Genomic DNA, 119,208 nt, shown 5'->3' with positions numbered 1-119,208 from the left:
GGTGAAAGGGCGGCAAAGAGGAAGCAATGGTTCACCACTATAAGGCGGCTGGAGACACCGTGAGCTACTGCTCACTCCCTGTTTGGGTATTTCTCTGACTTTTCTGCTGGGAGAGTATTGGTTTTTGGTGAGGGTCTACACTTGGAGTTTCTTGAAATCCCCCCTGCTCCCTGGCTCTGCAACTGGTGGTCTCAGAGTGGCTTAGGTGGGGGAAGGAGGTGACCATTCCAGCTGTATTTTCTCCAGATCTCAGGACCCCTTTTTAGCATAGACTCTTTTTTCTTTCTGCTCTGTGGATTGGAATAGGTAGTAACTAAAAAGTACTATGTGCCCATTTGAGCCCTAAAACCTCAATCCTGCAATTGACTCCATTCATGTTGTGCATCAATGGGGCTCCACATGGGTGCAGGGATCTGCCTGTGCAGTTACTGATGCAGATCCATGCCCTAAATTTGTATGTAATATGGAAGAAGTAAATGTAAATAGTGAATTAAAATACAGGTGTCCCCTTGCTTAAAAATCTGACATTTTGGTTGAAAAAACTGATGATCAGAGATAGGCCCTGATCCTGCAAACATTTACAAACATGATAAACTTTAAGTATGTGAATAGTCGAATTGACTTTAGTGGCCCCAATCCTACAACTGACTGTGAACAAACTCAGAGGTCCACTCAAGCAGTCAGTTGCAGGATCTGAGCCAATGGGACTGCTCATGTGCATAAAGTGAGCATATATTTAAATTTTTGCAGATTGAGGGGTCCTGAAGCTCATGCCTCACATTTTAAAAAGTGGCTGAAAGAATATTTAAAAATGTTTGTAAATAAGAACAATTGCTTCAACTGTAATATTCTGTATGACAAGTTTCAGCCTTGTTAATTTTTATAATAGAAAATATAAAGCTCTCGAAAAACAGGGAGAACAACAGAAGTGCTGACACAGTATGAACAGCACCACTAGCTAACCCATTGTCTGTTCTGCCTCCAGTCCATCCATATGCTGGAAATGTACAATGGCCCCATCTTAATCATTAGGAAACACTGGTATTTATTATTGTGACTTTTTATACTCTGGGTTTTGTTGGTGAATATTTTAAATCATAACCTGTCCTCACTGAAGGAAGCTTGCAAGGTAACAAACACAATGCTTTTGGGGGTGGAGTCTGGGTTTTATTTCAAGGGTGTCAGTGATACTTTCCCACACCAAAGCAGAATAATAGAAATGTAGGACTGGAAGGGGCCTCCAGAGGTAATCAAGTCCAGCCCCTTGTGCTGTGGCAGGACCAGGTAGAAATGTTCTTGGGGCCCAGTATCCTATGTTTTATGTGTATCTTTACTGTTGTCTAGGCAAGGAGTACAGGATAGGGCCTCTTGTTGGCCTAGTATTGTGTTTGGGATTTTCATTTTTTTTCATTTTTGTTTTTTCTCTCTGAGGAAGTTTTAAAGTGTCCATCTTCATAGATGTCACACTGAATTGTTTGTTATTATACATGTAACCGTGCAGATTGCCAGGGGTGGGCACTTAATACATAAAATACTAGGACTGTTTTATCCTTAACAGCAGGGTCAGGCATTGTTCTTCTTTCTCCGGTGATTAAGAGGTTAAAGACAGGAAGAAGGCAGTAAGAGCACCCAGGGGAGGCCACTCTCTTTTCAGAATTAGATGAATACTGTATCTGATGCTGATCCTACACCGTGAGGGCAGAAGGGAGGGTTCAATGTGGATGAGTGCCTGATGGTACCAAGTGGGGGAAATCTGGTGAGTGCTACCCGGTGGAGGTAGGCTGGGGGAGGGAAGAGAAGAAAATCTGGGTAAGTGCCTGATGCTACCTAGTAGGGGCGGCTAATGTGGCCATTTGGGTGAGTGCCTGATGCTACCAGCTGGGGGCAATAGGGTGATATGGGTGGGGGGGTGCCTGCTGCTCCTACCCGGTAAGGTTGAGTGGAGGAGGGGGGGCCTTGGCTAGGGCATTGTTTCCCTTCTGGGTGGGGCTTGTTGTTGCCGGCTCTCTGCTGACCCTGCCCCAAACCAGCTGCAGCACCGGCTAAGGGGAGGGGGGAATAATGTAGCTCCTGCTCCCCTTCCCTGCACGCCGGGTCCTCGGGCTGCCGCAGCAGAGCCGGGCTGGGGCTGGGCTCGCCGGCTGCTCTCCTGCCGCGATCGCTCGGCGCTGCCTGCTCGTGGGGCTCTGCCGCCAGGCCCGGGGGAGCGAGTCGCTGGGAAGTGGGTCAGTGGGGCCGCCGCCCTCCGCCCGCCCAGGTGAGTCGCCGGGGTGGGGACTCGTCCCCTGGCTGCGCGGGCTGCGGCCACGGGCTCGCCGCCGGCGGGCGGGGGTGGAGCGGCGTGGAGAGCAGGCCCCGCGGCCTGACTGGGCTTTGTTCCCCGGGCTGAGGCGGCGGGGCTGGGCTCCCTACTCCCGCCGCGGGGGAGGGATCGTGCTCCACCAGCAGAGCAGCCCCGCTCCCTAGGGGCGGGAGCAGCGAGTCCGGGGTCCCCGCCCCAGGCTCCCCGCCGGGACGGGACGAGCCCCCTCACCCCCCCCCCCCCCCCCGCCCCCAGCGCAGCCTCAGGGTCCGTTCAACGCCCGCCACAGGTTCGAGGACTGTGGGGGGTGCGCCGGGCCGTGGGGCTCGGGGAAGCGCCCGGTGCTGCGCGGGCTCCCCCGGCACTGCTGCAGCGGCGGCGGCGGCTGCCCTTTGTGTTGTCACGCCCCAAGGCGGCGGCGGTGGAGGGACCCCGGGGCCCTTCCCGCTGCTTTGCCCGAGCACCCGGCGCCGTTCTCCTCCCCGGCCCGCCTTGCTGTGTGCGCTGCACGGCTTTGTACCCTGCCGCTGCCGGGTAGACTTTGCATGCGGGAAAAGATGGTGGTTTTGGCAGAGGAAAGGCTCTTTGGGAAGAGACAAGGCTCCGGAGGGAAGGAGCCAGCATCCCTGGGTGCAGAGATGTTTGGTTTATTATGGGGTTTTTTTTTTTTCACTGTGCCTGTTGTGTACAGCTGTTGGTATAAGTGTAATGAGGAGGCTCTGCTGGTCTTGGAACAATCACTGTGGGGTCAGTGCCTTGGCATCCCACCCTGCTGGCTTCTGGAAGCTAAACCAGGAGCCATGGTTGCCATTTCTTTGATTTTGACAGGTCCATTGTCTTGCAATTCTGCCTTTCCCCCCTTCTGATTGTACTGCATTGTGCTGCCCATTGAGAGGTTTATAGAGAGGTTGTGAGCCAGAAATGTGTGGGAAGGACATATTCTAAAGCACTCTCTTCCGAGTATTGTGTGTGCCCGGAGGAAGCTCTCTGGTGGCAATCTTATGAATGGAGACAATCACTGAAGCACAACCCTCTGTTTTTTAAATGAGCAAAAATTTGGTGTTGCTCATGTGGACCCACGAAATGGCACAAGACTGAGTCAGTGGGCAATTTTGTCAGCTCTTTTGTGATCTCTCCTCCCCAACTCTTAAGAAAATACAGTTGGTCATTGCACTCCCAAAAATGCAAGTGTCCTAATGATATCTGAAAAGGTGAAATGTTGACTTGGTTCACATTAAAATGTGTTATGATTTAATGAACATTTATTTCCCTTTCCCCCCCCCTTGTTGTATTACATTTAAGATATACACTGTTTGCCATACATCATTATTGTGTAGGAGAGGAGCAACTCCACAGGCAAAGCCATATTGCTCTTCTTACACTCTAGTGAGGACTCTCCTTTTAAACTGAATAATTTATTTTCTAGCTCCCAGTTGGCATTGTCAACCCTGAGCAGTCATTATTGTGAGAAGAAAAAGGGAGGGGGGAAGGGTGACCTCAGAGTGAAACAGACAAAAGTTTGGTTGGAGAGGCCTAATTCAGGAATGGAGGTGCCAACCATGAGAGAGAAAAAAAGAACTGTAGACAGCTGGAATATAAAATTTCTCTGCAGTGATGGATGTGCAGAGTCTGCAGAATCCTGCAGAGAATGAGGGGAATCTGCATCGCAATGTACTGCCTCCTGCAGAATCACATAAAAACAGCCCTTGCCAGCTGGCTTGCAAAAACATTATTGATCACAGTCTTGGAAATATAAACATCCTGGCTGTTTGTGTTACATTATGAGTAGGAAACTTTCCCTGAAGACTGGGGTGGCCTAAGTCGTCATTTCTTGCTGAATCAAAAGTTTCATTTAAGAAAATGAAGCTTTTGATTCCAAATAATTGTGAAGATAACCTTCATTGTATGAACTAAGGTAGTGCTGCCTTCCTGAGTTTGTAGACAGGGTGTTCCAGCACCTGCCTTTGTTGCGGTGCAAAATTTTCGTAAACAGGGGAAATAGAGTGAAAGGCTAATTTCATTGTTGTTCAGTTCTTGGCAGCTTCTGTGAAATAGACAAGAAGCAGGTCAATTTCAGCTGTCTACTGCTTGGGAAAGCTATGAGCAGCAGCAGGGAGGGCACTGGAGATATTCTTTGGAAAGGGGAGCCAAAAAACAGTGGTAGAGAACCCCAACACAATCCTCACACAACAGTCAGGAGTCTTCAGGGTAGGGAGGAAAACTTTCCCCTTCCAGCTGCAAAAAGTAGGCTGGGGAAACCTATACTTCAGATAGAACAGGTAGAGCCTCTGAGCGGGGACAAAAACCAGCATTGTCCTAGGAATCCCACCATCCACCCTTTTTTGAGCAGCTTAGGTGGGGGGGCATTACTGCATTAGATCTGTAGAAGTGTGTACTTGCATTCCCTGCATCTGCCTTAGTCATCTGACTAGAATGTGTCAAGTAAATTTTTTTTTTTCAAGCCTTGCTATGAGAGAAGTTGATGTTGCATTTGGATGTATGAGAAATCTAAGGAGCTTATTTATATTAATCACTGGCCTTGTGTCTAGGTATGGCAAATAAAAATCCATGCTTTTTCTTTCTTTCTGTGCATGTGGCGGTACTCCACCACCACCATAAGACACTGCCTATAATATTGAAGTATTTGTCAAAGCTTTATTTTTTTATTTGAAAGCAGTATCTTCTGATGCCTTGTGTCCAACATAAATGTTGAGTGGAATTTGTAATAATCAAGTTTATTTTAAGGCAATGACTGGTCCAGTTTATAGTCACATCTCTTCTCTTTTCTTCCCCATGCTGTTCCCTCTTTGCTTTGCTATGTTGTTTCTTTGGGGCGATCAAATTTCATGCTCTCTGTGGATCACCTCTAGCTGAAAATATACTACAAGAACAGTGGTTCTCATTGCTTTCCCACTGCTTCCGGTGCTGCCTCAGGAGCATAGCCTGCTAACTGTAAGCAATGCTGATCTCTACCATATGTTTTGGTACAAACCATGTGATTCCTGCAATTCCATAGTCAACTTAAATCCCTGACTTAAACATGTATGAATATATAATAGAAACTTTGCCCCCTCCCATTGTGTAAAGTGTGACATTATATAAATCCTCGTAACAAGGTTTCTAAATGATACTGTATATCAAAAGCTACTGAAAAGTATGTTCAAATTAAACTTTCATTTAAATCTACAGAACCCAGGAAGCTCTGAGTAAAAGCTCAAACCTACGTCATTAACACATCCCATTGTATCTGGATACTGCAGCACATATGGTAAGTAGTAATGTAATATCCATTTGTTTGATTCAGAAATTTGATAATTAAAATCTTCCTTCAAAAGTTGTGTAGTTCCCACCCATGTTAGAATACAGGGCATCAGAACATATCCAGGCAATGGATGTAGCTGGAGAGTTAAGAAAGGTATCTCAGCTGCAATTCAGAACTTCCTTATAGAGGTTTTATTGAGTCTACATGTTCTTGAGTTTTGTGGAACATATTTTCAGATAGTGGCATTTTTAAAAACCAAATTTCAGATATGTAGCATACGTTGTGTAGTTCAGTTTAACATCTTAGTTCATTTGATTTGTATAGTGACCTTCATAGAAAAGTTTCCCATAGAAAAGTGCTGTTAGTGATTAGTCTCCACAGTACCTGTGAATACAATGATGGTTACAGTATCTAATCCTGGTACTGAAGTGTCTTAAAATGTTTTAGGACCGAGGGTGAATGAATACAGAGAAAATAGGATGGGAGGTTTGTGAATTTTACTAGAGAGAGGAAGTTCATATGGGAAGTGTAGGGGAAAGGATTTGAAAAGCATCAGGGAGATGCATGGAGAGAAGCAGGAAGACTGTTTCAGAAGGGAAAGGTGTGGGTTAACCTGTGCGTAGACATGGAGATGGGGAGCCACAAATAGAAGAATCTGGTGTTGAAACTGTCCTCTCTGTAGACTAAATTAGAAGCAAGTCTATGGAAGACTTTGAAGTGAGGAGAAACTTATACTGGACTCTAAAATGGACAAGAAAGCGAGAGCAGATGAATATGGGGTGCTGTTTTCCTGTTTCTAGGTGAGAAGATGAGCTTCTGCATTGTGGACAAGTTGACGTTTGGAACATTGCGACATAAGGAATCCATAAAGAAGGAAATAACAGTAGTTAAGACAAGAGGAGATGAAGGTATGAATTGGAAGATGAGTGGCTGAAATAGTGCTTGATGTAAGAGTGCTGTAGAAGCGATAGATGGACTTATAGACCTAGGAGAGGTAGGAGGCAAATGAGAATTCAGAGTCAAATTAAACCAGTGGTGGGCAACTTGCGGCCTGTGGGCGGCATACGGCCCATCAAGGTAACCTGCTGGCGGGCCACCGGACAGCTTGTTTACATTTGCATGGCCACCCGCAGCTTCCGGTGGCTGCGGTTCGCTGTTCCTGTCCAATGGGAGCTGTGGGAAGTTGCGGCCAGCACGTCTCTATGGCCCGTGCCGCTTCCCACAGCTCCTATTGGCTGGGAATGGTGAACTGCGGCCATTGGGACCTGCGGGTGGCTGTGCAAATGTAAACAAACTGTCTGGCGGCTCGCTAGCAGATTACTCTGATGGGCCATAGGTTGCCCACCACTGAGTTAAACTCTTCGGTTCATGACAGTAGGGTGAATGTGGAGTTGGTGTTGAGACAGAGGTGGCGGAGATCTGTTTTGAATGTATTGAGTTGAAGGCCCGGTGGAGCTCAGGATTGAACAGAGAAAATAAGGCAAAAAATGAGAAAATGTTTGGGGAATGAGGTGAGTGGTTGGATTTTCTCTCAGTAGATTAGGGTATTCTTGGCATAGTAGTGATATGCAGGGTTGAATTTGGGAAAGAAGTGGTCCTCCTTAGTGGAATGAATTGGCATGAACACATCACGCATGTTAGATGATATGCACTGCTTTCTCTCTGTGTTCTGGTTTTCTTGAAAATGTTGATTTTTAATCAGCGGAGCCCTATGCTGTGAGGAATGGCTATATTAGAGACAACCTCTTTTCATATGCATCATCTTGATGGCTAAGGTCACCTGACATGATTTTGCTGACAGTTCTCAGATGTACCCGGGCTTGAGGCAGGATGTTATCAGTGGAAAGTATATGTGTTATCTCTGTAGAACTTGCTCAATATAGCAGTCCTCTTAGCCTGAATTTACTAACTTCCAAAGCATGCAGCAAGGCACATAATTTTTGGTCAAATTTTTTTTTGATACTGGATCGTTACTGCGGTGACTGTTCAGGTTGTACAGGGTGGGTGTGGTTTGTGTTGTCTATTCTGGCCGGTTTGTTGCTGATTATTGATTGGTTGTGTGATCAGAGGCATAGGAAGGGTACAGAAAATTAAAGAAAACAAGTACATCATGCAGTTTGTAGAAGTGACATATCTTTTAAGTTTTTTTTTTTTTTAAAGTAACTGCTCAAATACTTATCGTGTATGGCAACATAAGATCTAGTGAACTTCATTCTGTTTTCAAAAAATTTTCAGTTACAAATATATCTGATGTGTAAGCCATTGGTGCATAAACACTGTAAGATTCATGTCATTTGCATGTTTAGTGTGGACAAACTGCACATCAACCAGGTCAATAGATCGATCTAAGGTACTTCTATGGTCCCCATCACCACAGTATCTGAGCTCCTCACAAGCATCAATATATTTATGCTTTCAACACCTCTGTGAGGAAGGGCAGTACTACTTATTCCCAGTTTACAGGTGGGGAACTAAGGCACAGAGGCTAACTGACTTGCCCAAGATCACACAGGAAGCCTTTGGCAGAGCAGGGACTTGAATCCTTGTCTTCTAGTTCCTAGGCTAATGGCCTAATCACTAGTCCATCCTTCCTCTGTGTTTATAATTAACAGAGTTTTGTTCTCTTGTGTGTGGAGGATTATTGTGCATAACTTCCATCTCATGAATCAAAAGCAGACTACTCCCAGAAAAAGATTTTAAAAGTACAGAAGGTCCTTGAGGGTATTACAAGGCTCAGATGAAAGCTTACTCTTGAATTATGCAGTTGTCTAGATAAGAGATTTTTTTTGTTAGTCAAAGGAAGCAGAATTTCATTCTTTGTCTCATCTCCAGCTTCTGCTCAGCTTCTGCTCAGCTTCATTATCTTAAATGTTAAGCATTTCTGATGTGGACATCCTGGTTACAATAGGAACCAAAATATATAAGTTTTGGTTTAGAAAATATATATACATATACACACACCCTTCTCTAGTATCACTGCAGAATATATGGAAACAAAATCATATAATTTTCAATAGTGTCACTATGGTATTCTGGGCCATACGGATCATATTGAAATGTTCCAGGGCCTTGGTTGAGACCAACATACTAATTTTCACTATAACCTAAGTCAGTCTTGTATATCATCATGCGGTCTTAAAGCTAGCTTGTTTTCTTCTGTCACTGTCACAAAACGAACGCCAAGTTCTAATCTCAAACCCTAGAGAGTGTTAATACTTAAGTTTCTCCACAGTGCCAGCAGTTGTACTCCATCAGTACAGCTGTTTCTCTTGATGTATTTTTTTCCCCAGCTGCTTATGGTTTGGAGTAATCTACTCCCTCTCTCCTCTCACACTGCCTATTGTTGTTCAGCAGCTTCACAAAATGCTTCCTGATCACCCTCAGCCATAAAAGAAGGGAAATTAAAGGTTTATGTGCTATCTCTTCTTCATAGTCTGTTCTCTTTCATCATAGCCTTTGTTTTAGATCTGCTCTTGAAGGATTTAGAGACCCAGTGCCATAACTTAGCACACTTTTGTGATTGGTAGATTGGTGGGGAGAACATAAGAATGGCCCTACTGGCTCAGAGCAAAGGTCCATCTAGCCCAGAATCCTGTCTACTGACAGTGGCCAGTGCCAGGTGCCCCAAAGGGAATGAACATAACAGGTAGTCATCAAGTGATCCATCCCCTGTCGCTCATTCCCAGCTCCTGGCAAACAGAGGCTAGGAACACCATTCCTGCCCATCCTGGCTAATAGCCATTGATGGACGTATCCTCCATGAATTTATCTAGTTCTTTTTTGAACCCTGTTATGGTGTTGGCCTTCACAACATTCCCTGGCAAGGAGTTCCACAGGTTGACTGTGCTTTGTGTGAAGAAATACTTAGAAGGAGAACATAGCCTCTTATTCTACCATTGATGGATATTCCTCCCGTGACTCTGGAACTCCATGTGGGTCTGGAAAGCTCTGTACATGTGGCCTGTGCTGTGGTCCTCTAGTTGATTCTCCAACAAGGCAAGGGGAATACCAATCATAATAGCAGTATTCATACTGCTTTGGGGCTTGTATATTGGACAGTAGGAGGGATGTTGGAAAAACAGACCAATGGAACAGTAGCCATAGAGTTCCTCCCCTGGTGAAGAGGATAGAGAGGAAAAGAAGCTACTGGACTTTAAATTAGGAGGAATAGTTGAATAGGGGTCCCATCCAGCAGAGGGAGATATACAGATAGGGGAACCCCAACTTCTGCCTTTATCAGGTATAGCAGTGGCTCTCAACCTTTCTGGACTACTGTACCCTTTTCAGGAGTCTGATTTGTCTTGTACCCCCAAGTTTCACCTCACTTAAAAAAATTACAAAATCAGACATTAAAAATACGAAAAGTCACATCACATATTAGTGAAAAATTGCTTATTTTTTCATTTTTACCATATAATTATAAAATAAATAGATTGGAATATAAATATTATACTTACACTGAAAGGTATCGTTTATAGAGCAGTAATAAAGCTGTCATTATCTGTATGAAATTTTCTTTTGTACTGTCTTTGCTACTGCTTTTTATGTAGCCTGTTGTAAAATTAGGGAAATATCTAGATGAGTTGATGTACCCCCTGGAAGTCCTCTGTGTACCCCCAGGGGCACATATACCCCTAGTTGAGAACCACTGAGGTAGAGGAAGGGGAGAGAGGACAATGAGCTTTCACTGTAATGTTGCATCTTTCTAGTTTAATATCAGATATTTATGATATGCTAATTCCTTTGTTAGAGAGATCTCCCTAGATATTAAAGGTCGACATATATTTGAGAGATGGAGGCATGTCTTGATTCAAGAGTATTCATGTAAGAAATTACAATGCAGTTTGTCAATAAAGAATATAGAAAAACTAGACAAACATCCAATCTGTCTCTTTATCAAAATACCTAAAGATCCTATTTCAAGGCAGACAAGTGTTGAAGAAAGTGAAATTAAGAATACTGAAAACAATATAGATATACTTGTTATCAGTTCTTGTTTTTTAAGGTTTTTTTCCCCTACAAAATCTTTTTTTGGGAGGGAGATTTGGGGGGAGTGTTTGAACACTGAGGTATTCTTGGCATGTACCACCATCCACCTTTTATTTACTTGTCTGTTTTTTGCATAGTCCCTTTTTTTTCTTCAAGGCTATTTGCTCAGAACAATGGCTTTCCACCCATCCTGCTTTCTGGATATTGATCATCTTAAATAAAGTGAGAGCAAGAGTGAATTGTCCTGTACCACTTGGGTCTCTTATAGTGGCAGTTGGGTCTTGGGTCACTTTATAATTTGATTATTATATTAGTCAAGGGGTGTCCAAGCTGCAGTCCGCAAGGGTGATGGTGTTGGGAAGAAAATTATGCATTTGATTATCAACTGAAAATGTGCTCCCTAGGTCATCCCCGATAAGCTTTAAACAGAAAAATTTTCATTAGCCCAATCGCCACAGGGATGGGGGCACCACCTCTCCAACTGGCGCCCATTGCTGACTATGCTGGCCTACGAGCAGCTCTAATGTGAGCTGAGAGTGCTCTGGGCAGCTGCTGTCTCTTCCCTAAAGAGGCTACTCCCCTTCTGGCTGCCTGTTGCATTACAAGGGACGAAAGAGAGAAGCTCTGGCTGTTCTGGTGTCTGTTGGTTTGTGGGAACCCCCGAGAAAACAGCACAGGAGCTAAATTAGCTCTGCTTGAGCCTGTGGGATCTACTTATCTATGCAGACACCCATGATAGCAGGTTGGGGAGTGGAGGAAAGAAGGAGATGCTGAGAACCAAAAACAAATTAGGATTCTGATTTCCCTGCTAGATTCTCAACCCTGACTAGAACAGCCTGAAGGCTGCTGTCATTTACACCAGCTGGAAACTCTGTGGCCAAGGGACCGTATGTCACCTATGACCTGGGTTGTTGGAGAGAAGTGTAGAAATGAGCTATTCCTGCTGGGTTGGGGGAATCTCCGTTAGGGGAATTGCAAATGGTTTCTCCTCCCTTAGCATTGCCTGAACAGGACGGTATCAGAAGGGTAGCCGTGTTAGTCTGGATCTGTAAAATCGGCAGAGAGTCCTGTGGCACCTTATAGACTAACAGACGTATTGGAGCATAAGCTTTTGTGGGTGAATACCCACTTCGTCGGATGCATGTACATGTATTCACCCACGAAAGCTTAATCTCCAATACGTCTGTTAGTCTATAAGGTGCCACAGGACTCTTTGCCGCTTGAACAGGACAGTAAGTCCATCCTGAATTATTGAACAGCTCTTGGCTGTTCTGGACTGGTGTGTGCTCTCTTAGTTTTGACCAGAAGTTCCATCCTGGACATGAGAAACCTTTCTGGATGAAAGTTTAATTGCAACTGGTATGTTTCCCCCAAATTCATTTAAAATTGCCCAGCTGGCTCTAGTGAGGAGTTGTTGTATTAGTGTGTACACAACAGAATGGATATATGTTATGTTGCATTTGGTTTATACTCAAATAATCTTGCACACTGCTGAAATTTACAAGGTCTATGATTTTTCCTTTTTGAATTCTTTGGTAAGAATTAAAACTGCGTGAAAGACTAAAAACATTTTCTTTATGGACTGCTTGAAAATCAGGTATGATGTAAAACTTGAATATGCTCTCTTTTAATTAGTCTTTTTCCTCAAGAATATATAATCAGTTTAGAACTGAACAAAGCAGTTTAAACAAGATAAACCATGATTAAATATGTGGAATTAAAACCTTTGAACAATTGTTTTTAAATGATGAAGACTCTGTTCTCCCCTGCCCCCCAAAAATGTCGATAGTAAAAAATATTCATTTTGAGCGTCTTCATTTGCACACTAACATTTATGTTCATCTTACTTTGAATTTTTGTTCCTTCTTTAAAAAAAAGTCTATTAAATCAAACAGTTTTTCTTTGCTCTTAGGTTAGAAATGATGAGAAAAGGGGCTGATTTAGCTGCTCTTATACTTGCATTTTCTTCATTTTTGTTCCTATACATGTTATAACTCGAGAAGCATGTCCCCAATCATATACATCAGACCTTCTTATGTTAGCCTGCTTATCCCCACTCCAAAGCTGTATATTCTTGAATACTTTGAATCAAGTTAAGTGACTGAAGCAGTGGGGGTTCTACTACTGCTCTTAGTCTACACACTGATAAAAATCACTATTGGGGTGTCATCTGCCTCCCTCCCAATTGTTTTGGAGGGTGTGGGCTAAGGTACCTCCAGTATGCTGCTGATACTTGGCTCACTGCTTCTGTGTGTGTGTGTGTGTGTGTGCGCGCGCACAGTCTCCAGCTGTTTGATTTTATGGCAGATGTTTCCATTTGGATCAGGGATTGCTGATTTAAGCTGATCCAGGGTAAGACTGAAGTAATGCCTTCTGGGTTGAGGATAGCATCTTGAGGAACTTTAATGGTGGTTTATATACTTCTGGCATTCAGAGAAATAGTTTTACTTTGTGTAATGACCCATCCACTCCCAGTCTCTATTCAAGCCTAAGTTAATTGTATCCAGTTTGCAAATTAATTCCAATTAACTGATGATTGATAATAATTAATAATAATAATATAATTCCAACTGCTGAATTGGAATTAATTTGCAAACTGGATACAATTAACTTAGGCTTGAATAGAGACTGGGAGTGGATGGGTCATTACACAAAGTAAAACTATTTCCCCATGTTTATTTCCCCCCCCCCCCCCCCCCCCCACTGTTCCTCAGACATTCCTGTTAACTGCTGGAAATGGCCCACCTTGATTATCACTACAAAAGATTTTCTTCCCCCCCCTCCCCCCGCTCTCCTGCTGGTAATAGCTCATCTTAAGTGATCACTCTCCTTACAGTGTGTATGATAACACCCATTTTTTCATGTTCTGTGTGTATATAAATCTCCTCACTGTATTTTCCACTGAATGCATCCGATGAAGTGAGCTGTAGCTCACGAAAGCTTATGCTCAAATAAATTGGTTAGTCTCTAAGGTGCCACTAGTACTCCTTTTCTTTTTACGAATACAGACTAACACGGCTGCTACTCTGAAACCTGTGTTATGTGTAGCTGTATTATGTGTAGGTTTCAGAGTAGCAGCCGTGTTAGTCTGTATCCGCAAATAGAAAAGGAGGACTTGTGGCACCTTAAAGACTTATGCTCAAATAAATGTGTTAGTCTCTAAGGTGCCACAAGTCCTCCTTTTCTTGTTCTGTGTGGGTGGAGGAATAAGTTGGGAGTAATTTGGAAAAGCTGTGATTGTGATAGGAGGAGATCCCTATCACGTGTGTTATCAAAGGAACCAGGTATATGTGTATCTTTTTGAGATTTCAGTCTGCATCACTTCAATACAGAATTGTATAGGTTGTATCAGTATCAGGGCACTGGGGTGGTCTTGCCATGGATATTGTCAGTGGTAAGCTGGACTACGCAGGCAGTCTGTGGATATAACAATGGGTAGGGAACAGGATAGGGTTAGGTGCTATCCTGAGTGAAAGGGTTGTACAAGGCTATGAAGTGGTTAAATTTTACAACTGTGGTGTTCTGTCAGGGGAGTAGGCTCAGGGTTTTGAGTGTAGGTCAAGTGCATGTAGCGCCTGTCCATAACTGTGGGAACAGAGTGCATGTGCGTGTGTGTTGGCATTGCGGGGCATTGCCCAAAGAGGGCAGAGTTAAAGTTGCATGGGCAGGGAGAGGGGCTCAGACCCCTGAAAAGGTGTTGCCCAGATCCCACCACACACACGTGAAAGGGGAGAATTCAGGGCTGACAGCCCCCCTCCCTAAACCCTAGCTTGCTTTCCAACCCCTCCTGTATTCTCCCCTCCCCTGAGTCTCCCAGCCCCTCTTCCCTCTCCTATCACCCATTCATCCCCCTCCCCATAATACCCCTATCGCTGGCAGCAGACCCAAATCCCTCCTCCCCTATTACCACCTACTTTTGCACCTGTAATCACCTGTCCCCTTCCAGTGAGCATTTGCATGTGTAACTTATTTTCTTGTTTAAAAAAAAAACAAAAAAAAAAACAGTTTCAGCATGTTCTGAATATTCTGCTGTACTCAGATTGAATTTCTCCAGCCTTAAGATCTTGAGAGTGGTGGATTGTTCCCAGATGTTTACAGTTCAGCCTCAGATTTCTACCCAGAGTAGATTTCAGACTTCAAAGTTGCAGGCTAAGAGATGTTAAGTGGCCCATTCACCCCAATGTGATATTCTCTGATGAAAAAGAATACCCGAATGGTGATGAATACAGACTGAAACAATGCCTCTGAGGCATGTGAATGTCTCCCTTCATGTCAGTGGGTCTCCTCTCCCTCCTCCTTCCCCCCTCTCCCCCCCAGTGATGGAAACTCACAACTGATATGTGCCAAGCATACGTGCTCTCAGCTACTCACTCAATGTCAGCAGTGTGTTCTTAGTGTATACGCTGAGCATATGTGTTTTAAGATTCCCACCTGGAGAGTCAGGTATTCCCCAGATCCTGGCTCAGATGGGAGAGGTAAGGAAAGGGGCTCAGACAATCCCCAAACAGAAACCCTCTCCCCCCCTCCCCCACGCAAACATGGCTCATATGAGGGAGACAGGGATGGAGGGGTCAGATCCTCATAGATGGTCAGGGCCTCCCAGATTCTGGCACGCACTGGGGGTGGGGGAGGGGACAGCAGGGAGCAGGGCTCAGACACCCCCTGAAAAGCAAGCTCCTCAGAAACTGGCTTACATGGGAAGGGAGAGAAGGGAGAATCAGATCACCATGGTAGGGCAGGGGCTCCCCAGACCCTGGTGCACACATGACGGTAGAGAGCGGGACTCTCACATCCTGGGGGCGGGCAAAGCCTCCCAGCTCACATGGGAGGGGTAAGGAGAGGGACCTCAGACACCCCATATGTTGGTGCATGTGTGCGCGCGCGCACACACACACAGAGGAAGAATGTGGGGCCAACAGGTGACCCTGCTCCTATTCTTCCCCCTGTCCTGCCAGTCACCCCCATGTCCCTTTCCCAGCACCCATCACCTGAGCCCACCAGCCCCACTCATCTCCCCTACCATCCATCCCCATTCCCTCTACTCCTCCATCACATAAAATGCCCCTATCCTGCCAACAAGCATTCACATATCAGTTTAAAAAAAACCAACAAAAACCCTGTGATTACTTTCCCCCAATAGAGAGAGGTTTTAGCAAAAATGTCCCAGCCATTTCCAGATTTCTGCCCCAGGTGGGACTCAGACTGACACTGGCTGAGTGGGTCAGGGTCATAGGACTCCTGCTTATTCCCTTGGCTCTCCAGCTGGTGTGAACATTGGAAGGCTATCAGTCCTGTTAACTCTTCTGTCCATGCATGTTCAATATAATAAATTTGGCATGAGAATTAGTGCATGAGTCTTGCAACAAGCCAAACTGGAAAAGCAAAATATTTTTGAAATAATCTTTTAATTTGATTTCCCCCAAAGAACTGGTGAGTGGCATGCACTCTGTTGGAGTAACCCTTGAGTACTGGGCACCTTGGTGCAATGTTCTGAGCCCTTGTTTGAGCTCTGTGACCAAAAATAGGTTGCCAGAATCTCTCAACTTTAAGAAAAGCTATTTTTTTCCAGAGACTGTATCTCAGGAACCTCCTGGTCAAATGGCCCCTAATTTGGATCATTAAGAGAACTCTGCATACCCATGAGGCACACAAGATTTCAAGGCAATCCGAGTAACTATATAGATTTTATCAAAAACAACGAGGAGTCCTTCTGGCACCTTAGAGACTAACAAATTTATTTGGGCATAGGCTTTCATGGGCTAAAACCCACTTCATCAGATGCATGGAGTGAAAAATACAGTAAGCAGTATAAATATTACAGCACATGAAAAGATGGGAGTTACCTTGCCAAGTGGGGGGTCAGTGCTAATGAGGCCAATTCAATTAAGGTGGATGTGGCCTATTCTCAACAGTTGACAAGAAGGGGTGAATATCAAGGGAAGGAAAATTACTTTTTGTAGTGACCAATCCACTCCCAGTCTTTATTCAGGCCTAATTTGATGGTGTCCAGTTTTCAAATTAATTCCTGTTCTAGTTTCTCGTTGAAGTCTGTTTTTGAAGTTTTTGTTGAAGAATTGCCACTCTTCAATATGTTATTGAGTGTCCAGGGAGATTGAAGTGTTCTCCTACTGGTTTTTGAATGTTACAATTCTTGATGTCTGATTTGTGTCCATTTATTCTCTTGTGTAGAGGCTGTCTGGTTTGGCCAATGTACATGGCAGGGGGGCATTGCTGGCACATATCACATTGGTAGATGTGCAGGTGAATGAGCCCCTGATGGTGTGGCTGATGTGATTAGGTCCTATGATGGTGTCCCTTGAATAGATATGCGGACAGAGTTGGCAACGGGGTTTGTTGCAGGGATTGGTTCCTGGGTTAGTGTTTTTGTTGTGTGGTGTGTAGTTGCTGGTGAATATTTGCTTTAGGTTACGGGGCTGTTTGTAAGCGAGGACTGGCCTATCTCCCAAGATCTGTGAGAGTGACGGATCGTCCTTCAGGATAGGTTGCAGATGATGCGCTGGAGTGGTTTTATTTGGGGGCTGTAGGTGATGGCTAGTGGCGTTCTGTAACTTTCTTTTTTGGGCCTGTCCTGTAGTAGGTGACTTCTGGATACCCTTCTGGCTCTGTCAATCTGTTTCTTCACTTCAGCAGGTGGGTATTGTAGTTTTAAGAACACTTGATAGAGATCTTGTAGGTGTTTGTCTCTGTCTGAGGGATTGGAGGAAATGCGGTGGTATCTTAGAGCTTGGCTGTAGACAATGGATCGTCAGATGTGGTCTGAATGAAAGCTGGAGGCATGTAGGTAAGTATAGTGGTCAGTAAGATTCCGGTATAGGGTGGTGTTTAGAGTGCAAATAAGCGATGGTCACATAGTGTCCAGGAAGTGGACCTCTTGTATGGACTGGTCCAGGCTGAGGTTAATGGTGGGATGGAAATTGTTGAAATCCTGGTGGAATTCCTCAAGGGCCTCCTTCCCCTGGGTCCAGATGATGAAGATGTCATCAGTGTAGTGCAAGTAGAGTAGAGGCGCGAGGGGATGAGAGCTGAGGAAGCGTTGTTCTAAGTCAGCCATAAAAACGTTGGCATACTGTGGGCCATGTGGGTACCCATAGCAGTCCCGCTGACTTGAAGGTATAAATTGTTCCCAGATTTTGATGCACTTGGAAGAGTCAAGCTTTAAACAGAAACCTGGTCTGAACCTTAGCTATACCTGGGCTGTTGCCCTGCTGTAATATTTCCTCTCTTGGAATGGGATGCGGGAATATTTAATTTTCTGAAAGATCAAGACATTACTGTTTAATTTATAATGCACTTAATGATTTAGACCTGAAGCATTTGTGTGATCATACCTTAATTCTCTTCTAAGCTGAGTTTGCCCAGTTTGTTGTTCCTTCTGTGCAGAAATTTCTATTGGGTGGGTTAGGAACAAGAGTATAATAGTTTTAAAGAGAACCTGACTACAGCTGTCTTCCAGACATTTCACTTCTGGTCAGCTAATTGATGCCAGTTTTGGAGGGAGGGTGTTTCTTCTGGGTTCTCCCTCTTCTTTTCAGGACTGTTTTTTAAACTCTCTCTTTTGTTTTGAAGAGTTGCTGGCTTTTTGGATGTTTGTTTTATTTTATTATTGTAATATTGCACAGTGCTCAAGATAGTTGTAGTGGACATTTTAGATAATGGAATAGGATTTCTTCATAAGCCAAATTCTGCAGCTTCTTATCTTTTCTACAACTTTTAAATGTCTTTTTAGGACTGAATTGTCCTGGACAGTATGTAGCATTCTAAATGCAATCTCACCAGAGCCTAGAAATAGCATGGAAATAGACTGTTTCCTCTGGGTCTGTTATTGAAGTCTCTTTCATCTGCAGCCCAAAATCATTTTTTGCACTTTATCACACTGTCAGCTTGTATCTAATTTGTTCGCTGTCTCCTCTAGTCTTCTTTCAGCACTGCTGCCCAAATATCTCCCTCTCACGAATTGTCTCTGTTTAATAGACATTTTCACCAGAGGTATAAGCTTGTGGTTTTTTCCAGGTTGAATTTTACTTAGTAGTTGTTTTCTAATCTTTCTGTCCTGTTATTTTTTTTTAAGGTATTTGCAATATTTCCCAGTTAACATTTTTGTGTTTTAAATGAAAACGCGAAATCTGGGCCTAATGCAGACCTGTGTCACATCTCTCTGGGAACCTCCAAACAATTTAGTATGTTGCTCTTTGATAGTACTTTTATTTATGGTCAGTCAGCCTGTTTTTTGGCAATATGACAATGCTCATATGATTCATATCCAAGTAATTTTGAATTAGTTTTGTGATGCTCTTTAGCTATACCGTATGTCCTTCGTCCCCCAATTTTGCCATCTGATATGTGGGAATGTGGTCTGGTGAGGAGATCAGAGGTTGGCAGTACAGAGATCTAGGTTCTGCTCCTGGTCATGTCACTTGACATTGTGTATGACCTTGGGCAAGTCCATTTAACTAATCTGCGCCTCAGTTTCACCATCTGTAAAATGGGGTATGATATTTGCGTCTATTTCAGAAGTGTTGTAACAAATTTGTAGAGCACTTTGGGATCCTTGGATGAAAAGTGTTACATTATATTTATTTCATAAACCAGTTCTTGTCAATTGTCAGTATTGTTCTACTGTCATTTAGGTCTTTAATCCCGTCCCTTCTCTCCAATCCAAATTTCTTTATTTTATTAGGAACTAAAATTTAGTTTTACTGATCAGTCATTGCCAGAATTGTTCTTCCCCCACCTCCAATGTTAGTGATATAGATGAATTTCCTCAGACCTATGGTTTCTTTATAATTTTCCATAACACTTATGAAATATTTGTCAGCATGTCAGAGCTAATTCCTTTAAGATTCTGGGATAAATGTTATCCAGAACTACTGACGCGCGTGTGCATCTGTAAAGTATTCTGTGCTTAAAGTATTCTCTTTTCTGATTTTAATTTAAAAGCTATATTGACGCACTTTTAAATTATCCATCTTATTTTTTTGTTTTGTTTATTGAATGTTATATTAATTTAGATGGAGTATGAGGCTAATGGTGTTAACATAACCCAGTTATTGTCCAGTATTAAATAGTGTTAAGTAACTGTTTAATACTGGAGTCTGGTGTACAGAGACCTCAGCTTGCTTATTACCATGGCAAACACACCATTACAAATTGTTTTTAACCTTTTATTAAAGATAAAGAAAAGAGGGAAAAACAATTGAAGCATTTGCAATGTAAAGTATTAAATAAGGCTTTCATTTTAACACCATCCTGTGTTCCCTTTCCCTTTAACTGGAGAGATGTTTTAGAAGGAAACCCTTTCTGCCCCCTACCTTGTTTGACAGTCTCTTAGATGGCATCAAAGATAGTAATTGTCCATTTAGGGAAAAGAGAAGTTAGCTGAGATGAGCTGGAGCTGCTGTTTAAGTCCGATCCTGTTTCATCCCAGGTGGTATTTGGGATTCAGCAGGAGCTGGTGGAGGTGGTTGTGTCATCTAGGTCCCAGTCTGGTCAGAACATTTCTCAGGATCAGTGTGACAAAAGGCCCAGGATCGAAGGAGATTGTGGGGGTGGTACCTATGATTTTGAAGTTTGCTCCAGTAGCTAATTTCACCCCCCAAAAAAGTCTTTCTTTAAGGACCCCCAAAGATGGGGTGGAATAGCCCATCCCCTCACTATTTTGTCCACCAGTGCATCCAAACTGGTGCGTCAGAAAGTAGGCCTAACTGATTTATGATTCCACACTTCTCTTGTTTACCATGCAGGATCTGAATATGGTCCTTGGCTTCTATTAGGAGGCTTTTTTGTTTGGACTAATTCAGTATTTCTGTCTCCCTTTCATATCTTTTCACAGCAACTTGTGTTATAGGTTATTGTGGTAGCTCATGAATCTTTACATACTTCTTACAGTTGAACTCACCACTAGAGTAAATTTGTAGGCCCAATTTATTACAACATAGGGAACAAGTTTTTTTAATTTTTTTCAGTAGGTCAGCCATTTTAGAAGAATTACTGAACTTAATCTCCCTCCTTAACAAGTGATTGGACTTGTATTTGCTCTAGTATAGATGGAAAAATGACAATCAACCAAAGTGGGAAGAAAACAAATCTGAAATAGGAAAGTTCAGAAAAAAACAAGATTGATATCTTAAACCACTTGTTGGGTATTACAGTAGCTAAATCTTCATTCTAATGTAACTTTTATTTATAGTAATATATTTGCTCCTTTGCATTTAATATAGCTTTTTTAAAAACCCATCACGTGGCAAAATATTTTAGCATTTCCCTAGTGTACAACTGCCCTCAAATGGGAGCTGCCAAGGCAATGGTACATGTAGTGCTCCATAGCTGTCGTCATGGCAGCTGCTAGGCCTTCTGGAAGTGGAGTGTGTGGTGCCATCTGTCACTGTAGCTCCCAGTGGGGAGCAGAGTGACTCTCTCCTGCTCTCCCCCAAAATATTTTTCTGGTTGGGGTTAAGGAAGGACCTTTAGCTTCATTCCTCCCCAAGAATCTCCTAATGCTGTGAAGGTTTGGTGGAAGATGCTATAACCATTCCTGCTGGGGTGGGAGCAAGGAAGAAATAGCCTGATAAGCTGTCCTTAAGACTATTCCTGTTAGATAGAGAGCACCCTAAAGCCTTTATTAAACGGGTAACTGAACGTTTCAATAGCATTTCAAACAAATAATGGCTGGTTTGCATTGTCAATAATAGTGATGAAAAGGTTTTTCTCATAAACTGAAATACTTCCTTTGGCTTCAGGAAGTATTGAACAAAGGAGCTATTTTAACTTATGGACAGTAATATACCACTATATCTCTGAAAGCCAGTAAGTATTTTAATAATAGAGGTTTTGCAGCCTCAAAAGAATAAATATTGCCTATTTGCAGAGAGAGTGTTTGAATCAGTGTTTGTTAGTTATGTATACATATAAACAAACAAACTGATTCAAACTCTCTCTCTCTCCCCCCCCCTCCCCAATATTGAAGTGTATGGCAAAATGATAAAAGGCTCTCCTCTTTGTTTACAGAATAAATGGCTGTTTAGTATATATCACAGTAACCTTTCTTGAGAAACTTTCTTGATCAGGAGAGAGGTAAAACGTTTTTGAAACTTTGCACATGTGCTGTAAACACGATTTTTACTAAGGTCCGCTAGTTAGCATTGGAATGGATGAGATGAATTATAATGGAGAGACGAGTGAAGATCTGAGCTCTGTTTAAAAGAAACTTTTGTCTGAAGCATACAGTAGTGTGATGTTGCTGAATTGACTAATCAGCATTTAAGGTGTATACTGTTTTGGTAATCCTAATTTGTCTAATACATTTAAATTTAATATGCAGTAATGCAAAATAATGTGCATGTTCACTTTTGCTAAAAAGTGCTGTTGGCATGTAGGTTGGTTTGTTCGTCAAAAGAAAGGCATCGATAAACACATTGTCCTTTGGGGAACGGAGAGGAGAAAGTTTGGTTTTAAAAAAAAAAAAATAGCCACTACAATATTTCTTCACAACAAAGCTCAAATAGCCTCTGCAAACTCTGGCAAGGCATGAAATGCAATTTCTTCTCTCAAACGCTTAATTGTTCACTTAGTTAAATGTACTGTTTCTTTGAAACCTAAAAATGAGGGGAATCAAAATGTGTTTGGTCAGAAAAAGCCGTGTGTGTATCTACATAAAGGTGTCTACGGAGATGCCTTCCAAAAAGGCAGTCAAAAAACCGATGCCTTTAGTTCAGTGCTTAATTTGTAATGAAAGAGATGCGGGGGCTCAACCAGTGTTTTTTTTTTTTTTTTTTTTAACTTTTGTAACTGACGCGGCAAGCCCAGAAGTGCCGGGGCTATAAACTTCCAAGCCTAGAGGTGCCGGGGCTCAGCCTTGGCAAGCCATGGTACAAATTAAGCACTGCTTTAGCTGCTGTAAAATGACTGACTTTGATTAATTTGCACACAGGGGGCACCAGTAAGTAGCTTTCTGGTATTTGCCATCCATTTGTGCAGTCTAAGTTATCTCAATCATATGTGGGTCCTTGTGTCTGTTCAACGTGCTCATCTTTCTTGTAGAGCTGAGAAAGATCGTACTTGATTTTTCTGTGTGTAGTTGTCATCTCACCAAAATAGACAGGTGACCAATTGGTCCAGGCCTGATTCACAGTAGCAGAGTTGAAATACCTGCTTTGCAAACATCTCTAACCAAACCTCTTTTGGTGCCCAGCCACTAGTGGATAATCCAGCCCATGTTCCTGATAAATTCTGACACTCAAATTCACCTCAGTACAAACCCCAAGATTGTTCTCTATTAAATAAATAATCAAGACATTAGATGAATGTGATTCTCCCATCAGGGAGTGCAGGAAAGGCATTAGCTTGTGCCACAACATGCCCCTCCCCTGAAACCATCCAAAGCTGACTGTTGCAGCCTGAAGCTCACCTGGGATCCACCTGCTGTTCTCTTGCCCTCTTGTGGGCTCAGAGCACTATCATCAAGTGCAGCAAATCCATCTTGTTTCCAATGTCTCCTGAAAATTGCAAGCAGACAGAGGGTTTGCTTGTATTATCCCTCTGCCTTGCTAGTCCCCACTGAAGAGTGGGTATTGGTTATATAACATTATATTATCCAGAGCCCAGTCACCTGGACCCCTCCGTGAATCAAATGTTTTCAAAGCTGCAGATGTTGCCACGTCATTCCTGAAGGAATTCTTACCAAATCTTGCTGTATTGCACCCCAAGCAGGCTAACACCTTTCTTAATACTGTAGCAAATGGATCTCTGGTCAAGAAGCTGACATCCCAGTATAATGCAATAAAAGGCTGGCTCTTACATACACCAAGTCAGAAAATGTTCCTCTGGGTTTAGTCAGGCATAACTGTTCATCTAGCCATTCTCTTAGCTCTGTTCTGGCCCCCAGCTTCTGCTTATTGACCATTATTTAACCTGCACCTCTTCCAGTTCCAATGTGTGCTTGGAGTGGCCTGTTGATGCTCCAGAAGGGACTTCACTAACCCCAGAAGAGCTGAAAAGCCACAGCAAATTCTGCCTTAAACAGCATTGCCTCTGCCCTGCAAAAACTTGCTCTGGGGGCAAAGCCTCTACTGATCCAACACCCACTGTGGCATCCAATTGTACCTGTAAATCTCAACCTGGCATCCACTCAGATCACTCCCTTAAACTATTTAAAAAATGCCTCCCACACTCAAGTATTCCCTCTTTTTCTTTGTCAAAATAATGAGGCTCCTTAATTGCCAAGGTGGTTGCTACTAAGTGTACACAAAAGCCCTTACCAGGACCACCATGGTTAGAGGTAAAATTTAAAGAGCCCATAATTACATGCAACTGCGTTGGAGTAACTTTGCCAAAACCCTTTAATCACTTGTATTAACATACCTAATTTGTCCAGTTTTTCCTTAGGCGTGATACACCTACCAATTTGATTTCCAGGTATGTCATCCTCTGGGTTGTGTCTCTTTTTTTCAGGGGTAAGCAGGACTCCCCAGGCATTCTGCCATCTATGGATATCTTCCTAATAGGTGAGTGAGTTCACCCAAATCACATCTTCCTGCCAAAAGAGAGTTATCCAGATAGTGAACCAATTGGTGTAAGTTAATTTACTTAGTAACTGTCCACTCCTGCACTGTAGGAAACTGGGGCCCTCAGCTTCATACCTTAACCATGGTCGTGTTGTTTGCAAATGAGTGTAAAGGCTCGAATATAAAGAGGTGTTGTCAATATGGCTTCTTTCAGGCAGCTGCTGTTTCTGCAGCAGCAACCAGAGCAAAATGGCTGCTGCATGGCCCCAGGGGCTTCATACACAGGAAGGGGAAGGGTGTGAGACAATCAACTCTCCCCTCTTTCCCCCAGCCTCCCAACAGCAGAAGGGAGAGATGGAGAATTCAGTAGTTTTCCATCCCCCCCCGCCCCCCCCCCCCCCCCCCATGATCTCTGCTTGTGAGTTGCATTCTGGATAGTGGGAGAGGGGAAGATCACAGAGCAGTCAAGCGTGCCCCTCCCTTCTCCTCTCAGGACTCCAGGAGTTGGTTTTCCTTGCTAGTGTGATCAAACCACCCCACCCTCTGTTGGGTGTGTGATCATTTGTTCCTGATGACTGAATTAATTTGGCAGTAAGAAGCATTTGTGCTGTAATGAGAGGGAGAGTTTGTAATTTTGCACAAGGAAATTTAGCTCTTCTCCGCTTCCCCTGCTCACTGTATGTCACATATACTGTAGCATCATGTTTTGCATCTACATGTGAATTTAAAAATGGTGTCCAGTGTCCAGTGGCCATTTGATAAAGCATAAGATCTATAAGCCAAAGTATTTTGGACTGAGGATTAAAAAGTTTTTGAAAACATTTCTAAAATATTTTCTGTAAAATGTGGCATGTACAGAATATATGGTAGTGTGGTAGTAAAAATTGATTGTCACTTGTTTAGGATAATCTGCTTTACTTGTGTGGGTTTATCACTTGTAACACACCCGTACCAAATTCATGCTGGCAAAACCTTTATAATCCCCCACCATACCATCATGTTTTCTCTCTCTTCCCCTTTTCCTTCATGTAGGCACACATAAACAATGCACTGACCTAGTGATGTGGGTGTGATCATGGCTCCCTCTGCTGGCAGGCACTGCTTACTATACAACTTTGTATTGTCACAACTAAATAGGTTCTCTAGCGCGGGTGGTGGTAGCTCAGGTACAGTTGGTGCTGTTTGATGCTATGGATTCGATCCCCACTGACGATGGGATGTGGCTACGATTGGTTTTGTATGTGCGCACGCACCCACACAGAGATTTGTATAGAGGTGGGTGTGTGTGACAGATCTATGTATAAAATGTGTTCAAGTGGTGCATGCTATCACTGGTGCTGATTTTCTTATTTCTGTTAAGTCTTTCATGCATTCATAGCTTTTTCTAACAAGATCTTTTTATGCTGAAATTTCTCTTAGCCCAAAGATAACTTTTGAAAAAAAGTCTGAGCCAAATCATTTCCGTCATTTTTTGAGTTACACATGTATGGAAAAATTTTCCTCTTATGTTCCAATCAGATATTTCACTCTTGGATAACTTAAAAATGAATGACGCTAGAAAATTCAAACTTGATGGGTTGCTTTCCTTGAAGATTAAAACTCAAATCAGAAGAAAATTAACATATTAATTTTTAAAAGTTGAGATTTTAAGTAACCAGTTTTTAGCACATGCTTGAGCTGTGCTCTTTCTGGTTCCTTGAAAATGCATAAACCAAAAAACCCCACCCTTGGTGGAAATAAGGTCTTGAGTTACAGAGTGGAAGTTGGCATAAAATAATGTTGTCTTAGCAGGAGAATCCGTATGCATACGGAAGTTGATGGTGGTTTGGAGCTTTACCCTTGCCCTGCCTTCTATTTCTCCTTCCTGAGCCATGTCCCCAATATTGTGAAGCCCAATCATGTTGAAATAGTATGTAGGCGTTTCCTTTGAACTTTAGGACATGGGACAATGTTATATTGGCTCAATCCCTCTTCTTCTATTGAAATTTGGGCCATTTCAGAGAGTTCTCTGCAGTTTTTCTCTCTTCTGTGTGAAAAATAATGGAAGCTATGATCTGGTCTCAAATGCCTACTTTCTTTTGCTGTTCTTCATGACTTGGGCTTTGTTTGCACTGCCAATTGAACGACAAAACTTTTGTCATTCACAGGTGCTTAAAAAAGCCCCCTGCTGAAAAACAAACTTGCCACAGCAAGTGGCAGTGTAAACGGCTTGTTGTTGGCAGGAGAAAAAAAAAAAGAAAAGGAGAACTTGTGGCACCTTACAGACTAACCACACTCCTGTCAGCAACGTGAACCCCACTCCTAGGGGGTAGAAGTATTTTGTCCGCAAAAGTGCCGACAAACACGTTTACACTGCCCGACTTTTAGCGACACGGCTGTGTTGCTAACCGCTGTGTAGTGTAGACAAAGACTTAGTGCGTGTTCAGTATTTGAGGGCGTGGAAAGGGTTGTTATCTGCATAATTCCTTTATCCCGATGCCAGAAAAGATTCAAGTTGTTTTGCCCTGGCAGATACTTGTAGTAAAGCTTTTCTGTGCACTGAATGCTCTTTGTAGTCTCACACTGATCATTGTCACTGAGTGAGAAGCAAAGTTTGACACCCCTTTGTCACTCAGTTTTTCTTAAAGCTTCCCAGCACGCAGAGTTCTGGTCTTGTTGACTAATTTTCCTATGCCTCTTCACCTTTTTAGGAACCTGCAGAAATCTACATTTTTATCACTTTCTCACATGCCATCTTGGTGTTTAACAGTCATCTTTCCCATGAGTGTTGCCTTTTTTGAAGATACTTGCTTAGATTTAGATGCTCACCCAATACTCTCTTGTACAACTTTTAATATAATAGTTATGCTACACATTTTTTACTCTTTAGTTGTCAACTTGAGTTCCTTTTGGCAGAGCTTGGACTGTTCATCTTAAATCCAAATTCATTCTTTCTTTTTATTTGATCTGTGTGTGTGTTTGTGGCGTTTGGTGTGATTAGTATAGTTCCAGAGTGAGTTACTCTTGTTTGTTGTCTTCCAGTGTTTAGCTGACTCAACATTACAGTGATTGAAGTCCATTGTCTTTCTTTTACACACTTTGAACTTTTATTTGTGTCATTTGTCTTCACTTGCTTATCTTTGTATATATTACTACATTTTACCTGGTTTTTGGAATGTAATTTGTTCTAAATTCTTCTCAGGATGTCACTTTTCTTCTTGTTAGCTGTAGATTGAAAGTTTTGGTGATTTCTTACAGCAACAGAGAAAAGCTGTCATTTTGTTAAAACAGACTTTTAGTTATTAGGCAATTTCCCAATACATACTGCCTCAATGAAGAGATATTTCAGTTAGCTTGGGCTTCTTATTTTCAATTGAGAAGAAGAGAACACTGACTTCACATATCCATAATCTATCCCAATGGTGGATATTTATTTCTCATAATGTAATGGATTTTAGCTACTAATGAACTTGGTACATTAAGGCAGTTCCATTTGGTTTTTATGTCAGTTTGCATGGTAGGGAGGGGAAAATGGTCTGTGTGTATAACAGACTCCTTAGTAAACAACATGTATTGTCAAAATGTTCTTGCAGATGTGAAAGGTCTCTACAGAAGTATCTATTAATGTTTGCTGTTGCCAGATACATTTCAGTTTATTTATTATTATTATGTCCTAATTTCAGTTTATTATGAAATGTCCATTCAAATTATTAAGACGAAAATCCATCGGGTGTACTGGATGGTTAAACCATCACATTGCATCTCCCATGGCCCAGCAGAAACAGCATATGTAAATTATTAGGATTGTGAGAGGTTTGCTATGCTGCAGAGCTGGGTGAATTCTCCCCTGCAATATGTGTTTTTGTGTCACTGATACGCTTTGTGAATTTGGGCTGAATTCATGAAAGTAGGGGAGAAAAGCAGAAACATCTCCACTTATACATTAAACAATAGATTAAAAGATTGTTTGCAAAATGTGTCTCTTCAGTCTGAGTTTGGTGATAACTGCATTGAGATCTTAATTTGGTAATGCATTAACTTGCATGCAATATAAAGATAATTACTCTTTTAATCGTAATCCTGGTTCTTTGAGAGAAGCCCTATAAAATGTGAACAGGAGCACTAGGTTTAGTCACACCAATTCTGTTATACAAGAATGACAAATTATAAGAGGAGTTCTACTTATAAACTGCTTCTATTTTAATGTTTTTTTCCCCATCTTGAATAAGGGCATTTAAGCTATGTATGTCTTACGGGTTTGTGTTTTGTCTTTAGTGTGTTGAAAATAAAATGAATTTAACTTTGTAGGGTCTATGAAATTTAAGGCTAAAATAATAAAAAAATCTAAATCGCTTTCAGATAATAAAAAGAAATAATAGTGACTTAAAAGATTTACAATGGAAAAATGATTGACATTGATCTGGGGTTTTTCTTCAGTTTTGCAACATAATGCAATTCAAATGTTACATCACAGTTTTGGTTATAAAGTGTTCTGTGCTGTTCTCTGAAAAGTAAGTACAAAACCATGCTGGCACAAGCCAACTCTTGTTCTAGTGTAGCACAGTAATTGATTTCTCAAAGTTGACACTCTTAATTTCTTGTGTTTCAGAGCTGTGAAAGTTAACTGAAGTAGAATGGAAGCTACCGTAATATTACCTATTCTGAAGAAAAAATTAGCCTTCCTTTCAGGTACAGTTTCTGATTTTTTTTCTTCAATCAGTTGCCTGGTGTATAATTTGGATCTGACTTGTATGGTTGTTTGATCTTTGCCAGATGTATTTGACAGAAGTGTATCTCAGATTTTCACTAAGGCTTATTTCAAACACAGCTCTAAAATATCTTTTAATCTGGATAGAAAAACTAAATTCAAACGTAGTTTGTCACTAGTGATTCTTGGTAAGCCAATTTTTATTCTGGTCTGTAACTTGATTGAAATGACCTACGCAAGGTTGGTGTCATGTTTCACTTCTTATAAAATAAAATGTGATCGTTTTGCACCCTTATTAAATTAACTACTAATTGGCACGAAAGCAATTGATTCTGAATTTTAGGACAATTTGTTTACAGGATTTCTTATAGAAAGTTCTTTCTCCTCCTTTCTTTCCAGTCTTTACTCCACAAAGGATAGGGACCATCTTTTTGTTCTGTGTGTACAGCCCCTAGCACAATGGGGTTCTGGTCCAGACTGGGTCTCTTGGGCATTCAAATAATTAATAATAAGATGAAATCTTATCAAGTAGTAAAAATAATGATTTAGTCTGGCAGGTGTGGAGCTGGAATATTAATTTTTATTATTTTGCTCAAAAACATTTGCAGTTTAGGTTGAAGTCTATCATTTACAAAAGAATGAAGACTTTCCCTTAAGAGATGTATGTTTTAAGTGACTTGAGATTTTGCTGACTAAGGTGCTGTTTTAGATGTTCACGTAGCTTTTAGTTCTTGCTGGTTTAACTCCTATGCACATCAGAATTTAAGAAAGACGAGTTGGAGATAGGTACATTTTTGCAATCATACAAATCGGGACGCATTACTTTAGCTAAAAAAAAAAAAAATTACTGTATTTCAGCTAATGGCTAGTTCTTAGCCAAATCAAGCAAGTGTACGTCTTGCTTGAATGTCTAAAAAATTAAACTCCCATGTTTAACTCAGAGCTAATGTATTTAGAGCTGTGGTTCTCAACCTTTCCAGTCTACTGTATCCCTTTCAGAAATCTGATTTGTATTGTGTACCCCAAGTTTCACCTCACTTAAAAACTACTTGCTTACAAAATCAGACATAAAAATATGAAAGTGTCACAGCACACTAATATTGAAAAACGGATTACTTTCTAATTTTTACCATACAGTTATAAATTAATTGAAATTATTGTATAGTGTATAGAGCAATATAAACGGGTCATTGCATGAAATTTTAGTTTGTACTGACTTCACTAATGCTTTTTATGTAGCCAATTGTAAAACTAGGCAAATATCTAGATGAGTTGATGTAACCTCCCTCCTCGCCCCCCATTGAGAGTCTCTTCCCTTGCCTTAACACCCCTCCCCAGCAGCTTCTTCTGACAGCCTGCAATAGTGAGCAATTTCCTTAGCTGCCTCCTTCTCCGGGAGCAGTTTCAGCAGTTATAGTACAATTGTTTGATTAGCATGTACCTCAAGGAGATTCTGATCAGCTAAAGTGCATTTGCAATTTGGCAAGTAAAGCTACCTGATTCACTGTGAAATACAGGTTTCAGAGTGGTAGCCGTGTTAGTCTGTATCAGCAAAAACAACGAGGAGTACTTGTGGCACCTTAGAGACTAACAAATTTATTTGGGCATAAGCTTTCGTGGGCTAAAGCCCACTTCATTGATACATTCGGTGGAAAATACAATAGGAAGATATATACACACATACATATATATACAGAGAACATGAAAAAATGGGTATTGCCATACCAACTCTAACGAGACTAATCAATTAAGGTGGGCTATTAGCAGCAGGAGGAAAAAAAACCTTTTGTAATGATAATCCAGATGGCCCATTTCAGACTGTTGACAAGAAGGTGTGAGTAACAGTAGGGGAAGAAATTAGCATGGGGGAATAGTTTTTAGTTTGTGTAATGACTCATCCACTCCCAGTCTTTATTCAAGCCTAATTTAATGGTGTCCAGTTTGCAAATTAATTTCAGTTCCGTAGTTTCTCTTTGGAGTCTGTTTTTTTGAAGTTTTTTTGTTGAATAATTGTGACTTTTAGGTCTGTAATTGAGTGACCAGGGAGGTTGAAGTGTTCTTCGACTGGTTTTTGAATGTTATAATTCTTGACGTCTGATTTGTGTCCATTTATTCTTTTGCGTAGAGACTGTCCAGTTTGGCCAATGTACGTGGCAGAGGGGCATTGCTGGCACATGATGGCATATATCACATTGGTAGATGTGCAGGTGAACGAGCCCTTGATGGTGTGGCTGATGTGATTAGGTCCTATGATGGTGTCCCTTGAATAGATATGCGGACAGAGTTGGCAACGGGCTTTGTTGCAAGGATAGGTTCCTGGATTAGTGTTTTTGTTCTGTGGTGAGTAGTTGCTGGTGAGTATTTGCTTCAGGTTGGGGGGCTGTCTGTAAGCAAGGACTGGCCTGTCTCCCAAGATCTGTGAGAGTGATGGGTCGTCCTTCAGGATAGGTTGTAGATCCTTGATGATGCGTTGGAGAGGTTTTAGTTGGGGGCTGAAGGTGATGGCTAGTGGTGTTCTGTTACTTTCCTTGTTGGGCCTGTCCGGTAGTAGGTGACTTCTGGGGAATACAGATATTCTTAGTGAAAAGCAATTTAATGACCGGCATTTTAAATGCTGAAAATTTGTTGGAACTTACTATATTGCTGAGTAGGCTTGATTCTTTGGAATTACACAGTATTGACAGACATTTTAATTTAATTAATGGTATAGATTTATACAACAGATGTTTTAGCTTTCTCAGATGTGAATAAAGAAAACTGGTGGGCAACCAATTTGTCAAATCTGTTTATATCATTTAGTTTCAAGGAATATAAAATATAATCATCATAAAACATCAGAAGAAAGTTATGCTGTGAAAATATGCGGTAGATTTTTGGATGGTGAGCTCCCCAGACATGAGAATTATAATCTGCTAGAAAACACCTGAAAACTAGTATGTTTTGACCTGCTTTATTATTCCTTGTCTAACTTTACATCATTTTCCCTCCCTCAACTACACAGTGCTTTTCAGGACTTGTTCTCTTGAGATAGGAGGCTAAGCTTCTTGAGATAGGAGGCTAAGTGGTTCCTTCTAGAAGCTCTTGGCAATAATGCTTGATTAATTACCTCAGTTGGTACATCCATTATTTGCTCTCACCACTTCACTCATCAGAGGGAAATCACAGCAGTTTCTACTGGAACAGTGTTTCACGGGGAAAACACAGCAGTTTCTATTGGAACAGTGTTTCCACAGACTTGGAAACCTTGGGCCAAATTCAGAGGCTATATAAATGACTCTGCAAATTACGCATTGTAAATTAGTGCAAATGACTGAGGAGGGAGAAATGTGAGGTTCTGTAGAAGCAGAAAATGCAACCAACAGGACGGTGTAAGAGAGCAGTTCCTTTGGTTTTATTTCTTATACCTGTCCTTGGTTGCTTTTTGTGGTAAAGTCCTGCTCTTCCACTCTTTCAGCATGTAAATTAGATCAGTTTATGCTGATCTGTAACGTACTTCACATGAATTTGTCCTATTTTAAGATTGGTTCTAAACCTTAGAATCCCCACATAATAGCTCAAATTATGGCTTCTTTGTCAGATGACCTTTTTATTTATTTATGGCTTCCAGGTTAGTATATCTAGAGTCACAATCAGATTTGGGATTGCCACTCCTACATATAGTACTGTGAAGGTAGTGAGGAATGTGTCTGAGGTAGAAATAATGATGCAGTGATGAACAATCACACGAGAATTTTTTAAAAAGGAAGGAGAAATGAATGACTTCTGCTAAATCTAATTATCGCAATATAACTAAGGATATGTCTATACTGCCCCCCGGATTGGCAGGCAGCAATCGATCCAGTGGTGGTCAATTTATTGTGTCTAGTCTAGACGCGATAAATCGACCCCTGAGCACTCTCCCTTTGACTCCTGTACTCCATTGGCGCGAGAGGTGCAGGCGGAGTCGCCGGGGGAGCGGCAGCAGTCAACTCACCACAGTGAAGACACTGCAGTGAGTAGAGCTAAGTATGTCGACTTCAGCTACATTATTCACGTAGCTGAAGTTACATAACTTAGATCGATTCCCTCCCCCCCGCCCTCCTCCCTCCCAGTGCAGACCAGGCCTAAGAAGCTGAGACAAAAATGAAAAAAATAATCTGGGTCACCCTATCATTGGTGTAACTTCCATTGTGTAATATGTTTTGGTTTTCTTGTATTGATGATATTGAATGCTATGAGTATGTTCAGGGAAGGTTGCTGAAATTTCCTAACTGATAATCTGGATGTGATTGTTAAGCAATTTATGCCAAACACTTTTATAAATATCTTTAAAATTGATTGGTTGTGAATTAAAATAATTCTAGTTTAGAAGGGTACATTGAATTGCTCAGTACCTTTATTGACATTGTAGAGTAGTGTCACTCATTGGAGGGCGTATGTGGGAAGTAGATAATCCTTGTTTTGCCATCATTTTGAGTGATTTAACTGAAGAAACTGTTCGAAGACTTTCAATGACAGAATATTTGTCTGACCTGAACAAGTCTTAGTTGTTTGATAAACCTGTACTAAAATTATTATGCAGGTAGAATAAAGGTTTTTTTAATCTTATCTCCTTAGTAAAAATAACTCAGTTTGAGCATGCTGTGACGTCATGAAACTCAATAACATATGTAATTTATTGCAATCTTTGGTGAAAATGTCAACAAATAAATAGCGGTTTAAATCCATACCATGAGTGCTGTTTAAATCCAGGTAATTATTCAATAAAAAGTCATCTTAGAGATCAAATGCTTACTGCAGATGTGAGTAGATTTCAAGTGTCAAATCTAAACTTGCATATGAAATGTTGAGTGCATCTTAAATTTTAGATTCTCTTGTGTAATCAATATAAGCGAATTTTTACAACTAATTTATGGTGTGGTTGCTTTATGATGGAGAAGGGTATAGGGAAACTCCATGAGAGAGACTTAGGCCATGTCTACACTACAGAGTTAATTTGACTTAAGTTACGTTGATGATCATAAACCACTGTAATTACGTTGCTTGTGCATGTTCACACAATACTTCTTGTGTTGGCGGAGCTTATTCACAGTTGGTGCTCTAGTACCAACAGAGAGAGCAGTATACCATGGGTAGCTATCCCACTGTGCAAATCACCACCTTCTTCTGCTAAGAGTTGTGGGAATGGATCAAAATGCATCATGGGAGTGGGATTACTGCCCCATGATGCAATTTTCTCTGTCCCATAATTCCAAGGGCTTCTGACTACGTTTTGTGCTGTTTTTCAACTGTCCCTGTAAACTTGCATCCACCATCTCTGCCTGAAAGTATAGATCCTGCACTGCTCACCAGTCTTGTGATGAGCGTTAAGAACACAATCTGGCTGACTCTGTACAATTTCATGAGCTGCAAATCTGAACAGGAATCCGTAGTGCCTGCCCTGCTGTGTGCCATGGAAAGAAAAAAATTCAAGATTGATGCTGACATTCATGGAGCAGCTGCACATGGTGGACTGTCGCTATTGGGCTCAGGAAACAAGCACTGGGTGGTGGGATCAGATTGTGATGCAGGCATGGGATGTCGAGCAGCGGCTGCACAACTTCTGTATGCACAAAACCACCTTCCTTGAACAGTGTGCAGAGCTTGTCCCCGCCCTGCAGCGCCAGGACACCAAAACGAGAGCTGCCTTAGTAGTGGAAAAGCATGTGGTGATTGCTGGCAACTTCATTCTGCTATTGGTTAGTCGTGAATCAGTTTGAAGATCGGAAGCCCACTGTAAGGGTTGCGATGATGCAAGTGTGCAGGGTCATTAATCGTCTCCTGCTACAAAGGACTGTGACTCTGGGCAATTTTTGGGAAATAGTGGATGGTGTTGCGGCAATGGGATTCCCTAACTGTGGCGGGGTGATAGATGGCATGCATATCCCAATTTTGGCCCCAGACCATCTTGTGAAAGGGCTACTTCTCTATGGTATTGCAGGTGCTGGTGGATTACTAGGGTCATTTCACTGACTACAACGCGGGGTGGTCAGGGAAGGTGCGTGATGCATCCATCTTCAATAACGCTGGCCTGTATGGAAAGCTGCATGCAGGGACTTTCTTTCTGGAGCAGAAGATTCCAATAGGGGATGTGGAAATGCCCATAGTGATCCTGGGAGACCCAGCATACCCGTTACTTCTGTGGTTCATGAAGCCTTACATCGGAAACCTTGACGGCAGCAAGGAGCGCTTCAGCAGCAGCAGAATGACCATAGAATATGTGTTTGGCGATTTAAGTGGTCTCTGGCGCTGCCTTTTTGGCAGATTGAACCTCAATGAGGAAAATATTCCCATGGTCATAGCAGCCTGCTGTGCTCTGCATAACATTTGTGAAGCCAAGGAGGAAAAGTTTCCAGAGGAGTGGAGCACTGAGGTGGATTGCCTGGCAGCTGATTTTGAGCAGCCAGATACCAGGGCTATTAGAGGGTCTCAACAGGGGGCTATTCAAATCAGGGAGTCTCTGAAGCAGCATTTTGGCAATGAGCCCCAGTCATGTGTTTTTCTGTAATGCATTCAGACAGGCATTATTTACTTGCCACCTAGAATTCCTGCTTGAAAATTAATTGTAGTCTGCAAATGTGCTGATTGCCACTGTGTATGAATTTCGGCCCACCCCCCCCCATGTAGGTCCCAAATAAAGCAGCATTGTCTTTGTAAGACTAAATTTTTATTAAACAGTAATACACATATTAACATTTCTTACAGGGTTCATGACCGTGAGCAACACTCTCTGAAATAAGGATCTCACAGCTGTGTGTAAGTCCAGCTGTTGTTACCAAAAATGTTCCTAGGCTTGGAGTACAAGGGGTACTGTGATGGGCCGGGAATGTGCAAGGAATGTGTGTGGGAAGTTTGGGGAGGGCATGGAATGCCGTTCTGTATGGGCTGCAGGCGAGTCAAGCATGCATGTGTTCCAACTGCAGTGCTATCAGGGACCTGAGCATCTATGATTGGTCCTCCGTGAGCTTTATCATCCGCTCCTGACCCTCTATTATCTGCTTCTTCCCCTTTCTCCTCTCCTGGCTATCCATTTCTAGTTTTTCATTTGTCTCTCTCCATGGTCTATGCTCGCTATTGGCCTGATCAGATGATTGCAGCCCTTCTCAAAACATGTCCTTGTAGAAGCAGCATGGTTTCGGTGCCACACCAGAGTGACCGTTGGCCTCCCTTGTCTTCTGGTATGCCTGTCTCAGCTCCTTGATCTTAGCACGGCACTTCTGTGTGTCCCTTTCATGCCCCTTCTCATCAATACCAGGAGCAATCTGCTCGTATGTATCAAAGTTTCTATGACTGGATTGGAGCTGTGACTACACAGCCTCCTCTCCCTACAGATCCAACCAATCCAGCAACTCTGGTGTACTCCAGGCGGGAGCACATTTGGTGCAGAAAGCTGGCATGGTTAGCTGGGAAGATATGATGTGAGCTGTCCACGCTAAGCATACAGGAAGTGGAATTTCCAAAATTCCTGGGGCTTTAAAGGGGGAGGGGTGCATGCCTGTGTACCTGGCTGCAGGGAAAAGGAGTAGAAACAGCTTACCAGAGCGGTCATGATGAGCACTGTGGGACATGTCCTGAAGGCCACTTAAGGCTACATAAGTAAGCGCACTGTCTACACTGAAACTGCCTCGCTCTAACTTTGTCACATAAAGCTCTATGCCGCTCGTCAAGATAGTTTTATTGTGTCGACATAGCCACAAGTGTTTTATTGCAGTGTAGATATACCCTGAGAGAGTCAAAAGGAAGCATGGCAACTGCAAACTTTGTACTGCAGCCCTCCTTGTAACATGATTCTCTGGTTGGAAAATAAGTATATTTCCTGGAAAATGTGAAAATTTTCCACTTAAAAACAAAACAAAAAATCAAGACCCTGAAAAACAAATTGTTTTCCAATGTTTGAGTCCCCCTGTCTTTTTTCCATTAAAAAGGAGGAAAGGCAGAATGACTAAACAATCAATAACCCAAAACATTTAGACTTTTTTTGTAGAGTAACTGCCAATTTTGAAAAAAATGAAATTTTTCTGCAGACGGTGTTTGGGAAAGTTTGAACAAAATTTTTAAGCAGTTCTAGTATTTACAAAATAGTTCTTATGACTGTAAAATACACATTCAAAGCAAAATGAGCACTGGATTTGCAATCTCTTTGACAAGATTCCTAATCTACCTGCTGACTGACTGCTTGCGGAAGTGACTGACCCCCCATAAGCAGGCTTTAAAAAAAAATGACCATTTCAATTAAAAGATGTATTTTCATTCACACTTTTTCACACATTTGCAACATATTAAGTGATTCCAACTATATGCTAAATAAATTGAGGTAAGATTTTCTGTAAGGCCTTGTCTACACTACGCAGTTTTGTCAACAAAAGTCAGGTTTGTTATGCAAAATAACGATACTATACTATAATCCCTTAATCTGGCGGAAGGGTGAAATTTATAGCCATTTCCCCTCATTTTCTTTGGTGGTATCCAACTAACCAGTTTTGTTAGTTTTAAAACTAAGCTGTATCGGGTGACTTGTTTTATTTGAAAAGTGGGAACCATTTTTTGTTTTACAAGTCAGTTCAGCTTTCATGTGAATTAGCTGAGAATGATGGTCAAGTGGTAGTTTTCCGAGCTGAAGGAGTGATGTTATTTCTACAGAAAATGTCGCATCACTCCTAGTTTTGTACTATGAGCGTAGTCAATTTATTTTATTGCTATCCTCCCTCCATGTCACACGAGCTCTGGTGTTACTCAACACATAAGCAAGCAGCTGAGCTCATAAAGGACTCATTATCTGTGGCAAAAGGAAAAGAAGGCACTGGAAATAGTCTGTATTCAACTCTTTGATACTAGCTCTGTGTTAGTAGTAGTGGAGGGAATCATTACCTGTATTAAAACAGTCAACTGTTATTGAAGAAGTATTTGCCCTGAGGGAAAGAGAAGCAATATTTTTGCTCAAATAGATGTGGTTTATGTGAGAAGCACAATTTCAAGGAAAATCTCACTGGTGTGTGACACAATGCAGCAGAGAACTTGCCTTTTTTTAAAGGTTAAATTTGATGGACCAGTTTCTTGCAATTCTGTACCCTTGGACCATTAAAGGATCCTTTATTCCTTGGTTTTTCTTATGGTTTGATTCTTGTTGGCATAGTAATGGAGACAGATGTTTGATTCTCTGTGGGGCAGACTCCTGATGTGGTCTGGTGGAAGAAAGCACAATAGGCTTGAATATAGATTTTTTTTCTTCTCTGACTAGAATTTATTTAAATAGAACCTCTACAAGTACAGTAGGGTCCCTTCAGGGACGTCTTTATTTTTCATTTGCTGTTTGTGTTGTTTTTTTATGTAGGTCTTTGAGTTTCAGCTCCAAGCCCCTTCATCTTCTGTTTGTTTTGTTTTAATCCTGGTTTCAGAGTAACAGCCGTGTTAGTCTGTATTCGCAAAAAGAAAAGGAGTACTTGTGGCACCTTAGAGACTAACCAATTTATTTGAGCATAAGCTTTCGTGAGCTACAGCTCACTTCATCGGATGCATACTGTGGAAAATACAGAAGATGTTCTTACACATACAAACCATGAAAAAATGGGTGTTTACCACTACAAAAGGTTTTCTCTCTCCCCACCCCACTCTCCTGCTGATAATAGCTTATCTAAAGTGTTTTGGTACCATGTCCATCTGTTTGCATTTGGAAAGGAAGATGATGTCAACTACCTATGTGACAGTGGTACTTTGCTCATTCATTTGGTCTGCTACTTCTTCCATCGTGCATCCATTTTTAAGATCTGTAACTACTGCTTGAATTTAGCCTTCATGGAGCTTAGCTCCAAAACAGTTTCTTTGATGTCAACATTTGTGGATGGGCCATGCTTGTCTTTGTTTTTTTTTCTGCTGTCTGCTTGCTCAGAGCTAAACTCAGTATTGGAGAGGGATATATCCTCCTGCCTCTTGGGAGAAATGTGGTTTGGTTTTTGATGGTGGAAGACCATATTTTGTTTGATGTTTTAAGTAGCACTCCTATCCTTATTTAGTGTTTTGTTCTTGTTTTTGAGAACTTTGTGAAGACAAACTATCAGTGGAGAAACATGGCTTTTGACTTACACTTGACTTACAATGGTTTCAGATCCTAAGACAAATACTATTTTATTCTTATTTGTTTAATTTAATATATTTGTAAGCAATATAACTGGAGGAGAGAAACTGCTTTTTTTAAAGTGCACTCAGACTCAAGCTAAAAGGTAAAGGCAACCCTTCAACTTCTGAACAATATTGATCCAATTCCCCTCCTTCCTTCCTTCCTTTTTTTTTTTTTTTTTTTTTTTTCTCATTTAAGATCCCTCCTTTGCTACTGGTTGGGCTTTCAGTAGCCTCTGCTGTTCAGGAAGAGAAGAGGCAAAGGCAGCTATCTGCAGCTTCTGCTGCTCAAAACAGTGAGCTATAGAATGGAGACAACTCTAGCAGGAACTGTCCTACAGCAGCTTACTGGTTTCTGGGGGAGGGGCCAACCCATACTCAAGAGCCCCTCAGTTCCCTCCTCTGTCTGTTCCTGGGAAAGGAGGTGGCAACAAGGGTGATAAAATTGAAAAAGGGCCCATTTACACTGCTCAGACTGCTGAACCCCCCTATAGCTGGTTATCAACAATCTATGTTGGCATTCTCTTGAGCCATCATGGTTAGAAAGATAGATAGAAAACTGCTATAAACTTCATGGATGACTTCCAGGGGGCCAAAAAAAAAAAAAATCCTTTCTTGCTTCAAGTAGTCTGATTGAACCTAAGGGGGCTAATTGGATAAATAAGGTGTACAGAATCTGGCCCTTTGTGAGGGATGGAAATATGCCTAGTTGTTTTATATTCCTGGTATCATCACTGGATTTTTAATTCCAGGTTTGGGCTTTGAATGGCTTTGAAAAAGAACAGACTTTTAACTATTATTGTAGTTATAATTCCAACACTAATTGTATAAATGGCCAAGTTATGTCACCTGCATCTAGGCTTATCTTGGGAAAGAGCCCCTCTCCGTGTATACCAGTTTGTAGCTTCGACACTTGATACTCGTGTTCAGATTTTGTGTGTGTGTGGCTTCTCATATATAATTCTGCACAGATAGGACTCTCTTTAAGTGGCTTTGTGGACTGAGTGGTCATAATTCAAATTCCATTTAGATCAGCTGCTGTCATGAAGCAAGAACATGATGATTTAATGCCTTTCTTAACTTCATAATCAAGGTATTTAAAATCACTTAGGAAAAACTTGCCTTTTTAGCATCTCTGAAAACAATTCTCCTCCCCCCACCTCCATTTCCGTCAATAATAAAACTGAAATTATTATCTATCATACAAAATCCAGCTTTCCAGGTCTGGTTGAAGTGGTTAGGATACTGTCCCCTTACTGTCTATAAGTAACTCCTTGTTATATTAGACGATCCTGCCGGATTTTACAAAAAGGTTAATACATTTAAGAAATCTTTTATCCCAATAAGCAATGGCAAAGAAAATCAGAGCACCTTCAAAGCTACTGAGATTTACAGTTTACTTTGAAACTGGTTTATTAATGCAGATGTGGAAGATTTGGGGAAAAAAAAGCTGAAGGATAGAAAAAGATTATATTATAAGGCCAAAGTGGTGGCTTAAAAAGCTATTGGACTAACTTGTAAATCAAGCTGCAGTTTATATCTGTTCATTTCCATGTACTTTATTTCATTCTAAAAAATTAGATAAGCAGCATGTTTTTCGCCTGAAATACAATTTCTCAGGAAGGTGGTTGCTGAAAAGATCCAAGTGCAAAGATATAACATTCTGTTCAATCCTTGCAGCTTTGCTTATGCTACATCGGTGAATCAGTAACTAGCACTGGAAACAGGGCATCCATTAGACTTTCCATGTCAAACTGATACCTTACAGTGTTATACTGTGGGAATGTGAGTGGTAGAACTGATATGTGATGGCAGGGACATGAGAGGGATATGTCCAGGGACAACGGTCAGGTGGGAGCTATTATCCCACCCAGCAACTGAGGAGGAGGAGGATGCAGCGATTCCTACCTAAATGCTGCACCTGTTTTGGTGGCTCCATATTCCCTATCAGCCTATGGCTAGTAGGTCTAATAATGAGCATACCTTTTGATTTTCCCCAAACTTGCTCTGAGCCTCCTGGCACCTATGATTGTAGTGTATGGTAGGGACACTTCTGTTTCTTTACCTGTCCATTCTATTTTGCTGTAATGGATGTATGTCTGCTACTCTGCCCTTCTTCTGCCTTTGTGTTTTGCCCTTCTCACTAGTGAATAATTCCAGCATGCCTCTCTTCTGTTGCTCATAACTCTCCCCAAGCAGCCATAGGGCAGAGTGGATGTGATTTTTCTTAGTCTCACAACACAGGTTTCTGAAGAGAATCGGAGAGGCAAAACGGGGACATGGCATAGGCCAGGCCCTGGCCATATATTGTTAGTATCTAGTATTGTGGGCATCTACCACATGGTTTAAACAGCCATTTCAAATGAGATTAAAAGCATTTGTTTGGTCAATGGTTTACATATAATTTGTGCTGTGATATCAAATGTAAAGTATACTTTAATTTCAGTACCTCATCTTTATTGCGAGCAAACTTGGAAGTGCCTTTTTCTTAAATTGTTGGTGATGGTGTTATTACAATAGAACCCCTTTGATCTGATCTGTCATTATCTGGTTTTCTGTGTTAACTGAACAACCAGCGCACACCCGTCCAGAAGGGGGAGATCTCTCCTGTGACCACCAGATGGCGGTACAGCATTGCACTTTCCCATTTTCCACTTTTTATTTAGTTTTTTGATTATCTGATCTGTCCCCTGTCCCAGTTAGATCAGATAAACAGGGTTCTGCTGTATTCCTTTGAATTATTATAATACCTAGGAGTCCTAGTTCTGGACAAGGACCCTATTGTGCTAGGCACTGTACAAACACAGGATTTGAAAGAGAACAAAGAAATGACTTTGGGAATGTTTACAGGGAACTCGTCGCAAGTCGGCGGGGAAAGCATGGGAGAAAGAATGATGGTGTTTGTTTGAGAATGTAAAAAGTGGGCGATGGAGTCAAGAGTCGACCCCTTCAGTACTGAAAGTTCATCACTTCATGAGATCTAGTGAAATGACTATGAATTCCTTTCCCTACATACTAAAAAGTGTTATGAATAAAACATCAAGGACCTGATTTTCAAAGCACTCACAGCTCTCAACGCTTCAGTGAGAGTTCTGGGTGATCTATGCCTATGAAAATAGGCCTTAAATCTTGTATGTTTTGATCCTGACATATTCATTGTTTCTTTATATTTGGATGAAAATCTGCTGTGTGCTAACAGAAGCTGTACAATGTACTTACTGTTGTTCCGATCTAGATACACAGGCCATTGTGGGTTCTTGGGTATTTAGTAACTGAAAATATGGCCATTCATATGGCTTTAGGAGCCTAACTTCAGGCACCCTTTAAAAAATAATCTTGATCAAATGCTCTACGTTTCCACCTTTTGGGCCTTGATTCAGCAAGGTATGTAAGCATGTGCCTAACTTAAAGCGCATTAATAGTTCTATTGAAGGCAAGTATATGCTAAACTACCTTCCTAGACTGGAGACCTTAATGTAAATGTATAGTCTTACTGAAAAGACATTGAGATTTTTTTAAGTGTTCAAAGTTGTTAATATATATTATAAACCGTGTTTTGCATTAAGGTCACCTCATGACCAAACCCTGTGTTTTGGGCATGTCATTTACTGGTAGGTTACAAATTCATTGTTTAGTCTATTATGTAACTTTGCTTTAACGTCCAAGATATGCTTCACAAAATGTTCTTTAATTACAGCACTGTCCACAACTCGCAGCACTTTTGTTCACTTGTAATCTTTATAGCAGTTTTAGTCACAAGTAACATGTAGTTTGAGACTATGTAGCTGAAAATGTGTATTTTTATCTTAAAACTACATTAAATCTTTGTAATGCCCCCTTTTTTTTTTTAATAGGAGGGAAGGACAGACGAAGTGGCCTCATTCTGACAATTCCATTATGCCTTGAACAGACAAACATGGATGAGCTGAGTGTTACCCTAGACTATCTGCTAAGCATTCCAAGGTGACTAAGTGACTCTAAAGATGTTTCTTAAAAGCACTACATGTTTTTATCTTCCGGTACAAAACATATTTTACTTAGTAATCAGGAATAGTCAATTATTTTTTGTCAATGTCCACTTTTCTTGGTCAACATATAGTCAAGGTCCAGACTCCAGTGAAACATTTTTCACACTTCAATAACATTAATGATGATGGTAAAAAGAGTTCAAGTGTGTGCTGATCTGGATTTGGCCCATGGTCTGCCTGTTGGCTAGCCCTGGATTATACCATAATGTGATCTCATTTGATTTTATTAGAACAACTTAAAACACAAATAACATAGTAAATTAAAAGATATGTGATAGTTTCTTTTAATTATCCTGCTTGTTTTTTTCTGTCCGGTGTATTTCACCATTGCATTGTTGGAATACGTGCAGTAACTTCTTTCTTTCTGATAATTCTGGTGTAAACTAACTAGCGACTATAATTTACATTAAAAAGCAACATTAAAAAAGACTAATCATTGGAATTGGTGGGACTTTTCAGGCAGAAAATCGTTTGTTCCTTTTGTTTGTTTTTGTTTTTGCAGCCCTTCTATTCATACAGGCCCAGATTCACTGAAGCACTTAAATTGTGCTTAAGTTTAAGCATGTATGAAGTCTCATTGAAGTTAGTGGGATTACTTACATGCTTAAAGTTAAAAAAAAAAAAAAAAAAAAAAAAAAAAAATGCTATAATTGTTTTGCTGAATTTGGGCCAGAGTTCAGTGGATTCTATCATTAATTATGGGTTTGATTGTAAAATTAACAACTTCTGTGGGAGATTTGCTTATGGAAAAACTGCAGGTTCAGATCTATATTTGGCCAGATATTATTAATTTATTTGATTGGATCTGATGATGGGGGCAGAAATTATCCAACAGAACTGGTAAGTCATCCTCAAATCTTAGTTTTATCATTTTGTGTTTGATTTTTTTTTCCTCTCCCCAAGTGAATGCTCATGTTTCCAACATGGTTAAAAGACCAACTATAAGAGACCGGGAGAAAGAGATGTTAGCATAATTAAATAAAAAATGCTTTATGCATTTTATTTTGCTAATGGGAGTATCAGATCTTTTCAAATATGTAGACTAATGATCTGGCCCCAAAGAGAAGAAAAATGAATATTACTAAAAGAAACCTGAGACACTCCGGTCACTTCTGTAAAGCTGATTGAATAATTTACTTGTACTCTTAATTAGTTACATGCTTGTTGTTTATACATTTGTGTTTCGTTTTAAAAAAAAGAAGTTGGAACTTTTACAAAATTATGGGTGAAAATTGTGCTCATCTTATTCATGCAAGTAGTCTAATTGACTTCAGGGTTTGGTCCTGTTTGTTGAATAAATGTAAGTATTCTACCAAAATTTGTTGTTTTACTATCTAGCTGTGATATATATTGCGTTTATTTTGCTTAAAGCTATCTGAAAATTCACACTAAGCATTGCTCATACCACGTGTAAACTGTGAAACACCTATGAAAATAAAGGTTGACATGCCCACCGTTGGTGTTGACAGTCATGCAGAATAATAATATGGGAGACCATCCTGCTTTAATGTTGGTTTAATAGTAGAAAGAACTTGCTTTTTAAAAAAGCGTTTTCCTTAAATATTAAAGATTCTCTGTGCTCTTCTGGAAGGCTTTAAAACGCTTGTGAGTTAGCATTTTGTCCCCAAACCAGGCTTTTGCGTTTTCAACAAATATCAAGCCTAATTCTTTAAAGCTTTACACGAGTGGTCTGTCTTGTGAGAGTAGTCCTGTTGACTTGTATGGGAGTTCCATCAGTGGATGGTTTGCAGAACTGGACCTGAAGTTATACATTGTTTAACATACAGTGTCTCAAAATTATGTATCACTAACTTCAGTAGCTAGTGTTGTAACTCCAAATTTTTCTTTTATGAATGTGAAATGTTTTGTGGCAGGCCAGACTTTTATAGTGTTGAGGTGAAATGTCTTTGATTTGTACAATATCCATGAAATACTGGTGTTTTTTTTTTTAAACAAATTCATAGCTATTGAGTAGATGTGTCTTTGTTATGATAGGATATGGTTTAAAATATAAAAACTTTTTTAAAGTGGAAGAAAAGATAAATGCAGCAATATTTCATGCTCTTCAATGCCCTGTCAATGGAGTTGGCAGGCTTCACAGTTCTTATGCACAAATCAGTTTTACCAATTTTTTTTTTTAAAGCTTAAATGCATTGTGTTAAACATTTTATTTAACCTTTCAGAATTGGATAATTTGTTGTTTTTTGAGGGTTGTGTTTTGTGGGAATATACAAGTGCTGTTGTTTGTTTCCATTGACCTTAAGAAAACAATATTTCAAAGGAATATGATAGACACACCATTTGTGTTTGCTGTATTCAAGGTTAGATTGTGTCAGTTCCTATATAAATCATCTAGTTATAACTTGGCTTTCAGAACTTGCTCTGGCTGTGACACTGCAAACAATGAGCCTAATTTTCTGTAGGGTCCCTGGAAAATCTTATGCATGTCTTCAAGAAGTGCCATTGAAAAATAAATAAAGTAAAATCCAGGTACACAATGGCAACCATGTTGGAAATTAGTTTAGTCCTAAACTAAAAATTGACTAATTGTTTTTGTTCTAAAAAGAAAGTGAAATATGCTTATGAATATTTTTCTACCACTCCAATTGATTTTTTCCCCTCCTATTGTTTAGTTGGTTCTTATCCATACTGTAGGCTAAAGTTCTGATCCTGCAAATGCTTACTACCAAGCATAATGCTTGCTGCTATGAGTAACTGTACTGGAAATCAATGGGATTATTGTAGTAATAGGCATTGTGCTCTGTCTGTACATTTTCAGGAGCTAAACTTTTTTTCATTAAAAAATAAATTAAAATGGGCAAGGGTATATTGATTTAAAAAAACAACATAGTATATGCACACCGTTTTTTCTTTAAGTACACTTGACAGCTCATAAGTGATAGTAAATCCATCTTAGTCCCATAATGGTACAATTATAGTGAATGAAAAATATATACATGTGTAGTAATATTGTATGTATTTGAACAATGACTAGAATGTCTGTCTTACTTAACAATTTATAATCAGAGCTGGCACTAGTGTGCATGGTTAGTTAATGCTTTCCAATGTTCTCAGTTGCTTATCACTTGCTGAACTTTTAACTGTTGAGACTGAAACTTCCCATGCTGAGTCATTTCACTGAGAAGCTCTAGAGCAGTGGTTCCCAAACTTTAACAACCCGCAAACCCCTTTCACGAAAATACCAAATCTTGCGAACCTCCTCCTAAAAATGAGTATTTCCAGAGATTTTCTGCCTTACCTGAGCATAAATTAGAGAAGCAGGGATCTTGGAAATAATTTAGTTTTTTAATGACATGTTAATGTAATAATAAATCGTGTGTAATAATTATTTATCATTACATTATTTATTTTATTACATTACGAAAATGGCAATATTCTTCCAAGATTCCACTTTTGTAGCTCATATCACTTCAATTAAGCCTGCTATAGGACAAGGCTCCTAATGTTTCATCAAGGAGTACCAGACATGAACCAGCATGAAGGTATTTAAGAAGCCAACTCAAATAAAGAGTTCCTTCCTCCCACAAGCATTTGGATCTTGAGCAGTCCAGGCAAACAATGCACGACTATAACAAAGCTTAAACTTGTTCTTGGTAATAATTTTTAAAAACAACACTAGCAGCCTATTTAATTTTAGAAACAGCAAAAAATATCCTCCTCCCTTTCCATTTCTCATAAGGAGTCTTGAAGTTTAAATCTCCTCAGTGTGATGAATGCGCTTGCTTTGATCTGCATAGCTCTTGGAAGTCCAGAACCACTGGAGAAAGGTCTGGTTTGGCATTGAGTCTGCTTCTGTATTTGGTTTTCAGAAGTGCATACGAGGAAAATGCTTTCTCGCATAAGTATGTTGTTGAAAACAGTAACAAAATGATGATAGCTTTTTGTGCCAGCAGGGGGTACCTGTTTCTTAAACTCAACCAAAAGTTGATCAGTGACCAACTTCTGAAACTCCTTTTCAGTACGTAATCACAGGAGATCTCAATCTATTTCTCTTTTTCCTCAGTGCTCAATATCTCCGTTGAGGGAGTGGTATCATCAAAAGGGTTGCGAATCCAGTCATTATCGCTTGACTTGGCTGGAAAGTATTCCCTGAACATTGTGCAAAGTCCTTTTAGGTGTGCAGTTATATTGGTTTTAGTGCACTGATCCAACCAAAGTTTGTTATGCCAGGAAGTCATGAAGAGTACTGAAACACTCAGTTTGATTGTTTTCCAAACACCTTTCCCAGAACTGCGACTTCTTTATCATGGATTCAACTCAGTCTTGCGCATTGAAAACTGTTATATTGAGGCCTTGAAGAGATAAATTTAGGTCATTAATCCTCGAGAAAATGTCTGCTAAATAAGCTAGGCTCTGGAGCCAGACATGATTTTCCATACAGCTGGCGAGGTGGAAAAAACAAGGAATTCTGTTCTAAGCTCAAACAAACGCACAGGGATTTTGCCACGTGAGAGCCATCTAACTTTGGTATGGAACAACAGGCAATTGTGTACACTACCCATTTCTTCACAAAGTATGTGAAATATTCTGGAATTTGTTGGTCATAATTTTATGAAATTCACCATTTTCACTGCATTGTCCAGCACTTTCTTCAGTCCCTCAGGCATGCGTTTTGCTGCGAGGGCTTGTCTATGGATATTGCAACAAGTCCAAGAGACATTTGATGCAGCCTTTTTTGTTCGAGCTACAAATCCTGTATGCTTCCCCATCATTGATGTGGCCCCATCAGTGTAAATGCCTAGGCAATCTATTTCCTTTTCTTGAAAATATGCATTAGTCAGATTGAAGATATCTTCTTCCATCGTATGGTCTTTCCATGGTCGGCAAAACAACAAGTCGTCTTCAACCATACCTTCATTCACATAATGTACAAACACTAGCAATATAGATAGATTAGCAACATCAGTTGATTCATCCAAACGTATAGCATGATATGGACTATTTTTCACTCCATGTACAATTGTGGTCTCTACGTTACTTGACGTCATTAATTTTTCTCGACAACGTATTATTGGACAAAGGTACTACGTCAATCCTTTTTGCAGCTTTTTCTCTGAGCATGCAATGAACTATGTCTTTTATACTTGGACCAATCAAGCTCTCTGCTATGGTATGGGCTTCTGATGCTTTTGTTACTCAGTAGCTCACTCGGTATGACGCTTCAAGTGCATTTTCTTTATCAGTACTTGCTTTGGATAAAAAACTGGTAATGTCACTTTTCTACTTGGCTAATTTTCTCTTGAAAAAATCAACAGGCTTGTTGACTTGTGTGGGGTGCCTAGTTTCTAAGTGGCACTGAAGTAGAGAAGGTTTGAGGCTGCTGTTTGCTAGAATATCACCACAAATTACGCACTCTGGTTTTGGACATTCTTGATCACCAATGCATGTAAAGCCATATTTTATATAACAGTTGTCATATTTTCTTTTCTTCAGAAGCGACTTTCCAGGACCATCACAATCATTTGACTGAGATTTTCCACACTTTGGACTTGACGAAACACCTGCTGATGTTGAACATTTGTTTTCTTGTCTTTACACTTTCTGTTTTCAGCCACGTGTCCATATTGGGTGTACAACAGTTCAAATAAAAATAACACACTGAGAATGCTAACAAACGAACAAACTAGTAAATGAGAAGATTCACTCAAGTCTCATTGGAGTAAAATGCCATGCTACAGAGAATGACTGAGTACGGACTGACTGGGGATTGTTACCACCACATTGGCTACAATGACCTTGGTTCCGGCTGATTTGGCACATGAATACTTTTTCTTCCACCATCAGGGGGTTGCGGGGCCAGGGACAAATGAGCTTGGATGGCCCCCCAGGTGCAGCGCAGCTCCCCCTCCCACTCTGTCCCTCATGCTGCCCAAGTTCCTGTCTGCCAGGGACAGGGTCCCCGGCTGCCGCCTGCGTGCCCAGGGTCCCCGGCTGCTGGCCCCATGCACCTGGGTCCTGGCTGCTGCCCCCGCCATGCCTGGAGTCCCCAGGGACGGCTGTGTCTGCCATTACAAAATTGTTTCTGCAAACCCCCAGGGGTTCGCAAACCATAGTTTGGGAACCACTGCTCTAGAGCCTTCATATTTAAAGCAGAGACTTAAAATTTGGCAAGTATGTTACCCTGAGTCCACCAAAATTTGACCAAATTATAAGCCTCTGAAAATTGCTATATTCATGGGCTCAGTGAAGGTTCATTAGACACCAACAGCTAAATTCTCTGAATGTTCCATCTGGACAAACATGCCCTAGCCTAGAACTGCAGGCACTGAGCAGGACTCTTCATGTTGCTAGATGCTGGGTGCCTGGCACTAGAATTGAGAATATGGAGAGAGATTTTCTGTGTTCTGTATGTTCCCCTTGCTGACACCTAGGCAAGAATGAGGAGGATGCAGATGCTGGGCACAGACAACCTTAGTGCTGGCATTTTCTAACCTTTGAGCTCTTGACTTTGTAACCTTAATGTTCTTTCAACATTTTTTTGGTATGAATATATACTTCTTTAAAAATTATATATTTTGTACTTAAAGTTGTTAATTTAAAAAGGGAGTAAATAAGTACTGTCAATTTGAACTACATTTTCCCCTTTTATATCTGCTTGCAAAGTCTGTATTCTTCTGGCTGGCTGTTTGTATGTTGTAGTAAGGGCCCTGATTCAGAAGAACACTTAAATGCATGTTTGAAGTTAAGCATGAGCCTAAATGTTTTCCTGGATTGTGACCTAGATCAAGTGATTTAGGAACAGGATATGGAAGTTATATTGTTCACTCTGCAACAGACTTCCTAGGTGACCTTAGGAAAATTAACCCCTCTATGCATCTGTTACCCATCTATAAAATACTGTACTACCTCACAGGGATTTTGTGATATTTATTTGTGTAATGTTTATAGGCTACTGTATGATCATTGATAAGAGGAACTGCAATATAAACACAAAATATAATAAATATTTGATATTCCAGAAAATGTATTAATGCTGTTTAAAAAATTGCTAGTATGGTACAATAACAAACAAGAATGCCTGAGCAATACAAAGGAAACATATTTTGTAAGTGAACATACTTCAATTTTTAAGGGAAGATTTTTAGTAAGTAAAATGGCAAAATTTCATAGCAGTGTCCTACTTTTAAAATGGTTGTGATGAAAGTCAAGCCAAGCTAATCACGGTGATATCTGACATTTTGTTCTTGAGTTTTACTGTTTTCTAAAAGTATCTCTTTTTTGTTTTAGTGAAAAGTGTAAAGCTAGAGGATTTACTGTGATAGTGGATGGCAGAAAATCTCAATGGAATGTGGTAAAGACGGTTGTTTTAATGCTCCAGGTAAGTCAATTTTTATGTATTCACAGTCAGCAGATTAGTTTTATAGATGGAAGTCAAAATGCTGCGTTACTGTAACAGCTGAAATTTCTTTATTGGGAAACAATCCATTTGTAATTTAATTACAGAATATATGCTATGTTGCACAGAATTTTGTAAGTAGAAGCAATTAATGTGAAAAGGGGTTTATATACTTCTATAGAGAGTTATTCAAATTTTTTCCAACTGAGGGTCACCTAAGCTATTTGCTGAGATCCTAGGATTGTTTTATTTTGTGTAAAATGGAGCAGATTGGAGGCTGCCTTCTTTTTAATATGGTGATGGGCTTCCTTGTCATTTCTAGGAGCAAAACTTGAGTACAGCTATTCAGTGCTGTGAGCACCTGAGGGGGCCCACTGAATTTTGTGGTAACTGGAGCTTCTGAGTAGACTTCAAGGGAAGTCCTAAATATAGCACATTGCAGTATCTAGCCTAGAAGAGGTGCTTGTGTCTGACTTTCAAGCCCATATTAAAGAGGAATTGTTGTATCTGCTAGCCAGCCTTTCATGATTGAGAATCCTGGGGCACTGAAACTCCCTGAATCAAGGAAAAGAGGTGGATAGAACCTGAGACTGCAAACTGTTTTGGTGGAAGCCAGGCATATGTCCACTTCAGATAGCGCAGGCAGAGATTTCCATCCTCACTCCCTCCTTTCTTCCCACTTAACCCAAATAGCCTATCTAAAAGAGGAGTAATGTCTCTCTGCTGGGTTTGCTTTTATCAATATCCCCACCTCTGATCAGGCTTAGCAAAAGTAAGGTATAATAGAATCTGGGTTTGATGAAAAGAAAATGTAGAGCAGACTATTATCAGGTTATTGATGGTGAAGCAGATCATATTGTGACTACATCTCTGCTAGGAGCCTCACTTACATGTTGGGAGTGGTGAAAAAGAGGAATATTGAAAATAACAATGAATACAAAATCTGTAAATAAAAAAAAGTGAGAAAAAACTAGCTGATACTACTACTATTAATGTGTATTCGAGTAGTTCTTAGGAGCTCCTGGATCAGGACCCCATTGAGCTATGTGTTGTACAAATTCAGAAGAAAAGTTTACCATTATTTAGAGCTGCACAGCATGAGAACTCTGGCAAAAGGGACTCCAACATGCAGCACACATGTAGCCTATGGAACTCTAAAATGCATTACACAGTCATTCTTCTTTTTACTGCAGAGATGCAACTACGGGAAATGACAGAACCTAGTTTTGATCTGAGCAGCCTTCAGTTCAGATATAGATAAAACTTCTACAAGTGTATTATCATGTTAAATCTGAATAGTGTACAATGTCCAGGGCATATGGATCATTGATGCTCCTAGATTCTTTGGTGTTTCTGTGACCTTTCGTAATCTATGGCTAATCGGGAGGCTGTGACCTTCCCTCTTCAATATAGGCATGGCAGTGGTTTTCCAACCTTTGTCATTTCCAATCTAGACTGCTGGTTGGGCACTCTGCTTTTGGTTATTTATGAAGCCATTCCAGGAGCTCCAGCTAGTACAGAATACAGGTATGTCGCTGTGTTGTTAGTGCCAGCTACAGAAATCTAATTGTAGCATGTGGGGAAAGATTAAATGCATTTGCCTCTAATTTTGATCTCTAAGAAATAAGAGAGAAGATGTGTAATGCAGGATCATTCTTATGAGTAAGTACTCAGAAAGTAAGGAAGCACAAAACTATTCATTTTTAAATAAGGGGTAGAGGGAAAGAGCTTATTTGAATAAGCACAATAACTATAATCTTGCAGTTTCAATTTGTAATGAATCTGGTAAAGACAAATAATTTGAATTAATACATTAAATTGAAACTGAAAGAGTAGACTTTAGGGCCACATTTTCAAAAGCATCCTCTATATTTGCATGCCCTGCATTGCACATGTAACTTTATAGGTGTTCACATTTGGGCATTTCAAAATTTGTACTTTACTTGTGCACTCAGAAAGGGAAACTAGGAGTTTATTCAATTTTAACATGAACATTTGAATTTTTAGGGTTCCCAGAATGCCTTGTCTTGCACAAATTTAGACGCTGGGCTGAAAATCTGGACCTTGGAATGTTGTTTGTTCAATTATTAGGGTAACACTTTATCAAGCTTTCAAAATATTGAGCTACACCCATATGAGCAATAAATAACATGATCTTGAAAATTTTCAACAGGATATGACTCTTCACCAACTTTCATATCACAAATAATGCATCTAAATTGTTTATTCTTCTAATGTACATTTGCTTTGCATTTCTATGCAATGCTGTTTTTTAGGTCAGAAATTAAAGTTTATTTGCAGTTTAAATATTTTTTTGATGTCAATTATGGATATGTAGGTCTAGCATTACTGGCCCTCTGTGTGCAGTCTTGTGGTAGAAAATGCCAAGGACCAAATCCTGCTCATTTTAGCTATGCCAATAGTCTCTTCAAAGCCAAATCCCATTGCAGAGGACGTCAATGGGACTGTTCATCTAAGTAAGGTAACCAGGATTTGTATATGTTGAATACAATAGGCACTTCTCTGCTCAAAAGAAAACCCTCCTGGCCCCTGGGTTTCAAAGCAGTTTTTGCTTCCTGACTACAAACAATTTGTGGGCTTCTTTCCAGCTTCCATAGTGAGCATTAGTGCTACTTCATACTGTATCAAGGGACCAAGCTTTTCATGTCCAGTGAAGTTACAGGTCTCTCTGTGACAGTGATGTTTTTTTATAAATATTTTTACAAATTTGAGAGGTTCAAATTCTATCTGCAAAAATAAAACTTCTCTCGGGTGGATTTAAAAATATACCTAATAGAAGTGGGAGGTGCTGCTTCATAGATCCATCACTTACACCAATAGGCTGCTAATTCTTCTCTGCTTGGCTGACTGATTACTTATCCTTTGTCAGCTTTTAGTGAGTGTTAGTTTCCTGCATTTTGATTTTTCAGGAAGAGCAACTCTTTCCTTTTCGCCTTAAGAGTAACTTTAAGAGCTACTGACTGGTGACTTAATGAGATTTGACATTTGGACCCCCAACCTTTTCTCTTTTGTCAAGTGCCTGTTGCCTCTTTCCTTAAGTCTGTATGCGTGCTCTTCAACAGGATGTATGTCACATGTTCTAGAATAATAATGATGTTTAGAAGCACTTGATTCCAGGCTTCTGTCTGTACATGTAATGTGTCTCATTGTTTCTGTTATGAAGAATGATATTTCAAATACATTTTCTTGCTCCTGCAAGTAATCATCTCTCTCAAATTATCATTTAGAAAATCTAAATCACTTATTTATGCTGATCACTTCTCATATTTCTCTGGTTAGACAAAGAAAATCAATTAAGTCACTTTACTTTTTTAGTGAGGCAGTATTTGGGTTGGAAACGCTGTAGGGGAATGTGTGTTTAAAAACAACCGTTTCTGTGAGAGTGGAGAGAAACCCATGAAGACAAGTTGTTTTTTTGTTTGTTTTTTGTTTTTTTCCCCTATTAGATTTAGGTTTTGCAAAACCTTGTTTTTTAAATCTAAATTTTGGGTCAATTTTAATTAATTGTCCTATATTAATTGTTTTTCATCTTAAAACAAGATCATTTAAAATCAGTTCTACTCACAGTGCTTTTCAGTCCTCAGTACTGTATTCATATATCTTTGTCCTATATTACAACTGATGACCTCACAGAAGAGTAATGTGTGTAGCTGCCTGTCCTGTGATGTGAGGACAATATATAAATAGGCAAAATATATTTGAACTCAGGTTTTGTAAGGAAAATATTGGTTTGTCAACTTAATGCATCATTAAAAATATTTAATCAATTTAACGATACAGAGCGTTTCCATTCTGGGAACAGTAAACATGATATTTACATTATAATAGCAGATCCATTGATCTTAAATCCTGATTTAATAGTAAAGTATATATTTCTCATCTAACTTGACTTGCTTCTTTATTGTGGTGACCTAGCTTTGGAGTTCTGACTTCAAATATAGTATCAGTTAGCTTGTATAAAGCTTGCAATTTAATTTCTTTTCCATAGTACATTCTCTAGATAATAATCAAACAGGCTATAGACTGAAAGTCTCATATCAGCCTTAACTATGGTTTTGTTACCACAATATTGCAAGTAATATTCATTCAGGTAAATAGGGTTGTTTTTTCTGTTTTCCATTACTGATGGAGGGTGGCTAGTGGTTAGAGTACACTTTTGGGAATCAGGAGACCTGATTCTTTCCCCAGCTCTCTTCTGACTCACTGTGTGATTTAGTGCAAATTACTTAATTGCTGTATAATTTCTCTATGTAGAATTAGTGTACAGCCACCTATGTCACCTGGATGGTGTAAGCCTTGTTTAATTCATATTTGTAGAGAGTATTAAGATCCTGGATAAACGGTGTTGTCTAAATGCAAGTTGATTTTGTCATAAATGAGAATTTAATCTTGAATGTTTTATCTGTTTTCATTTGTTTTGCAGAATGTTGTTCCAGCTGAGGTATCGCTTGTTTGTGTAGTAAAACCTGATGAATTTTGGGACAAGAAGGTTACACACTTTTGTTTTTGGAAAGAGAAAGATAGACTTGGCTTTGAGGTATGTATAATCATTTTTTTTCCTATCAGGAATGTCGACTCTAAGCATGCTAGAATGATGCATACCTGATTGAAATGGATATTTCTTAAAGAATGCTTATCAGTGTTCCAGATTGCTTTGTAGATATCTCTGAAAAACTACGGTGACCTATTGCTTTTAAAATATTCTTTAGCTGCAAAAAGACTTAGGCAGACTGTTAAATGAAGTTTTGGAAATGGAGCTTTGCTGCTTTTATGGTGGTTTGATTATGATGATAAAGCTGTTTCAAACCACTTTCTGTGCTTTTGGCTACAAAAATTGTTGTATAATGCTGTAGTATATATTCTGTACGTGGCACCACCACTGTGGACTGTTCGGATGCTCCTCTTCTGCTGTCACTCAGGCAAGAGCAAACATTTTGAAGGTACAGTCCTTGGCCTTGCTAAATTCATCTCCTCCTTATACCTCTTAATTTTTGGTATTAGTTGCCAAGGTTATAGGCACCCTATGTTTTTCTAAGATTGATTATGTTCCGACTTGCATGAAACGGGGTGTGTGTGTGTGTGTGTGTATATATATATAAGGGATTGCAAACAAGGATAGTTGCATCCTTTTATCTTTTACAAGGCTAGTGAAAAATAAAACTGCATTGTGACAAGTAGTGTTCTAAGTGTGGATTGACCCTTCATACTATCATTGTGAATGAGTCTTGCCCAAACTGAAATTTGGTCTCCTGTGCACATCAGTAGATCTAATGTCTGGTCATCCATTGTTCTGCACAGGTAAATCAAAGTGACTTGAGGGGGAACCTCCTTCCCTTTAAAAAGGATCAGAAAGAAAACACTCTCTTTCTCCCTGATGATAGACAAATATTTCTTCCTGTTGCCAGGATTATAATATGTTCTCAGTTTCCAAATATTCCTATAGAAATGCAATTTAAGGGAGGAAGGGGATGGGAACGTAGCAGCCCAAAGATAGACACAATGTTGTCTTCTGTGACTGGGGATAAATAACTGTCTACTTAATATGTAAAGTGTAAGATGTCCCTAAAGATTTCACCAATAAGAAGAAAGAGAGCACTCTAAATAATTCATATGGAATTTAGGGAAGTTCAGGAAGCATTTGAAGTTGTAGTGTGAAGAAAGTTTCTTCCCATGTCATCCTGTAAGCCATTCCTCTTTTTGTTTTTTCATCCTTATTAGTTGTAAATGTTACAGGCTCAGTGGTTTGAAATTAATCTCATATATACTTCTTTTCGACATCCCTTTCCTTAAGGCTTTTCTTGTGACTTAGCTAGAATATCTTTCTAGACAAATAAGCAGAATACCTTAAGTAAAAATCTGATATGATAATAAGGCAAAGTTAACGTTAAACAGTAATATGGTGGGGTGGGAGGTTGGGAGGGAAGATTTTATTTGACCTCAAGGGTTTGTTCAACATCAGTCATTAAGTTATAGTTACGTGTAATTAAATACAATAAGGATAACCATTTAATGAAGAATGTTCTACATTTGTGGTGCTAGTGTAGGTCATTTGTACTGCTGAAATTAAACCTCTGTGTTTTAAAATACAATAAATATATGTGACAAGTGAGTAGTCCATAGTGAGTTATTTCGAGGGGGAAAGCACAGAAGAAGTCCAAGTGCTGAAATGCCAACGTTCTGTTCTTTTCTGGTCAAGTGGAAAGCTTTTTCAACAAATCTTTCTTCATGACTCGTGTACTGTGGCTTGGTGGGTATGCACTCCAGGGTATACAGTTCAGATATCAGTGAACAGAAACATGATGTACTGTTGTTTTAAAAAATCCAATTTGAATGAAATGTCTAAATTCAACATACAGTTATCCGCTATTAAGGCCTGTTTTGTAAAATATTTTCAGATTTGGTTGTTTCTTTTTTTAATTTGAATAAGAATCAAGGAAAAGGGAGCACAGTGGGCACCTTCTCTCCCCTCCCGCCCCTACAATTCAAGGGTGTGGGAGAACTTATGCAGCCTTCACTTTCTTGGCAGGAGATAGCCTTTGGCCTGATGCTCCAGTTTTGCCATTTTGTGGCATTGTCTCACTTGATCTCTGTTACTTTCCCCTGCTTCATTTTCTCTGTTTCACTGTGCAGTAAAATGCAGAGTAGGCAATGGGGAGAGTGAAACATGGGAGAACAGGAGCAATTGGTGAGAGTAGCCCATAGCTGTAAGTGAGCAACTTATTCCACCATCTCCACTCATTAATTCTTTAGAGAATTTGCAACTTGGTTAGCGTTAGAAAAGCTGACTCAACAGATCTTCTCTTTTTGTGTAGCCCAATTCTTATCTGTTTTAGAGATGATGGTGTGTCTTAATCTCTTTGTTTTTACTCCTTTTAGCACTGCAGAGCAGTGATATGGCTATGGAAGAGTGTGTTCTAATCTGATTCATGCATAGAATTGTTAACTAATTTGTAATAGCATAATTTTATATTATTTGTGGTGAAAAACACAGTTTGAGTTTAAGATCCTGGATTGAATTTCGCAGCACTAGCAGTTAACAAAGAGAGAGTGGTTTTTCCTAACTGAGCATATTTGATCTGGAAGTCACTGAGACAATAAACATGAAACCTCATGCTGCCATTTTTCCAGTCACTTTTCATAGTATAATCTCACTTTAACTACAGTGATTGCTATAATAAATCACTGACTCAAGAAAAAATGGCACTGGAAGCACGACAGCCCAGACATCCTTCTAGTATCCTGCGTATTTGAGACTTGAAATGTTTTAAAAGTTGCCGACACAGTTACTTGTGGTGTTTGGCATAGAGAGAGTTTCCCATAGGTATATTCTGGGTAGTAGCATTCATAAGATAGAATTGTGTTTGCATATTATTAACCACTCTGCATTTACCTTTTAAGTTTTGTGAAAGACGCACAGTTGTATGATATGCATGTATTGTGTATAGTTGTGCAACACATGTTCTGCGAAGAGATATTTGAGAGTCCCAGATCACTTATTAGTCCATTTGGTTCTTACTGAAACATGAACATATTATGTTCAAGAACTCCTGGAGGATGTGTGAGGTCCCAGGAACTGGAGAAGGGCCAACATAATGCTTATCTTTAAAATGGGGGAAAAGGAGGACCCACAAAATTACAGACCTAGAGGATAATAGGGTGATATTAATAGCCGGTATGGATTTGTGAAGAACAAATCATGCCATGCCAAATCAACCTAACATCCTTCTTTGACAGGGTTCCTGGCCTAGTGGGGGGGGGAAGCAGTAGACATGATCTATCTTGATTTTAGTCAAGCTTTTGACACAGTCCCACATGATATTCTCATAAGCATACTAAGGAAATATGGTCTAGGTGAAATTACTACAAAATGGATTCACAGCTAGTTGAAAAACCACATTCAGAGACATTATCAATGGTTTGCTGTCAAAGTAGGAGGGAGGTATCTACTAGGGTGCTGGAGGAGTCTGTCCTTAGTCCAGTACTATTCAATTATTTTCATTAATGACTTGGATAATGGAGTGGAGAGTTTGCAGATGACACCAAGCTGGGAGGAGTTGAAAGCACTTAGGAGCACAAGATGAGAATTCAAAATTACCTTGACAAATTGGAGAGTTGGTCTGAAATCAAAAAGATGAAATTCAGTAAAGATAAGTGCAAAATACTACACTTAGGATGGAAAAATAAAAGCTACAACTATAAAATGGTGAATAAATGGCTTGGTGGTTGTAATGCTGAAAAGAATCTGGGGGTTAAGTGGCTCAAGTGAAATATAAGAGAACAATGTGATACAGTTGTGAGAGAGGCTAGACATGTCATAGGTTCATAGATTACTCCTGGGGGAATTCAGCACCAAACATTTAAAAATTTTGCACACAATATTTTAAAATTCTGCAAAATTTTATTTGTCAAAACAACACAATGTAATCACGCCAGTTTCAATTATTTTGGTAATTTATTGCAAAATACCTGTCAGCAACTATGTCTGTAACAATACGGACGAAAAAAAAGATACAGGAAATGTTTTTTGACAAATATATTCCTTACTAGGCATATTAATACAGAACTCTGAGTAATAATTTATTTAAAATACAATACAGAAACATATTTCCCGCATCTCTCAGAAACAGTGCAAAGGCTTGGGAGAGTCAGGGGTAACGGAGGAGTTGAGGGAGAGGGATGTAATTGCTGGGAAGGAGCCTGGGTATGAACTTTGAGGGTTGATGGTGTGGGTGGAGAAGTATGGAACAGGTTTTTTTGGAGTGGGGAGGGATTGTTAGGGAGCCTCCACCGTGCATACCATGGCTGACCCCTAGCCCCTTTATTCAGTCAGGCACATCTGCCCCTGTCCCCATGTGTCCCTGCACCCCTCCCCATCCCCATGTGTCCTTGCACCCCCACTCCCATTCAGCTGCTGCCCCAATCTGTTCTCTCCACTAGCCCTTCTGAACCTCAGACTGTGACCCCTCCCAGCAGCCCCATGTGTCCCATGCTGTCCACCCCCCTTATATTCTGTGCCTCCTGACCTGGCCGCACTGGCAGGGCGCTGTGAGGAAAGCAATCTCTTTCTCTTCCCTATCTGCTACTGGGTCTGCTCCCGCATGGGTGTGGCTGCTCTCTGTTCTTTCTCCACAGCAGCCCCTAGTTGGCAAACAGAGTAACTGCAGCACCTTTCCAGCAGAATGTATTTTCTGCTATGAAAACAAAATTCAGCGTGGCACATGAATTTTGAGCATGTGCAGTGGCGCAGAATTCCACTAGGAGTATAGGTTATAAGGCGAGGAGGTTTAAAAAAAACTGGTCATATTTAGTCTTGAAAAAAGAAGACTGGCGGGAACCTGATAGTCTTCAGTGTGTTAAGGGCTAAGGACAAGGATTAATTGTTCTTCATGTCTACTGAAGTTAGAAGTAGTAGTGGGCTTAACCTGCAGCCAGGGAGATTTAGGTTAGATATTAAGAGAAGATTAACTATAAGGATAGCTGGAATAGCTTACCAAGGGAGGTTGTGCAGTCTCTGTCATTGGAAATTTTTAAGAACCGGTTAGACAAACACCTGTAAGGGGTGGTCTAGATGTACTTGGTCCTGCCCCAAAGCAGGGGGTTGGACTAGATGACCTCTCCACAACCCTTCCAGCCCTACATTTCTATGCTTCTGTGTAGGTATTTGTTTTCTTGGTCATTGTAACATACAGAATCTATCAAACATTGTACCTCTCCATTTGAGGTTTGTTAGAGCATTACTTTAAAATGGGAGGCATTCCCTTCTGGTGCTTGGGCCTGAATTTATACCAAGTGACTAAAAAGCAGTAGATTGTAAGAGGAAGTTGGTAGGTATGAGAGAGTGAACAATACTTCTAGTGTTGTAACAACTTTTACTTAAACCGCGGAGAATTTTTCATAAAATATGGAATTAAATAATATCCATTGCCTAAGGAATATAAGAGAACTTAGTCTGTTTTCCAGGTTTTTTTTAAAAAAACAATAACTTAGCCCATGTGACGTTCTCAGAGGCTGCTCCTGTTCTGTACTAGTCGGCTGGGCCCCCTGCAGGACAGCACTAATGCAAAAGCCTCTCCCTAAGAGATGGGGAGAAACAACTAAACCCCTAAAATAGAAGAGGAAGCTTGGGAATTTTGTTGAGAATAGTGCAGTGAAGCTGTATTTGGGAGGGCATAGGAGGAATCCTGATGCTCAGGCAGCCAGGTCAGGCCAGCTGGTTGGCACTGGCATCCATGAATTCTCTCACATTCTGCCCCCCACCCGCATCCTTCTGCATAGTTAAGCCAGTCACTCTCTTTCTAATGCCCTCCCAATCCTGCCATTTGGAGTGCCAGTGTGCTCTGTTCCTTCCATGGCTCTACAACAGAAAATCTCTACTCTTAAGTAGGAGGAAAATGGGAATGAATGGGGGGTAGCATGAGGATTGGCACTGAGAGTGAGTGAAGAATCCTTGTTGGCATCTTTTCTAAAGGCTACTGTGAGACCATTAGAGACAGGTGACTTGACTCAACTGTGGTGCTGCAGGACACACTTGCCTTCATGCCATTTGACCTCCTGGCATCAGTACTCTGTGCCCTCCCCAATACAGCTCCCACTTGGTTCCCAGCAAAGCTTTCCTAGTCCTATGACCGAAGCCTCCCTTGGAGAGGCGCCTTTTCTCACTCCCACCCTCTTCTAAAGCCAAAAGTAGAGAGAACCCATGTAAACAAGCAGCCAGTATTGCCCCAGGAGTTTGCTGCTGGCCGTGCCCTCATTGACTAGTAGTTTGCCACTCCAAATCAGGGCGTTCCCAAATGGGCTGTAGATTGTCGTGTTACTCCCCAGGAACCTCATTTGTCTGAAACATGGAGTTGCTTATTCCAGGCATCCTTTAAATCTGTTCAGGTTTTTTGCATTAACAAATGCAAAGACTAGGATCCTTATAGAATTTCCAAATCCCTTTTTTATTATTATTACACTCAGTTATTAGAAATTCATATGTAATAACTAGGATCACTGGAAAACCTGAACATACCTTAAACCCAGAATCAATGAATTTCATGATGGTTTGCAATTTGCATGCAGCTGAAAACTGCCCTCAGACTATTTTCTCTGCGTATGGCATTCATTTAAAAAAAAATCTTCTTTGATATTGATTCAGATACAAGGCTGTCAGATTAGCTTTTTGAAAATCAACAATCAGTGTGAAGAGAGGAGAAATGACCCATTTGCTCTTTTATCCTTGTGGAAGTTTTGGAGCAAGTTTTAAAAGACTTTCTAAATTTAGGATTAGGGCGATAGGTAATCAAAAGCTAGGAGGTAAAAGCAGCAAAAATGTAACTATCTGGAAATCGTTGCAAGATCAGTACTTAGCGTAGTCAATAAAAGAATATTCTTTTGTGTCCAAGGACTGAATGGTAAGTATTGTAAGGCTTTCACTGCAGCAGTTAAACCATTGTAAATTCTTAACTGCTCCTTTAAAGATTTCTTGTGACCGAAATAAACAGAACCACACTGCAAAATCTGAAAATACATTTTTAACACATTAAATATTGGTGGCTATTTGTGTGTTAGTTTCCATAAACTCCAACTCACAATTCTGACTGAAAATAGTGTGCTTTCTTATCTACCTGCCTTACATATTTATATAATCGGCATTACTGGAATATCTTCCTCAGAATATGCAAATAGCAGTATTCTATCTCTTGCCATTTTTCTTCTGCCCCTTTTTCCTTCTGCCCCTTGAATAGCTTATAGAATTTTGTTTTGTGTTTGAGGGGCCATGTGTGTGTTTAAAAAAAATGTTGAAGGAAAACTAATTTGTTGTGCATTTAGACCCCAATTCTGCCAAGCACTTAACGCAAGTATTTATGTCCCACTGATTTTATTGAGACATAAGCACATGCTGAAGTATTTTGTTGAATCATGGTGTTCATTCTGAAAATGGCTAAACATGTGTTAGTTGAAATACCTATGATTGCTATAACTGAAAACTGACAGAAAAATATCTTTGCTCACTTTTTGTGCATTTGAAAATGCTTTGGCCTCAGTCTTGCCAATACTTAATCATGTGCTTAACTTTTGATAGGCTGTCTTTATATTCTGAAATTAAATTCTGTCATTGAACAGGTATCCATATACCACAGCTATTAATATTTTTTCATAGCACATTTATCCCCAATAGTTTGAAGAATAATGAAATTGCAAAAAGATAATTATCTTACCATAATCTTTTTTGCTAAAAATTACAATTAGGAAATCCTTGTGTGAAGTTTGTAGATATTTTTAATGCATATCAGTGGTATCTAGCCACTGAAAATTTCAGTTTGCACAAAAATGTTGTTTAAAAAAAATCTAGTGAATTTTAATTAGAGCATACTCTTTGCCCGCCTTTTATCCCTCCTATATTTTATCTGAGGACTGTGAAAAGCCCAATTCCTACCCCCCATGAATATTTTTTAATCACGAGCTTGTACATCAAGTATTTATATGAATATAGTATGTTTGTGGGTTGTTGGGTTTTTGTTTTTTAACTCTGGAAACATTAGGCCCCTTCTTCCAAATGGAAACTATTCTAAAAATTCAGGCTGAATCAGGGAAGCATCCCTGTTCAGTAAGAGTTTCTGAAGAATTCTTACTTTTTTTTTCTGAGCCTTCAGAGGGAACCAGTATGAACATCAAGGTTCTTATAATGCTTTAGACTTGTTAGGAAACAATGAGGAAGTTATACCACTGTGTGAAAGCCTATAGAGGAAAGTGAATGGATGGGTGAAATCATTGGTGAATTAAAGAGGAGAGTCTAAGTAGGGAGTAAAATCAACTGAGTGAACTTGTGAACTATTGAGGTCATAACTGGCTAGATTCTAGAAATTTCTTATAGTAGGTAAGATGCCTAATAACTATTCTGTATAATGCTGGACTAATCTAAATTTTCTGTTTTTAATGCTAAATTCACTAGGTAGCAGTTTCTTATTCCAAGTATTGTAAATATGAAAGTATCTGATCAGTGCTTGATGGGTGATTAGTGTTCAGTGATTTAATATTAAAGGAAAATTAAAGGAAATGTTTATAAACAAATGACTGACGTGATGAAAATAGGTGATTGTTTTAAAGAAATGGTCAAAAGCTAGAATCTGTGATCAACTCATAAAGTGCAAGAAATCTGGTTCTTCCGAATCTTCACCCCACTTGCCATTGAATCAAACTTGGTCCATTGAATTGGAAAATTGAGTTTTAACCCTGCAAGTGAGCAGGGGTGGCGAATTGTATGAGCCCGTGGTACCTGTGCTCCACCAAATTTCAGGGCCAGGTCTCTTCCCCCAGTCCTTTCTGCTGCCCCCAGGCAATTTAAAAGGGCATGGGGCCACCACCACCGGCAGTGCAACGGGGCTAGGCGGCTTCCTGCCTGCCTGCTCCACTTCCGGAAGTGGCCGGCACATCCCAGCAGCCCCTGGGGAGGAGGGTGTCTCTGCGTGCTACTCCCTCCCCAAGCACCAACTCTGCCAACTGCAGCCAATGGGAGCTGCAGGGGCAGTGCCTGTGGGCAGCAATACACAGAGACCCCTCCAGCATGCCACCTAGGAGCTACTAGCAGAGGAGGGTGCAGGTTGCTTTTGGGAGCTGCCGGAGGTAAGTGCCACACCCCACACCCAAACTCCCTCCCAGAGCCTGTCCCCTGTACCCCCTCCCTCATCCCAACTCCCTGCCTCAGCCCAGAGCCTGCACCCCACACCCAAACTCCCTCCCAGAGCCCGCACCCGCTCCTACATCCCAACCCCCTCCCCCAGCCAAACTCCCTCCTAGAGCCCAAGCCCTCCCGCACCCAGACTCCCTTCCAGAGCCATAGGCAGGTGTGGGGGCGGGGGTGGGACTTGGACCCATTCTGGGCACCACCAAAAATTATATAATCCTGCCCATGCAAGTGAGATGTTTTTAATGCCAATTATCACTGAAACATAGCCATGAGGATAATTGAAGTCCCTGATTCAGTCTTTCCAGGCACTCTTCAGTATCGGCTTCACTGAAGGAGTAGTTTCTTAGTCTTCAGCACACAAATGCCAAAGATCAATTGGTGATTATGCTTTTAAAAACAACTGAAAGAGAGACTTGAACTTCAGAGGAAAAATTGCTTCCTCTTTCGTGCTACCGTTGCTTTCAGTGTAGTCTGAAATGAGCAACTGAAATAAATGAATGAAACACTTTGGCCTGGATGTACTCCTCCACAGATTTAAACTTGAAGGTCTACCAGAAGATGCCTTAAATGAAGAAATTGAGGAAAAAATTTTAAAGAACACCCCTTTTCACCACATCAATGGGAGGAGATGTTGACTGGACAATAGGAATGTGGCAAAATGCCCAGAAATGGGTGGAGGCTGCAAGAAAGCATGCTTGGCAGAATGGGAGCTGGCCTGTCCTCCTTATTTGGTCCTTCATCTCCTGTTGGCTGGAGGAGTGGGTAGGGGCTGGGCTGGACTGGACTGGATGATTGGCTCTCACATACTTCCTCCCCACCCCCATCCCGGTCCATTTAAACTCACACAGGCTTTTTGAAACCTTCATGCCACTGTTGGCAGAATTCTTTCCTGTTTGTTCAGTTAATGAAAATAAAATGGGAAAAGATCAGAATCATCCTAAACTTCGGATGCTATTTTTAACCTTGCTGAGAAAGTATTAGTAACATCTAGCCCAGTTGTAAAGCACCTTGTGGAAGTTCAGACCATCTTTTGGGGGGGGGAAACCTTGTGGTTGGTTGGCTGAAAAATGACACTTCCCAATGGCACTTGTTGGAATGCTGAGAAAAAATTCTTTGTTTACATACTCTGTGTATTTAAAATTACCGCTGAGTAATGAAACTAATCAAAACTTGGCATGCACTTTACAAAACAAGGAACTCTCTGGAAGAAAGCAATATATTTTTAAAAAGGAATTGAAAGAGGTCTTGGTAGAATCCGACCAACTGGACATCTGGGCTGCTCTTGCAGTCCCAGAAACCTGGTTCTGTCTCATTAACAACAAAGTACTTCAAGCACCTAAGGACAAATTTAAAAAATCTATTCAGAGAAACTGTTGAATCTTTTCATTATTTAGCAAATATGATTGATCCCAAATACAAAGGTCATACAGAGGTTGATCCCAAAACAATTAGAATAGGCTGAAATATGGCAAATGGAATGTAATCCTGAGTTCATTTCTTCTCTTCTAGTGTTTAAAGTTCCAAATTTCTACTCTTAACCTTTGCAGTTAAGTTCATTAAAATGGTGGGGAAATTGTGGAAGTGCTGTCATGGGAGACAATGGCTAGATTGAGAAGTTTGCCCATCTTATTAGCTCACAATCTGTTGAACATGTTTTAACAAATTCGGACTAGGAAAGGGATATTGATTCCCTTAATAATTAAAGGAACAATTTAAATAGTTGGGTAGATCAAGTGCCTTATAGCAAAAGTTTAAATAAATTGCTTCTGAATATTTTAAATACTTATGTATTTACTGTGGTGGTCAGATTTCTATCTCATTTTTTCATGATTTCTTGTCCTATTTTCTTTCTTGGTTGCTCATTAAAAGCCACCTGCTTCAGCTGATATCAGGATAAGTGGTGTTTCTTCTGTTAATGATGAGAGCATTGTGATTACTTATAAAAAATATTTAGCTTTAGATGTCAACCTGGAGCATTGGATGTATACAGGACAAATCAGTTGATATCAAGGGGATAAAATGGTCCATCTCATATGATAAGTATGGAAAATTAACACTTTCTTGTTAATCTAATTGGTTATTTACTTCTAATGCAATAATATAATTGTACTGATAGTTTTGTTTGATAGACTTCTATAATATTGCCACTCTGTTTTACCCAAGTATGTATTAATTTTAAGAATGATAGGCTCATGTATTTAAATTTTAAGCAATAGTACATATTTCAGCGTAATAAATACACTGACAAAACAATGAAGTGTACAGCAAAGTTGTGCGCTACTTAAGTTGACCCAATACATTTGATTATATTTTGTTTGACAGATGTTGTATTGTTCTATAGCCAAGATTAAGTTGAATTAAAGAATGGAACTAGCTGGCTAAACAAAAATATACATTCTAATCCTCCAGTATTACCTTTTTGAGATTTTTAAAGATTGTTACAATAATGTGTGCAACAACATTCTGATGTCCATAACACTGGGGGAAGCCCCTTATAACCACTGAGAATCAGTAGGGCATTTAAAATTAACTTGAGTGTACTTCTAGTCCGGATGAATCTCTCAGTAGTTGCTGTGCTGTTTCAGAAGTCTTTATGTATAAAACTACAAACACGCATTTTTTTCGACCTATGGCCTTCATCAGGTTTTGAACACTGGATATTTGTTTGTGTGCTTCCTAGTAAAGATGATATCTTAATACAATAGATAAGTTTTTCAGTATTTGTTTAGATATTTAAAAATAGACTAATAACTAGTATCCAGTATGGATGCAGATACTGTTTTACTTTGTATATTTATAAATTCCATTTTATACATTCTGTAAAGTTCCCTGTGTGTTTACAGTGCTACATAAATATCCATTAATAATAAAGTCGAATATCAGTCTCCTTTTTTGGAAATGAAGGCCAGCTGTCCTTGGTATGTTTATAAAATAACTCCTTTTTAAATGTACCTTTTCTATTGCTAGAAGAGATGAAAATCCAGTTTCCTAGGATAATCCCTTAATATAGATAACATGCAGAACTGGAGGATTTAGGTCTATTAGTAAACCATAGATGATCACACTCCAATTTGCATTAGCTGAATTAAAGATCTTAAATTACTCCAAAGTTAGGATACAGGGCTTGTGGATATGGATTCTTCAGCAATAAAGTTAATACAGTTTTTCTTCCCTAAAGAGACCATTGGTCCCAGTTTTACTGGGGCCATTCCTGTTTTTTTAATATGATGTGTGACAAAGCTCTGTCCTTGCCTCCGTGGGTCCCGCGTTTCCTGGCGGATTTCGCTAGCCTCAGAGGCTCACTGTGACCCTCCATGTAACCCTTCTCTCTCTAGAGACAAGGGGCACAGTCTACTGAGCCATTTTCATCATAAGCCAGCGAGGGAGGTGAGGAGAAGTTATCCTTCCTTGCACAGTCTCTGTTGTCTCCCAGTCTCAGTGATTAATCAGGGGGCAAAGGTGTGGGCGGGGGGGGCGGGGAGAGCCCGGGCCCACTCTCTACTCCGGGCTCCAGCCCAAGGACCCTAATAGTATCAGCTATGGTAGCTGACATTTTAGAAACATAACATGTACAATTCCCTGGGCTACTTCCCCCACAGCAGCCCTCAATTCCTCAAGCTCCACTTCACCCTTACCTCAGGGCCTCCTTCTTTGTGCCTGATATGGTGTGTACTACTCAGCCTCTCCAACAGCACAACTTCCTCCCACAGCTCCTGACATGCACACCCACCTGACTAACTGGGAGGCTTTTAACTAGTTTCAGCCAGTCCCTGATTGGCTTCAGGTGTCCCAATCAACCTAGCCTTCTCCCTGCCTTCTGGAAAGTTCTTCATTGGCCCCAGGTATCTTAATTGACCTGGAGCAGCTGCCATTTCCCTTATCCTGGTACCAGGGATTTGTTTAGCCTGGAGCTAATATATCTATCTCCCACTACTTTTCCATAGCCATCTGGCCTTGCCCCATCACGGATGTCAGTGACCTGTGAATTTTTTAGGATGCTTAAATATCCTGGCTTTTTTATTTTATCAACAAAATGTTTTTAATAACAAAATGTTTGTTCATAACATATTGCTGTATTGTTCGCTCTGGCCATTGTTTTCAGAGCTGTTTTTACTCAGTGAACATTAAAATGACACAATATACTCATTCAGAATAATACATTACTAAAAGAAATCTTGCACTCCTAGGGCACACACATGTATCGTTGCCTCAGAAATAGGCCATAGCATCACAAACACTTTTTTTAAGTGTATTTCTTTTCTCTTTTGAGAGAGTATTTTGCAGTCCTAAAAAAAAAATCCCTGATTTTTTTCCTTTTACTATTCCCTTGAAGTCACATTGCTGTCAAGGATAAATGGTTACTGCAAGAGCAGCATTTTGTTAATGCGAGCAATATTACAATTGTCAAATATTCCATGAGGCTAGTCTTCTGATAAGAAAAACTGGATATTAACCAGGGCCAGCTCCAAACCCATTACCATTTCTCTGAGTTATATGATTGCCTTCTTGATACTCATTGCTATAGCCAGAAGAGTTGTGCGGAGGAAGGCCAAGATGGAAGGAAAGTGGGGACTCCAGCCATTAACGCAGTCGTTCTCAAACTTTTGTACTGGTGACTCCTTTCACATAGTAAGCCTCTGCGTGAGACCCCCCCACCCATAAATTAAAAACACTTTTTTATATATTTAACACCATTATAAATGCTGGCTGCAAGGCAGGGTTTGGGGTGGAGGCTGACAGCTCGCAACCCCCTATGTAATAACCTCATGACCCCCAGTTTGAGAACGCTTGCATTAACACTTTCTTCTGCCCTTGGAAGACCCCAGCTACCATCTGTTCTGATCTGTCCTTTTTTCTCTCAGGAAATTTAATCTTTTAACATTAATTTTTATATCAGACAATCCACTATCCGAAAACATTTAATCTGGTTTCAGAGAAGACTTTTTTTTCCATAAAGTCAACATAGTGAGCATTAAAAAGACTTAGATAAATTGCAAGCAAACAATGGGTTTTTGTTTCCTTTTTATTATAACAAAGGCTTATTTGCACACACATCTCATCCATGTGGACTGAATACTGGTTAATCAATAGAAAACTATCATACCTAATGGCTTCCCCCAAAAGGGGAGAGAAGATTAATAATGATATACTCTAAGGTTGGTGTTGAGACTAGTGTAATTTAGTATTAATGATTTTGGAGGGGAAAGCAGATAGCTAGTTAAAGTGTGCCAGTGAAGGAATGTTGTTTGTTACTATAAGCTACAGTGGATTGTGAGAAACTCGTACACCTCTACCCTGATATAAAGCGATCTGATATAACACTGTCATAAATATAAAGGGAAGGGTAACAACCTTCCTGTATACAGTACTATAAAATCCGTCCTGGCCAATGGCACAAAATCCTTTTACCTGTAAAGGGTTAAGAAGCTCAGGTAACCTGGCTGGCACCTGACCAAAAGGACCAGTAAGGGGACAAGATACTTTCAAATCCGGGGGGGGGCGGGGAAGGTTTTGGTCTGTCTGTTCTGTGTGCTTGCCGGATACAGATCAAGGAAGCAAGCAATCCAACTCCATTAGAATCAATAAGTACTAGCAAGGGAATGCGTTAGCTTATTTTTGTTTTGGCTTGTGATTTTCTCTGTGCTGAAAGGAAGCTGCATTCCTGGTTTTCTTTTTGTAACTTTAAAGTTTGGCCCAGAGGGAAATCCTCTGTCTTTTTGAATCTGATTGCCCTGTAAGATTATCTTCCTTTCTAATTTTACAGAGGTGCTTCTTTTACCATTTTTCTTTTTACTAAAGTTCTGTTTCTTTTAGAATCCGATTGCGGTTTTTTGTGTGTGTCCTAAAAAAACCCAAGGTTGGTCTGTGGTCATCGTGTTTATTCTCAAGCCTCCCCAGGAAAGGAGGTGCGAGGGTTTGGGGGGATATTAGGAGGGAATAGGAACTCCAAGTGGTCCTTTCCCTGAGTTTGTCTAAATCACTTGGTGGTGGCAGCATTACCTAATCCAAGGTACAAGGGAGAATTTGTGCCTTGGGGAGTTTTTAACCTAAGCTGGTAGAAATAAGCTTTGGGGTCTTTCATGTGGGTCCCCACGTCTGTACCCTAGAGTTCAGAGTGGGGAGGGAACCCTGACAAACGCGAATTTGGATATAACGCGGTAAAGCATTTCCCCTCCTCCCCCCTCCCTCCCAGGCTTGCGCAAGCCTGGGAGGGAGGGGGGAAGTGGAGCGGCGGCATGCTCAGGGGAGGAGGCGGAGTGGAGGTGAGCTGGGGCGGGGTGTGTGTGTGTGTGTGTGTGGGGTCCAGGGAGGGCCGCAGCAAGTAACAGGGGGCGCAGAGGAACAGCTCCCCGCTCCAGCTCACCTCCACTCCGCTTCTCCCCCCCCAAGCGCACCACCGCTCCACTTCTCCCCCTTCCTCCCAGGCTAGCTACGCCAAACAGATGATTCCCGGCAAGCCTGGGAGGGAGGGGGAGAAGGGGAGTGGCAGCACACTTGGGGGAGGAGACAGAGCGGAGGTGAGCTGGGGCGGGGCGGGGAGCTGCTGGTGGGCGCTCCACACCCACCAATTTTTCTCCATGGGTGCTCCAGCCCCAGAGCACCCACGGAGTCGGCGCCTAGGATGGCAGCATGTCTGGCTCCGACATGCTGCTCTGAGTGGTGTGTTAAGGGGGCCGGGGCCAGGGGGTTGGATAAGGGGCAGAGGGTCTTGGGGGGCAGTCAGGGGAATGGGAGCAGGGAGGGTTGGATGGGTTGGTGGTTCTGAGGGGTCAGCCGGGGGTGGGAAGTAGGTGGGGGTCAGATGGGGGTGAGGCCAGGCTGGTTGGGGAGGCACAGCCTTCCCTACCCGGCCCTCCATAGCAAGTTCGATAAAACGCAGTTTCACATATAACACGGTAAGATTTTTTGGCTCCCAAGGATTGCGTTAGATCGGGGTAGAGGTGTATGTCTTTAAATGCTTTGGGAAGCATGAAGGACAATGAAAAGGGCCAACCAGCATAATGGAAGATGAAATTTAACTTGAATAAATGTCAGGAAATTGAAACATAGGAATTTAAAGGAACTCTTAAAAAAAAAACAAAAAAAACAAAAAAAAACACCTTTTTTTTTTATAGAACATATAGTCTGCCTATGACGTTCACTGCCACAGGAGGTAAGACAGTTACTATTACTGGATTTTCAAAAGCTATAGGAAACTTGGACAGCAATAACATTTGTAGGTATGCAAGTTTAAAATAATTACATCTCATACTTCAGGACACAATGTGATCTCAAGCAGAATTCCTCTCTCCACTCGTTCAGTATTGCACACCTGGCCATTAGTTGCTTAGGCTATTTGTCCACAGAAATTGAGTCAAATTCTGAGCCATTATTTTAAAGAGAGGCATGCTGGTGGGGGTGGGGGTGTCTCCCTCAACGCTGATCCATAATCCTTAGCCTTTTCCCAAGCTCAAGGGTGACTTCATCCAGATTATCAGCATCATCTTAGAGTACTGCATTACTGGTCTATGTCTTTGATTAAGATCCTGAGCTGCACTTAGCCTCAGTCCATGTGCCTTCAACACACATTCAGCTTCTCTTTAGAGTTCAAAGAATTGTTTATATTTCCTCAGGAACACTCACAGCAGTAATCCTAGAGAACTGTCGATAACTCCAATGTAATTCAAATAAAACAGTTTATTCAACAGAGAAAATAGAGAATCAGTGAAAATAAAGCAATTTTCGAAGCTTCGTATTTGAGGCTCACATTACATCAAAACTTGCTGTTCAGGCAGAAATGTGGCAGTTTGTTTTTGTTCTTATGTTGCTAGTGAAGGTGTGAGTGAAACATTTGTATATTCTGTGATCGGACCTGTCCTTGCTTTGTTTTCTGGCTTAGTTGTCCTACCTAGCTCATGTTCTCTTCCTGAAATACGTTTTATATGCCATTCACACAGTACACTTTGTACGCAAGAGAGGCTGTGTCTACATTACTCAAATGCCAGGACAGCTGCAGTGGGACCATTAGGATAGGCAGGGTCTAGGCAAAGTACTAGTTTAGGCAGTTTGGCCACCAACATTTTAACTGTTTTGATGCATAAACTTGGTCAGAGCAGGTCTGCATGACATCATGGTAAACCATATTTTTTGTCAGTGGCACTCTGACTGTTTCTACTACTCTTGGAGCTCAACTAGTATTAGCAGTGAGACTATTTGGGGAGAAGGGGCTAATTTTAATAAATTAACCTTCCAGGAGGGTTGCGCTCTCCCCATAGCATGCTTGGTGAGTAATTCACTCATATTTTAATCCTGACCCCCCACAAAATATTTGAACTGTGAGTGGGGTCCTTGTGATATACACTTTCTTGAAGTTGTCATCTTACGACAGTATCATGATGGCCTGGAAGCAGCCCCATTATGCTGTCTTCTGATTCACTCTGATTACAGCAGTACACAATGCTAATGGCACCTCTATTGAGTAGATTGTATGCCACCTCTGCTCCCAGTACAGTTATATAGAAATGTAACTCATAGAAATGCTTCTGTATTATGTTGGCTGGTGCTAGAGAAAATTCTTAGATATATCAAATTTCAGAAGGTGTCACACACCATGAATTTGTTTATCAGATAAGATTCTCTGCTGATGAAAACTGAGAGAATGCCAATTCATCATCATCTCTCTCTCTCTCTTTCAGATAAATTATCTTTAAAAATAATACATAGAGATTTAGTATGAGTGTCGCAGTTGCTGAGCTAACTGCACCTCTGATTCTCTGGGAGTTCACCCACCCGCTCTCATGCCTTTACCTTTCCTGGGGTGGAATCCTGCAGTTCTCCCACTCTTAGGATGGGTCTTGGGCCACAGTATCCTGTGCGTCAACCATGCCTACCCAACAGGTATAACAGAGTTTGGCACCAGCGCTTCTTCCCTGTGGGGGAAGTCTGTGATCAGTGATGTATAATGACCAGAGAGTCTTCTTAAAACCAAATATCTTAACTGCCAGAACAAAGCATAACATAAGAGTAAAAGGATTTTAAAACAACAGAAAGTCTATACACACATGTATCTTACCTAGAGTCCTTGGCGGTCCTCTCTTGCCCCAGATGCCTTACCTCTGGGAGTCTGGCCCTTGATCTCTTCCTCCCAAACAATTCTGCCAGACCAGGCCTTCAAAGTGAAAGGCTCTTACACTGTCTCTTAAATGTTTGCTGAGAAGTGTTAATCAGGATCCACGTCCCTCTTCCTGAGTGCATTTCCTGACAGTCCAGCTATTGAATTACCTCAGTATGTGCATACAGTAAATATCACAATAACCCGGTCAACACATAATCATGCATTATTACGGGCAAATTGTCTCAGTGAGTATGGTGTTTTTTAACTAACATACCAAATTATGCGAAACTTTTCAGCTTAGATGAACTCCTTGTCCGTATTTTTGAGACAGTTCCTCAGCATTTCTGTTCCTTCACATACAAATATAGGCAGGAAAGTGGTTTCCAAAAATTAAGATTATATTATTAAAGTAAAAAGAAAAGGAGTACTTGTGGCACCTTAGAGACTAACCAATTTATTTGAGCATAAGCTTTTGTGAGCTACAGCTCACTTCATCGGATGAAGTGAGCTGTATGAAGTGAGCTGTAGCTCACGAAAGCTTATGCTCAAATAAATTGGTTAGTCTCTAAGGTGCCACAAGTACTCCTTTTCTTTTTGCGAATACAGACTAACACGGCTGTTACTCTGAAACCTATTATTAAAGTAGTATCCTAAGGTTTAATGACGAATGGAAGAGAACTGGCAAATCGCAACTAGTAACAAGTAATAACAGCATGACAAAACACATCTTTTATTTTGGATCCTGGACTAGTAAAGCCATTGTGCGAATGGAATTTGTCTTGGGTAGAGGCAGATTGAGAACCACAGATCTAGGCAAACTTTTGTACTGGTGACCCCTTTCACATAGCAAGCCTCTGAGTGCGACCCCCCCCCCCAAATTAAAAATCCTTTTTTTATATATTTAACGCCATTATAAATTCTGGAAGCTAAGTGGGGCTTGGGGTGGAGGCTGGCAGCTCACAACCCCCCATGTAATAACCTTGTGGCCCCCTGTCTGAGAACCCCCTAACATAGATTCAGGGAATTCTTGGGTAAGACAGTAGTTTGGGAGGAGGTTGGTGTCCAAAGTGTGGAATAAAGGAATGGATTACAGGCTTCAAGGCTGGAAAATCTAGTTGTTTGTTTCAAAAACATATTGAGTAAACTGCTGTGCACCAGTTCAGACCAAGTCTTACAGCTACTTATGGAAAGACTTGTCACTTTTTTTGTAAAGTACTTGAAAAATATATTCTGTTTATTCCGTCTGTCCTCCTGTTGTTCAAAGTAACAAGCTTAATAAAATATATTAAATTTTGTAGCATAGGTTTCACAAAACCATGTTACCAAAACTTTCTTTCTTAATTTGTTACAGGTTATTTTAGTATCTGCCAACAAGTTGACTCGATACATAGAACCATGCCAACTGACAGAAGATTTTGGAGGGAGCCTTTCCTATGATCACATGGACTGGTTGAATAAGAGGCTGGTTGGTTTTTGTTTGTTTTTTTTTCTTTCAAACTTTAAGGTCTGTGGGGCATGGACTGTATTTCTGTGTGTGTGTGTCTCTTACCACATTTTGGTTGCTACCTCAATGTTTAGAATACATTATAATGCAGTAGAATGAGAAAAATGCACTTTAAATATATAAAGAGTCTTATTATTCTAGTAGAAATTGAATTTATTCCAGAGGGGGCAAAGCAGATGTAATTATGTTGTTTAAGGAGCAGATTTACTCTTTAGATTCTGCTGCATATTCTCAGTGTTGAAAAATCCCCCAGGAGTGCGGGGTAGAGGAGCAAGGAATGCTGGGGGGGGCCTGGAGTCAGCTGGGTTTGGCCATAGAGAGGGAAGGCCCAGGCCAAGCAAAAAATGCTCTGTTTCTTCATGTTTCCTAGACAGTCTTTTAAGATAGGGCACTTATGGAGCCATAACCAGAGTTAAAAGCTGTCCTCCATCATGGTGAATCTCCCTGCAGTGCAGTTGCCTGGGTAGATGCAGGCGTGCAATTTATACCTAGGGGTAGATCTGCCCCTAAATTGTTAATAGATTCAAATTATTTAGGGGGTCATTTGGTATATACACATTTCAGTATATTTTAATTCTGTTATTAATTGAAATTGGTTTGAAGATCAGAATTTACTTTAAAAATGCATTTTTAAAACAATACCTAATCTTGAAAGTGGAATAATTTCCTCCCTCTTTTTTTTTTTTTTTTTTTGTATAATATAATTTTAAAAGCAGACCGACTGCTTTGGTCTGAATATGTTTTCAATCCTGGAAATTGAAGTCTTTCCAGCTAGCTGCAACTCTGGTATAACATAAACAGCAGTTTTGCAACTTTCCTTATTATAGTAGCACGTTAGTATGTCTTTACTCAGTGGCAGTGGTTTTCAACCTGTAGTCCACGGACCTCTCGGGGTCATCAGACTGTGTCTGTTACCCAGGGTTTTCAGAACCCAAAGCAGTGGTAACTTAACTGTTTCTCTTCAGGCAGTGTCAGGAATAAATCAATGGGGACTCAGCTCCTCCATCTGATAAATGATTGGTACAAACAAGAGTGCTTTTACCTAAAATTACTCTTTTATTAGGTCTGAAGCGTGCGCTCACGCACACATATACACATATGCTATAGCAGTAGGCTCTGAGCACCTCAAGCATTTATAGTTACCCAAAGTCTGAGATGCATTCGAGTAATTAACAGCCGGGTTTCTGGGGGCCCTTCTTTCACCCAGCAGCTCCTAGGGACTGAAGGTGTCAGCTCCTTGCCTGAAGAAAAGCTTCTTCAGGCTGCTCCCAAGTGTATTTTTTTGCTTAGTTTTTTAATAGCTAACTTAAACAAAGCACATAACTCATAGTGGGTCACCATAGTAACCCCTAGGTCACCAATTCTTTAAATTTTAGCAAACTACTTATTATTTCTTCTTCTTAAAGCTTTCCTAGTATTTTTAATTATAACAACAATAAAACTTATATGTCGGGGGCACTTAAAACCAAGGTCGGCTGTCCAAACATTCCTTCCATTTTCATGGTACGTTAACTCTCTGTTCCGTCCTCCCATTCTGATTAGCAAAACTGCCATCGTGCTGCTGTTTGGCCTTGCCTTTCAGAGCCGTAAGATTATAGCTAGTTGTGGCTGGACACAAAATGGTTGACTGTGGTAATGACATGTTGCCCCAGAACTTGACTACGAGGACTGCGAAAGTTTGTTATCATAAAACAGTGGTTTTCAACTTGTGGTCTGTGGGCCCCGGGAGTCTGCAGACTATGTCTAAGATTTCCAAAGGGGTCCGCACGTCCATTTAAAATTTTTTATGGGAGCACAAATGAAAAAAGGTTGAAAACCACTGCTCTGTGGTAAATGGATGATCTCTAAGAGGTGAGAGAAACCTATCATTTTCTGTTTTCTTCAGCTAAATGTCTCAAAAGTGCTTTTCTTAGACAAGAAGAGCATCCTTAAACACAGCTTTATGCTCTCTATTTCCATCCTTGACTCAGACTTCCAATTTGCTTCCACTGTCTGTATGATCTTGGACCCTGAACTTACCTTCTCACACATCTGTAAAAGTCTTTTTACCTCTGAAATACCACCTGTTTTGTGTCACTACCTTAATTCTTCTTCTGTTGAAATCCCCATCCATGGCTTCACCTTCTTTTACCTTGAAAATTGCCACTCCCTCCTCTGATATCTCCCCAAGTCCAGCACATATTAGTGTGAAATCTTGCTGCAGACTTCTTCTACACATTTGCAATAAGCTTACAAACATGTCACCCCCATCCTCACTGACTGGCCTCCGTCTTCCTATTCAACTCACACCGTCTTGTCAACTGTTGGAAATGGGCCATCCTGATTATCACTACAAAAGTTTTTTTTCTCCTGCTGATAATACCCCACCTTAATTAATTAGTCTCGTTATAGTTGGTATGGCAACACCCATTTTTTCATGTTCTCTGTGTGTTGTAACAAAGTTCCTCCTCTACTTTGGTGAGTCTTGCGCTTATTGGCGGATTTGCTTGCCGCGGAGATTCATGGCAGCCCTCAGTTTGGCCATTTTCGTGAACTTCTCCTGTGTCTGACCAGGAGCTGGGAGGTTTGGGGGGAACCTGGGTCCGCCCCCTACTCCGAGTTCCAGCCCAGGGCCCTGTGGAATGCAGCTGTCTAGAGTGCCTCCTGGAACAGCTGTGCGACAGCTACAACTCCCTGGGCTACTTCCCCATGGCCTCCTCTCAACACCTTCTTTATCCTCACCGTAGGACCTTCCCCCTGGTGTCTGATAATGCTTGTACACCTCAGTCCTCCAGCAGTCCGCGTTCTCACTCTCAACTCCTAGCGCCTCTTGCTCCCAGCACCTCACACGCGCGCCACAAACTCAAGTGAGCTCCTTTTTAAACCCAGGTGCCCTGATTAGCCTGCCTTAATTGATTCTAGCAGCTTCTTGATTGGCTGCAGGTGTTCTAATCAGCCTGTCTGTCTTAATTGTGTTCAGAAGGTTCTTGATTGTTCTGGAACCTTCCCTGTTACCTTACCCAGGGTAAAGGGACCTACTTAACCTGGGGCTAATATAATCTGCCCTCTATCACTGTCCTGTAGCCATCTGGCCTGACCCTGTCACAGTGTATATATATATATATCTTCCTACTGTGTTTTCCACTGCATGCATCCGATGAAGTGGGGTTTTAGCCCACGAAAGCTTATGCCCAAATAAATGTGTTAGTGTCTAAGGTGCCACAAGTACTCCTCATTCTTTCTAGTGATGCTGTCTTACAGATGTGTCTGTCTCTTCTTGTTTACCTAGCACTAGACTCCTTTCTCTTCCTTCATATACCCTCCATAATGTTGGTGCCAAGGCTTTCTCCTTTGCTGCTTCTGCCATCTGGAACAGCCTTTCTGATTCTGTGTAGTTTCAGATCTCCGCTGAAAAATGTTTTCATTGCCTAATTTCTGTTTCATTACCGTATTTAGCACTGTAAAATGTTTTATACTACAGTGTATGAAACATGCTGTAAAGTTATATTGTATTGAGAGGGCTGTCCAATTTCATGTCGAGAGGGCTCTTTATTGATGCCTGAATGGACTGGATGGCGTACAGAAACTTCACCTCCAGGCGAAAGATTAGGAGCTGATGAGGTGAGTAGCAGGTGAAAGTTGATATCCATCTCTAGTGAAATGAGTGATTGGTTTCAATCCAGTTCCTAGTGCACAAGAATGCAGATTGCACAACATTATCACTACTAGAACGAATTGATGCTCAGTTTTCATAAAGAACTCAAAACACAAAGAAACTGAACAAGTACATGCAGTCACTGATTTTATAGGTTTTGCTCTCTGAGATCAGAAACCAATAAATTTCAAGGAACCTTGACCAAGGTATTTTTTACTTATAGCCATGTGCTCCTTTGTTTTTAAAAGTTATTGGTTACAGTACAGACCAAAGCTGGAAATTCAGATAACAGTTGATGTACTTAATCCATTTTTTAGTGGACAGATAACAAAAATCCCCACCACAGTCTTTAAGAGGTAGTCGTAAAAAAGCAAAGGATTAAATGGACTGGATGAGTAACTATGGCAATGAAGACTTAAGTTTTGAAAGATTCTTCAGGGTCTTGTAAGCATTTTGAAATTCAGTCCTAACTTGAATGTATTCTAATATAGAGTTGCTTAATTCCCTGGAGAATCTGACACTGCAGGCCTCTGTCATTGAAGGGAAATTATATTTTCTAACCTTTTTCCTATACCATCTGAGTCTAGGAGGTAATTACTTTGACAAGTGTGAAGCATATTAACAGAGCAATATAGATACATTTGGACTGGTAGTGTCAAACTGCGTCTTTCACAAGCACAAAATGAATTTCTTTTCACTCTTTAAAAAAAAAAAAAAAAGTAAATGCTCTTTTAATTAAAAGTATTTTTATTTAGGTATTTGAAAAGTTTACAAAAGAGTCTACATCATTACTAGATGAGCTTGCTTTAATTAACAATGGAAGTGATAAAGGAAACCAACAGGAGAAAGAGAGGTATGTGTATTGCTTTTTAAAATAGATATGTTTCAGCATAAGTCTTAACTACCAGTTCAGCTGCAATATGAAAGTGTAATGTGAAAGGACTGGTGGACAACACAAGTATTTTTCAGTAATTCGTTTTCTGGCAGGCATTAAGGTCCAGATCCTGCAACTGACTGTATGTGGTCACACTTCTGTTCCTGTGCACAGTCAATTGCAGGTTCAGGCCTTAGCAACTAAGTAAGCAAGATGTACTTGATCCCAGTGATGTCCCTTCGCATTCTCAATTTGGGAATGACCAATGAAGTGAAGCCCAAACTGTTAATGTGATAGTCTGTTATATGATTGATGCCACAAGGAGTTTTGATTAACAAGTTTTTCACTGACCCTTCCGTCCCTAGCTTGTGTGTTTCTGAGTTTTAAGTGAAAGGAGACAAAATGGGATGAGTCAGCACTGAAGCTTAAGCCTCAAGTTTCAGTTTACTGACTCTAGTTGTTTGTAGTTGGATTCCTCCCATTATTTTAAGCACAGTATACCTGCTAAGGTTTAAAAACCGCTAGTGACCGTCACAAACTGCCAGAGAGAAAGGGCTCCAAAGAGGAGGTCACTGCAACTGTATGTATTTAGTCAGATGTTTGGAAATAGGGAGAAGAGAGAGAATTGAGAAGTTGTGTATAAAAGTTCTAAAGGGCATAGGTATCTGAATTTTTGGTATTTATGTGGGGTAGTGAAATCTGTTTGTGTAAATAGAAATGCAGAACGTTTCCTAGTGCAATAAAACTTCTTTGAAAATTATTATACAATGTTAATTGATTTATAAATATCCACATTATTAATATATCTGTCTTTCTTGTCTTTAAATACCAAAGCAACTAGACCATGTTAATATTGCTTGCCAGGTTTAATATTGCTTGCAATTGCTTGCCAGGTTTAATTTTGTTTTAAGTTACATGCGTTGCCATATTAATGTACCAAAAGTGTTTTCTTTCATTTTTATCTTTTCTATTATTACTTTGCTATAAAAAATTACTATGTATATGTTTACAAGAGACCAAGGATGGATAAGATAGTGGGCTAGAACTCAGCAAGTCTGAGCTCAGGTCTAGGCTCTGCCAGAAACTCCTCATATGACTCTGGGCAAGTTGCTGAGGTCCTGATCCTGCATTGTCATCGATGCTGGCAGGTCACAGTGCAGGAGCAAGGCTTCTGTCTCCCCATTCCCCACCTGTAAATAGGGATAATTACACTTTTTCTCCCACCCTTTGTCTTGTCTTCTATAGATGGTTAGCTTTTTGAGGCAGGGACTGTCTCTGACTTTGTGTTGATAAAAGGTAGCCACAATCTCAGCTGAGGCTTCTTGGTGCTATTGTAATACAACTACTTAATAATATGTTTACTTTTTTTATTACAAGGTCTATGGATTTAAACTTTCTTCCATCTGTTGATCCAGAGACAGTACTACAGACAGGTACAGTCAGTTGAAAATGATCATTTTTAGATCACTACTGTAGTTTTATTTATTGTTTTTAAATCTTCTGTGAAAGCAGAAAGGATGCTTATAACTACATGGTGGAATAAACTTATTAACAAATGTATTAACATTTGAATTTAAAAAAAACTTTAAAAATTCGTTGGTAAATGGAAAAAACTCTACACGTTTCTTCTCTGAAAAAAAATCACCTTGTCGTCTCAATTTAATATCCTTTACAGCAGCACCAGACCTAATTCTTTTTTTATTATATAAATTAAATACATTATTATACAAATTAAATACATTGCCTCTGAAATATGCAAGTTGTCACCACTGAAGAATGAGTTACTGTCATTAGCCACCAAATGGTTACAACACAGACTGCATTTTCCCCACATGGTTCTGACAATTTGTCTCAGCCTAGTTCTGAGCACCATTTGTACAAGTGAAATGTTTCCATGTCAGTTCAATGCTTACCTTCTCTCTTGAGTGTCATCAAAGCAATTAAAAATTATATAAGGTAATTTTTTTCCTATTACAAAATAAACCAGTTAAGGATAACGGCAGTGGTAGATATTAACTAAAAACGGCTTAAAAATCCTGCTTCATTGGATAAAAGGAAATAAGACCTGATACAGAGATCCTGGTCTTAGTCTCGAGGATAAAAATATTGGGAACATTACCTCAGCACCCCACTAGCTAATCTGTGAGTCAGATTAATATTTGCCACAGAGATCTACTGTGTCTCACATCCTCTGCCTGCATGCCTTAGATCTCCCATAATAGAAACAAGGTATGGGAGAGTAAGACATTGATGCAGTATTAAGGTCCTCTGCTGTAATCTGAAAAGCTCTTAACATATACTGAGTATATGTATTCAGATTATACCAGTAGAACTTCAGAGACTAATTTTGCTTTTTGTTTATCTCCAATTGTAGTTAGCATTCTGGATGCGATATTGGAATGCCTGTGTTAAGCCAGTAGATGGTTCCTGTGCTTGGTAATGGATTACAAAGCCTTCCATTTCTTATTCTGTTGAAATCAAGCCCAGATAATTAGTGAGTGAAAGTTCTTAACATGGGTGGCTCCAGTGTGAAAAGAATTGGTGATCTCTGTTCAGTTTCTACAAGACAGCAGTCCACTTCACAAAACCCAGCATAATTGGCTACCTTATTAACGGTCTTTAATAAGCCATAGTTTTGAATTGTCTACACAAATTAAAATCTTCCTTCCAGGTCAGAAATGAGGCAAATAGATTGGGGCAGAGATGGGGAAGCTTACACTGTTGAGATCTGTGTTGTACCTCTTCTGGGGTTAAATAAAGGATTTCAGTTGCCCAGAGCTATACATTCAGCATCTTTCACAGACTCCAAATTCACACTTAAATTCTCTATTTTAAGAGTTCCAGTATGAACTAAAAAAAATATATATTTTTTTCATATGAAAATTTAAAATATTTTATTACTGAAAAGTGAGTTACAAGTCTATTGAAATTCAAGCTTTTGTCAGAACGATAGATTCGGAAAACTTCCAGGTTAATTTGTTTGCCTTGGATCCATCCTTCTTTGCCTTGTCGTAAGTTTTATATAAAAAACCACATGGATGATAAACATAATCTAAAAATAATATTTTTATTAGCTAGTGAAATAAAAAAATTGTAGTGTTAGATTTTAAAATATCACTTGGATGCTTCCAAAGCCTTATTCATTTCACATAAAATTTTTATATTTATTAGTACTGTAATAACATCCTTAATTGTTCCATTGTCAGAACAATAGAATGTGACTTCATTAGAAAATTCAGATGTATGTAGCTTGTGGTAGACCAGGGAGCTTTTTGTTTTTAAGGCAATAATAACCAAAAATGACTGTTCATTGGCTTACATGAAATGCGTGGTGGTCTCAGCCCACTTCCCCATAGACAAGCCCCCAGATCACAAAACGCTATCACATATGGCAATAACTGGCCGCCTTGTTGACAGTCACGGCAAAGGATTGCATACATATGGAGACTATGCTAGTTGCCTACCCACTGTTGCTAATATCCAAACTTTAACATTTGCTTAGTTGATTTTACTTTAAAGCAGATGTATGTAATATTGCAGTGTTTACTTTTCTCTGCAAATAGCTATTTACTTTTTCTTTTTTTTTTTTACTTAACTATTTTTTTTAAAATCAGTTTTTTGTTAAAGCAGGTTTTTTGGATCCCTGTGGCTTGTAGATGTCATGCTGGATAATTTCCCTATATGGTTGGTGTCCTCTGTGAAACCTGTTGATGATTTTTTTCCCCTTTTCATAGTGGGCAGGAAACCATGCTGCACCACCCACCACCAACACTTTGCTGGCCGTGTTAAAAGCTAAACCACAAACTGAATGGGCCTTGGGTAGGGAGACCATACATCCCATTTTGGCCAGAACAGTCCCTTTTTTAAAGCCCTGTCCTGGCTATCCCAACTTTTTTGGCAAAAGTGGGCATTTGTCCCGTTTGCTTTTGCCAACCTGATCAGTTGGCAAGAGCAAGCAGGATAAATGCTCGCTTTTGTCAAAAAAATAGGGTGTGGAAGAACATGCAGGGAAGCAAGTGGCGATGTCAGCCCTGCCCAGGGGGCGGGGCAGGGCGGGGAGGCAGGGCTCAGGCAGGGGAGCAGGCTGGCAGGGCTCAAGTGAGCAGCAATGCCAGCCCCAGCCTTGAGCAGGGAGGGGGACTTGGGCAAGCGGCTTGGGTCAGCCCTGCATGGGAGAGGGAGGGGCTCAGGCCAGCCCAGCATGAGGGGGAAAGGGGCTCGGGGAAGCAGCTTGGTCCAGCTCTCCGTTGGTGGGGGGCAAGTTGCTGCAGCCAGCCCCAGGCTGGGGAGCTCGGGCTAGCCCAACCCGGTGTCCCACTTTCCCTTTAGGAAATGTGGTCACCCGAGCCTTGGGAAACTAAAATACCTACTTAACTCCTGGAGTTGGGTCCTCCCATTGTAGCTGAAGAATATTGTTGGGGCAATGTGGGGGAACTGGCACCATTTTTGTTTAGGCTTCACAGTGTAGTGGGATTTCTGGAATTATAAGAAGGCTCGCTCTGTGGTTTAAAGAATAAAACCCAGATATTCCCAGTAAACAATTATTGAGAGCCTATTATGTTAAGCTTATCTTTTGTAATATTTAAAGCCTATAATTTTATTGTGTTGTATGTTGCCCTCATAGTTTCTTTTAACTAATTGGAACAGAAGGGAAATGGTAAAATAGTTTTTTTCCTTCCTTCTTGTATCAGATCTTTTATTTTATTATTTGTAAGTGGCTTTCATTATTATTTTAATTATTAACCCCCCAAAAAGCTAGTTAAATAGTTAGTCAGTGATGGCCAGATCCACTTCACGCCACAAATAATTTCATAAAATTCCCTGGAAGTACTTGTGGATTAAGGTACGACTTGGTCTGAGTAAGGGCTTGTCTCCACTACAAAATTAAGTCGACTTTATCTAATTTGACCTCGAGCCTCCAAATTAATTAAGTCGATTGTGCGTGGCCATGCCATGCTCATTGTCTCGATGGAGTGCGTCCTCCCTAGCAGTGCCTGCATTGATGCACAAAGCAGTGCATCGTGGGTGGCTATCCCAAAGTGCAACTTGCCGCAGTGTGTTTTGGGAAGTTTGTGCAATGCGTTATGGGACCAAAACATTTTCACAGGGGAGAATGGGAACATTGCGTTGGCACCCCCGATGCACTGTGCTCCCTCCCTCATATCAGTGGCAAACAACCAAGTGGTTTTCACGCCTTAAAATTGCCGTGCATATGCCATAACCCCAGAAGCATGGAGCCTGCTCAATTGTACACCCTTGCTGTGAGCATCTCAAACACCTCGCGCCTTCTCCTATAGTATTTCCAGAGCCAAAGTAGGGTCTGCCGCGTGGAATGTAGCAATGTCCTGCAAGCAGCCCTGCTGCAAGCCATTGAAAAAAACAATTCACAGAGTAGTTGCACTCTGCTGAGCGCCATTTCTGGTCCCGTGAAGCAAGCACTGACTGGTGGGACCGCATCGTTTTGCAGGTACGGGATGACGAGCAGTGGCCGCAGAACTTTTGAATGCGGAAGGTCACCTTCCAGGAACTTTGTGCAGAGCTTTCCCTTGCCCTGCAGTTCAGCAACACAAAAATGAGAGCTGCTCTGACAGTGGAGAAGTGAGTGGCGATCGCTATTTGGAAGTTTGCAATGGCAGACAGTTACCGGTCAGTGGGGAATCAATTTGGAGTAGGTGAATCAACCGTGGGAGCTTCTGTGCTCGAAGTGTGTAGCCCCATTTATCGACTTCTGCTATGAAGGGTAGTGAGTCTGGGAAATGTGGAGGACATAGTGGATGGTTATGCCACAATAGGGTTCCCTAATTGCCATGGAGCAATAGATGACACGCATATCCCCATCTTGGCACCAAACCAGCTTGCCAAAGAGTACATAAACCAAAAGGGATACTTTTCAATGGTGTTACAAGCGCTGTTGGATCACAGGAGACGTTTCACTGACATCAACATAGGATGGGTGGGAAAGGTGCATGACGCACGCATGTTTAGGAACTCGGGTCTGTTCAAAAAGCTGCAACCCGGGACTTTCTTTCCAGACCACAAAATGAACATTGAGATGCCTATAGTTATCCTGGGGGACCCAGCCTATCCCTTGCTTCCAGGTTCAACTGTAGGCTCAGCAAGTGCAGAATGGTGTTTGTCATTTGAAAGGGCACTGGAGAAGTTTTTTAACAAGGTTGGACCTTATTGAAGAGAACATCCCCATGATTATAGCTGCCTGCTGTGTGCTCCATAATATCTGGGAAGGGTGAAAATTTTTGGCAGGGGTGGGCAGTTGAGACAGATCGCATGGCAGCCATTTTTGAGCAGCCAGACACCAGGGCAATAAGAAGAGCACAGCAAGGGGCGGTGTATATCCACCAGGCTTTGAAAAGCCGTTTCAGTAATGAGTCACAGTAATGTGAGCTGCTTGTCTGCATTGTGCTTTCCCAAACCTTCACCTGGAATGTATCACTGCCTCTGTAAAGCCAACCCCCCTGCCCAACCCCATGGCTTCTACTCAATAAAGAACATTTAGTCTTCTTCGAGATGTGTGTTCACGTCCATTCCACATTAGGTGTGCGCGTGTTGCATGCACGAATGTAGGAAACTTTTTCTCTTAGCGGCTCCCGGCGGGCCGGCGGGGTCCCCTGAGTGGTGCCACTGCGTTGTGCATATATACCCCTGCCGCCCGACCCCCTCCTGTTCCTTCTTACCGTCCATGGCGGCGTTGGAACAACCTCTCTCTCTTGGATGAGAGCAGTCCCTTAGCCTTTCTCATAGATAGCTGTTATCAGTTAGTTAGCATGCCTTTGTTGGGGACCTCAGGGTTTGTGGTCCGCAGCAGATTGGTTGCTCCATATCAATGTGAAGGCGCTCAGGGCGGTTCGTCTAGCCTGCCAGACGTTTCACGCCACTCTGAGTGGTCACAGCATGACAGTTCTGACAGACAACGCTACTGCCATGTTCTGTATAAACAAGCAGGGTGGGGCCCGTTCCTCGCCACTCTGTCGCGAGGCTCTCCTCCTCTGGGACTTTTGTATAGCCCACGCCATTCACCTCGAGGTGTCATATCTCCCGGGGGTGCGAAACGAGCTGGCGGCCTACCTCAGCAGGTCGTATCACATGTACGAGTGGACGTTCAGAGCGGACGTCGTGCTTTCGCTCTTCCGCAGGTGGGGGTTTCCCCGGGTAGACCTGTTTGCCACCAGGGCCAATACCCAGTGTCCGCGGTTCTGCTCGTTCCAGGGCCACAGCCCGGACTCAGTCGCAGATGCGTTTGCGATCCTTTGGGGAGGGGGCTTGATGTATGCTTTCCCCCTCTCCCCTTGGTACACAAGGTCCTGCTCAAGGTACGCAGGGACAGGGCAGCTGTGGTCCTCATTGCCACGGCGTGGCCCCGCCAGGACTGGTACACAACGCTCCTAGAGCTGTTGGAGGCCCCGGTAGTCCTGACCCTACACCGGGACCTCATCGCGCAGGACGGCAGGCGGCTTCTCCACCCCGACCTGCAATCACTACACCTGATGATGTAGAAGCTCCGTGGCTAAACGCCTTGGAGAGCCAGTGCTCCCTTCCTGTGCAGCAGATTCTGCTTGGCAGTAGGAAGCCCTCTACCAGGGCTACCTATGTGATCAAGTGGAAAAGGTTCTCGTGTTGGTGTGAGCCCCGAGAGGTGCGGCCGTGCCAGGCCCCAGTGCAAGCCATCCTCGAGTACCCCCTGCACCTCAAGCAGCAGGGGCTGGCCCCGTCCTCACTCAGAGTGCATCTGGCAGCCATCTCCGCCTTCTGTCCAGGGTTTTTTGGGCTCGGTGTTTTCCTACCCAGTGGTGGGACGGTTCCTTAAAGGATTGGAAAGGATGTTTCCATACTCATGCCCCCCAGTCCCTCCTTGGAACCTTAACTTGGTCCACTCTAAGCTCATGGGATCCCCGTTCGAGCCCTTCACTACCTGCTCCCTCCTCCACATTTCCTGGAAGGTGGCATTTCTGGTGGCCATTATCTCGGCCAGAAGGGTGTCTGAGCTGAGGGCTCTCACCTCTGAGCCACCGTATACAGTGTTTCACAAGGATAAGGTGCAGCTCCAACCGCACCCCAAGTTCCTCCCTAAGGTAGTCTCGCAATTGCATTTGGGCCAGGACATTTGTCTGCCGGTGTTTTTTCCAAAACCCCATACGGACCCGAATCACCGCAGCCGACACACCCTGGATGTCTGTCAAGCGCTGGCATTCTATTTGGAGCGCACCAAGCCCTTTCATAAATCCGCGCAGCTGTTCGTGGCCATAGCCGAGAGGATGAAAGGCCTCCCGGTGTCGGTGCAATGGATCTCGTCTTGGATTACAAGCTGCATCCGGGCGTGCTATGAGCTCGCAGGTGTTCTGGCCCCGGCGATCATGGCCCACTCTATCAGGGTGCAAGCGACTTCCACGGCTTTCCTGGCACGGGTCCTGATCCAGGAGATCTGCAGAGCAGCCACCTGGTGCTCGGTGCACACCTTCACGACCCACTACGCGGTCACCCAGCAGGCCAGAGAGGACGCGGCAGTTGGCAGAGCGGTCCTCCGAGCAGTTGTTCCGTGACTCCTAACCTCCTCCAGAGATAAGCCTGTGATTCACCTAATGTGGAATGGACATGAACAAGCACTCGAAGAAAAAAACAGTTACTTACCTTCTCGTAACTGTTCTTCGAGATGTGTTGTTCACGTCCATTCCACCACCCACCCTCCTACCCCTCTGTCGAGTCACCGGCAAGAAGGAACTGGAGGGGGTCGGGTGGCAGGGGTATATATGCACTGCTCAGTGGCACCACTCAGGGGGCCTGCTGGCCCAACGGGAGCCACTAAGGGAAAAAGTTTCCGACGCTCGTGCACGCAACGCACGCACACCTAATGTGGAATGGACGTGAAGACACAGCTCAAAGAACAACAGTTATGAGAAGTTAAGTAACGGTTATTTTCTCTAATCCATTTACTTTAACAAACATAAGTAAAGAGGGAAAATGGGGGGAAAAAAAAGGTAACCTAGGGGAAAAGGGGTTGTAAAGTTGGAACAGGAGAAACATTTTCAGCTGTGTAATGTAACACCGCATTCCAGACCATCAAAGGTCTGTAAATCTGTGCCTTCTCTGTTCCTTGTACCCTCCCCCTGAATTAAGTGAACGGGGTAATGGACTTTTCACCCACGCCTCATGGAAAGCTTGGGGGAGGGTGATTCTGCCCCAGGCGTTGCTGGCTGGCTGTCCATCAGGGTCTGCAGAGGGACTCTACCCTCCTGCTTCTGTTCCTGCAGTTCAATCAGACGCCTCAACATGTCTGCTTGGTCCCTCATAATCCGAAGCATCTCATCCTGCGCCGCACGCTCTTGCTCATTGGAAGCTTTCCTGCTCTCAATGTCCATGTCTAACTTCTCAGACAGTGAAATCCCCCACGCGTTCAGCTCTGTGTCAGCTGTCCCAGAGGCATTCATTATCTCGGTGAACATGTCCTCCCACTTTCTCTTTCTCCTCCTTCTAATCAGTGAAAGTCTGCTTTCAGGTGTTGATGACACACCGAAGGACACATTTCCAGCTGTCAGTCATGGGAAAAAATAAAGAAGCCATTGTACTTGAATAAAATGTTTCCAGCAAAAGGCCATTTTCATTTAAAAAAAAAAAAAAAAAAAAACCCCTCTTATTACACAAGGTGCAAGCCATAACATAATCAGAATCCGTAACCATTCACTATGCTGCTCCAGCCATGGTGAATAGCCCCCCCCAGGTCACGGGTGACCACACTTTTAATGAAGTTTATGGCAGGCTCATGTCGGGAGCAGAGGTAGATAGTGGAACAATGGCCCTTCCCCATTGCACCACGGGGAAACTGTTTACGAATGGGGTTGGAGGGAAAGTTTTCACTCCCAAATTGCGGAATCTCTCATGTGGGGCCCCAGTCCCCTATCAGCCACTTTAAACTACTTGCCGACGCGTGCCGAACACAGTAAAGGCACATTAGCGGCCATGTGGTTTGGCAATCCGGAATGTGGGGGGGTCGGGGGGGTCTACATGCCCCCTCCCCCCCTCCGTAAGAGCACTTTTAATGAGAACTTCCCCCGTTTCCCCTAGGCAAGACTATGTGATATCAGTCTTCTGAGGGTAATAGAGGCAGAAAGGAAAGAGATGTTGCAAGCATCTGGGTATAGACCCGGTCCTTATGCTGCTATGCTGTGTACCACAATGATGCCAACAGAATTAATTCAGGACTTGCATGGGAAAGTGTCCTACCATGGTGGAAGAAATAAGACTGCCCTGCCCAGAAACCTTCTGCAAACAGAGTACCTCCATGAAAGTTGCCTAGAGATATCCATGGAGGATTCCCAGGCTATCCAAGTCCACATAAACTGTCTTTTCCAGGGGCCACCCTCTGCATAGCTGGAGCGGCCTCTTGTAAGCCGAGAACCACAGCACCTCGCTTTTTTCTTCACAGTAAACATGCCAACCACCGAATGTGTGTGCCTGCTAAAGTTTAACTGGACTTTGATTGTAACTGTATACTCACCAGAGGTGCCTTCCCCGGCATCATGGTCAGCCACCGTGTTGTCCTGTGACCCACAGGGCTCCAGGGTTAAAAATATTTCCTGACTCTTGGGGAGAATGGATCCATCGCTCACCTGTCTCCCATTCTCCTCCTCCTCCTCCTATTCTTCATCCACCATATCGTCTTCATTGTCCCTAGACTCTCACACCTGTGAGGTGCCCACGTTGCTTGTGGGGGTGCTGGTAGGGTCACCCCCGAGAATTGCATGCAGCTCATTGTGGAACCGGCATGTGTGGGGTTCAGCACCAGAACGACTGTTCGCCTCCCTTGCCTTCTAGTACGCTTGGCGAAGTTCTTTTATTTTCACACAGCACTGCTGTGTCCCCCTCATGTAGCCCTTCTCCCCCATTCCATGAACTATCTTTGCATAGATGTCAGTGTTTCTTCTGCTTGATCGGAACTCTACCTGCACAGACTTCTCCCCACACAGCAATGAGATCCATCACTTCCTGTGCAGACCAGGCTGGAGCGCATTTGGGGCGTGTAGTCTCAATGATCAGCTGTGCTCAAGCTGCCGTGCTCCCAGCGTTGATTAAACAGGAAATGGGAAATCAAAAATTCCCAGGGCTTTAGAAGGGGAGGGGCTGTTTCCTGTGTACCTGGCTGCCACGCAGCAGAATTGAAAATGATCTCCAGCGTGGTCACAGATGAGCATTGTGGGACACCATCTGGAGTCTCTTTAAGTTGAATTACACAATGCTGTGTCTGCACTAACTTGCAGTTGACCCATGAAAATCAAATTAAGTGCTACGCCTCTCACAGAGGTGGATTACAAAAGTCGACATTACAGGACCTGGTAGTGTAGACACATATGTTAACAGGTCGACTTAAGGTGGCTTCCTTCAAGCTAACTTTTTAGTGTAGACCAGGCCTAAGATTCTCATAGACTGGGCCTGGTTAAGCAAAGGAATAGGCTAAGAAGCTGCAAGGAAGACTCCTGGTAAAAATGTTGTTTTGGATTCAGAACTGTGCTTTTGTATGAATATTTTTCATTAAATATTATAAAATCACCAAAGGTGACAGAAAGAGAAGAAATACAGAGAACTTCAGTTATAGCTGAATTCATCATTGCTTTCAGCTCATCCATTATATCTAAAAATGAGGATGGAGAGGAAGTGGAAGTGTGAATGCTTTTTCGTGTGTGTACACAGTAGCTTGGAGTGAGCCAGCCTGTATTGTAGAAATGAGAGGGTCAAAATTGTGCTTAGCAATTATTTCTTTATATTATTTAAATCCATGTTGTAATCAGTGTATATATTTTTCTTAATAAAATTTAATGATTTAAAGAAATGGAATAGTTTATTTATGGAGGTAAGCCTTCTCGATGTTAGTTGTACCTTGGGCTATAGGAAGTCAAAGAATTTTCACGCTTGAAAACTACTAGAAAATATAAATTGGTTATCTTTTAGAATATTGATCAAATTTAAGGAAGACGGTTTGCTTTCAGATGGTGATTTTGGTGAAAAAGTCCCCTTAACTTCCTTTTCCTATATCTACTACTTAAATACTCTCTCTCCACATTTTCAAAGCCACTAACAAGGCATGTAAACAGAAGGAAACTTTATAATAGAGTTTAGTTTATTAGAACCAGTAGAATTGAAGGTCTGATTTACTCTCAGTTAAATTATTCAAAGACCTTAAAGTATTTTAGATCAGTTACTCACAAAATAGAACTTCTTGGAGTCAATAAAGGGACCCTGAAACACATTTTGAAAATCTGTTGGAAACTACCATGAATTTGAGAAGGAATCTTACTTCAGTTTAGATTTTACATACTATTCGCTTTGTGTGTGCATACTTTTTTGTTGTTCCCCTTCCCCTAAAATATACTGGGCCAAATTCTGTCCTACTTTGAAGCCAGTACAGTCCCATTGACAAAGGACAGTATTTTGCCTGTTGTCTACAAAGAAACATCATTAAATGTACCAGTATACTTCAGTTCATTAGATGTAAGAATATGATGTCTGGTAACCTTAAAAACTAATTTCTACTTCCTAATGATTTTCACTGCATCTGTGGTTATTAATTATGATTGTATTGCTCTATTTATCTTTAAAGGTCATGAGCTATTATCAGAGTTACAGCAGCGTCGGTTTAATGGTTCAGATGGAGGTGTCTCATGGTCTCCCATGGATGATGAACTGCTTGCTCAGCCACAGGTCATGAAGCTATTAGATTCACTCCGAGAACAGTATACGCGTTACCAGGAAGTTTGTAGACAACGTAGCAAGCGCACACAGCTAGAGGAGATTCAACAGAAGGTAATGCAGGTAAGCACCAAGATTCTCTTGGTACCATATTTTTTTTATCATGTAACCTTTTGACTTTGCAGGGTTAACAAAAATCCATCTAAAACAAACCTGGCTTTAGTCTGTTTAGTATTGTTTTTAATAGCACATATTACAGACATCTATGGTGCGGTGGGTTTGTTTTGCAATGTCTAGGACTGTTAAAAATCGTTACCTGCCCTCAGTGTATTCCTACGGTGTGTGCCTGTGTGTAATTTAGGAAGCATATGCCATATAATTCTTTACTGCTTAATTCTAAATATCTGAGAAGTCAGTCATAAGTAGCTTAAAGTGATATATTTTTAAACTAGATTCAAGCTAAATATTACAGTGATTCACAGCTTTGTAGTAATGTTGAGTTCTCTGTTAGACCTCTGTCTGGATTGAATACAACAGACAATTCTGTTGCATTTTTTGTTTATATTGAAATTGAGTCTTACGCTCTGACTTTTAGGTCTGGGTAAGCTGCAGTTCGTGTAAGACTAAGGGAGTTGGAGGGAAAGTTGCTTTACTCAGGCTTTTGTGCTTCCTTTGATTCAGAGGCTTCTAGGTGCCGATTTTGCCTGATGATTGAATTTGACTTCCTGCAATGGTTTTCAAAAGGCCTTTTTGAGAGTTAGAGGTCACTAGAATGCAGTAATTTCCAGACAAGCTTTCTCTTCCAAGCCCCCTATGCTGGGGATTCTCCTACACCTAATGAATCCTCATTCATTTAGTCACTTATGCCAGCTTTAAGCCTTCCTTGCACTGCCACAGGGCTAAGCACCTAGATCATTATCAAATAAGCATTCAAGAAAAAAATATTATGATGGTAGTTTTGCTTTTATCTTAAAGTTCTTCTTTGAGTGCTAGTCCCTTTATGTATTTGACATGTGAATGTGCATGCGAACCATCCACCTGAGACTGTAGATTTCTAGCAAGTAGTGTCTGTTCATCCGTGCCTGTGCAGTTGCTTTCCTCATGCTACAAACCAAGGGCATAAGGTGTATTGTAAACCGATGCTTCTCCAGTTTCTTCTTACTGCCGCATGGCTGGAGTTGGAATCCTCTGTGTCCACAGATTTCTCTGTGCTTCTTTCTTCTTAACGAACACGCACACGCTATTTAGTATAGTGAGAGTTTTTAGTCTTAGTACAGTTAGTATAACCTAGTTTCCCACTGGTGGCCAAAATATCCCTTCAAGCTGAAGTCGATGCAGCTGACACTGCATCCAGAAGGAGAGCCACAGATACAGTCATGAGGCATGAGTTTTCACTGCATTCCACAGGGTTCCCCAGGGAGGTTCAAAATATAATAGACAAGTTTTGATAAGTTTATTTATCAAGAAGACTGACGAGTCTCTGCGCTCATTGAAAAACTTTGGAATAACTCTCTGCTCCCTTGGCATTGATACCCTGGCTCCAAAGACACACCACCATAAACAGATGTACAAGCCATGACCACCTCCCTAGCTGTTCTACCACCAGAGCTCATTTGAACTACTGTGCAAACACCAGAGCATACAAACCTAGATATACAGCTATCCCTGTGACAACCACAACTACTCAACCCCATCCACCATCCAGAGTTATTTTTGATGGGATGTTCAAGAACTGCCTATATCTGTTGATGCCATCCACCACTGACCACATGTTCTGTGTCTCACCTTTCTATGAAGGTCACCTTTTTAGTTGCCGTCATATCATCTGGAAGGATGAATGGACTGGGAGCACTCATGGCTGACCCTCAGTATGCTGTTTTTCATAAGGAAAACATTTCCCTTTGCCTTCACCGGAAATTCATCTCTAAAGTCATTTCTTAATTTCACATAAGTCAATCTAAATTTTCTTCCCAAAACCTCACGCTTCTGATGAAGAGAGGAGACATTTTACCACTGAAAATGTAAATCCAGCAAGAAACTATTTTCATTTGTGTAGTCACTGAAATCTTCAAAAGAAAAGAAAAACCCAAACTCTTCTTATTGATATTTTCAGTTGAAAATGAAAAACCAACAACATGTAGTGTATAAGATAACACTACTGCGTAGCTCACAAATGACATAAGCAGGGCCTGGGACTTTTTTCCTGTAGTTGGATAATATTCAAATTGGCTGAGCAAGAATTGCTGATTGAAATAAAGTTTATAACCTAGCTTGGCAAACTGCCTTCATTAATGCATTTAAATAGACTTGTTTACTGGGGCATCAACCTCAATTTGCATCATTTTGATTAGAAATAATCATCCATTTGCTCTGTCTACGTTACTGACGCTGCATAATAAGTGAACAGAATCTTAGCACACGATGAAGCTATGTGTTCTGCTATTTTGTTTAACCAGTTTTTAAATGATTGTCGAAGGCATCAAGTACTATACAAAACTGCAATAAGATGTTGCCTAAATTTAAAAGATAACGCAACCTCCCTAGATTCACAGCCAGAAATATACACGCTGTATGTAAGGGCAACAGCCACAGTGGGTAAGCTGCCCACCAATAGGAGGAGTCAATGCTCCATTGGTACAAAGAATGGGGGTGAGGAATAAAAATCGGAAGCAGATGATGCGGGCAGCCTAATTGAAGAAAAGAAAAAAGACAAGGGGAGAGTGTGACATTCCTCAGGGTACAATCTGGACTGATGGACAGCTGTGTCCCCTCAATTCTCCAACCTGGAGTGTCTTTTACACTGCTTCACTGTGAGAGCAACCACTCCTGGTCTGATCACACAACCTCCAGCATGTAAATCACTCCCAGCTATATTGTATGAGTGTTGTAGCCAGCCACCCATGAATTACACTGCAGAGCAACACCAGCAAATTCCTAGTCCCAGGCTATCTCCCAGAAATGTGCATCTTGTACTGCCCAGCAGCCTCCTGGACAGTACAAGCTCATATAAAGTCCGTCATTTCATTAATAGAAAATGATATGCACAAATCTTGTTGTTCTAAATGAAGTTTCCCAAACATTTCAATCCAAACACACTGGTTTAGATTAAACAATAAAACAAGTTTATTAACTACAAAAAGATAGATTTTAAGTGATTACAAGTAATGAGGCATAAAAGAGTTGGTTACAAGAAAATAAAAGATAAAACACAATTAATATCCAACTTAAGCTAAGTGATTTCAAAACAAAAATCTCACCACATGTTTAGCAGTCTTACTGGCTGAAATACAGAAGAGAAGAATGAGGGGAGATTTGATAACTGCTTTCAACTACCTGAAAGGTGGTTCCAAAGAGGATGGATCTAGACTATTCTCAGTGGTAGCGGATGACAGGACAAGGAGTAATGATCTCAAGTTGCAGTGGGGGAGATTTAGGTTGGATATTAGGAAAAACTTTTTCACTAGGAGGGTGGTGAAACACTGGAATGCGTTACCTAGGGAGGTGGTGGAATCTCCTTCCTTAGAAGTTTTTAAGGTCAGGCTTGACAAAGCGCTGGCTGGGATGATTTAATTGGGGATCGGTCCTGCTTTGAGCAGGGGGTTGGACTAGATGGCCTCCTGAGGTCCCTTCCAACCCTGATATTCTATGATTCTAAATCCTTTCAGCCAGGATCTCTCCCCAGTCCAGTTATGCTTCCTTTGTCCTTCAAGTATTGTCAATGCTGTGAATAGAAATGAATGGAGAGATATCTTGGGGCATCTGTCCCCCTTCCTTATAGCTCTCTTTTTCTACGAAAATCAGCTCCAGTTGAAGTTCAGGAGGCAGAAGGTCTTGGGGGTCGGGAACCTCCAGCTGTTTCTTTGCCAAAATGTAAATTTCTTGCTCTCATCCTTTTTCCTGCTAATGAATGGTCACTTAATCAGGTGATAGTTCATTTGATATTGTTGACACCTGGATAAGGCATCAATTTGAATTTTGTCTTTGAGGAATTGGTTTGTGCCTGCTTTTCTAAGGTTGCAACATGTCTCAGTAATGTTATAGAGTCGAATCTTATAACTTTACATACAGGGTGGCCACACATATTTTACCAGGAGAATAATGATCAGCAAATTATGAGTTTTCAAATGATCCCTCACAAGGCATACTTTGTACAAAATCCGTTATAGTTCTGTAAAAAAGGGGAGAACATAGGGATGCAGACTGTCGCAGAGAAGAGCCCCCAAAAAACTGAATTAACTGTCCCAAATAAATGGACATTGCAAGCTGCCACAATAAGAGACCTGCCTCCTATGCAGTCCTGACTGCACCTAGGGCAAGGCTTCAGTTGGTGATTCCCCTCTGGGATGACCCTAGTATTGCTGATTCATTCCACCTGTTTTCTCGCTTTCTCTCTCCTTCCTTTTTTATTTTTTTGGCAATATTGGTTGCGATTTCTGATTGTGTTTACTCCAAGTCTCCATTTTCTGCTTTCCTCCCCTTCTCTTCTTCAGGTGGCATGTGACCAGGATTCATCACAGAATTTGGGCCACGGGTTGGCTCATTAGCTTCCCTGGCTTGGGTCACTTTACAGGATGAAGGCCTATTTTTTTAAAGCATTTTGTGTATTTCTAATATTTTTGTACTGAAAATGTGCTTGTCACCTGTTTGTCCATTAACATAATTGTTCAACAAAGCAGGGAGAAAACACTTATCTCTCGTGAGCATACAGATGTGTCCAACATTTCAGCAACACGTGCACTGCAATTCATTGATCTAGGCTCATTTAATTTGTCTGAAAACGAAACAATTTTTTCTTATCGAGAAAAGTCCGTTTTTTAAATCCACTTTATTGACACAGATGTAAAATGACAAATATGAGTGTGCCAAATCTTTTGTGAGCTATCAGCATCTAGCATGATCTGAGAGCCTAAGGTTAATGAAAAGTACATTCTACCAAAGGCATATGAAATAGTCGCTTCCAAAGTTACTCGAAGTATCCAACTTTTTACTGAATTTGTGGTTATATTAATTTGAAATGAAAAGTACAAAGACTTTTTAATAGCATGAGTGGAATTATTTTACAAGCTGTTGAGAATATTTGATTTATTTGTTGTCATCTAAACTATTATTTTATTAACAGGTAGTGAATTGGCTTGAAGGACCTGGATCAGAACAACTACGAACCCAGTGGGGGATAGGTGATTCAATTAGAGCCTCACAAGCTTTGCAACAGAAACATGAAGAGATTGAGAGTCAACACAGTGTGAGATATTCTCCCCTTCCCCAAATTACAACATGATTATGAGTAAACGTAATTAATTGTGAACAATGTATTCCAGTGACAGATTCTTAGGAATTTTGAGCAGGCCGTGATTTATCGGGTATAAAGAGGAGTATCTGCACTGTTTTAATTACCCCCTATGTCCATTAGATACAGATTTTTATGGTTTCCAGTGTAGATAATAAAATCTAACTATATGCTTTTTGTCTGTGTGTAATTAATGTTGATGTTTTAAAAGACACCATGATAATTTGTACTTTCAGTAAAAGTGAAATAAAAACAGGGAGAGTAAGCCTGAAAAAAGAACATTTTTGAAAATGTTTGTTATCTGTGCTGCTCTGGTAAATGAGATGTTTAAATTTGGAGCTTATTTGGCTAGAACCTACCACTGTCAGTTATCACTGAATGTAAATTTCAGTTAACAAGATTTGAAATATAATTTAGTTTAAAATAAAATTTGACAGCTTATTTCTAACTTTGATGACCAAATACTACTTTTTACTGTAAATCTGTTTACAGATACCTTTTGAAGACCTTTAAAGTGCAATAGAAATATCCTCTCTATACTAACTGATTTGTTACTGAGATTTGATTACTCAGCATTCAGCAAGGGGAGGCTGCCTACTGTTTTGTCGTTTCTCTGCTGAACTAAGCTCCCTAAGTCACCTACTCTGAAGAGTGTAAATGGCATTTTCGTACCCAAAGGCATTCTCGGATCCTTATGTGTATAGAGCAGGGGTCGGGAACCTTCGGCACGCAGTCCATCAGGATAGTCCGCTGGCGGGCCATGAAACATTTTACGTTTACGTTTACAGTTTACGTTGACCGTCCGCAGGCATGGCCACCCCACAGCTCCCAGTGGCCGCGGTTCACTGTTCCCAGCCAATGGGAGCTGTGGGAAGTGACACGGGCCGCAGCTTCCCACAGCTCCCATTGGCCAGGAACGGTGAACCGCAGCCACTGGGAGCGGCCGGGGGCGGGGGCTGTGCCTGCAGACAGTCAATGTAAACAAAATGTTTCATGGCCCGCCAGTGGACTATCCTGATGGACTGCGGGCCGAAGGTTCCCGAACCCTGGTATAAGAGTAACATCTGCTTGCTCTAATAACAAAATAATTGTAATGTTTTATTCATGTTAGTATTGTAGAGTGACATAGATAAGAAAGACTGAGCTGAATTCCATTCATGCTTGCGCATCATTAACAAAATGAGCTAAATTCTATTGGAGGACCAACTTTTGTCCTCAGGTTCTTGCAATCCCACCAAAGACCATGGGGTGCAGAGGTGTGACTGAGGTTTGAATTTGGCCTACAGAATACTTATCACTGCTGATAATGCATAATCAGGAAAGAACACAGCCTGGCTTTCAGTCCTAGTATGATTTTGCAGCATTGGCAGTTTTAAAAAAAATCTTTAGACTTATCGATTAAGCAAATTTGATCTGGAAATCATTGATGTATTAAACATGGAACCCCATTTACAAAGTCACTTTTCAAAGTAGTTCTGTACTTGAGTACGTGTGCTTGTTTTTGCCCTCTAATCTGAGAGCATCTCCTATAATTGATCTGGAAAGAAGCATTTGCTATCTGTCGTCTTCTCTTCCTCCTTTATCATTTTCCTAATTTTCTACAGTCTCTCTAGATATTTCTTCCCTCATTCCTAAAATCAAACGGCGTGCGTATCTGATCTTATCTCTTCTCAACTGCTCTTCCCCTCCCCAACTCCCCCTGCATTACTTTGGAAACATCTTCTATTTATTATTGACTGTATTGCTCTCATGCTGCTTTAGTTTCTGAAATGCTTCTATTTGTTTTTAATATTCTATGTGAATCCAGTGTTGAAAAAGAACTGCTTTAGATTTCTTGATAATAAGCAATTTGTGACCTATTTCATAGTTTCTCTGCATGTCTAATTTACTTGAGCTCATTGTCTCTAGTCAAATTTCTGCCTTTTCTTCATGGTCATGACCTGTATGAGTCTGGTCAATTTGGGTTTAGAGCTGGTCTTTTGACTTAAACAGTTTTGATTAAGGGCTTTGCAGGTCTTGTTATTGAAATATTCATAGTGTACTTGTAGTTTTAATTCTGTTAGATATTGACAGCTTTTGCTACAGTTGACCATTTTTGCCTTGTTTATGGGAAATGACAAGATAAAACATTAATCACTAAATCAGGTATTTCATTAATACAACCAATAGGTGGCACTATCCTCTTATGTTCGAACTAAGTAGGACGTTTGAAGGTCATCTTGTCAGTCGACCAAAATAACAAAGATGTCTAGCATCCATATTTGGTATTACAAGTTTACAACAACATCAGATGAACATTGGATTTCTTATCTTGATATATGAAGTAGGCTTTCATTCTCCGTGAATTCTCCATCATTTGAAATGTTTTTCTTATCTAAAGCTATATATTATGGTTTCAACAATATAAAGGTATATACGGCAACACTCTGGCGACACCTTCTCTCAAAAATGAAGAAACCTTAAAATAACCTGTTTCTATATTTTGCTGCCCCATTTTATTTGCAAGATATTTACTTCACTCTGCCTAAAATATTTTTCTAATGACATTTCTAAGTTTATTGCTAGCAGTAGTAATATTGCTGAAAGCAATATCATTTGATTCAAAGGCAGTCTTTTAATAATGGTTTAACATCGTGCTAGAGCCTTATCATTGTTTCTGTAGCATACCATGAATACCTTAATTTATAATTAAATAATGGTTTATGTTTAGAGAGTGGAATTTTTGTGCTGTGCAAGCAGCTATTAATGGGAATGTGTTCGCAGTATATGCCAATAGGTAGGTTGGGTTTAGAGTTGGAGACAATGGACCTCCCCCCATCTTCAGGTAGTATCAGTAGGATCAGAAATACATACATTTTTTTGTAAAACTTGCAACTATATTTGAACTGATATAGGGCAGAGTGGATTGATTTTAAATCACCAATTTTAATCATAATTTAAATCAACAAGAGGAAACCTTGATTTAAATAATTGATTTCAATTGTGTTTTGCATTTATACTTTGAGTTGTTTTTTCTAAAGAGAGGTTGATTCTCATTAGTTGCTAACCATTAAAACATGGTGATTCACAGCTAAATGTATCCTTTACACTACATTTTGGTGCTCCTTTTTGCTAACAGGGAGGATATGCTATCTATGCACATTTATTTAAGCAGTTATTTACTTAAATTTATTCAGGCATAACTTTTACATTTTTAATTTTGTTGGAAAATGGCAAAAGAGGCATTTCTTATTTACTAGATGATGATGAATTGTTTTGCTTGTGATTTTTGGTGTACTTCTGTTTGCGTGAACTTCTGTTTCTGTAGCTCACGAAAGCTTATGCTCAAATAAATTTGTTAGTCTCTAAGGTGCTACAAGTACTGCTTTTCTTTTTGTGGATACAGACTAACACTGCTGCTACTCTGAAATCTGTTTGGGTGCTAATTCAATTACAGATGCACACAACCAGTATTTTATATATTTTTTATTAAATAGAACTACCTTAAAAGTGATGGATACATAAGGAGAAAAAAAGTTTATCCAAACATGTTTTGCATTTCAAGCTAATTGATGTATTAAAGAAAGGAAGTGTTATTGGTAGTTAATTGACTGAACTGTTTGTTTTTGGTTACTTCAAGATTTTAGAACTAACAGATCTTGCCCTCTCACACGTAGTTTTTATTTCTAGGGTACCTCAACACTAGAAGCTAGGGTTATGATTCCCATCCTCACGTAGACATAATCTTGCTAGCTCTCATGGAGATACCCTACTACTTTTAGCATGCTAGTTGTAGTAGCCTGGGCAGTGGCGAGCGATGGCACATGTTAGCTATCCCAAGTACATACCCACCGTATCTAAGTGGGTTTGAAGTTGGAACAACTAGCCTATGCCGTCACTTTCCTTTGTCAGTGCTACTGTGGTGATTACTATTTTTAACATGCTAGTTCGATGAAAGTTCGCATGTGTATGTCTACTTGAGCTGGGGGTCGCATCTCTAGGTCCAAGTTTAGACGTAGCCATAGATTGGAAGAGGAAAACAAGCTCTTCCTGCTTTTTCAAATCCCAATTGTTTTCTTAACTTGGAATAAACAGAAATTAAGGGAGTATTCTCTCTGTACCTGCAGAAGAGGCTGCTGCTGTCAGAACCTGGTTTGAGACAAGCTTTCAAAATACAGAACTGCTCTTGGGGTCTGGGAAAGATGCTGAGAGAGTTACAGCTAAATACAAGGTCAAACAGATAATTGTTGAATATGTAGTTAGCACATATTTTAAGGTACTACTTATGTGAAACTATCTATTTATTTAGCTGTGACACACTCAATACCTTTTCCAGAGCTCAAGAAAACCTGAAGAAGAGCTCTGTGTAGCTCAAAAGCTTCTCTCTCTCACCAACAGAGGTTGGCCCAAAAAGATATTACCTCACCTACCTGGTCTCTCTAATATGCTAGGACTGACATGGCTACAACAATACTGGATAAAAGCTGGTTTATCACTGCAACAAACTCTGGTTCTAGATGCTTAGCAAGTGACTTCTACCAATTCAGTTTGACTTTCTTGCTAACAACCAAGTACAGCTTAATATTATTTTTTGTATTTACTTATATGATTTTAATAGATTTTAAGTAGTTTAAATCTTAAAATAGGTTGTCAATTTCATATTTAATTTTACATATATTTATTTTTTTAAAAGTATACCTGTATTTAAATTTAAAAAAAATCAGATTATTTATTTGTCCATTTTCGAATCATCGATTTTTATCCACTCTGATACAGAATGCGAAATGCTTCTTGGCACGTACATTTTCAAAATGCTGCATAAACCTACACTTACTGCTCTTGTAGCTGAAAGATTCCACTGAGGTCCCATAAAGAAAAATATAATAAAATACTCGATACATTCAAATGCGCGTCATTTAAAAAGAAATAGATTTATTTTGGTGTTACTTTAAAGCTTTAATCATGTGGTTCTTGCTCTTTTTTTGTAGGAGTGGTTCGCTGTATATGTGGAGCTTAATCAGCAGATTGCAGCACTGCTAAATGCTGGGGATGAGGAGGACCTGGTAGAGCTGAAAGCACTACAGCAACAGTTGAGCGATGTCTGTTATCGGCAGGCCAGTCAGCTGGAATTTAGGCAAAATCTGTTACAAGCAGCGCTTGAATTCCATGGTGTTGCCCAAGATGTAAGCTTGGTTTTAAGTGTTTACAGGCTTACTTGCCAATACACTGTTGACACAGTATTATTGAAGTTCAGTATCTTGTACAAGGTGTATTGAAAAAACAAAGTAACTTCTGTGAAAAATGCAAAAGTCTTCATTTATTGGTAGCCTGATTGAAATACTGTCATTAAGGCTGAGGTCTTCTGTTTTGTACGAGGAATGTGTACTATAACACTTGACATTCTGGCATGGCCTTACATTTCTGTGCTATATAAATTGTAACATAAATCATAAGAGGTTCAGCTAACTTCTCTTTACTTATATTTTTTGACTGGCTGATTCTATTGCATGGGGTAGACTGTTCTTCAGAGTTTCTCTGTAAGATATTTTTCAAGCTCTTATTTGTCTGAAGTGGATTCTATCACACAACTTGGTGTTTTTTTTCTTTAAAGCCCAGTTGCTGGAACCATGTATTAGGTGATAATTTCTGCTTTCATTTAAAAAATAAGTTTCTAGCCTTTATGGATGTGGAGAAAAGCTTGAAAACTTGATGTAAGTGACCCTAAAGGCTCAGAAACCAGAAGGCAAAGGAAAAGAACCCAAAATTTATTTGTTTCTTTTAATCTCATTATTTTTAAACTAATCTCATGATTTTGGGGAGCCTGACTCATGATTCTGGAACACTTGGGCTTGGCAACACTGAGAGTGCTCACATGTCTTTTAAATATTAATTGCAACCGTAATGATTTCATTACAAAGAATGGTTACATATCAGATAAAAGGTTTGTCTTTATCCCTCTCTATTTCAGTTGTCTCAGCAGTTAGATGGCTTATTAGGGATGTTGTGTGTAGATGTAGCACCAGCTGATGGAGCATCAATTCAGCAAACTTTAAAACTGCTTGAAGAGAAGCTGAAAAGTGTTGGTAAGCAGAAAATTGCTGAAATACAGAATTATAAATTATACTGGATCAAGTACTTGAAAGGGACAAATGCGGGGGACAATTTTTTCCATTTTTATTTAATATATTAAACTAATTTTCCCCTTGCTCAATTCTTCCTTTACACTCTTTCACCTCTTTCTTATATATAGTAAGATCACCTCTCCCCTAGCAGTAAAACCTGCATTCTCTACTGCATGTTTATCCCATATTTGGTTGTGCCATGTTCTGTGACTAGTTTATATGAAAAATGATAAAAGTAATATGCACACAAATGAAATATATTGTTACATAGTTTACATTTAGCAACAAACCTAGAGTTTGAACCTTGGACTGCACCTCTCTTTCCCCAAGCATGGCCGGAGCATAGGAATATACTGCAAAAATTATATCCTGATCTCCCTGGAGGAAGATGAACCTCCTGTTCCCAAACAGTAAATCTTTTATGAGTTATCTAAACTCTGAAGGGAGTTATGTTCTGCCTACCCAGCCCTAGCTAGGATGCTTGCAATGATAAGACTTGTAATTAATATTTTTTACAAACTGTAAATGCCATATGTTAGCTTTATTATAAGGGAAAGGGCAGTAGGTAGGAAGAGAGATTGTGGAATGAAAAGATGTAATAAAATTGAAATAGCTGAAGTAATTAAATTTGAAAAGTTATTGCACGTGTGCAGTAATTTATTTTGTGTATACCTCAAACCATACACTATATTAATATGGCATACAATAAATATGCTGGGCTGTACATTTAACAGCAGACTTTAAGGGCAAGCACTGAAGGATTCTTCATACTACAGTATCCAAAAGTTTGTTAACCATGTAAAATGAATTTTAAAATCATAGCCTGCATGTTCTTTGCATGATAGATATTCACTGTCTCGCATAATGATTTAGAAATAAATATGTATGCTTAAGATTGTATGCACTAATTACCTATATATATGGTGAAGCAATTATAGCTGACTATCAAATCTGACATTTCCTTGAAACACGTTTTGTTTGTTTGTTTGTTTGTTTGTTTGTTTGTTTGTTTGTTTGTTTGTTTGTTTGTTTGTTTGTTTGTTTGTTTGTTTGTTTGTTTGTTTGTTTGTTTGTTTGTTTGTTTGTTTGTTTGTTTGTTTGTTTAATGGTCCAGCAAGTAAAAAAAAAAAACAAGTCCATTTCCCCTAGCGTTCTGTAAATATTATAGAATGCTGCATCTAATTAATGCTCTCAGATCAATATGTTTCAGTACAACCAAAATGTAAAGTTTGTACATCTAGGAACAAAGAATGCCAGCCATACATACAAATACGCAGGATTCCATCCTGGAAGCAGTGATGCTGAAAAAGACTTGGGGATCATGGTGGATAATCAGCTGAACATGAGCTTCCATTGTCACACTGTGGCCAAAGGGCTAATGTGATCCTTGGATGCATTAAGAGGGGAATATTGAGTAGGCATACGAAGGTTATATTACCTCTGTAATTGGCACTGGTGCTACTACTCCGGGAATACTGTGTTCAGTACCGGTGTCCACACTTCAAGAAGGATGTTGAAAAACTGGAGAGGGTTCAAAGAATGGGGAAAACTAAACGGATTTAACAAACAAAATATTTTCATTTATTTTGGTTTTAGACTTAGGCCTGCAAGGTTTGCGTGAAAAAGGCCAAGGTCTTCTTGATCAGATATCTAACCAGGCATCCTGGGCCTATGGAAAAGATGTAACCATAGAAAACAAAGAAAATGTGGACCACATCCAGGGAGTGATGGAAGATATGCAGCTTAGAAAGCAACGGTAATTAATAGCACTTCTAGTGGTTGTGATGATTTTTACATATTAAGAACTCACTTTAAAAAAAAAAAAAAAACAAAAAACACACCTGATGCTATTTTGCATCAGACCCTCATTTATATGGGTCTCAGCCATGTGATGATGGTGAAATCCTAATTTATGCAGCTGCAGTCTGGGTGACTTAAATCTCACATTCTATTTAAACAAGAGAGATGTTTTATTTTCTTCTTCCCTTAGAACTGTTGTTGTGGCACACTCCTAAACCCAAAGATGGCTACATTTCAGGGCTGGATGGTGGGTGTAGGTGGGAGGTGAAAGGGTGGTACATAAAGCCATGTGCTCCCTTCTGTTCTTATATTTAGATGTGAGAAACGTAGATTACTCAAAAATAAAGATATGGGGACAGTGTATGATCTCCTCTTGTAGGCACTACCAGACGCTCTGAGGCAATAACATATTCTCCACTTAGAACACATGCAGTTGGGGGGGAGGGGCCTGGGGAGCCCCAATGGGGTTGAAGCTAGGGAGTAGCAGACGTGTGGTGTGCCCTTACAAAAGCACACCATAACTCATGCAGTCATTTAATCGTTACCTCTTCCTCCCAGATTTAAATTTCTGAGGGGAGGCCTCAATTCACTAGAGTATCCCTGTTTGGGAGTTCACTTAACGAGTTGTTTAATTTTAGGCATATGCCTAAATCCCACTGATTTAAATTTAAAGGTAAGCAAGTGCTTAAAAGCTGTCCTGCATAAGATGCGCTTAAGTATCTTCCTGAATTGGGGCCTTATTGTGTTAAAGACCATTATTTTCCCAATATTTCTTTTCCACCAATACAGTTGTTGTAGTTGCCACAGGGGTGTTGCATTATCCTCAGTTGGAGAGGAGGTGGTCTGTGTGATCGCAGGTGTGTGAGACGAAGAGGTGTTGGTCCATAAGAGAACCTCTCTGTTAAGGTGTGAGCCCCATTGATAAAATAGTTTGAAGACCACCTGTCCTAAACCTTTCTCCAGGAAGGATCCTTCCACCTGATAAATCTATTCAGCTTTGTAGCTCTGTTGAAGGGACAGCAGCTGTTCTCAAGTGCAAAACTTTTTCGTTACCTTTTATAGAAATGTGTTTTGAAAGTGACTTAAATGTAGCCCCTTAACATTTTCTCATCTTATCAAGAAGCCCTAGGTGTCTTATAGCTGCTCTAGCCAAAGCAATCTTTGAAGATTTTTGTTTGTTTTGAATTCATGTTGACAAATGACATCCTTTGTATACTAATATGGCACATGTTTTTGTTAAAATAATTGAAACTTGGACCATCAGAACTAAATAAAATCCACACTTTTCCTTACCATTACTATTGTGGTTTCTACCAGACACAGAAAAGAAGTTTGGACAGTTAGAATTCTACCTAATTTGCACAAGTTATACTAGATAAAAGGAAATGTCCAAGGACTGATCTTGGAAAATATTCATCTCAGCACAAAAGCGCATTTTTCTGGCTCAAGTACATCAGCTTCCATAACAAGAAAGCCTCATCTGTAATATTACTGACATTTTTTTTCCAGAGAAAGAACAATATAGTTAGGAGCTGAATGTGAATTTTCTTCCCTCTGATAGATATGCACAAAGGAATTTGTATGACTATAAGTCCTTTAGTTAGCCCGAATACAAATCACATTCAAAGTAAAATCAGACAAGGCACTAGTTTTTAATTTATTTTCGTACTTGAATTGCAAGATTTGCTTGCAGTAGTTAATTGTAAATAGTTTTAAGATTCCTGGTAGGTCCAAACCATGCGTGAGTAACACAATAAGAATTGTAAAATATTGGCTACTAAACCTATCCAATGTTTCATACAGTTTTTGAATGTTTGTTTCTAGGGATATTTTGGCTAGATCACTAAAATTCTTGGAATCTAAAAGTAATGTTTTCTCTCACAGTAGCTGCTGCTCAGTGTAAGCGTTGCAGCACTGCAAGGCACACTTAACAAAGCTCAAAATTTTAATACATTGCAGGGCTCATGCAAATTACAAAGCCTGTTTGAAAAACCTGCTTGTGCCTGTGCATATCCTGTCACTTACAAAGCTACCGGTTGCTATCATGATTATCTGAATTTGTTACTCAGCTGTGTAGCATTCTGATTCTCCTGCTATATTCAACTAAATATCTTTTAAATTCAGAGAGCGAGAAGTCATTATTTAGATTAATGTATTATAATATTGAGCTCTGAAGGTTGACAGGAAAGTGCTTCCAATATTTTCATATCATGACTGTAGAAAATGAATTAATTATGTCATGAGTTTAGTTTTAGCTATCCTCTTTCTGCATTCTTTTTATATAAATTACATTTTGAATGGATTCCGACGAGTTATAGCAAAGAAAATCATCCAAACTAATCTTAAAAGTCTTTATGGTTCTTGTTTATGATGATTAATTTATCTTGTAACCTTTTAAATAACAGTTGGCTAAAAATGGTGGAGTGGGGAAATGCAGATGAATTTTAGACATTCTCCAGTTGTCTTGAAGGCAATGGCTGTTGACACATCAGTGTTTTTTAGTGTTCAGCTGCCATTTACTGCACGTTTCTTTGGAATGCATTGCAAAATCCAGTAATGTGTGAGCCAGGCTAGTGGCACAATGATGCGTAATTACCTCTTTCATGAAAACAGACTTCTTGATGCATAGGTTTAAAAATGCATAAATTGAGATACCATAGCTCTTATTCCCAGGGTATATTTAGTGTGCTGAATGGTTACTCTTTCTGTGATGTTATTTCAGTTATCCCTAAATGTTTGGGTTTCCTCAGGTGTGAGGACATGGTAGATGTGCGACGGCTAAAGATGCTTCAAATGGTACAGTTATTTAAATGTGAAGAAGATGCTGCTCAGGTAAGGACTGGCTATAGAACTTCACAATTCTGCTATTTTCAGAGATGTTTGTTGGTTGAACTGTGTGAAATAGTCCTTAAATGTGTATTGAATAAACATGATTGTGCTTTTGTTATGGCATGATGCTTCCAGATATTGAGGGCTCATATAATGTGGCTACCATATAGCTCTTCACCCAGGCTGTGTCTTGGTACTAAATGCAAACTTTTCTCTATGATGAATCTAATTTAGTTGGCAGTCTTGATTATGACATTTCTGACTGTTGTATGATTTATGTAATCATACGTCAGGTTTTATCTTAATCTAAATTAAAATGCCTGAATTACAACTCTCTTTTTCTAGAGCCATACAGGAACCATCAAACCACTTCTGCAAATATTATGCTGACAAATGCTTTTTTCAATTTTAAAGTATATTTTTCTCTTTTAATTCTTTTAAATTTAAGTCTTTTATTTTGTTTTTAATTACTTCAGAGTATTCACAAAGAGTAAAAGGTTAAGGCAATGAATAAAAATAACAGTTTGGAAATTGGGGTTGTATACAGAATAGTGATTTAGTTGAGACCTTTTCTGATTTTTTAAATGCAGAGTGATTTAAATTTGGCTCAGTGTACTTGATGATTTTCTTTTTAATCCGCTTTAAAGCCAGTTTCTATTCGTTTAATTTACTTCTCTTTTTAAGGCAGTAGAATGGTTAAGTGAACTGTTGGATGCTCTGCTTAAGACCCACATCAGATTGGGAGATGATGCTCAAGAAACCAGAGTTTTGTTGGAAAAGCATCGAAAGTTTTTTGATGTTGCACAGGTGAGTGGTGGATTATCTTCATTCTAGAAACTCACTTTTTGCATAGCTACAGGCAGCTTTTAGCTGTACTTGGTGTAAATTTGGGGGACAATAGTAGAGTTTCCACTGTTAACTGTTTTTGTAGTTTGCATCCATGCTTGCATAGGGAAATACTGATAGCCGAAATCAGTGATTAGATTTAGAAAGATTTTAAAGCTGCAGTACCCATATTGATGCTGACAGTCTTATGACCTTTGTCGGTTCTGATGGGCACAGGAAATGCAGAGCATAAAAGAAGTTTGATGTTGATAAAAATGGGAGATGTCTGAGACAGTTTTCCTAATGAATTCTGAAGTGACTGCAACGAATGTAGCAAAAATATGGGCCAGCCATCTGGCATTTTGGTAAAGCTGTGCATTACAGTGCAAGAGATGTGGGTTTCATGTTTGTTTCCAGGATATAGGTAACTGGAGATTGAGGCACTACATTGTATCTCAAAAGCAACTCTCACATAGATGCAGAGACTCCTGATGGGCATTGAAAAACAACAACAACAACAAAACCCAGAAATATAGCTATCTACTTAGTGAACTAATTATTCACACAATTTGTAGATGATGTATTTCACTGGACTAGATCAGTTCAAGCATGCTGTGTGGAATTACATCTAAGAGAATTCATCTCTTGCAGGTTTGTCTGTATTGTTACATATTGTCTATTCTGAAGCTGAAATTAGAATTTTACATGTACTCTGTTTTTTCTTTGCAGAGTACTTATGATTATGGGAGACAGTTACTACAGGCTACAGTTGTACTGTGCCAGTCTCTGCGATGCACTTCTAGGTCCTCAGGAGACACACTTCCGAGACTAAACAGAGTATGGAAACAGTTTACAATAACTTCTGAAGAGAGAGTACACAGGTTGGAAATGGCTATTGCATTTCATTCAAATGCTGAAAAGGTGAGTTGTTTTAGGAAGAAAAACTAGTTCTCTTTTAGTTGAAGTAAAATGAAAAATAAACATGTAAATTAAATCCTGCTGTGTATTTATTGGACTACAATCGAATTCTGCTTATTTTGCTTTCTCCATTTTTAAAACAAAATTAAATAGCATTTTCTACATTGAAAATATATTTTATAGGTCAGCTGTTTGAAATGTAAAATAAATCCCATAAAACTGTCAAAAATGTAAATCATTGTCTCTTCCATTTGATTATCCTAGTCACTTAGCTTTAAATTACTTACGATTGGAACATATTGACACGAGAGGGCTGTATAATCAACAGTAATACCTAAGAGAGAAAAGACAGTCTTTGTGGTTAAGGCACTGGACTAGGAGCCAGAACAACTTGGCTCACTTCCTGGCTCTGATGCTGACTTTTTGGACAGGCGGGGGACAGAGGGGGTTATTGTTAGGAGTACTCTGTGTTGGTATTGTCTTTATCATAAAAGTAAGTGTCCCACGACTGTCCCCTATGGGGTATTAGTTGTGGTCGCAGAGAAGAGCGCGTGTAGCCTACCATAAAGTTGTGAGGAAAAACTGCCCTTGCATTAGCTACTGCAGGACTAGCTGGGGGCACTCAAATGCATGAGTTCCAGAAAATGTTAGTTTGTGATTAAGGAAAAGGCAAATTAATTCTTCAGAACATACAGGTTATGATGATTTGGGGAATAATGGGTTGTTGGTTCTGTACCATACAGCAGATGCATGAATATACATTATCGCTTTTATACCATTGTTTTTAGAAAAAAAAAATTATGGCGAGGATCTTAAAATCTATTTATCTCCAATGCACGCATCATCATGGTATATGGTAGTCAATATAGGACACAGTGAATGCATAAATTCAAATTGATATTGAAGCACAGTCTTGTGGTAGAGTTAATCCGTATATTCCTGACTTCCAATAATTTTTTTCTTAGTTAGAAATCATTTTGGATTTAAGGGTATTGGGAAGCTCAGGAGATTGGTAATGGGCTACCAAGTCTTGTGGCTATGCTATCAATTCAGATCAAATCTAGGTCAGTAGTGTCTGAAAGCTCTTCAAATCTGATGATAAATGGTAAGAGTTGGTAAATGATGTGACTGTCTCAGTCCAGCTCTTAATGGAGAGTTGTCCATATCACAAAAACTCTTTCATAATTGGAAATAATTCACTGACACATTTGTAGGCAGTCTAAGTAGAAAGAAGTGAATGGATATGCAGAGAATTAGCTTCTCACCCATAAAGGTAGGTAGTCTTCCTACAACTATGTTGTGGTATATTGGTGGGACAGTGTGAAGAACTCTGCACTGCTACTGCCCATACGCTTTACCAATTCAATTGATAAATCAGGACTTCAACGTTGCCAGTCTGGTGGCAGACCTTTTACAAGCACCCCTTTTGCTCAAACTTTACCAAAAGAGGAAAAGGATGACTTTGGATTTAGGTGAAAATATAGTTAAGTACTGACATTAGGTCCAGATCCAGTGTAGCAATTTGTGTGGTCCTTTGTTTTAACCCTTTCACACCTGTTGAACTTTGCACTAGTGTGTAGAGTCTGAAAAACTGGTTGGCGTTCTCAGGAATAATTTGAGTGGCTCCTTTATTATTCATATGCTTGTATTTCAAATTGCTGCTTGGCTTGTTGGCTGATATGGGTTATTTTTGTATGCATTTGAATTAGTTGTTGGAATACCTGGTGGTGAGTTGTGGTTAAATTGTATTTATTTATTCATTTATGTATTTGGAGCTGCTTAGCAGTAATGTAAAATGTATTGGCACACAGTGCAGCAGCACAGACTATCTTGTCAAGGTGGGTTAGTCATTTGTGTTAGATTTTTCTGAGTGCACTTGGATTGTTACAAATTGGTCTTACATAAATGTGTACATGGAGATGCATTAACTATGCTGGTGAATGTCTCTGCAGAAGCTTGATCCTGTCCACTCTCTCTTTTGTTTTACATTTTCATGGTGTTTGTTACAGATTTTGCAAGAATTTCCAGAGCAGCCTGAAGCCATTCATGAAATGGAGCAATTGGATGAAATTGAAGCAGTTGGGAAATCACTGTTGGACAGATTAACAGTGCCTGTAGTGTATCCTGATGGGTATGGAACATGTTATTGTAATACTTTCTCAATATGCTTTTGTGACAGTTTGGCAGTGATATGATTAGAACATTTAGTGTTTAAATTGTTCATATTTATAAATTATCTGAAAAGCAGAGTGTACAGTGAGGTGGCAAAATTTGCAGAGGATACAAAATTACGCAAAACAGTTGTGTCCAAAGCTGATTACAAAGTGTTACAAAGGGATCTCAATGAACTGGGTGACTGGGCAACAAAATGACAGATGAAATTCAGTGCAAAGTAATGTAAAGTAATTGCAACTATAGATAAAAAATTATGGGGTTTCAATTAGCTGTTATTACTCAAGAAAGACATCTTGGAGTCATCATGAATAGATATCTATAAACATCTGTTCAATGTGGAGCAGTAGCTAACAGAATGTAAGGAACCATTATGACATGGATAGATAAGACAGAAAATACCATAATGCCACGGTATAAATCCATAAGACGCCCATGCCTTGAACACTGTGCAGTTCTGGTTGCTCCATCTCAAAAAAGATGTATAAGGATTGGAAAAAGTACAGCAAAGAGCAAAATGACTGGGGTATGAAACAGCTTCCATGTGAAGAGAGATTAAAAAGTCTGGGACCGTTCATCTTAGAAAAGGGATTAAGGGGTATATGGTAGAGGTCTATAAAATCATGAATATTATGAAAAAAGTGAATAGGGAAGTGTTGTTTACCCACCTATGGAACACAAAAACTATGGGTCTCCCGATGAAATTAATAGGCAGGAGGTTTAAAGCAAACAAAAGGAAGTACTCCTTCACACAATGCACTGTCAACCTGTGAAATTCATTGCCATGGGATGTTGTGACCGCCAAAAGTACAACTGGGTTCAAAAAAGAATTAGATATGTTCTTGGAGGATAGGTCCATCAATGGATATTAGCCAAGATGGTCAGGGACACATTGCCATGTTCTGGGTGTCCCTAAACTTCCAACTGCCAAAAGCTGGGACTGGATGACAGCTGGTGGATCACTCACTGGTTTGTTCATTCCCTTTGAAGTATCTGGCACCAGCCACTGTCAGAAGACAGGATACTGGCTAAATGGACCATTGGTATGACCCAGTATGGCTGTTCTTACGTGCTTAAATACCAATGTAATGAACTGCTAGCAGGATTTTTTTCTTAGGAGTAGAAAAGGGGGCAGTTCCACTCCATAGCTAGCTGATGGGGGGGGGGGGGAAAGCAATAGAAATAATCTGCCCATTGCTTTCAACTGTATTATTTATTTTCATGCACTCCATCAACACAAGGCACTCATACTTTGAACTAAGGCTTTGGAGCTTGAGTGAGATGTTCTCCCTCTGAGTAGTGCTGCTGAATAAGCAGGTAGCCACATTCTGCACCAACCAAAGTTTTCAAATTGTCTTCAGGTGCAGCTCCAGTTAGACGCCGCTGCAATAGAAATACAGAAAAGTATGCATGGTTCTTGCTTACGTAAGGCCTGGCTCTTCCCAGTGAGCTCACTGTTTATCTTTCGTGAACGCTTAAAATTCACCAATTTAATTATTTTTTAAACATGTCTTAATTTCTTTGTCCGTGAAATTTCCATTTCACATACTGAAAACTGGTGAAATGAGTTATCTGAAACAAGACCCAGTTGCTGGTCAGTCAGGGTTTTCCTCCAGGGATGATTATAACCAGAAATCAAAACAAGTAAACATAGGCAAAATAAAGTACTGGAAACCTCCTCTCACAGTCATTCACAAAGTCTTTCCCCTAAGACCTCTGAGCCCTTGGTAGTTATGGTTACATGTAAAGTTTCAACTTTTGGGGCTACCTTAAAAAATGGGCGAAGGTCCCAAGCAGTCATTTCCTCCTCCTGATTGCTCTCCAGGCAACCAGCCCAAAGACCAAGCTTATCCCAGACTCTGAAATGCTGGCAGGCTGGGGTACTACTCCTTCATTTCATGTGGTGGAGGTGGGGCAGCTCGCCACTGCTGCTCTTTGTATTTTAAAATGTTGCTCATGCCTTCTGTCTCCTTACGCTTAGCTGTCAGAATGATGGAAGGAGCATTTCCAATGCAAATATTTATTCATAAATTAATTGATGCTTTTGCTGCCTGCCATCATTCTTGCAAATAGAAACTTATTCATCTGAATGTTTATGAATCCTGGCAAAGCCAGTCTGAGCGTTTTATTTGTGGGAATATTTATCTATACTTTTTCTTCATTTAATCCTCGCTAGTATCAGTCATTCTTATAATGCTCGTTGGGTTAAGACCCGTTTCGCTGGAAGAAGTACTATCTCTTAGGCCAAATCCAGTGCTTACCTAGAATGGGTTGGCACAACCGCTGTGTGCTCTTCCATATATACATTATAGCAGGGGTGGGCAAATTACAGCCTTCAGGCAGGATCCAGCTGGTCAGGGCTTTGCATCTGGCCCACGGGATTGCCACCCCTTCGGTGCCGTGGGCCCGGTGTCGCTGCTGGAAGCAGCCGGCACCTCGCCCCTGTGGCCTGTGGGGGAGGTGGGGCAGGGGGCTCCGTGCTCTGCCCTCGCCTCCAGGCACTGCCCCACGCAGCTCCCATTGGCCAGGAATGGGGAACCGCAGCCAATGGGAGCTTTGGGGGAGGTACCCGCAGGGGAGGGCAGCATGCGGAGCTCTCTGCCTCCCCCTCCCCGAGGGGCCACAGGGACGTGGTGCCGGCTGCTTGTGGGAGCAGTGCAGGGCCAGGGCAGGCAGGGAGCCTGTCTTAGCCCCACTGCGTGCCGCTACCCATCCTGGAGCCACTCCAGGTAAGTGGTGCCTGGCCGGAGCCCGCACCCCGAATCCCTCCTGCACCCCAAACCCCAACCCTCTCCCCTGAGCCCCTTCCTGCACCCCGCACCTCCTCCTGCACCCCAACCTCCTGTCCTGAGCCCCTTCCTGCACAACGAACCCCCTCCCACACTCCGCACTGCCTCCCCCACCCCAACCCCCTGCCCCAGCCCTACATTCATGGCCCTGCATTCAATTTCCCCACCCAGATGTGGCCCTCAGGCCAAAAAGTTTGGACACCCCTGCATTATAGAGTAGACAAGTATGCTTTTTGAAGAACTGCTCTGATTTCTGTTCCTGAGAAGCAATCTTACCTTTGGTTCGAGCAATTGCTGTTTAGTTTGTATCTTGTTAATGAGACTTTGTCCATTTCTGGGAATGGAATATCTTTCTTACATGGAAATGGTGTTTTTCTGATAAACTGGATCCATCTGTAATGCCTCACATGTAGTTGCTATTTTGTGGGGTTATAGTGGTGCTAGTATTTTTTTAATAGTCCCTTCTCTGAAATGTCACCTCTTTTTAAGGACAGTCAGGTTTTTTATTGTGCTTTGCACTTTTCTGGATAAATTACTGTAAGGGACATTTGTCAACTTACAAATCGTACTTCTGTCTGAACAGTTTTTATCTTCTCTTCTTACTTGCAACACCACTGATTGCTGTAGTTAAAAGAGATGAGAGGAAAAAATATTTTTCTCAATTTTTTTCAGTTTACTTTGTGCATTTGACATTTTTGCTATAGTCAGCTTCTCTGTTCCTGGTATAGTTGTCAGTAAAGTATTTCTTCTATAGGTCTTTTCCATGGCAAGAGTGGAGAAAAAGCTTTTTTTTTTTTTTTTTTTTTTGAGAGCAAGGGACTCTGGTTGAAAAACCACAAGAATTGACAGATGGACTCAGGGGCAAGTGTACTACCTGAAACCGCTTTTAACTCATTTTTTAAAGTTGATTAGATTTGAAGTTGACAGTGTCCCTATATGATTGAGTGTGCCATCCCTTTCTTTAACCAATTTCACTCTAACCTCCTCTACCTCCTAGCTTGTAAGTACTGTCTGTTTTTTTCCTGCAAGTTCAGCTTTCATGGTTAGGGAAGGTAACAGCAGTCTCAGGACAGCCAGTAGTGGTGCTGCAATGTCATTGATCACTTGTGTCTGTTGCTATATGATGAAATCAAAATCCCATGAGTAAGACAATGACTTTGTCAATCAGAGAAGTAGCATTTACATAAGAAAAACTTCATATTCTTTTAGCATAAACTAAATTAATTAAATGGACAGTTTTCTTTTCTTGTAGCTATAAGGAGATATGTAATGTATTTGTGTAAGTTGTTGATATATTATGAATTTGCATAGCACATTTTGGGTGTTACTGCAATACAAATAACCTTTTTACTGTGTTGTAACATTTATTAAACAAACATTTGCCTTGCTGACTATTTGGACATTAAGGTAAAAACGCCAATAACAATTACACATTTTTAAAAAATGGATTTGGTCCTCAGAAGTGCCAGATTGGCCATCCTGCAGCTACAGAACAGAGCAAATGTAGCACAGGGAGTGGGAAAGCAAACTTACGTTGACCTGCTAACATGCTTCATAGCTGTTCTGAAGGGACTGCTTTGGTGAATGAGTGGATGGCTCGGTCTCCCTATTCATTCTGTCCTGGGTTTATTTTCTGATCAGTCATAGCAAAATAACAATTTAGGGACTGCTCTAAAGCCCACTGAAGTTGGTGTTTAAAATTACAAGCAGAAAAGAACCTATATTTCTATGCTGTTTGAAGTTTTCAGGATTTTATTTGTATTCACGTGAGAATTCTAGTACAGTTTTACCTTTCTGTGTTTGTTTGTGTTTGTTTTTTTAGTACTGAGCAGTACTTTGGGAGCCCAAGTGACATGGCTTCCACAGCAGAACACATTAGAGAGAAGATGAAGCTACTTAGCCTGAAAAAGCAGCAGCTGAGGCAACCAGAAGCCACTACCCCAGAGAGCTAATAGACTGGACCCTTATCTACCAGCTCAGAATAAGACTTCAGTTTGTAACCCAGCATGTCGTCTGAATATTACAGCATTTAACATAATGCATTTCATAGCCATTATAAAAGCCTCATCTTTTTCAAAGTAAACATTGCTCCTCAACATCGTAACACTGTACATCTGCCAAGCCATAATTATTTAACATGCTATGAAACCATAGATTTCAAGTATCTTATCAAAAGGAACTGTAAACCTTGCACTGAAAAATTGCTGTAAAGCTTTACCCTGACCTGTCAGTTGCTTCTTAGTTAAACAGCTGACATAAGCTTTGAATGGTGCTAATCAGAATGTAGAAATTCCACATATGAAACAGTAGCTCTCTTTACCCCCCCGCCCCTCACCCCAAGTGATGTAGTATTTTTAGGCTGTAGGTAAGCTACCTGTTTGCGTAGACAGTGGTGACCCTATCATTTTAATTTGTAATACTTTAAAAATGACCATTTCTGTTGTGCCAATATGCAACCTGCCCATCAAATCTTTGATATATCAGATTCATTAAACAGATGTTTTCCTATTTGTATTGATATGTATTAAAAGCTGATTGTGCTTAATAAAAACCATCTTTTAAAAATCTGATACAAATTGGTGGTTCTGATTTATCTTCCCAAATGCGAATACTCTGTTCGTTACACACTCAAAGTTGGTAAAAGCACATTTTTACGAAGTCCGTATCATTCTTCTTAAGGGTCACATTATGGTACCCTTCATAGCTGAGTAGTGCCTTTCTTTAGGAGTAGTTCCACTGACATCAGTGGAACTACTCCTGGCGCAAGCTAGGAGGGTATTACAATCTGGCCCTCAATGACTGGTTTTTTTTATTTGTTTTTAAACCAGGAAAAGTCAGCAGTGCACAATAGCAAACTGTTATGTGCACAAGACAGAGGACAAAACATTAACAAGGATGTCCCTATAAACTCTGTTGTTGTTCATGGTTGGTAGGTGTTTTCTGTGTTTCATTTATGATCTTTTGACACCTATAATGGGAGAGGATGGTCTATGCCCTTTGGATTGAGGATGTTGAGCAGTGTGGACTCTAGACGCCTTCACTATTGCTTCTCGGTGGTTGAAGATTTTCATTTCATTAGAAGTGGTCAATATGAAATTCCCAAACAGTTTAAAACCATTAAAAACAAGATTGATTAAGAATAGGAAATCAGATTAAAAGAAAATAAACTCTATGCATAATTTGGCTAGCCTTTCACCCTGCAAAAACTAATCCAGATACATACCATTCATGTCCATACAGGAAAGTGAAGTCTCACATTTCCAGAGTATGTATCCTTTCTCCCATCTGATCCTTTTTGAAACTAGCATGTCAAAAAGTCAGCTTGCTGCTTTAGGTTTCCTGTGTCATCTTTCCCACTTACTTGACTCATAATACTGCTGTACTTTTTTGGATTTCTTTGATGTACTTGATTTCAAAGTGTGTGTCTGCAGAAAGAGGAGCATTAGGCTGTCTCTTATGGCTTTTTCTCCAAATAAATTTATCATTGTAATGGTTGGATTGGCTACACCATCAGTTGGCTACACCGTTGGCTACACCTGGGAGGGAGGGGGTTCCATAAATCTTTCATAACTTAAAAAGGTCCTTGAAAGTTAGGTATATTCACACAGTAGTTGTTTAAGTTTATCAGCACTTAAACCCTACTCAGTGAGCTCTCTGCCTTCCTTCTAGACTAAGGCCCATGCTTTCTTCTGTTAATAATGGTCCTGGCTAGAAGCTTCAAACTAAATCTATCTTGGCTGCCTTTGAGGAGATGGTTCACTTTTTCCATGTAATTCTCTAAACTTTATTTAGCTCCATATCAAATGTGAGTTAATGATAAAGAGCAGCTTGTCAAGAAGGAAACCAATTTAAATTTCAAATTTTGAGGGGTTTCTAAATAGTAAATATATATTTCTTTAAAAAGTTTTTAAAAACCCCACTTTATATTCTTTAAAAGAAACTGATCCTCAATGTAACTTGTTTACTAATTATTTGTCACTTTCAACTTTGGCAAATAACTTCTTCATGGAGTGAAGGTAATTATCTAAAAATTGGGGCTTTTTTAAATTACTGTATTCAAAGTGAACTGTTTACATCTAGTTCAAATTGTGAATAAATAAATAGTGATTTCTCATTACAGCAAATGGCAAATCATGTCTCAAAGTACTTTGGCAAGAAATATAGAATCTTTTACAGTGTATGAATATATAATATACTACTGCATCTAACTTATTTTTACAGTATATTTATGTAATGTTATTTTAAAATAAGGTTTACAGTACTTTACAGTATAAATGCTCATTTTAAAGGTTTCTTTAATATTACAATAACCAATTTTAAGTCAGGTTGAATTGTTTGATTCTAAGCAATGAGAATGTGGTTGTTATGTTCTGGTTAATTTTTGGGATGAGAGAACTTTACTTGGGAAGAGCAAACAGAATGAATGGTATTTAACACAAGACACAAACATGAAATTAAATCAAGCCATTAATAAGCACAAAGTCTCCACTTTTGTGAAAGTTGTTTATAAAATCTTATTTGTTGAAGACAATAAATAAGGGGCTGCAGCATAAAATCCTGGGAGAATGCTAGTGTTCAAAACAGTACATTTGCTTGTTATAAACTAAAGCTATTTGCATATTTGTGTTCTACTTGATGCCTCAATTACATACTCTAATACAGGGCCGTTTGTAACCATGTGGTGTGTCCAGCTGACTGCAATGCTGTTCATATGAGATACAT

At 40.5% G+C, this 119,208-nt stretch overlaps 1 protein-coding gene across 19 annotated transcripts; it reads left to right on the top strand.

Moving 5' to 3' along the window:
• Window positions 1-1,256: 1,256 nt before the first annotated feature.
• Window positions 1,257-117,053, top strand: SESTD1 (SEC14 and spectrin domain containing 1). Of its 19 annotated transcripts, none has more exons than XM_043525337.1 (21): window positions 1,257-1,756; window positions 5,492-5,570; window positions 6,365-6,472; window positions 24,021-24,073; window positions 28,662-28,741; window positions 42,746-42,854; window positions 50,168-50,258; window positions 54,721-54,834; window positions 74,412-74,525; window positions 78,954-79,051; window positions 80,450-80,505; window positions 91,677-91,879; window positions 96,885-97,007; window positions 102,020-102,214; window positions 103,000-103,114; window positions 104,750-104,909; window positions 107,704-107,785; window positions 108,467-108,589; window positions 109,337-109,528; window positions 111,535-111,656; window positions 116,309-117,053. In XM_043525337.1, the coding sequence occupies exons 5-21, from the start codon at window positions 28,687-28,689 to the stop codon at window positions 116,436-116,438; spliced, it is 2,082 nt and encodes a 693-aa protein (XP_043381272.1). In that variant the 5' UTR covers window positions 1,257-1,756; window positions 5,492-5,570; window positions 6,365-6,472; window positions 24,021-24,073; window positions 28,662-28,686; the 3' UTR covers window positions 116,439-117,053. The 19 variants fall into 19 exon arrangements, with proteins under 19 accessions (XP_043381272.1, XP_043381276.1, XP_043381266.1 ...); XM_043525331.1 differs by having other exon boundaries at window positions 1,276-1,756; window positions 91,677-91,888; XM_043525336.1 differs by lacking the exon at window positions 6,365-6,472 and having other exon boundaries at window positions 1,276-1,756; window positions 91,677-91,888.
• The last annotated feature ends 2,155 nt before the right edge of the window (window positions 117,054-119,208 follow it).

This window comes from Chelonia mydas, chromosome 11 (assembly GCF_015237465.2).
Source record: "Chelonia mydas isolate rCheMyd1 chromosome 11, rCheMyd1.pri.v2, whole genome shotgun sequence".
Taxonomy (NCBI): domain Eukaryota; kingdom Metazoa; phylum Chordata; order Testudines; family Cheloniidae; genus Chelonia; species Chelonia mydas.
This window is presented reverse-complemented; position numbering and strand designations above follow the sequence as displayed.

What these genes read in the sequence shown, in the direction of transcription:
- SESTD1 (XM_043525336.1), top strand. Translation starts at nt 28,687, where the DNA reads ATGGAAGCTACCGTAATATTACCTATTCTGAAGAAAAAATTAGCCTTC. An exon ending in CGGTTGTTTTAATGCTCCAG is followed by an intron (nt 50,259 to 54,720) that starts GTAAGTCAATTT and finishes TTTGTTTTGCAG; the next exon opens with AATGTTGTTCCAGCTGAGGT. An exon ending in ATGCAGCTTAGAAAGCAACG is followed by an intron (nt 104,910 to 107,703) that starts GTAATTAATAGC and finishes GGGTTTCCTCAG; the next exon opens with GTGTGAGGACATGGTAGATG.